The sequence below is a fragment of the Aphis gossypii genome, chromosome 2 (genome assembly GCF_020184175.1).
Source record: "Aphis gossypii isolate Hap1 chromosome 2, ASM2018417v2, whole genome shotgun sequence".
NCBI lineage: Eukaryota > Metazoa > Arthropoda > Insecta > Hemiptera > Aphididae > Aphis > Aphis gossypii.
The window spans coordinates 19471827-19597061 of record NC_065531.1 but is presented as its reverse complement, the minus strand read 5'-3'; the positions used below and the strand labels follow the sequence as shown (position 1 = coordinate 19597061).

General features: G+C 26.8%; 3 protein-coding genes and 2 long non-coding RNA genes across 5 annotated transcripts; 3 read left to right on the top strand and 2 right to left on the bottom strand.

Annotated features, from left to right (window-relative positions):
* Positions 1–41964: 41964 nt before the first annotated feature.
* On the bottom strand, positions 41965–57263 carry LOC114129597 (cilia- and flagella-associated protein 43-like). Its single transcript, XM_027994392.2, has 23 exons — positions 57138–57263; positions 55311–55429; positions 54353–54645; positions 53333–53498; positions 50453–50828; positions 48140–48250; positions 47883–48041; positions 47572–47817; positions 47034–47351; positions 46706–46974; positions 46546–46646; positions 46350–46468; positions 45968–46198; positions 45765–45913; positions 45525–45705; positions 45274–45415; positions 44915–45207; positions 43937–44238; positions 43654–43857; positions 43190–43589; positions 43004–43123; positions 42541–42792; positions 41965–42156 (listed from the first exon to the last, which is right to left on the bottom strand). The coding sequence occupies exons 1-23, from the start codon at positions 57138–57140 to the stop codon at positions 41965–41967; spliced, it is 4746 nt and encodes a 1581-aa protein (XP_027850193.2). The 5' UTR covers positions 57141–57263.
* Positions 57264–58285: 1022 nt separating this feature from the next.
* Positions 58286–61802, top strand: LOC126550127 (uncharacterized). Its single transcript, XR_007604174.1, has 3 exons — positions 58286–58420; positions 61209–61567; positions 61673–61802. It is a non-coding gene; the product is annotated as an uncharacterized LOC126550127 (long non-coding RNA).
* A 1286-nt stretch (positions 61803–63088) lies between these two features.
* LOC114129570 (26S proteasome non-ATPase regulatory subunit 4) lies at positions 63089–68119 on the top strand. Its single transcript, XM_027994355.2, has 7 exons — positions 63089–63259; positions 64529–64669; positions 64739–64850; positions 65890–66045; positions 66117–66335; positions 66403–66520; positions 67421–68119. The coding sequence occupies exons 1-7, from the start codon at positions 63234–63236 to the stop codon at positions 67846–67848; spliced, it is 1200 nt and encodes a 399-aa protein (XP_027850156.1). The 5' UTR covers positions 63089–63233; the 3' UTR covers positions 67849–68119.
* Positions 68120–68542: 423 nt separating this feature from the next.
* Positions 68543–73887, bottom strand: LOC114129572 (uncharacterized). Its single transcript, XR_007604173.1, has 8 exons — positions 73246–73887; positions 71893–72130; positions 71582–71820; positions 71083–71312; positions 70368–70485; positions 68961–69039; positions 68786–68852; positions 68543–68721 (listed from the first exon to the last, which is right to left on the bottom strand). It is a non-coding gene; the product is annotated as an uncharacterized LOC114129572 (long non-coding RNA).
* Positions 73888–87223: 13336 nt separating this feature from the next.
* LOC114129538 (suppressor of tumorigenicity 14 protein homolog) lies at positions 87224–124358 on the top strand. The gene is made up of 10 exons (XM_027994305.2): positions 87224–87796; positions 92025–92146; positions 97887–98081; positions 98312–98444; positions 100709–100836; positions 100974–101102; positions 105668–106118; positions 114752–114969; positions 118779–118975; positions 123734–124358. The coding sequence occupies exons 1-10, from the start codon at positions 87735–87737 to the stop codon at positions 123896–123898; spliced, it is 1800 nt and encodes a 599-aa protein (XP_027850106.2). The 5' UTR covers positions 87224–87734; the 3' UTR covers positions 123899–124358.
* The last annotated feature ends 877 nt before the right edge of the window (positions 124359–125235 follow it).

Here is a 125235-nt window from a genome sequence, read left to right as displayed (position 1 = left end):
GTATACTTGAATATGTCTCCAGATACCATCTCTCGAGAATCTGTATGTATATTATTATCGTATAATGTATACTTACACAATAATATTATTATTTATTAAATTGTTAAATTATTATTATATTATACGAAGAGTTTTCAACAATTATTGATTCATGTAGGTGTGTTATTTCTTATCCCCTACCGGTGCAAAGGACCGCCCGCCCTCAATCACCGCTCCTCATATTTTCTCTCGCCCCTCATAATTTTATAAATGCACACCGGTCCTCCAACTTATATTTTTTTCCACTACCTTTGTTAAGGACTTGGGTACCTTTCTTTTTTCGCAAACACTGCACATCATGTAGTACTTTTTCGATATAGGTTTAAGTTGCACGACAAAGATTGTATTCGACAAATGTTAAGACGGCCCAAAAGTATTAATTAACACTCGTGGTGTTAAAATATCGAATCTTTTGGTGCAAGGGTGGAGTGGCGTTATTATATCGAATATTATTTGTATTAAACGGTCGATATTTATAAATTGCATTTTCTGCGTACCCATGCTCCCACGGGTGTGTTCCAAGAAAAGAAAACACAGCAGGCGTACATATATTTTGTATTGACAACCCAATTAATCCCTATCGGGCCTATATTCCAAAAATAACACTGAAAATTAATTACCAAGTGTCCAAGTAAAATACTCTATAGATAATACATTGCACGTTTTATCGCAAATTGATTAAAACAAATCCTTCAGTTCCGATATTATAACAATAATAAGATATGAATTATAATTATTTATTTAAAGTATAAAATATACTTCAAACAGCTTAAACTCGATTCGTTTATTTGTGATTATCGTATGTATGCAAAAGGAAAAGGGGTAGGAAGAAACTATTTTACCCTCACGAAATTTTCTCAACAACATTTTGTTTTTATTTAGTCACGTACGATTAATTTACCTGGTCCTAGAAAAAAAATTTAAAAAATTAATAAGAATGGATTAGAAATTTTCAACAGAACCAATGACGTAAATTTCCTGCATTAAAATTATCGTGCATATTCTGTTAAATTAGCCATTTTTTGTTTTCAAAATATAATTTTATATTCTCGTCAAAATAAAATATAAATTTATTAAAAATGTCACAGGAATCAATAACCATTTTAAAATAGTTGAAATTGATATGATTTGTAATGTTCGTTAGCAATACCTACACATTGATTTTATAAAATGATATAAGGATTTATTTATTTATTTTTTTTTTTTTTATTAATACGGCTTCAACATTAAAGTCATTAGCCGGGAACAAAAACATATTTACAAGTTGGTTACAATCATCTTAATATTTAAATAAAGGCATTACAGTATAGTACAAGTATATGGTGATAATGATAAATGTAACAATAATATATAACTATTTAGATTCTAAATAGATAAGGATTTATTTAAACAAGACGACTGTAGTCAATGACAGACATATTATTGAGTATCTATAAGGATATAACTTCATTATATTTATAATCGTTTTATTTCAATTAACTTGATTCCATTTAGAATTTTAATTACTTACAAGTTACAAGTAATAAAAATGTAGGCAAGTGGATACCGTTCTACCGTACATTAGGTATCGAGTGCGTCACTATTATGGATGTATTAAATTTGAATTAATTAGTATATCATTGTATTCGAAAAACCATTTGTTTACGCATAATATTTTGTGATATATATTTGTTTTATATACTGAAGTCATTTATTTTACTTCTAGTATTGTGGTAGGTTTGTATACTTTTTTTTTGATAATACAGTATTTAATTATTATTATGAAATATTATTTTATAAAAGTTGATTAATAATATAAATAGATTTTATCTTGAAATAAATCAAAAATTTCCTTGTGTATAGTAAAATTCATAATAATATAATATACATAAAAGTTTTAAGTTTCCACGAATAATGTTTTTAAATTATAATAAAATAATATTTTTATAGTTATTTATCATTTAAATTAAGTAATTTCGTCAAAATTATATCTTTAAATGAATATAAAGAAAAGACTGTACTTGTATACCGATATAAAAAACAATTTATGTGGAATTTAGTATTGAACTTTCAAGCATTTTGACACAGAGAATATTTTATTAACATTTATAAAAAAAAAATTAATACAATTTTAAAATGTTATTGTATAGTTGAAATAATAATATAAACATTTAGCGAAAATTTCAATTTCATCTACCGTTGTTTTTTGAAATACAATAAAATATAAAAAATCGTTTGAAGAAAAATAATTATTTTACCGATAAATATTGAATGTTGTAATCATTTAAAAAAGCTCATAAAAAGTTAATTTGGTTTTTCGATGGAATTTTTTTTATTTTCGTTTAAACATTATTAATGAATTTTGTATTACATTTTCAAATCTTAGGTATAAAAATAAAAATGCTTATGAATTTCTAACAACATAATATTTTATTGATTTTTGTGATGTTTGTGATTTTTATTAGTTCTGGTTAAATTCTAAATTTAAATGCATTTAAAAAATATTATGAATAAAGTTTTTTGGTATTTTTTAATTTGGAAAATCATTGTATTAAATTTTAAAGCATTTTTACTCATTCATATATTTTTTATAGACATTTTTAAAAAAAACAATCATCATTGTCAAAATTTCATTGTCTATAAATAGTTCAAAAAAATACCAAATATTTTAAAACTTTTAACAGATTATATATTAAATGATACTTGGTGAACATTTCAAATTTCTGTGGTTATTCAAAATTTAATTTAGTCAAAATCTGATTAAGCATAAAAATCACCCTTTTCCCTTAATCTTTTATTTATTTTCTACTCAGAATCTAAAATTATATAATTATACAGTGATATATTATTTTTCTATCCTGGTAGTTGCAAAATAGCTGCAATATAATGTACTATACGCTAATATATTATGTTGATTAGTATCTTTATTAGTCGTCCACATTAGAGTCGTTGCTCATGGGTCATCACTCGCAGTTTGTAATTATATAAATTATATATAATAATATTATGTGTGTGTTTTCTATTGTTCTAAAGAATTGCAACAAGTTGAAGACTTGTTAATTTTGATGAGAGAATTTTTCAATAACTTTTAGTTTTTGGTAAGTAGATATTGTCTAGACAAAGATTAGTTTTACATTTTCGTTGCACATTTGTAAAGCAAAGGAAGTCTAAGATAGGAGTGGTTCATACAATGTGATTCATTGGACAGAAGAGTCCGCGATGCTTGAATTTAAGCAACAGTGATATTGGTATTTCGATCGTCTCGTAGGAAGGAAAAGCATATATTTTATAATGTGTAGTCAATTTGTAAAATAAAACTTAACCTAACCTTTGGCTTAGATATGTGTTACTAATCTTTACAAAATTATTATTCGGGGACTCCGATAATCCTGTTATGTTGGGATTTGTGTACTTATTTTAGACTTGTCTGTAATTTTATATTTTATAATATCTAGTGGCCAAGGCTAAGTCGCTAGGACCTATATCAGTCGATATATTATTATTTAAGGTAGTTTCCATTTTAAAGTGCTTGTGGATCGATGGAGTGTTAATATGTACACTGCAGTATTTTTGAAGTGGTTTCAAACATTATTTTCGATTATTCTGCCGACGTGTACTTAGATATTTTGGGTATTATATATAGTTTCCACTTCACTTGAGCTCGAGTATTCCAGCTGTCGTTCATACACAGTAGGTACTTTTATTTGATTCCCATATTATTATTTATTATTGGTAAATCTGGCATGTATATGTCATATGTGAGTAAACAGCTAATCAGTGTCCAGTGATACAATTTTGGGACTTCAATAAAGTACCTACGTATTTTAGTTTTTTTTATTATTTTCGTAATGCTTGATATCATAATCATTTCATACGAACATCAAAATGAAAAAAGTGGAAATATTTAATCAGATTATACCATTTAAGTACAACTTGCTGTTGAAGTGCTTTACCTTATATATTATATAGTATATACCAGCTTACTATAATAGGTTATGTATGTATACAACACATCACCACAATAAAAAATACGTGCTATATTTAATAAAAATCTTCCTGTTTATAGTGTTATCCAAGGTTATAGTTTATCTGTTGAGATATTAATTTTGTGAAGAAACAGTTATGTGAATAATGTAAAATCATATAATGGTAGCGCAGCTTGGCATACGTTGAATTTAGTGTTTTGTTATATTCGTTTATGCTAGATTTTCTTATAATTTTATTTTATTTTATTTTTTTAAATTAATAATGGCAAAACTTAATCAAATATTGGCTGTAATTTACTTTACAAAAATGATTTAATCGAAGTTAGTATAAACTGGTATAACTATTGTAAGGTAACTTATTGAAATAAAATCTGATTTTATGTTGATATTTTGAATATTATTAAATTATTTATACAAGTTTATTTGATAACATGAAATATTAATATATTATATTCTTATTCAGCATCAAATGGTAAGATCCAAATATCTACCTATTTAAATTTAAGATATTAAAATTTTGAATTGACGGAGCGTAGTACACAACTTAAACAATATTTAAGTTTATATAGCATGGAGCACAACAATTCTAATTGGATCTTTCATCCCCACAAGTTTAAAAGTAGTGAAGTAAACACTAGTGTTCGGAGGGCCTTTGTTTGAGTTTGAACTTTGGACATTTTATTTTCAAGAGAATACGTTGACGTATAATTAACACGAATACTCGAAAAGCTATTGTTTAACAATTGTACAAGTGTATTTGCTTTATTTTAAATTAAAAGTCATAAACTATTATAGTCCAAAAGTAGATATAACTTTAATTAATTATCAACCATATCAAACATCGAACTATGTACAATGTACATATGTTGTCTAATATTATAGATTGATTGCAAGAACAACGATGGTTGTGTGAATGTGTGTGCTTAAAAGTTATAAGTAAACTATCTACTACCAATTACTTACTCTTTTCGCCTAGAATAAAACTAAGTCAATGTATTGGCGTTATTAACATAGCTACATATATATAGAAAAGTAAACATAGAAACTTTCAAACCATTATAAATATCAGAAAGAAACTAAGGACCATAGATATATACCTATATTTGAGCTCAAAAAAATAATTGGGGTAATTAGCCATAACACCTTAAGAAAAACTATAAAATAATTACTGTTCATACTTATAACAATAAAAGACTACGCCTAATATTTTTAAAATTTTTTTTTTGAATTTATATTTGTACAATTGCACACGTTATAGGGTCAAGGTTCAAAATACAGACATCTATAATAATTGTATGCATACAGACTTATAATTATAATACATTATTGTTAATTCCGAGGGAAACGTATGTACATATTTATTCATAATAATGTTTTTGTCGGCTTGTCTGCAAATCAATATGTTTACAATCACATATATAGGTGATTTATCAAATCATGCAAACACAATATAGTCCTCTTCTGGTATTGTAGTATGTAATCATATTTGATCAACCGTATTGACTTATCAAACAAACCATTTCCATATAATATAACGTATGTATAATTTGTCATCCACTATGGCACTATGCCATTATTGTTAGATTGCAGTATACATTGTTCTAATATTTTATGCACGTCAAGAAGAGTATAAATATAGAACACGTTATTGTATAATATGGACAAATGGAAATAAATATTTTACATATGACTAATTAAATATAATTAATATAAGTATCTAATTGTTTAACGCTTTATTGTTGTATGCTGAAATATGGATGTTTACTACTCTTATTTTTTAATTTTTGCAGATTTTAACAGATTTTATTGCTTTCATATTATTATTTTAGCATTTTAAATCTTGATCAAAATTTTTTTCTAATAATAATAATAAAAATAAAAATGTAAAGAGTTATCCATTTTTGCAAAACACATTTCTCTAGTCAGTCAAAACCATACATTTTCCTTTTCCGAAGATACACTTTTTGTTGTATGAAAATACTTATAAAATACTAAAATAGCATTCGATTTTTGTTGAAAAAAATTGTATAGATTAGCTATGAATGCTATGAATGCACCACCTATAAATTAATATTATAAATAATATGAAATTAATATGCTATAATTATTAAACTAAAATTTTTTTTTTACACCAAAAACCAAAGTATTAGTTTTTTAATTATTTCCCACATTATTTTATCATTTTATGACTCACAGGAAAATAATTAATATATTAATATAATTTAAGTTCGAACTCAATATACTCGTATAGGTACTCTTATTACAACAAAGTGATTATGTATTTATTTTTACTGTGATAACAACATTATGCTGCAACTACTATGAGAAACCTTGTATTCAGTTTCTAATCTTTTAACTTTTTTACTCAAAAACAAAAATTTCATCACACATAAATTGAAGACAACATTTTGTCTATAATTTAACTATTTAAATTTTTTTTATCTATTTATTTGTTTCCTTTTTTATCATTTTGTTTTTTAGATTCTGAACGAAGTGATGAATGTATTGATTTTACAATGATGTGTGTTTTTTTTTTTTGTGTCTGTGTACAGCATAACTAGTCGAAATAATGCTCTAATTTCAAACTATGGGGGTGGTTTCCGAAGTAAAAGTGAATATCCTTGGTGCATTATAGAGGTAAAAAGTTAACATTTTCCAACAGTTTTCAAAAAAATCGAGAAAAACAAAAAAAAAAAATGACGGAAAAACGGCAATTTTTACGCAAAACCAGTTTTCGACCAAATCGATTTTTTTTTTATGGTTGTAATTCAAAAACTAATCACTGAAAATACTTGAAATTTTCACCAAATGTTAATGTCAGTGGTATTCGTATATAGTTAAATTTTCAAAAAATTTTGATTTTTTTTGAGTTATTTATAGACCACTGAAATTTTCGATTTTTTTGAGAAATTTTTTTTAAAGTGTCGATAAAACATTTTTGGATGACTAAAAAGTATTGAAAATTTAATACAAGGTTCCTTATGAGTTGTTTTTAATGTAGCTAAAAAAAATTAAAAATCGTTAGTCACAATTTTTTTTTATAAGCGTTTTTAGTTCAAATTTTTACGAAATCTGTCGAAAACGCGAAAATTTTCAAGTAATTTTGAAGTTGAAAAATCATAAAAATTTTTTCTTTTATAACTAAGTTTTGAAAATTTGGTACAAGGTTCTCCATAAATTTTTCTTCAAATATCTGTAAAAAAAACTCTACCGGATTCAGACAAAAATTTTTTATGAGTGTTTGAAATTTAAATTTTTACAAAACCGCGTTTAATAACGGTTTAGCCTCAAACGATTTTTGATATTTGTTATTATTCAAAAAGTATAAGTCGTAGATACTTGAAAATTTTACCAGTTATTAAGATTTGCGTTTTCTTCACTTGATTTAATTTTCAAAATATTTTGACTTTTTTTGAGCTATTTATAGACAACTGAAATTTTCAATTTTTCTGAAAATTGTTTTTTTATGTATCGATAAAATCTTTTTGGCCCTAACAAAATACTTGAAAATTTAATGCAAAGTTCCTCATAAGTTATTATTATAGTGATTAAAAAATTATAAGAATACATAGGCACAATTTTTTTTTATTAGCATTTGAAGTTCAAATATTGACAAAAATTTGTCAAAACTATGAATACATGCAAATTATTTTGTAGGTATATATATTTCATAAAAATTTTTGTATAAGTAGCTAAGAGTTGAAAGTAATACAAGGTTTTTCATAAGTTTAGCTTACAATTATTATAAAAGAACTTAAATTTTGTTGTATTCAAGCCATTGAAACATAAACCACCTTTTTCACCAACCACTAGAAATTATATCCTAGGCTGACAAATCATCTTCGTTCAGAATCGTTTTTCGTATACAATGATAACTATCATTGGATTCAAATTTAACACTCCTATAATATATAATAATGATCCATACGGCACCTAATGTACAGCAGAGTGGTACTCACTTGCCCGCTTTTTATTCATTCAATATTATTCAAAAGTCGTCATATAAAATAATTTTTTTCATTTGGAAGAAAGGAAATGTATGGTTTTTCTAGAAAAAGAAATCCAATTATGTATGATTCCGTGAAAAAGGGAAGAATGTTTTGATAGAAATCGGCTATGTTCTATTATTATATTGTATTGATTTTGCGAATTAAAAGTTATTGAAAATTAAATAATTAGATTTATATGTTAGTATATTTAAAATAATTATCATTTGCGTTGTATAATAAACAATTAATGTATTATAAATATTTTTGGCCCCGCGTGTTGAGATATATATACATGTATTATAGCTTTTTTTTTAGCCATATGCTTATTTCCCAAATTTCTATAGCTTAAAAAGAGATATCTACAGTTATAAGTTTTTCCTTTTTAATATACAATAATTAATAATACTTTGGAAGTCTTGATGTTTATTTTTCCATGAATAATAGCTATCTATTTAATACGTTTTCTCATATAATATTTTAAATATATTTACCTTTGTTGATGTAGAAAATATCTATTATATGTCTTGTCTTGTGTGGTAATGATATAATGGAGTATGAACTTAATACGGTAATCATGACATTGAAATAATCTCTCATACTATAAATTCCATTAGCAGTGCTATAGCGGCATATGATTACCATTTCGTGTAAGTGTGTAACTGTGTTTTCATTAAATTCTAAAAGTTTTCAAATAAATCGATTTCCGTCGATTTCTATGAACCCAATAAACCCTTAATCCTTCATCCACCTAAAAACATACACATCAACACCAACTATAAATGAGATACCTATCGCATTAAATATGCATTAAATATGTGTTGCAATAGATGTGTTATTCGGTTACACCGAAGCCACGTACCACAGCAATAAAATGCATGCGCATGTTTTTCCTGCAGATACTGAACTAACCTAACAGTAGGTATACAGTAAAAATTTACATATAATTGCAATATATGTGTGTGTTTTATCTACTACGACGATATCATTCGTTGCTATGCATATGATATGTAGGAAGGCATTGATGACAATATTATTCGTATCAGTGCAGACGATTGTAAACTCTCTCTCTCTCTCTCGAATTTGTCTACAATAGTTAAGTACACTACTCTCCGGGGATTGACTTAATTTTATCCTGAAGAATATTTTATGTAAGCTATTCTGGAGTCAATTTCATAACTACCTGACGAGCATTTGTAAACTCTTCTAGAGCAAACGTAATTTAAAATGTACTTCATTGAGTTCATAAGCGACCATCGTTAACATCAATATTGTTATGATAAGACGTAACAATATCATTATTTACCACTTTTAAATATTTTAAGAACTATTGCTTTTTGAAATAAATGCACAATGTTAATGATTCAACGCCTCAACCTAAGTCAATCCAATAGCTCAATAAAACTACATTTTTTTTTATGTATATTTATTCAACCACTACATAATATTAGAAATATTAAATAAAGCAATACCTAATCGTATTTTTAATATTATTAAAATATACTTAAAAAAAATAATTGCGTATTGAGCTGCTAAATGTCTTATATTTCATTATAGTGTCAGATGTGTGTGTCACTATATATGTTACAATCGTGACATGCCAATTCAATTAATTCTATTAAGACAATGTTGGTTTATTGAACATTAGTTTATTTCAGCAATTCGCCAGGGATATAATCAACTTTAAAACTATACGCCTTGATTTCCAAACACTAATATAGACACTATTGCAATGTTTACATGTGTGTGTGCCTTTTTTGTTGCCTCAAAATCATCCGAAAGAGCTTACATGAGACCTTTTTTTATCCCAAGATTTATCCATCAGGATTTGCGATCTACAATCGGAATTGTAGTAATAAGACGTATTATTAGTAATACGACAAGACGACGATACCGGATATTGCGTTCTGGAGCACAGTGGGCAAAATGAAAGAAACTCGACCAGTTCGAATAGACTCCCATAAAAAATGTACGTAATATGTATTATATATGCAGATAATATAGCACATGGGTCAGCTGTAAGAGTATCTTGAAATCCTCAGTCGGAAAAAAATAATAAATAAATACGCACGTATTGCATGGTCAGCAGTATATCCCGGTCGGGTGGAAAACAACATCGAGCCGATCCCGTGTTTTAGAAATGCAAATAACCGTTTACTGATAATATCAGATATACATATTATTAGGTCTGGCGCATAATATCTAAATATCAATCGGGCCACGACGGCGAGTGAATATACTTACATATTATAGTCTATTATAGAGGGTGATTCACCGCAAGCATACTATTATTACTTACCCGTTTTTTTTTCAATAATATAAATGTTCAACATTTAATTTTTATAATTTATAAACATATCCTTTGACCATATTTTCAAATGGTTGATATATTTTGTACTACTTTCGGAATAATAAGTTAAATAAATATCTGACGGAGATACTAAATTTTCATTCTTCAAACGAAAATCGGGGATGGTTCTTTAGGTGGTTTTTTACTGTACATTTTTACTTTGTAGGTTATTTTTCTGAACGTCTAGACGTATTCAAATCAAAACTCAAATGAATAGTTTTTGAGTTATTTAACTTCTAAAAACAAACAGTCCATGATGATGGGTTTGGAAAAACGATGGCGAGGCTAACATAATGATTTGAAAATGTTGGTTATTAATATTAATTTGTAAAATTAATTCAAGTATAATAAATACTATATTTAGTATAACATATATTTTTTTATTATTTATTATTTATTATTATTAATAACTAAAAAATTACTCGTTCGAATATTGTTTCAAGCCAGTACTTAAATAATTAACATTTAAAAAAAATATTCAGTAAATAATTTACAGTAAAAAATGAGTTTTCATTTGAACTACAGAAGCTTAATCGCTCCACAACGCTCCTTAAGTATAGTATAAAAAATCTCAACAGTTAAAAAATGAAAATTTTAATAAATTAATTATTAAAGGAAAATGTTAGTATCATGCTTGGTGAATCATCCTGTATATGTTTAAATTTGAGCGGGTTTCGAGCGAAACCGTATACATTATGCAGTTTATACATAAGGGTATATATGGCGTATGGTAAAATAGGGAAAACCTTCGTGTGATAAATTATAATATTATATACCTAAGACGTCATCCGATTTCGCAGAAAAATGATCACATTGAATAATATGTTATACGCATATGTTTGTATAGCGCTATACATTAGAATAGATAATATTCTATCAAATCGATGCAGCAACAATATTATTATCGCTTTTTGTATTCCTTTCGGTGATTCAGAGGAAAAGGTACGGTTTACTATATGTGATGAGCGACAATGATTTTAAAACTATAATAATTGTAATACTATAAATGTTAGCATTTAATAATTATAAAAAAAAATCCATGTAAGAAGATTTAAATAATTTATTAAACAATAAATAATTTAAATAAATCTATATAATTCTGGTAAAAAAATAAATTTTCACTATAAAAAGTAGAAAACTGACTATGCAATATGTTATTTTTTTTTTTTATAATCACTTGTATACAAAGAAAGTGTTTTTGTTTTAAAGTCCATTATTTTTATGTTTTTTAAAACTTGAATAACTTTTTCGTCAGTATAAGTGTTATAGATAAAATATAAATGACACCGCATAACTAAAGTTTTTCTATATTTTTGGTAAAAATTTATTTTTTTTTATCTGTAGCGCTGTAACCTTTTTGATTCTTTCTTTCCCAAAAAGTTTTTCTTGTAAAATGTCATAATTTCAGAACAACCAACAATGGTACTGACGTAGAACCACTTGCGAGATAATTTAAATTAGTATTCAAATATATTTTTAATTTAAATCTTTCTCGACATTTAATTAAAATTGCATAAATCAAAGCTCTTTAAAATCAAGCTTTCTTGTACCATATATAGTATAACATAAAAATTAATATTCAAATACTAATATCTATTATTTAAATTTTGACGTACTATATGAATAATTAATAAACAGTACTGTTTCATTTGTATTTTATTTATAACACTTAAAAAATAATTACGAATTAATGACGAGTTTTAAAATGAAAACGATTTCCATATGAGAAAAGTGTAGGTACTTTTAGTAAATTTCACGTTCTATAAAATTGTTTACAAACTCATCCACACTTATAATAATTGTTATGTCATAATACCCATATGATTATATAACTGTTTTTGTGTAGCATATACAGCAAGTAAATGAAATGTGCGAGAAATGACCTTTTTTTTGTGATAAATTATTTTAAATTATAATTATCATTGCTATGCTTTTGTAGTTTATACTTCTGCTCGAAATCACAATATAATAGAACAAATGGAGAAAAAAAAACAGTAGGTAGGTACTTCGCAGGTCAAACCGAGCGCTCGGTTTCATAATACTATAATCATATAATATTATTATAATGTGTATATTATTACAATAATAATTGTTATTACAATGTGACTACGTAATTCGGGGGCGCGTAAATCGTTACCGGTTCGTATATTATATCTAAATCACTGGTCTTAACACGAAAACGGTCATATTATTATATCGTAGGTATACTTACTTGTGTGAACAATTTGCACCGCAAATTCATATACGTATAGACCATTCAACTCACGTGATCAACCAGCAAGCCGAATATTATATGCCGATGGGTACCAATAATATTACAGTATATATGATATTGTAACAATGATGATAATATATAAAATCCCTTCCCGTTTGCCCATTGCATATTTCGTGTCGTGGAATTAATTTCTAGGATTTGGGAATAAATTATTGTTTTTGGTCAAATTATATATCTGTTATTTCCGTATAATGATTGTGATTACATTATGATATTCTAACAACAATAACCATTATTATAATTATGTATTTATATTAATACTTAATATAAAATATATAAGCAACACATAATACAAGGCCGTAACCAGGGGTAGGTTTTCAGGGTTTAAATCCCCCCTCCCGAAATTTTTTTTAAAATAAGATTGAATAGTTAGAATTTCATATTTTATTACATAATATAACATATTTATACTCTAACCCCCCCCCCCCCAAAAAAAAAAAAAATTATTTTCTGGCTATTGCCTTGACATAATGAAATTATCGTGTTTTCATAATATGTACAGGGTAATCTGTAAACGCATCTGTTAACGTTAAATATTATTATATTATAATATTATGATAATAATTAATATTAATGGTGTTTGTCATAACCTAGGTATATTTTCCACGAATCGTGTAAAAAAAATAATGTACGTAAGTAATATTAAAATAATAATTAATACACATGCAAACTAACGTGGAGACTTCGCAGACATTATGTCATCCGGTCTCCAATAGAGGTAATATTATGTTTAATATTATCATTTATCACGCTTAAAAATCATTATGAATGTTTTATTTTTATTTTTAAACATCAGATCAACTTTTTAATTCTGAGTCTATATAGGTACATACTATAATATTATATTATGCATACATTTATATATAATCATAATTATTTTCAGTTATTTCCAAAATAATTCCATCATTCAAGTATTCTTATTAATTCTCCTATATATGATAGTAGATGATTTCTATGATTTACATTAAAATCTCGATAAATAATAGGTATAATATAAATAATGATGTTTGAGCATTTTTTTCATAATATTGATCATCTAAACTTATTATCATTATATACTATATGAGTTTCTCAGATTTTAAAAATATCAATTTAGTTCATATTTTAGTATTGTATAAAAGGTATAATATTGAGATAATAATAATCCAATATAGTAATTAGCATGATATTCTCTAAACATAGTAATTTAAATTTAAATTATTGAACATTTGACATTTTGCTTGAGAATTATGAAAATATTAGTCTTTTATTCTACTTGAAAACATTTTATTTGTTGTATGTTTTAGTATAAAAATATTTAATTTGGTTATTCAATTTATTTTAGAATTTATTATTACCCCCACTCGCTCCGAATAACATATAATATAATAATACATAGTTTTATAGATTATATATTTGTTCACATAAAAAATTTTATAAAAGAAGTCCATATTAAAGATGTCTCTATAAGTTACCTATATAGTTGTATGGAAACGTCCCTATCATTAACCTGTACATAAAACCACTTATTTCAGTCAATGATATTATATCATCATTTCAAACGTTTGTTTCAACAAATGATCAGTACTTCTATCTAACGACTTTAAACATTTTCTTGTCTAGTTTATAATGATGAAAAAACAACGAAAAGATACCAACAAAACCGCTCAAAAAAAAAAAAAAAACATTGAAATAATCCTAGTATAAAAATGTAGGTAATCGCTAGAAGTACCTCGTTGTAATCGAATAGGTCACTGTAATGATCTCTATGTTAAATTTGAATTCAATTATAAATAAATAATTATAAAAAGCGATTCCGAACAGAGACGATCTATAATTCAACTTATTATCTTATTTATATATTGAGAAATCAATGACTTATAAAGAACTTTGTATTCAATTATAAATACTTCTTCCAGTTCTATACCTACCCATCAAATAATTTTTAGTTGAAATTTATTGACAAAAATAGAAAATTTATATAAACAGCTCAAGAACAATCGAAATATTTTGGAAATTTTATCTTAAATAGAAAATTATATTATAAACATTTGGTAAAATGACTTGGTTGTTAGTTGAAGTCTGAAGAAGTGTATAAATATGTGTATTTGAGTGTAGGGGAACATATTCTCTGAGCTACTAAAATTACTTTAAAAGTATAATTTTTGGGCCTAATCTGGCTCGCGGGAGGGAAATAACTGGACTAACAAAAATATTATTTTTTAATGCAGGTTTTCTGCTCATAATAGGTATTTAATCTATTTTTATATTGCAAATTGAGATTACGACGGTGTTCATCGCTTATTGCTGTTTACAATTTATAATTGTCACGATAAAAAAAACAATTATTAAAATGGTTTGTAAATTTATCTTTGTAATACGAATAAGAACTTATTGATTATTTTTTATTTTTCCTATATCATTATTACGATTCTATTATTATATTTTAATATATTTTTATTTTACTTTTCTCACAAAATTTTATAATGTACTGAACTCAAATTAAACAACTCAGCACAAGCTTTTCTTAAAAGGGAGTGGCTACATATTAATATAATACTTGTAAACAATCGATTTTTGCTAAATAAATATATTATTATTAGATATATTGTCATGTATTAGTATAAATAACGAAAAATAAACATATATATCAGCACATTTTTCAGCATATTATCGATATGTACCCATAGGCGCCCGCAAGCATTTGCCCCCCCTCTGGCTTTTCAAAGATATGTTTTAAATTGAATGTTTACAGATAAATTACTATTTATTATATAACAATTCCTAACATTGCCCCCTCCTAAAAAAATTTCTGTGGGCGCCTATGAATCCTACAGATTCAATTCTCCGATCAAAATCTAAAATCTCAATGCTATTATTTAAGTATAATGTAAATCATACATTAAAAATAATATCTATTAAAATGCAAAATAATTTGTATTATTATTATTTTATATGCTCAAATTTACCTTATAAAAATTATTATTGATATTTTTAACGAATCGAAATGTAATTATTTCGTTGGATTGTAAAGTAAAAGAACGCCGTGAACAACATAATACAAAACTCGATACATAATAATCTTTTACGTAGATTAATTAATCAAACTAATAATGGGTATTGGGTATTATGAGTATATGGGTTATAAATAAATTCACTTATAATAAATTATATTCCGTATTTTAATCATATACTTTATACTAAGGTAATATAGTATAAAGTCTATGATTTTAATACATGTATCAAAATAATTTATCTTATCAGTATAAGTTTAACTCTGTCTATCTTTGACATTTAACATGAAATATTGAATACCTATGTCCTATATACGGGCACACGGCTATACCTATAAAGACGTATATATTATAATTGTATACTTAACATTTTGAGAACTATATATGTTACAATCATTTAAAAGAAAAAGTACCTATAAGACTATCTATATATTATGATATTGTAATTATAATGATTACAAAACTTTGTTAAATGGTAAATAGTTTTGCCGTACTAAGCTGTTAATTATATCACTATAAGGTTCACGCGACCAAAACTTTTTAATAACATGTCCCATTAAAATTATTTAACAAGCGGTTTTTATATTAAAACATACAAAGTAGTGGGTTTTAAATTTTAATTGATTAAAACAAGTGTGAAGTGGGTGAGAATGTATTAATTATTTTTCTAAAGGTGTATTATAATACGCGTCTTTGTCAACACCCACGGCAGGCACCTAAGTTTTGTTTATAACTTTTTTTGGTCGTTAATACTTAGTAATAAGGACTTCGCATATTAGTATACAATATACATTATTCATATACGACATACTATACTCCTTTACTTCTTAAATTGAGTGATTAATAGTATACAATTTAAAGCAGAAGGTTCATACGCTATTTTCTTTTTAGTCTTCGTTGAGGGATATCAACTAGTGTGTTCTTCGATAATTTAGATAGTGATTAGAAAATAAATGTGTAATATACTGTAATATATTTTGGAAATTTAGTTTTAAGATTAAATAATAAGACATTTGTGAAGGTTACTGTTTTTTATGTAACTGCAAGATGAAGAAGAAAGTAGACTGAGACTTATAAATTAATAATTTGTTATTATTATAAATTTTAGATTGTAAGAGGAACCCTCAGGAACCTTAGAAGTGATGATGGGCGTTTAAAACTTTACGTTTATTTTTTAGAAGAGGATTTCAGGTTAGTTTTTTTATCTAATATAAATCCAAGGTATCTTATTTCTGAACAGATTGGAATTAGAAAATTGTTTATTGTAATTTGGGGGCATTTTATGTAGGAGAACTTGGAATCATTAATTCTGATTTTCCAACGCTTTATCATTGATGAATGTTGAATAATGTGAATAAGGTGTTTTTGAATCATGCTAGAAACTATAACTGAATTTTCATTGAAGCAATGATTGCTATATTGTCTGCATAAGTAGGTACCAATTTCAGTTGAGGAATGTCATGAATAAATACGCTATAATGAAAAGGAGCAATGTTACTACCTTGGGAAACTCCAGATGACCAAATAGAATGTTGAAAGCGAGTAACTAGAATTATAGCGTAGAATGAAGGTACGATCGCTCAGGTAGAGTTTAATCAGTAAAAAGGCGTAGGCAGAAATTTATTTTCGATTTAGTTTAATTTACTTTAAACTTAAGGTTGACGTTATTTTCAGTATCTATATTATTATTTTATGTGCTAGGAGAAATTGGGGAATAGCGGTTAAAAGAAATGAAATGTTTTAATTCATTTATTTTGTTAGAAGGTATCTACAGGATGATATAATATATTATTAGGCGATCTAATAAAATTGTTTGATTCAACGTTTTACCAATCACATTCATTATTTGAATAGTCGGTCAGAGTTGATAACTCCAAAGTGTGTTTAATTCGTGTCACGATAGTTAGCGGTAATAAAAATAAATTTTTGTTTTATTTTTGATACATATCTAAAGGCTGTCGCTAGTCGCTACGTATTTGGAAACAAAATTTATAAACTTAAATGCTAAATTCTAATATCAGTACAATTATTTTGAATAATTATTAATTTTACTGAATGATTTTGGTCAGTCAATATAATTTGTATTTGGCACTTTTACAATTAAAAGATACAACTACTCTTATTAAAAAAAAAAAAAATACAGAGAACATAATTTAAAAATATAATATAATGATACTTGTATTTTAGAAACAATTATTTGTATTTATCTATTGTAATGCATAAAATCAAATTGAATTTATAACAATTCTAAAATATTATTTTCATATTTCAAATTTTAATATCTACTCAGATGATATTGTTATTTAATATTTAAACTTAAATACATATTGATTATTGTCAATTTAAGTTTATACAATAACTATTATTGTATAAAAGTTGAATATTCATAATTTTTGTATTGTAATTAAAATTTTACTATAGTTATTTACATTACGATTACAATAAATTAAGTTGTAATAGGTATACCTATATTACTATATTAGCTAGTTTATTATTATTTATTCTCTTACCTTACTTTTTAAGACCTTTGAATTGAATTTTAGTTAATGAAGAATTTCAATCATTTTATTATGATAATAGGGATACTATAATTTTTCAGTATTCCATACAATTTATCAGCATAATTTATCATTTTATTGTTTTATAATATAAGATATTCTGATAAAATACAGGTATGCTTATCAGAATATTAAATTTTAAGTACTAGTTTGTTACTTTGAAAGTATATTTTCTTTAAACTATCTTTATTAAAATGTATAATAATAGTTGAATAAAATTATAAAATATTGAAATTAATTTTATAAGAATACTCAAATTATATATATATATATATATATATATTGCATGTTAAAAATAGATTTAGAAGTATCTACCAATCTTATTATTAAAATGTAAATTGTATGTACACAAAATCATTTTTTTGAGCTTCAACTATTATAGGCAGTATCTATTTTTTAGCTATAATAATTAATTAATTACCGTCATTACTGATAAGTGGTCATATTTTAATATCGGTGTTTTTGAAAGTTATAACGTTTATAAAACTAAATATATTAAGCTATAGGTACATACATAGGCGCCCACAGAAATTTTTTTAGGAGGGGGCAATGTTAGGAATTGTTATATAATAAATAGTAATTTATCTGTAAACATTCAATTTAAAACATATCTTTGAAAAGCCAGAGGGGGGGCAAATGCTTGCGGGCGCCTATGGGTACATATCGATAATATGCTGAAAAATGTGCTGATATATATGTTTATTTTTCGTTATTTATACTAATACATGACAATATATCTAATAATAATATATTTATTTAGCAAAAATCGATTGTTTACAAGTATTATATTAATATGTAGCCACTCCCTTTTAAGAAAAGCTTGTGCTGAGTTGTTTAATTTGAGTTCAGTACATTATAAAATTTTGTGAGAAAAGTAAAATAAAAATATATTAAAATATAATAATAGAATCGTAATAATGATATAGGAAAAATAAAAAATAATCAATAAGTTCTTATTCGTATTACAAAGATAAATTTACAAACCATTTTAATAATTGTTTTTTTTATCGTGACAATTATAAATTGTAAACAGCAATAAGCGATGAACACCGTCGTAATCTCAATTTGCAATATAAAAATAGATTAAATACCTATTATGAGCAGAAAACCTGCATTAAAAAATAATATTTTTGTTAGTCCAGTTATTTCCCTCCCGCGAGCCAGATTAGGCCCAAAAATTATACTTTTAAAGTAATTTTAGTAGCTCAGAGAATATGTTCCCCTACACTCAAATACACATATTTATACACTTCTTCAGACTTCAACTAACAACCAAGTCATTTTACCAAATGTTTATAATATAATTTTCTATTTAAGATAAAATTTCCAAAATATTTCGATTGTTCTTGAGCTGTTTATATAAATTTTCTATTTTTGTCAATAAATTTCAACTAAAAATTATTTGATGGGTAGGTATAGAACTGGAAGAAGTAATTTATAATTGAATACAAAGTTCTTTATAAGTCATTGATTTCTCAATATATAAATAAGATAATAAGTTGAATTATAGATCGTCTCTGTTCGGAATCGCTTTTTATAATTATTTATTTATAATTGAATTCAAATTTAACATAGAGATCATTACAGTGACCTATTCGATTACAACGAGGTACTTCTAGCGATTACCTACATTTTTATTCAAGGCCGCCCGCAGAAATTTTTCTCGGGGGGGGCCAGCGAAAAAACAATACACTTATCATAAATTCTGTTTTTTATTTTTTTTATATTTAAACAAATTATCCTAAAGAGCGGGGGGGCCGTGGCCCCCCCTGGCCCCCCCCTGCGGGCGGCCTTGTTTTTATTTCAATTTTAATGCATGAATTTTGTAATTGCTCGTTGGATAATAAAACGACGGGAATAACAGTTTTTTTTTTATTTTTTATTTGATATACGTTCACTTTCAAGGGAAAAAGTAATACTCCTACTCGTTTCAAAAGCAATAAAAGACGAATTTCCAATTTCCCAAACTATATACTATAAAAGAAAATATAATACACGCGAATAACATTTTTAATCGCCCCAACCATATGTGAAATGTGTTCATTTTATTCGTATATTCAAATTGTTCATGCGAACGTTACGATCAAAATCGAAAATGTTATTCGTATTCGTTACAAGATACACTGTACCTATGTATATTATAATATGTATTGGATTTAAGGCTACCGCGAATTGTATAGCACACGATGAAAGAGTTGAAACGGAAAAGTCAGAGACGATATAAAATGATTATAATATTTATTTATGAATATATTAAGTACGATTCCTTTTGAAATTCAATAATAATATGTGCCACGTATGGAAAAAACGACGGTACACTTCATCGATACTTTTTTTATGTATATATTTTTATCACAGTTTTGGGAATTGTAAAATAATGTCTTACCATTATACAACCATAGGGCACGATGTTGCTACGCAGTTATTTTTTTGATTGAAATCCTGACAACTAATAGAAATAAAAATACTGATTTTATTTCGAACGAATTCGGCGAAGCGAATACGAATATATTATAGTTTTATTGATATTGAAACTACGACGGTTCGTAGTAATGCAATTTTGCTTTACGCTTTGAATATCATTTCTATCTAATAAAGTAATATCTTTCTCAAATATTTGACGAATCCTAAAAAGTACACTAAGTACAGTATATTATTGCCCACTATACCTACATGGATTGTACCGACTTAAATTAATTATAGTTTATTAGTTTACGGTATACGTAGGTATACAACTTACGATTTATGATACGTAAGACGTAACTTGGCCATTCCAATATAATATTATCCTGCAACGATTAAAAATTAATGGTAACTCATGGAATGCATTATTTTTGTTTTAAATGTTTGATTTAAATTAAATTAAATTTATTACCGTCCATATTATGTTATTCCGTTTTATTGATTTGCTTGTATTGAATAGGAATAAAAATTATTCAATAAATTCATTTGATTATAATTTTATTTTATTTTAACGACTGCTCTGGTTTATTCATGATAAACATTCATAGTTATTCGTTATTTTGATAAAACCGTTTTTATACTATATGCCTAAATATATTAGAGACAATATGAAGAATATATTTAAATATTCTTATTGACTTAATTAAAGTTATTGTCGTTAAAACAAAATATTTTACGTCTTCATCATATATATAATATATACCTACTGAATTGTATATAATATATTTAATTACTTTTAAGTTTTAACATTAAAGTCTAATTCTTAATTAATAATCTATGACAACAATTTTAATTAATTCGAAATTAAAAAGCAAAATGTACCATACATTAGGTCTTTTCTACATTTATCCTTTCTTAACAATATTGGTAATAATGGTAAATAATAATAACAATAAGTAGATTTTAGTGGGATGAATAATAAAACTGCAAATAATTTGTCAATATTTTTGTAAAATAATTAATAATGATAACATTTAAAATTTTTATTTCAAAAGATATTTTTTTTTATTGCTACAATAATAATTCACATTTTATTACAAAACACAATGTTAAATACAATTTCAAAAAATAATATCAAATAAATCGGGATAATAAAAATTAATTACAAACATTTTTAAATTAAAATTGTTTCAATTAAAATGGCTGTACAATCTTCGAAGAAAAGTTTTTATTAAACGATTATAATTAAAACTTATAATGACAGTTAATTTTTAAAATATCATTCAAAAGATACACGAACAAAACAATATGTCTTATGTCTCAAGAGCTAATGCCATAACAAATGATAATGAAAGCACGCTCTAAAAAATGTAATAATCATACATATAAAAATAACAGACAACAGTATTACTAACTTATTACAGTACGTACTAAACAAATGTATACATTAGTACATCTTTCCATTTTTCAATTTAGTTTTAATCAATATTTAATAATAAGTGTGTACATTTATAAATTTATAAAATTAAGTAAAATTAGGCTTCATTAGAAATTCCTACATAAATGTTCATACTTTTTACAATCATTAAATTATAGATACTTACATATTTTGATATGATGCGTTCATAATCCAGTCATATTGTAATTTAAAGTTTAATTTTTTAAAGTTTTTGCGGACAAAGAATTTAGAGGTAATCCATCTATACCTATAATCTTGTTAATTGAAACCAAATTTATTTAAGATAGTCACCTTTCTATAAAATTCATTAATCCAATTAATCATTTTTTTTTTGTTTATAAAAAAGTAAATACAGATATATTTTTGCTATGATCAAAAATATTTATGTTAATTCAAAATAGACAATTATTTTAATTATTTTCTCGAAAAGACCGAAGAGTATTAAGGTTTTTCCAAATGTAATCTTTCCTGATGTATTAAAATCATTACAAAATAACACTTAAAAAAATTAAATAATCTATTCGTGACCTTTATTGTATTTCAATTTTTTTCTTAATTAAATTTAATACAATTACTTTTTTGAATACATTTTAAATTTCATGTAGGTATCAAAACAGAACATTTTTTGGAGAATTACAATTTTAAAATTTTTTCTATTTATAAAAGTCGAACGAGAATAATTCATTCATAATAGACCTAATGTAACAATAACTGCAAATGTAAGTAACTCGCAGCTATTATTGTTTGCCGGTTACCTATTTAAATTTAAAAATATTTTGCTTGTGTCTTATATACTTTCCAGTGATTAAATCGTACTTAAGCGATCGCGACTTTGTTATATACCATAACTGGCATCTTGAGTTTTTCAAGCTACTTCAATATTCTAGCTGAAATGTAATATAATAATAATAATAATAATATATTATTAAAATAACGTGAAAAAAATCCGGGCTAATAATCCAAGCGTCGCCGTTGGGTTGCCGCCGTACCCGCTACCAACAACTGCCTGCCTATATGTATGGGAACATATACGCCTAACACCTACATGGATTATCGTTTTTTTTTTTTTTAACCACACAACATTGTAGAATCAATACATTCATCATTCTATTCAGAAACTAAAATATAAAATAAATAATATTAGTTAATTTTTTTTAAGAAAAAACTGTAAATAAATATTAAAGAATAATATTATTTGAATTGAGATATTATATTTGTTTGTATTTGAGGATCACATTGCCTGGTATTCTACATTGCCCGTAATATATATATAATAAATTAGTTATATAATATACATATATATATGACTAATTTTGTTATTACAATTTTTAACATGCAATAAATTCAATATAAAAACGAATTTAAAAAGATTATTTTAAATATTATGATTTAACAAAAACGAGATGATTCATTATTATTATAACTTAATAAATAATAAGTGCATAAATGCATAATAACAATAAATGCAATTACTTACAAGTTACAACTTAATTAATCGAACCTACAGAGTACAGAGTAACAAAATTTACTAGAAAAAGATGAATATTATTAATATTAATTAATATATTGTGTAAGATATTTTAACATTATATTTACTAGACAATATTAAATGTTTGTCGATGGAATTATTTGAAAATGAAATTTAGTACTAGCACTACTAGCTGAATGAGATGAGTTAAATCGAAATAATATCTATTTCATCAAAAACATATCTACGTATATGACAGTAGAGTAGACAGATGCTCAAGTTATCATGAGAGAACAAAGAAATATCCATGATGTAAAGGCTACAGACAATAAAAAAAATTGATTTTCAAATTAAATGGAAGAAATATGGTAGAATTGGTTATTTTATAGGCATTAGGTTTCTATTACGTAAATATAAGTAGAAAGTACGTATTGGTCTAGAATCTAGATACAAACTACTATAAACATGTATCTCAATTTGAATTTTAAAAGAAAATACTTAAAAAGCAATAAATAATTCAAAAAAATGAAAAATAACACAAGAGTTATGTGACAACTCGGATTGTATTTAAATTTTAAACTTTAAGACAATGATAAATCATTTTATTATTAAAAAAATGTTTTGACTTTCTGAACTGAAGTCGATTAACCAAAAACGTTCAACATTTTTTGGGTATTTATAAATTTTATGTTTTTTTTTTCACAAAATCAAAATATTGTAACACATTTTATTCGTTTTAGAATAAGAAATTAAGTATTGAAATGCCACAATCTGATTTTAATTAATTACATGAGTAATTTATTTTAAATTATTTTATACATATTTTTTATATAGAAGAAATATTTTATTGTAAATTATCGTATTTTTAAAAACGGTTATTCATGTAAAATTAATAAATTATTTTGATTTATTTAAATATTATAAAGGAAAATACTATATAATTTTAGAGGGACGCGTATCGTCGATGTATCTACAGAAAATATAAATATGCGTTTTTATAGTTTATTAATCACAGACAATTTCGTCGCTATTCAGATAATATGTATTATGAGTATATCATATTTATAGACATTTCTACACTGTAGAGTAATTTATTTTAATTTGGAATATTTTAGAAAAATTTCTTTTAGAAAATTAAAAATATTTGTATGATACTGCTCTAATTTTTAACATCCATTTGAAACTTAAGATTTTGAAACAACCACCAATATTTTTAATTATTTCCTTTTTTTCATAAATTGCAGATTTACAAAATAAAATTATTTGATTTTCAAATAACTCTGTTGAAATAATCACTATATACATAGCAATATGTAGTATAGAGTAATAAACTATGATATTATTATACACATCAAAGTCCACAGATTGAAAAGTAGTAATTAAATTCTAAGAAGTAGGATATCTATTTTAGTACTTTCAACTTTTAAGCTTCTGTAATGAATAGTTTTGTATATCTGTTGGTATTGAAGCGTGTTTTGTAAAGAGCAATATCGGCATTTCCCTTGTGGCCGAAGTGTTTTAAACGTTGACGGTCCCTAATCATTAATCACAAAAAAAAAGGATGACCCACCACGCCTTTGTCGTGTTCTGACATGCAACGCCTAAACTAATTTACTTGTCCGGGCCCTGAATAGTGAAAAAAATAATAGAAAAAAAAAGTATGTGGTTATACGAAATAACAAAAAATAATAATAATAATAATAATAATAAAATGAAATGACTGTCGGAAATAACACAACTAAAAATAAAAAAAATTAAAAAATTAACAATCGAAATTTATTGAGTTATGAGATACCACCTCTATAATAGACGTTTGTCGGAAGAGAACTACCTACTTATGGCGTGAAAAATGTTGTCATGGTGAGCTGACATAATTTACTATATGGATATTTGTGTCCAGGAGAATATAATATTACAAATCGAGTAATGCGATTATTCATGGTGTATGAATATGAATATAAAGTCTTATCAATAATCACGTATACTGAGAGATTTCAAAATATTATATAGTAGATACTAAATGTAGTACTTTATTTTCATTTAAGATCAAATATAATTTAATAAAATGAAATATATTATAAAAGTATTCGTAGAATACTACGAACGAAAAACGCGCACCATTGTACAGTTAATTGTATAACGCAACTATTCGTGTACATACTACAAACTGTGACTTTTGTTATGTTTTTAATAATTTAAACTTGTTTAGTTGCTTCATAATAATTTCCTTTATTTTTAGCTATCACGTTTGTGCAAAGTCAGCTATGGTTTATTTTATATAATATTATATGTTTATGAAAGTTATAAGTTTAAGTCTTATTATTGATAATAATATTTGAATTAATTATTATTATAAATATATTTTGACTTAGTATTTTTAATATGGTATAAGATAACTTTATATAATGGTCTAGTTTGAAACTATAAAGCTTTTTGACAGTTAAAATTTTTTTTATCAATTCCATAAAAAACAAGTTCAAAAAGTTCAATTGTCCATAAAAAGTTTAAAATTATTAAGTGGTAAACACAATTGCGTCGTTTTATGTCTGTTATCCACACATGATCATACTAATTGAGATTGTTATTTGAATGATATCCATAAATTTATAAAATTATTTATACTATGCGCAGGTGTAACTTTTAATTGGCTTGTGGTGAAAGGGGCTGAAGTTTGCTCATAATTTTTTTAGTTTACTCAGATTTTTTGAGTTATTTGCTTAAAAATACAAGGGATAGGTACTATCGTTGTACTGCGGTGACTGTACTTAATTGTTGTTATCCATAGGGTCTATTACAGCTATCCAAATTTCAAGGGTAATACCAATTCGAGTCAAAAACTTTCTTTTTTTTTATATAATATTTATAATATATTTGTAAATAATGTTTAACTAGTATATTCTATATTTTTAATTATTTTGTAGTAGTTTTATTTGAATCTTTATCAAATATTTATACATGCATTTTCTGCACATGATATAATTTTCATAATATTTTTTAGCTATATTTTGTAGTTATTTATTTAAATTTAGATTTTGAACTGAGCGATGAATGTAGTAATTTTACAATGGTTAGTGTTTTTATTTTTATATAAGTATACATGTTAAATGGCAATTAAAATATTTTTTTTGATTTTTAACTTTGAAGGTGTTTAAACGTGAAAAATTGGAACTAGTTTGTACTTAAGATAAATCTATAATTTATATTCGTCAAACGAGTACAATATGACCTAAAATAATTCTATAAATAACATAAGCCGTGTTTATATTTTCCTGCACCAGATTTGTGTAATTTAAAATTGTTCCCATGTAGGTATAGTTGTATCTATGATATAAAATATATCATCAAAAGTGAAAATTTTTAAAATAGTCAGGAAACACAAAAACATTCTATTTATCTAATATTATTTTTAGGCTTAAATCGATATTTAATTATTGTAATTATTCAAAAATTAAAGAGTTAAAATGAATTAGTTACAATTTATAAAAACTTTTATATACGTTGCTAAGAGTTGAAAATGTAATACTAGATTTTTCATAAGTTTGATTTATAGTAATTATAAAAGAACTTGAGCGTTAACCAGTTAAAAAAAATTTATTTTTTGTTTAAATTTTTACGAAATCCAAAATTTATTCACAAAATAACAATTTTTATCAAATGATTTTAGATTTTTGTTACAATTGAAAATTATTACTCATAGAAACTTGAAACATACGCCAACTGTTTAAATTGCCATTTTCTGTACATGATTTAATTTTGGGGTATTCAGGTCATTAATATATTACCACCTTTTCCCCAACCAATTTAATCATTTCCGTTCAGAATAGTTTTTCGTATATAATACTCCCTATCATTGGATTATTTGGATTCAAATTTAATACAACCATTATAGTGACCTACTATACAGCAGAGTATTACTCACAGTTCACACTTGACCGCCTTTTATTTTTGATTTTACTATACAAAACATAGGGAACATCTATTTTGTATACTACTTAGATACAATAATGGGTCAATTTATATTTTTTAAAATTAATAATCTTGTATTTTATTTCATTATATAATCGAAACGGTAAATCATCAATCAATTGTTATTTTGTACATTTGAAAACTAAATTTCTACCGGACCGATTTTCATCTGTAATCGCAAATGTTAGGTAGGGCAACACAATAAACTAGGTAAAGAGGGGATACAAGATGGTGAATTGGTGCATAAAATAGTGCAAGAAAGAGCGAATTGTTTTGGGTTACTGGTCTCTGCGACGTTCTTGCGGGCAGACGTCGAGGCTCGACAACTTCGGTCCCGCGAGAGCGACTTACGGTAAACGACGAGCGGTTAGTGCGCCATGTCGTGCGCTGGTCTGCAGACGGCGGCGTGATACAGACGATGACTTTTCCGACGGTGGCGGCTGAAGAGACCGAAGCAGTATGGGGCGAGCGAAGATCTCGAGAGCTTGCGGAATCGATGATGGCGACCGGAGACGCGATACGGTTTCGGCCATACGGGGATCGTTTCGGGGGAGGGGAAGAGTTCAGACCGGGTCACAACGTACCGTGGTTCCAAATTTATTCCCCCCCACACTCTGAGGGTTTCACCCCTGGCCGCCGGATCCTGTGAAACGCGTAGAGTTCCCTCGAGTCCGGCGCCGCTGACGTCCGTGTCTAACTCAAAATATAATCGCCACTCACCCCGTGCCAAAGTCTCCGCCACCGACGCCACCGTCATAAAGAGTCGTCACCTGCTTTCCCCCGTCCGAGTCGTACTGCTGATTGCTGCAGCAGTTACCGTCGGGGTGGAAAAATCAGAATTTAAATAGGGGTAAGGTGTCTATGATGTTAAAATTCGATTGAATATTATTATTGACTATTAATTTACGAGTAGGTAGGTATACCAACAAGCCAACAAAATTATAAAACGATATTATTTTTTGAAATCAAGAGCTTATATTATAGCTCTTATATTAATTTCCAATTTAACAATCATTATTGTCATAATAAACTTACCTATTAATATTATTATATAATATTATTGCTTACAATAAGAATACAAACATATTATTTTTTCGTTTTATTTATCATGAATAATTTGTTTAGTATATTGTGTGGAATTTGCTTGTTCCACAATATTTATTGGGTATTTCGTTAAGTGTTAAAAACATATTATATCTTATTGCACGGTAAGATATAATGCCCATTGTAGAACATCAAGAAACCACATGCTATAAAATATACATTACCTTAATTTACCTATAGATATGTATTTCTGTATTAGTATTTTTATATTGTACCTATATAATATATTTCATGCCTATTACTAATAATGAATTATATAACTCCGTAAAGAAAAACAGAATTTTATTACATAAATATTTCCGATCAGTATACATTTATTAGCCATTTAGATATCATTTTCGATAATATAATATTATACAATTTTGATGTAGTTTGAATGATGTCTATTCAGTAGATATTTTACTGGAATCCATTTATAGGATCCATCATCCGCCCATAGAAACGCTTGTAAAAACTCCGTAGGGGCATACGAATAATAATATTATATAAATGTATTACTAACACACAAAAAGATTCCCTTAAACCCTTCAAACAATATTATGATGACCGACCCCGTGGGGGAAAAAAAGGTACAATAATGTTGGATTTGCTAGGCTCAGTTAGAGCTTAACGTGACATTTCTCGAAATGGTTTCCGTCTGCCCTTTGCTCGAAAATAATAAGAAAAGGATTTGGCAATTTTTTCTTCGGAATTCATTTTGCTACAACCTCCACGGAATAACGCAAAAAGTTTTTTCACATCTAAGTAATATTATGAAACTCAAAACCCGTTTACCGCTAAAGAATGTCATAAATAATATTAAATTTATCGTAAAAAATACGTTTATCAAATTTAATTCATTCTATATTATATTATATTATAAACGTTACAAGACAAATAGTTTGGAAATCAATTCAGGTGAAAAATGCATTCAGATAATGTGTGTAAACTTAAACACAGAATAGATATTTAAGGAAAAATAACAATTTACTTAAGTTGCTACTATAATTTTATTCAATGCGTTTTTCACAAAATAAATAAATTTAAAAGTCTTTAAAAGTACCTAATCAGATTGTTACACTCAGTCTACGAACGTGTAATTGTAGTATTTTACATTTTACTGTGTGAGGTTTTTATTTGAAATTTCTGGAAAGAAATCCGTCTCATTTAAAGTACAGCAATTTACTTTTAAATGTTATTGCAAACATTTAATTTAATTTATAGTGTTTCTCAGAAAAAAGAGTTTTCGCTCGTTCATTGACATAATAATATATTAATATACTGTCACGTCGCAGTTGTTTTATATTGATATAATATTTTACCGAGAATATTTTTTTATAACTGAAACATAAAGCGTCCAAATGGTTTCATTCACGACATTAAGGTACGTGGGTTAAGGGTTTTTAAGGTTGTGTATTTGTGAAATACTTTGGCAATGTTGGTATAGATATAATATACTATATCGTATAAACAAAATAACAAACAGATTTTGCAGGGTATATTTGTTTAGTTTATAGATGCGTATTGTCGAATGTTCAATCGTTTACAAATTTATGATTATAAAATATTTAATATTTGAAGATTAATCGTATTTAAATACTTTCGTTAATCGAGGTTTTATTTAACGTTTAAAAATAGAAAAAAAATCAAAAAATGATTATCATATTTTAATTTTTAGTATAGTAGGTATGATAAAATGTATAAGACTAAAAAACATAATATTATACATTCAAGTGTACTATATTAATAGCGTAGTACTACACCGTGTATTAAATAAATATATTTTCATTTTTATCAACGAATTTACAACAATTGAAATTTAAAAGATGTTTTTCAATAATAATTATAAATTATAATATAATAGTTTTTTTTTTTAAATTTTTTTATTTAAAAAATATATTTATGTGTATATATATTTACGATATGTATTCATACGTCATACAATGAGTAAATATATTGATTATTAAATAAGATTTAAATGACAAGAAGGGAAAGTCGCCAAATGACGGCACCCCGTATTATGATAGTTATAATACAAAATTAAATCCATTTTTCTATAAATTTCTCATTAGGTACCAATGTACCATTTACGCTGTATTGATTTATGTTAATTTCTTAAACTATTTAAAACAAAAATTTTTCATACTCGGTGATCTACAGTTTCTGAACGTTGCGTTGAGCTGTCAAGATACACTCGAAACCTGTCACATTAGTACGACAGCAGAACGATTGTACTCGGGAGAATAAATAGGTACGAAATAAAATTTAATAAACTATTGAATATTTGAATGAAAAACCGACAATTATTTTTTATTGAAAATGAGATTAATGATAGTAGTAAACGGGGATGTTAAATCAAGGGCAAGATAATTTGGTGTATTGTTCAATGTTTCACCTGCTATAATTTGTGGTCCTACATATTATCCTGGACAGACAATAATCGGGCAATATCAATCGGTGACACAATCGTCGCGCATCATAACCTATTATGCAACACAGTGTCCATAATAATACTATGTAGGTATTATATGTTATTTGATTTTTTTCTAGGATAACAAAATATTAACAGTTAGCATATTATGTATTATAGATTAATATAACAATATGGTTAGCCCATAGGCGGAAATCCGTGGGAGCGGGCTTCCGGGGACTAGGCCCCTTAAAAGTTAAAGGTACAGCTGCCCTAGTACAGTAATGCATATAGATATAATGAGCGTATATTTTATACATATATTTTTTTTATTATTTTTACTCAGCTCCCCCCCCCCCCAGTAATTTCATAAATTTTCCGCTTATGTGGTTAGGTATGAATTTAAAGTTGGATTATTTCTTTTGTTTTTATGTTGTTTAGTTATACATATTATTATTACCGTATATAATATCACTATCTCACTATATCGTACTATCGTACTATGTATAGAAGATACTTGGTAAAATAATTGTATGATACAGTTGTATAACCCTGTTTAAAAACGCTTACCATAATATTAAATGGTTATTAGTATGCACAGTATCTAGGTATATAATAGATTTATCCTGTATAATATTAAGCACATTTAGGTAAATTTCACCAGCCACAGTAATGTGATAATTAATATTGGTACACATATACGTCTTATTTCCTATAAGTTAAATGAAAATACATAGATATAGCTGACGTCAATACAATAATTTATTATGTTTATTATTTTAATTAGAATTCAACTCATTTATGGTGAATTGTGACGGATGAAGGTGAGAAATAAGTAACTACTAGTCTCATGTCAGTATGCGCTATTGGTGCACTGAATCCAAATTAAAATAATAAGATATAAATGATTGCATTAGCATTGTCTAATATCTATCTTTATAGTATACCTAATATATTAATTTAATCAATGGTATTATGTGCAATAATAAATTAACAGTCAAAATGATTTAAAAATACCATGGGAAACGACCGCAGTGGTTCGCGGCATGTGAACAATTACGAAAAAGTATTAATATCATGGAACACTCGAATAGAGATTTCGAATAGACTCGACAGTTGTGGTAACGGTGGTCGGATTATAACACAGCAATGTCGCAATGGACTACGGAGAGAGGATTAAAATTAAAATTGTTTTGTTTTTCAATATATTATTAAAACGTTACTGAATAATATTTTCAAATGATATCATATTATTATATTTATCTCGGAAGGTATTGTAATAATACTAATTTGTGATGTATCGAAAGAATAGAGTAGTGAATGAGCGGAGTTGTCTGACTATCTTGCGTTCAGGCACGTATACAAGGGGGGGTTTGGGGGGTCAACCCCCCGAAAATTAATAGTTGTGTAGTTCATTTATATCATACTTCATCGATAAATATTGATTATTGTAAATTTTTTTATGAATCCCCCCCCCCCCGAATTTTTTTTGTGCATGTGCCTGCTTGCGTATAGTGTCTGTCTGCCTATTGGATATTTACTATGAATCCAACGCCTGTGTAAATCTAGTAACTATAAAATAACTAATAAGTATATAATTTTAAATTGTCACTCTACTCAATAAATATAATAGTTCCTAATTTAAAATTTGGTAGTTCTAATAAAATTCTAAGTTATGATACTTTTAAAGTACCTATTGAGAAAAATGTAATAATTTACTAACAGTAGGCCAAACTCTACTTATCCAATTCTGATTACCTATATGTAAATGAACTATAAATCATTATCGTTATCATTATTTTGTCATCTATAGGTCAATCTATATGTAGTATGTATAATAACAAATATTATTATTTTATTATTATGCATATCTTTGTCTAAATGCGTTGTAATCATAGATAATAAGTAATATTTAGTATCTATTAACTATCGTCGTACTATATATAAATAATAAGTTTGTTATTGTTGAGCTGTGTGTATATGACAATTTGGTAGAGAGCTCTAGAAATAAAAAAAAATTATGCTTATTTTCGTTCGGTCTGTGTTTGCATACAGGTGTGGTAGGCCATCGCTGTAGCTGTATAGGTAGTGTGTTAGTACCTAAAATATAGTTACAGACGTCATAGTCGAATGTCGTACAAGTGTACTCGTAAATTTTAATGTAATTTATGTGAGTACTGGACGTGGTTATAACATTCTGATAACGGATTTATGGACAGATGTCCAGAACGGTTTTTGCTACAAACACAATATATATATATCTTTGAATTAAATTGCACACACACACACACACACACACACACCACACACACACACACACACACACACACACACACAAATTTACACAACTCGTATTCGTATATAAGTATACATATATAATATATATATATATATAAGGTCTGAAGTCGTCACACTGGCGCCCGTAACACAAGCAATACAAACGGGAAAAAAGAAACAAAAACCGTACACAATTTATTATATACATGTTCTCGTACTAATGGGATCAATAGCGCGTATTATCAATATTGATCTCCTGTAATAACGCGTCGACGACGTAAACGCGTATATAGAAGACAAAGAGCTGACTCGAAAAGCACACAGACGATCTGCGTGGGAGAATTATACGTCGTTCGGAAAAGTTTTAATTTTCTCCGAATTTTGGGCTCAATGGGCTCTGCTCGTTTTCAAACAACATAATATTATATTACGTCATAATATAATAGCTATTGTTTGTTGTAGTAGCTATAGGTAGAGGTAGGTACGTCTACCCTTTACCCATATAATTCCGCTGAATATATTTCGTATTCGAAATGTCGTATCGTATAATACTATAATACGTATGTATATAGAAGTTTTACTGAATAAAACTGTGCATTGTAATCGAAGACTTTTTGTCTTCTGCTATTAACTCATATTAGTCATATTGTTCCGAATACGAAATTAATTAAAACCTTAAAATATATTAACATAGTAAAAGTAAATTCACTGTAAATAGGTTTGAAAATTTAGAAGTTTGCTCTCATCATTCGTTTTGCTTATCTACTTCGTTTCGGGTCACACGCGTCTTCTATATTAATACCTACAAAATGTTAATAGTGATGTATTGATATAGTTTAAAACTTTAAAATAAAAACTATCAAATCAACGTTGGTTTACGGTCGAATAAATCACACAAGTCGACTATCCGTAATTAGAAGTCACGTATGGTGGCTCGTTCACTCAATCAATCTTATCTGCGAACTCAAACGCTTAAGAAGATTGCAAACTGACCGTAACGGCTAAGTAGACCTATTTTCAATCCAACAGTACCGATCGATCTAGAAAAATACGATAAGAATTAAAACTGGTCAGAACTTGAAAACGTGCAAATGCTCAAATAAGTGATAAATAACAATAATGAATAATTGTATGTAGACGTTTGCAAACATATAATTTATACGAGGGAAGGAAAACGCATATATATTTATAAAAATATTTTCTATTTAAACAAAAATATTTATTTATTTTACATATTATAATAAATATACAAATTAAATTTAAACATAAATTTTTAAAAAATATTTAAGTACTCGAAATCTTGAACAGTCAAACATTAAACATAATCATAAGTTAATGACACACGTACGAGTATTGAGTATAGTGAGTTTACTAGTGTAAGTGTGCAACTATATTGTGAATACTGAGTACCTAGTGAGTTTAACTGGAATAAAAAAAAGTAATGCAATAATAAATAAGCTAGGAAAGCGAAAACCAGCTGTATATTAGGTGTCGAGTAGGTCACTGTTATGTATTAAATTTGAATTCAATGATTTATCATTATGTACGAAAAACATCTTCTGTATCTTTTGAGAGAAGACAGCCTGTCAGAGTGTTTGCCTTATCACAAAGTATATTTTATGATATATTAAAGTCATTTATTTTACTTTTAGTATTACGGTAGGGTGATATAATTTGTACAGAAAATATTGTATTTATTTTTATAATATTATTAATATTTAATTATATGTATTTATACAATATTATATTAACTTATATAACTCAAAATGTAATTTATCTGTAAATAGAATAAAATAGCAAAAGAATGTCCATAGTATAAATAAATAATATCTTAAAATAAATTTAAAAAATTAGTATAATCCATATTAATATAATATACTTAAAAGTTTTAAGATCTAACAAATGTTTTTAAATTATAACAAAATAATTAATATTATTATTTATCGTTTAAATAAGTAATCTACAATAACTATATTATATTTTTATTACTTATATACAGATATAAGAACAATTTATGTGCGATCTTGGAATACAATTTTGACTCAGCAAATAATTTTTTATTGATATTTATAAAAAAGAATAGAAAATTTATAATGCCTATAAATAATTCAAAAATGGTTATAATATTTTTTAAATTATTCCATGAATAGAAAATTATTAACGAATGTAAACATTTTATGAAAATATCAAGTAACTACAATTATTTGTTTTTAATTATTAAAATAAAACATAAAATCGTTTTGAAACAAATAATTATTACAGGTAAATGGATATTGACTATTTTTTAACTCAAATTACAATTGTTTTTCCAATAAAATTTGCCAAAGCAATGAATAATTGAATTTAAAAAAGGTGTAGTTTATTTCATAGTTATATTATGCCAATTGGTTGTTATGTCATTCCTAATATTATTGTCAAGTTGATATCTTTATAGTATATATTATCACGGAGACAATTTTTAATTGATCATTTACTGTTCATACTCTGTGATAGACGGTGTGTTGAAAGATAGTCTTAACGTAGAAAAAAAACCCTCTGTGAAAAACGTTTCGTCAAACACTCCAAGTGAAAAAAAAAAGAAAAATAAATAAAAATAATAACCTGATTTATTGTTTATATCTATATAATAGAGAAAACGGTCACCGAAACGTCTAATGAGTTATAGTATACTCATCAATCCACCCATAGGAGGAACAATTATACTTCCGGATCGAGGTGACTCTAGTAACAAGGCTGGGAAACAGTAGTAGCTGAGTTTACTGTTGCGGTCTGAAGACGACAAGGAGATTCGCGTTATTTCCATCGGCACCCACGCGACGGTGTCATTTCACTCGTTTGTACATTTATACAACCACATCAGAATCGACGCCGATTCCTGTCGGTCCTCTGGAGATCACTCCGGAGGGTTTTCAGAACCATAATATATTGCGGTTGTGCGACGATCGCTGTGATACCGAGATCGGGATTAGGGGATTAGAGGAAAAGCCAAAGAGAAGTAAAAAAAAAAAGGAGAGGATGCATAATCGTGTAAGGTGATATGTCATCTTTATCGCATTTATCTATCGGTGGCTGAACTCGATGGTCGGGGTGCCGAGGCAAAAACGACTAATCAGTTACCTATCGGACACGAAGGTTACGAATCGGCTGAACAGAAGCTGCCGGCCGGCCTCCGTAATGCATTCTAGCCATTGAGTCTTCGTAATCCGTCGCCGCTGCAATCCTGCAAGTGCATGACATCTTACGGGTCGCTCTCGTGGTCCATTGAAGTCACCACCAGTTGGTCTCGGTCGTCGTGCGTCCGCAATCCTATGTCCAACATTACATTCGACCACCTGAAACCGGCTGCGATAACGTGAGTAGGTAATGACTAATGAATATAGATAACACTCAGTAGCCACGATTGTTCGATTCTCGCAAACGCCATCGGTTTTCTTTCCACCTTTATACCTCTTTGTTTATTGTTATAAAAATTACTTTTGTTGTCTTATATAGTTATCACATATTATAATATTATAATATGATATATATTATATTTTTTCCGTACACAAAAAAAGTTTTCCATTTAATCATATTTTATTATTCGTATACCATGTAGATGCCTATTTGTTTTATTGTTTGAATTGAAATAGTTTTATTATAATTTTATTATTATTAAAAAACAGTAAACAGTTCTATAACAATAAGTTTTGAGTCGACTTGTCGAGAGAGATCACTATAATGGATGTGTTAAACTTGAATTTAATTCGTATTTTTTTTTTTTTTAAACGAGAGTAGTATTCTTCGTAATTTTTCATATTATTTGTATATAATTAAAAATTTAAAACAATTGTGGTAATTCCGTTTTAAAGCCTTTCAACGAAAGCTTTAGATACGTGGTATCTGCCCGGGATAGCGATGCTGACACACGGTAGTAGTTAGTACGAGTAGAACAACAGTTACCCAGCCAACTTAGGATGCTACACGTTCCTCCCGATTAGTTTTTATTTTTTTATTGTGAAGGTTCTTTCGCTTAATAAAGAAATATAAAATACTAACATCATTCATGTATAAATCTAACCTTTAGACATTAATGTCAATAAATATGTTAATATTTAAGATTTTTCTAGTATGATTATCCATCAACGATCAATTTATTAACTATAGATTTAATTGAAATAAAAAAATAAACAATCTGTTAATATTTTAAAATGCAATTTTTTGATAAACATATATTATGGTAGATTGGTAGGTATGTGTATGTGAAGTCAGTAGGTATATATTAATATTGAGTTTATTTATTAAGTTATATGTTTATTTATATTTTTTAAGTTGATGGTATATGAATACTTTGAGTAAATTTTGAGCAAATTAACTTTGTAGTAAAATTTTAAACCATAAAACTTAAAAAAAAAATCCAATATCACATATAGAGATATTCTAGATATTAATTAAATTTAGTTTATTTTATTAATAATATTTATTAATATACTATCTATTGGAGATTAACTAGTAGATTAAATGGAAATAATAATAAAAAAAAAATATTATTTTTAAATATCAATTTGGTAAACGTATTATACATTGTCACATTGATAGTATAATAGACAATAGTATATCTATACAAAATAAATCAATATAAACCCATTGAGTAAAATATGTTTTGTTTCAAAATATTAAATCTTAAAACTAAAATAAACTTCTAAATACAATATTTAACCAAATTAAAAAATACCATTAACATTAATACCTACATTATATCTATACATCCTATAGGTAGTATTGCAGTGATTTAATACACAAATATACAATACCTATTATGCAATATCTTCAATAGTATTTTAATATTTTTAAAGTATTTATTTAAACTATGGCTTGTATACAAAAAGTCTTTACATTTTTTTTCTCTAGATAATAAAAGTAAAAAAAAAAGAAATTTTGTGAAATCGGTATATAAAACATTCATTTTTAACAAAATCTTTATTTTTTATACACAATTCAGAATAAGTAATAATATAGATTGTTTAAATATAGTTTATATTTTTTGTATTAAATTCTTATTTACATGAAATTTTTAATAATCTATTCTATAATTAATGTATTTTATCAATGATGAAAAAAAAAAAAGAAATAATAATATGTAATAAGTATTCGTTTAATAATAGTATGATGTCCATCGATGTCATCACAATAAGGAACTCACTCTCAAACTATGAGAAAAGCTTTGTGTTATATTATAAATAATAGTATCTAATTAAAATCGTATTACCTACTTGTTATGTACATTTTATAAAAATGCATATTTTTTAAAAAATATACTTTGCATTAACCATAACACCACGATACTGTGGTCATCATAATGTATTCATTATATTATATTATATTTTAGTATTTTACTACACGCTGAACATTATTAGCACACAGCACACGCCCTTGCAGTGTCGTCTATATAATATTATTGAATTGGCTTGCGGGAAAACGCTCTGTTTGCGATATCCTCGTTCGGAATTCGTTAATATTTACTCGAGCAAAGTTTAACCTTTGAAGTGTTTCAATATATCGTAAACTAATTCACACATCAGCATCACCGTTCCGAGAGTATATAATATATTCTACTATAATACAAACAATTCAGACTTCCAGACTTGGGTATTTAAATTTTCAGTAGTACCTATATACATTATTACCTATATATCATTGCACATAACAAGCTGTATCAAAATGAAACCATTCTTGTTGTAATATCTTTAATTATTTACAGCGCCATTCATGAACTGGGGAGGAAAATCATTATAACCGATAATGGATTAATAATCATCAACAAATCAAATATTATCATATAATATTATACAGATAGGTACTAAATGAACATCGTTATTACCAACTTAAACAATTATTATAATAATTACACAGCATCATATTTTATTCAAATACGGTACGTACATAGAAATAATTTATTATACATAAAAATATAATATATTATATATTGTATAATAGGTATGATATTATATAAATATGAAGTATAAAATGAATAATAGGCATTAATGTTTCACGTTAAAAATACAATGTTGGGACGAAGTATGTTTTACGTCTATATATTTTTAACTTCCAGGCATATAGGGAAGTGAATTTAAATGTATTTATAAGTTTTCTAAGTTAACCTGATATTAATTTATAAAATATTCACTATTTTAAAATTAATTTTTAGAAAAATAATATAAATAAGTGGCTTATAATAAGCTATCAGTTGATATAGCTTTCAGAGCTTTTACAATTAATAATAATTGTATATCAATAATTCTGTAATAAGCCACTTACGTAAATAATTTTCTTATGTGGGGGCTATTTGGAAAATCGTGGCACACGCATTTATAAATTTTACATATTTTCCCATTTTCCTTAACCGGATTTAGATTATGGCTATGTATTATGTTCTAAATTTTATATTTTTGGACTGTAAATTACGTAAGATGAATACCTAATATAAATCTGAGCCTTTATTTATAATTATAATATTGCAGTACGTCAGTATGAGTGTATGACAATTTTATTATTTTCAAAAAATACGAGTAAATAAGAATTTGTAAATATGAAAATGTTTATAATATGGTATAGTGAATTATTTATTTTAAAATTTACAATATTACTACCATTTATCATGTCTAATGTGTTCGCCATTTCGGTAATTTATGTGGCACCAACTTGGTACCATTTTAAGCGTTAGTACTTATTTTAATAAGCAAATAAACAAATCAAAAACAAAGTGTGCGAACAAATGCGTTAATTAAGGGGCGTTTAAATATGTGCATAGATCAAAAATGCATATTGTAAGAAGTTACAATATGCATAATTGCGCTTTACAATATGAAAATGAGAAAATAGGTATGCACTTCGAATAAATGTTATTTTTTTTATTAATAATATGTATAAAAAAAATTAATATATATTTACTATGTAGAGTGAGTCACTGCAGTGTTATAAAATATCCCTGATACAACAATACATAGAAAATTGTCAATTGCTTTAAAATATATTATCTCAATTTTCGTTTTTCTTTTTTTAAATTTAATTATACATCGTGGTTTATAATATACCTATAATATTCAATTAAATTAACAATTTTTTTAAATTTTCTACGATAATATTAGTACCTATTAATATTTAATTTAACGATGTTATTTTGTAATAACTGTTCTAGTAAGTATATATTATAAAAGTTTTAATTTTGTCATTCAACATAAATTATTATATTGCATGTCTGCATTGGTTAGTACTTATACAACTTTTGGGTCTGCATGGCAATTGAGTTGTCGCATATTATACTAAACTCGTGTTGAGTTCAAGTGCTTTTATGAATATCATGTCGGTGTTTTTTAATACTTGATACTACATTGGTGTGGTAGTTTATTGAAACGTGAGCACCGCAGACTTTGTATTTTTAATTTTTTTTTTTTTTTAATGTTCGTTGAAAAACACAAGTATACTTATAGTTTTTAAAATATTGCATTTAAAAGAAAGGCCTGCAAATCCGTTTTTACGGCATACTGCTGGCATAGAATAAGAATATTATAATTGTTTTGAAGTTTAGACAAGATGATTAGTGATGAGGAGTTTCGTATATCTTGAAATAACTCCGTTCTGTAGTGTTTGTTGACGAGGGTTGACAGGTTTTATTAGTAGGTACTATGTAGATATTTTATTTATTTCAAAAATTATACTTTTTATTGAAAAATACTTCACGCAGAATTTAGTTATTATACATAGAAAACTTAATGTGTTAGTTTAATAAATAAGTAGAAAATATTTAAAATTTGAAAACCGAATAATGCACACACACTTTGTGATTTGTGTTTTCGACAAATGAGTTTTTGATTCATTCAAAAATTATATCGAAGAAAAAAATTCATTTTATAGAATATAATAAAGTATAAATGTAATATGTATAATAACTAATAAGGGATAAATAGCATCACGAAAAGAACAATTTCGTTAGAAAAATATGGCATGAATCCATGTACTTAGATACTATTATAAACTACGATATTTTGCTCATTTATCTGATGTGATCGTATGTTTACCTATAATTTTTTTAAGTTCACTGAAGTTGAACGACTATACTTATAATACGATACACTTCTCATTTTTTACTATCTGATTAATACTGTATAACATTTTAAATTGCATGATGCACCATGCACGTACTTACTATTTTGTCTACCTATTAAATTTTAAAAACACTGCAAAAAATCCTTAATTTATTGTATGTTTATTTTAAAATGTATCTTTTATAAGTATATACTATCGTATTTATAGTGGATTATATATATATAATTTTTATAAATTTTGGCGTAATATTTAAAAAAAATCATATTAATTGCTTGTTCAGTTATTTTTTTGAAAAATTAGTATACAATGTTGGAAAAGTTTTAAGGAGCAGTAATTCCAATTCTATCTGTAATGCTTCAATTTCTTTATGCAAATCCAGTACTTTACTATTGATTTGTGTAAATTTCATTATATTTTTCATCCTAAAAAAAAAAACATATGTTATGTATATTTACTAATATTAATGTCACTAAATGTCACTATTACTCTTAGGTATACGTATACTATTTAGATTTGAAAATACTGATTTATATATACTTAAATATTTGCTATGAATATTTACATATTTGTAAATATCATCATTCTTGACTAGTATTTTAACAATATAATTTTATATTAATAATTATGGTACAACTAAAAATAAAATCTATTTACTTTTCACTACTGTGACGCATCAGTCTGTCGTTTAAACTGTAATCGATGAGGCATTTTAGCTCGGTTAATTCACATGTCATTTGGTCAATTTCTTCATCAGCCTTTTTATTTTTATTCTTAGTATCTCTTACTGTTTTCAACATTTCATTTAATTTTTCATTTAACTTTTCTTTCTGTTTTGTATAAGTCTGAAAAACAGTAAATTTTGTCATATACCTACCTATTATACTGCAAAATTTCACATTTTTTTATGATAATATAATATAATATAATATTACAGTAAATTTATTTGTTATTTATTAACTTCTAAGTATTATATTATGGTCGATGTGAATACTATCTATTCTACCAACGGTACATAGTTTATGTTTTTATTATAATATAATCATTCAAGTTATAATGTTACTTTGTTCACAATAAAATAGTCGGTGCAGGTACCTAAGTATCATTACGTTTGAGTTATTATTCATATTACATTAATAATACTTAGCACCCACATGCATAATGTACAATACCTATTAATTATTATTAAAATATGTAAATCTATTGAAATCGTATCGTAAATATCTTACAAATTTAATTGCTGCTAGCTCTTTGTCCACGTTCTGTTCAGCTTGTTCTGCATTATTTATTCCTTTCATCTTAAACTTCAAATAGTTTAGCACATTTTCGGTTATTTTCATTGATGTTATAAGATCAAAACGAAATTTATACAATGGAATTTTGTGTTTTTTTAGAATATCATGTTCCCATTTTAAAAATCGACATTTACGTTTGAACTTCAGTAAATTAGATAAAGCATCAATTTTAGTATTGCCCATTTTCTAAAAATTATAGTTTTTATAACAATTAATATTTTGTATTATGTGCGTTTATAAACAAATTTTATTTGAAAAAATCAGTATTATAAGGTTATTACAGGTGAGTATAGAAAAAAAATTAGGTTAAATCGAATAGTAATGCAATTGGTAATTGGAATGAAATTGTCGAGTTTAATAAATTATTATCTATATAAATGTATTCAAAATCGTATACTTTTATTTCGGCATTCACTTCATCAATTGCATTTTTAGAAATAAGAGTAGTATTTTCGAAATCGCTAAAGTGTCCTGTTAATGAAATTTCAACGTTTCCCTGTGTTACTACTAATTGAATCTAAAATTTAAATTAAAAACTTACACATCTTTGTTTTATATTCACCACTATAAATACAACTTTTACCTCGGGATTATCCTCATAATACAAGTCTTGATTTTCCAATCTGTTGATAGACATTTTTAATTTCTCAATCATGGCCTCTTTGTCTTCTTTATTGCGCTTTAAATTATCTAACAAATTATCCTTGTCTGTTGCGTCTTTTTGACAAGTACTGATTTTAAATTCTGATTCAATTTTCATTCGTCTAAAATTACAAACCTTATGCCATGTTTCTCTGTCCATATTCAGTTTATAATCATCCACATATTTATAATCGTCATATACCCTAAGAGTATCTAAGTATTTAACAAACTCCGAGGTCAAAAGTTGAAGCTTATCGTCAGTTGAATCCATTATAGTGTTAACAAACTGGTAACCGAGTATTGACGAATAATTTGTATTACCTTGTATTTTAGGTCTCCGGCTACGAGTTAAAATTAATTTAAAAATATTTAAAAATATTACATATAGGTTAAACTTGATTTTACTTGTATGCTATTAATGCTTGTTCATAAATGAGTTTGGATGGGAACTCAGATTTAAAACGTTTATTAAGAATATTGTTTTTGTGATTCAACGTTTCTATAGTATTAAGCAAAGAATTTGGCTCGGTTTTTGCTATTTTTTTATTTGTTTCCATAATAATTTGGTCAATCCCCGTAATAGTTTCTCTTAATTCCAAAATTTGCTCACTCCATGTATCAATTTAAACATTAAAAAAAATTTGATAAAATATTTTAAAAGAATACAACTTATTTATATAATACCTACTTGTGTCGTTTGATTTGATGATTTCGTTGATCACTGTCGCTTAACATTTTTGAAAGCCTAAGCATTTTCAAATTCTCTTGATCAATGGCTGAATTGTATTTCAATCTCATTTTAAACAGCATAAATACGTTATTGTCAAATTTTTCTATAATCTGTGCAATGTGATGATGAATTTTTATCTTTTCTTCTTCAAGAATATTTTTATATTTTATTCTCTCTTCTTTCAAAGTCAAAGTTAATGTGTTGTACTCATCTATAGCCTTTAAATCATCTTTCGTAAAATCATCAGGATTTTTGTTTGACTATAAATAAAATAAATTAGTAACGTATCCAGCATTATCCCATCAAATTACTAATGCAATTTTTTTTTTTTTTTTTTTGTGATCATTTCTATATAAATTTCAATATTTTATAGTGAAAATAAATTTTAATTGTGTTATATAATGAAATAAATAAAAAAAAAAAAATCGTCAATCACTAAATTTCAATAAGTAGTATAAGGTAATAAAAATAAATAATAACTTTGAAAATATGTAAATAATTAATTGTAAAGAAATATATTAAATTATTATTATTATTTATTAAATTTAATATTTATAATATGTATGTACTAAAAATTAATTTCTATTAACCAGAAATTATTATTTTTTCATTATAATAATTAAAATTTAATCATATATTGCATTAATATTTATATAATTACGTATTATATTAGTATTGAAAGTAATGCCGATGGATGCTCCTTTTCCTCACGTTTTCAAGTCTACTACACTAACGTATATTTATTTATTGTATTATATTATTTATATTGTGTAAAGATTGTAAATGTCGTTTATGAAAAAACTATGTACACTTTATTAAGAGTAGGTAATTATTATAAATGCATGCAAACTAGTTCGTAAATACAAATATAGTACCATCGCTCCGATCGTCACCTCAAACTCAAATAAATCTTAAAATATAGGTACACTCACACACCATTATGCATTGCGGTTTTGGAATGTCTTTTTTCAATTCATCTTCCCACCTTTTCTCCAGCACACCATCCATCATAAACATCAGTGCTCGCTGTCTATAGTTGTTAAGATTTACTGATTCATTGTTTCTTTTTTCTGTACTTGAATTCACATCATTTGATATTTCTTTAGTGGATAACATATTCTTATGATATAGTTCTACAGAAACTTCATTGTCATTGACGTGTAAAAGTTCTTCGATTTTTTCATATTTATTCCATTCATAATCTATGGGTAACGGTTCGGTAGGTTCAACTAAACAAAATTAATAGAAATCACAACTATAATAGAAGTTTTTACTAGCTTGCTTAGCTTTAATACTTTTGCATGCTAATCTCAACTCAGTTTCAATTATGCGTAATCTTTCATTATATTCTTTCAAATTATCCAGTTGCCGTTGTTTTTCCATAAACAAATCATCAAATAGTTGATTAAATTTATGCTTTAATTTGTTAACCATAAACTAATAAAGTATATTATAGAAAAAAATAATAGGTTATTAATTAAAAATAAACAAGTTAGTCAAAAAATTTCTCTGTATCTTACGTTTTTTTTTTATTAATTATACATACTTTAAGTAAAACAATTTCATCTTCAGCCATTTCTAATTTATGATAATTGTACTGAGAATTTAGAGTGTCGATAGTTTCAATAAACTCATAACTGATTGAACCAATCATTGATAAATGATTACTTTGCTTGTAATCGGATTCCAGTAAATTTGATTCAACGTCTAATACCTCAAAATCATTTCTAGAAAAAAAAATTTTTTTTTTTTTGACATTTGCATAAAATGTATTTAAACTACTTACTTTAAAAATGGATCTTCCATTCTAGATACTTGTTCTGACTTATCTCTGATTAATATTCTTTCTTCAATGATTTTATTTGCTTTTTCAATAATTTCTTGGTCTATTATACTTATTGGATAGTTGTCTACTTTATATATATTTTTTAAACACTAAAATTAAATATAAAGTTAGTTATTTTTATGACTTTAATACGTCATACCTACATATATAGATTTCGGTTTGATAAAAAGTGTGTCCCATTTTTCTTTAATAATATTTTCAGTTTCCATTTTAAAGTTGTTTATGTCACTAAGAATTTTTTCTTCGTACTCTTTACGTTCAAGCTTACACTTTTCTCTGAAACTTAGTCTATAATCTACATTTAAATCGAATTCTTCTATATCTATTTTCATGTCTTCCGGTCCATTGATATTAGTTTCTAATAAATGTCGAAGCTAAAATTCAAAATACATAAATAAACCGTAGAGTAGGTATCTATAATTATCAACTTAAATCAAATATTATGATTATTTTATTTTATTATAATTTATAAATTATAATTTTTAGTTTATATATCTATTCAATTTTTATTATTATTATTATTACCTCTGCTTTTATTTTTTCAAAATTTTCTATGATTTGTTGTTTTTGATTACTGTAAGCCACTATACTTTCATTTAATTTATTTTGTTGATTAATCATTTCCCATGTCATTCGTTTTGGAGCTGAAAAATATTTAATTTCAGTCAATAAATAATGATCCGTTTCCGTATATTATAATAACTAACAATAATAAACTAACATTGTGGACCATCCTCAAAACCAATTCCTTTTGTTTCAAAATTATCCTCGATAATAGGAAAATTGATTTTGTCAATCCCTCTATTACGATTTTGCAATCCTCTGAAATTTGTAAATAATAAATACTATTTTATTTAAACAGTTTCTATTGTACAATTTACTTAAAGCTTGTACACATAAAGTTTCCTTGATAACTTAGTGTTAGTATGTTATGGGCATTGTTATCGATTTGAGCAGCTATTAACCCTCCACTTTGCCAATGACTACAGTTTACCATAATAATTTTTTTCCACTGACCATCGTCATCAAATTCATAAATATTATATGAACCATCCGGACTAAATGTAATACAATGATTTCCGTTCGTATACGTCTTAATACTTTTTAATTGATGATCTAATGGTATAGTTTTTAAATCCAACATGTTTTCCTTAAACGTTAACATAATAAATAATAAAAAGGTTAGGAGGAAAGTATTGAATTATATACCTTTACGATATCTATAGTCATCAAGTGAATACTTTTAGATCGTAAGACAGTAAAAGCTATGTTTAATGCACCTTCTACACTACATGCACTCCATTTAAATACTGATGTATAGTAATTTTCTACATCTTTTAATTTAAAAACTATATTAAAATGTACATCAAATACTAAAATATTATTTCCAGCATTTTCAGCGTTTTTCAGATCTGAATATAAAACCGTCAAAAACGATGATTTTTTGTTATCAATTATATCAATATCAATTACATGTTTTCCCAACTGATGTTCTCTTAATACGGCACATTCCTGTCCTAATGTAATCTAATGAATGTTTTAAAGTAAGTTTTTAAATATTTTTCAATTTTATTATTATATTATTACCAAACATTATTTAATGCACATAAAGACAATAATGATTAGTGTTAATTAATTGTTTTAAATACATTTGTATACTATACATTTTTAATAAGAATCAATTCTCAATAAAGTCATTAAATGGCATTAGATAATGATAATATTAAATATATTTTTATTTACTCACACTAATAAAATAAAATCGACCTGTGGGAAAACTAGTGACATTACAAATGTTTCCGTCAGAGAAAAATTTTATCGAAGATAAGTCTTCATCACATAGTACTATTTTTGCAATGCACTCTATTTTGTTTACTTTGGGAACAGTTCTTAGCAATTCCATTTTACCGTTTTTAAACGTAATGGCAATATAGTGGTAAAATGGATTACTACACAAATCCGTTGCGGTCCCATTTAGTTTCATCTTGCTTTTCTGTAAAACAACAAGAGACAATAATAGAATGCTACCCTGCTTTAATGGATATTAAAAATGTTCACAAATTCTCCGGTCGAAGCATTCCACACTTGCAAAATGTTTGCATGGTTTATGGTGGCCACCATTTCGTCCGTCGGTTTGATAAAAGTAAAATATTTGATTTTTAATCCGTACACTTTCAATATTTGTTGTTTTTTCTGTGTTAGTCGTAACAGGGTTCCCTGCAGGATCAAAAATAAATGTTTATTATTGACTTATCCGATATTGTTTATGTGTGCGTGATACTATATTAAAATATTGTGTAATGGTGTTTTTTTACCTCGTCCGACCATCCGTAAACGTCATTTTTTACAGCTATCATACACTGCAATACGTAGTCAACGACTATCGTCCATATTTTTGTAAAAATGCCCTTGGTGTCCTTGAAACACTGTGGATTACACTCAATATATAATGGATTTTTTTAAGGAAGATTGCTTGTCATAATTATTATATTATCATGACTGAGGCACATATTGAGTGACGAGTGTAGTTTTATACAAAGATATTGTGTGCATGATATTAAAGTGCTGCTTCATAAACTGCACGCATGATATATTTTCGATAATCCACCATAAATTTAAAATACCCGCACCTACTTTTAGATTCAATATGCAATATTTAAATTAACTGAACATTATAAATTATAATAATATTATGATTAATGATGTTATGATATGAATTTCTCAAACTATGTGAATATAATAAAATAAACTATAAAGTAGTTTTAGTGATAGTGTACGGTCAGTGAGGGTTGTCATATTATACACATACCCTTATAACATATCTGCAGTAAACACTACATTAAAAATAATTTTTAATTTTTATATTTTTGATTATTTGCATGTATGCAAAGTTGTAAGTGCGGTACCAAATTTTTAAAATTTGAATTTTAAAACGAGAGTCACACAGAGATTTTTTTGCTCACGAAAAACCAATATTTTATATTTCTTTAGAGTTTCCATTGGTAACTGTTTACGTCAAATAAGTTAGTTGTTTTTTAATTAGACATCATTTTAGATTTGTATTTTATACTATTGGGCAAAGTAGCCCAAAAATCTGCGCATATTATATTTAATGGAGTTTAAAAAGGAATACATCTAGGTACCTACTGGAATTTAATTGTTTTACGGCAGCTGTGCAGAATCAGCTAGTATTATAATATATTATACTATACATAATACGCGTTATATAACATGTAGGACGTAGGTATACAAATTAACAAAAACGCAATTCAGCAACAGTTATATTATTATACAGAAAAATATACAAAACTCCCAAAGAGGTTAACCCTTGAAATTTAACATAACATAACAATAATATTATAATATATATTTTATAATGTAGACGATTAAAAAATCGTTTATCATTAAAGCACACGATGTAGTGATTCAATCTTTTTAAAATATAGTAACGTTTTTTTATGGTATATTATATATTATGTTACATTTTAATATTACATATTTTATTATTATTACAAGGTTTTTTTTGAGATTGACTATTTTTCATGTATGTCAATGACATAATTTTTTGTATTTCTCGTCATGGGGACAGAGATATCTGATTTAGGCGCAAAGTAACTAAACAAACATCTGAGCCTATTTGCAATATTTGTATAATTCACAATTCAATTTCGTCTCGATAATAATAAATAATATGCTTATAAAATATAAAAAATAAAGCCATCAATTGGCTTAAATGTAAAACAAACAAATTATATACACCTATTTTTAAATAATTACATTCATTTCATATAGGTAACAAGAATATCTATACGTTTTTATATAATAGCACGTATTATTTATTGTTATAATGGTAATAAATTAACTAATATTCGCGGTATTATATCTATAGTCCCTATAGCCAATAAACGTTAAATAATAAAATACAGCTAGTTGGTTATTGATGGGTTATTATATTTACAAACTCAAAATGTAATATTTTTTTTTTATCGCCTATAGATATTTAGTTTTTGTGTTTTCAGTTCAAAGCTATTTATTAATTTATTTCATACTGCAATGTGTATTGTATTGAGTAATTATAGACATATTATAATATATCTACAAACAAAAAAAAAATTATAAGTTGACGGCAATTCTCCCGCAGCCCACCCTTCAATTAGAAAAACATAGTATTCAAATTGTACATCAAAATTCCTCTATTTCATTAGTTATCATATCTGATTTTAAAATGCAAACTTATAAACATAAAAATATACTCTACTCGTACTTTTCATCACTGTGATTGTGTTATATGACAGCTGATACCGTACACCATATAATTTATAAAGTTCCATAATAGTCTTTCATATACATATAAATATATAATATTGATATCGACGCGTTGTGACACGAAAGGGTTATTATTTATTATTCCGTTACGATTACCATCTCACACATAGCAAAATTTATGGTTGTTCACACCTCTTGTATGAAGCGATGAAAATAATATCATCTCAGTCATTAAAACATTATACAACTTATAAGTATTACACACGCAGAGGTCTCTTTTTCACGCGGTACACACATCATACCACGCGTATATATTCATAGAAAACATAACAATCTCAATAATAATAAATAATAATATTCACCGTCAGACGGTTGTCTTGGTTGACCGCGTACAACACGAAACCCTGTTTGCTGGGGCACACCAACGCGTCCGGACCGCCACCGTTTCCGCGTTTCGTCGAGATCGGATCCGCCGTCGCCACGACCATTTCCGGTTCCGGTGCGCCGGGCTGTACTCGGTAGACGTTCGCCAACGAGTCGCAGAACACGTACCATCCGCACGGCGTCCAGCAGCCCGATGCCGAGGCATCCGAGGGCATTTCTACTCGAGTCCTTTCCGCGTACACTGTCTTGCAGCTCAGGAACAACGTCCACAGCTGGAGTTTACACCCGACGTCGTGTTCCGTCTGGCTCAGGTACACGTCGTTTCGGCCCGTTGGGGCGGTGATCGCCGACAGACTGCGTAAAATGTGACATAATATATCAATATATTATAAATTATAATATCGTTTTCTATTATTATAGACTCAATTTTAAGATTGACTCTTATATAATATATATTATATATGTATAATGCATATATTATATATATATATGCATATTTTATGAACACATGCCCAGAAATTTGTCTAGTTGGGGAGAGGACCTGCAGTAATATACTCGACTATCACATTATTTTATTTTATTAGATGTTTACACGTACGTGTAAGTTTATGTTTTCATAACTAATACAGTACAGTGGTGGTATGGTATTCGAATTTTAAATGGCGTGTATTTTTTTTTATAATTTTAAATCTATGTATAGCATAATTCATCATTTTGTTGAGTTATACAAATATATTCGTGTAAAGGCCAGCTTTTCAATAGTATAGTTGTTTATAGCTTAGGATAGCTTTAATTAAAATTCGTCGAAAACATTTTATTCATGTAACGTATAACAATGTAAACGATTTAAACATGTTTAGGTAAATTCGTAAGCGTAGTATAAATGTATAATGATGGGGTCTACAGTACATAACTCTATAAGCCTTAAAATATTACATGAGTGGAATTATGAATCAGTTAACATACAATTTTGTATTGTGTGAATAATAAAAATATTATTTATGTATGGTAATAAATAGTATATAACTATATAAGTACATATAAAATTCTATAAGAACTTTTTTTTTGTTGTTATTAAAAAGTGTAATTAAAACCTGTACATTAATATTATTAATGTTTAGTACAATAAGCAATTTTTATAACAGATAAAAATAACGGAAAATTATAGAGTGGGAAAATACTCAGTAGTATCATCCGACTAAATATATATATAAATCTAAAATTAAAAAAAAAGACTGTATATTTGTAATTACACGGTATATTTATGTAAACAGAACTTTTAATCAATGATTTAAATAGATTATATTAGTATTATCATCTTTGTCCTTCTTTTTGAACTCTATGGATTTTAAGTTTAAAAAAATTCTAAATCTCAAAAGATTTTTACGAATTAGTTCTTATTATTTTAATTAGGATTAAGTTTTCAAATTACAACTGCATTTGCGATACAAAATGTATTTGTATATATTTTAATTTAACATTAGTATATTGTTAACTGTTTATGTGCTATTAAAATATCTGTCAAGTAGCGTAATTTAACTTTACTTAGTATTTCATTTTTTTATTTAGAGAATATAGCATAGGTAATAATGATAATAATTATATTGATCAGAATTCGAACTTTGTATATTTTGTAAAGGGATTTTAAAAAAAATGATTATTATTATTGAATGCTCCAAATAAAATACAAATTTATGTACAAAATTCAATTTCCCGTATTTGATCGTATTTTAGAAGAATTTTTTAAATGTACTATAATATTCACTATCTATACATCATACAAATTATTATAACAGCTTTCATTGTATCATTTTTTTATTAACAATCGAATATCATATTATTGTGGACTATTTATATTCATTTTTTTTTTGTACTGTGAAAATAATATTTTTATAGTTACATACAAACTGTCGACAGTTGTACGTGTTTGTGCATCATTTCATACATTTGCGTCTTGCATCGTGTAAATTATTCATTGTATTTTTTCTCACTACTTAAAACCTATGTATGTATATTACATTTTGTTACAGGTTTTCAAATGCCGGGGAAAACGAATAAATATAAATGGTAATGTTAAATGATATATACAATCCATATCATACATAATACACTTACAAATTTGATAAAATACTTTTTTTACTCTTTTCATACTAAAACATGAAATTATATTAATACATAGTGAAACCATACATAAGATGTCTAAATACGACTAAATTCCAATGCCATAAGCCTTAAAAACAGAATATCACAAATATTATGACAATGATAAAATAAAATCAAGTAAATGAAATCATTCTTCATCATAACAGCTATTACTTACCTACTACGTATTTCAAATAGGTATTATTTAAAAAATAACTATACTATCTGTAATAAAATAATAATTAGTAAATTTTAAAATGTGCTTATAAATGTGTGGACTTGTATTGTTCCACAATATTTCTACGAATAATTAAAATCAAATTTAGATATTTTTGATAGAATAACACCGACTTAAGATTTATCATCAGTGCGTCAGTTTTGAAGAGAAAAGATACAATGGTAACTATTTGTGTTGATATTTTTGTAACATTATTTTTATTTGCTCGAGCACAAAATAAATATAAGTATTTAATTGTATTCATTTAGTATATTTTTGTAATCATTTTAAGTCAATAAAATGTTTTCAAGTATTTCTAGTGCAGTATATGTAATCCCAAAAACGGCAAAAACTAAAACCCTATAATAATATTGCCACTTTATTATTATACGGAAGAAAACCAATCAGTGTTGGGTAGTATATATATCATATATATATATAATATTGTTTATTATGCTCGCGGCACTTGGCACACCAAGCAGACGGAGCGTGCTTTTACTTTAGATATTGGTTCGGCTGAATGAATCCGGTATCGACGACCAACAGTTTTTCTCCAATTCTCCACGCCCACACGATCAAATCGAATGCCGGGTAATCACGCAGGCCGATTAAATATTCCAACCTCAGAAACAGTATAGACTTATATGGTGCAGAGCAGCTACTATCTGAAATCCATTAAAATCCCCTTCAACGTAAAAAAATGTTTAGTTTGTATACAGACTGCTCCATCAAAACCACAAAAATGATTTCTTCTATTCATTTTTGTGATAAAAAAAGAAAAAACATCGTTTATCTAGTTTGTAGCACTTTATTATAAAACTAAATTTAGCTATTTATATTTTTGAAAACATTTTTCACCACAGTAGCTTTTTATATTTGTTTAACTTTTCAAACTATAAAAAATATTTTTTTTTTCAAAACTATAAAAGTATGGTATATTTGCAGGTTAAAATGAGTCATTTTTATAGTATACATCACACACATACATTTTTTTTTCAATTTTATAAACATTATAATTTTTATTACCTCTAAGTGGCTTTCACTAACTATAATTATATTATCTTATAATATTATTTTGAATTTATTGCTTAGAGTTGAAAATTATTTTTAAAAAAAAACGCTTTAATGTTATGAGTGGTTATCGAGTGACATTCTAATATACAATTAAAAAATTTAAAAAATATAAAAAATATTTGCCGGATAAAAAAAAATTACAAAATTATCCTGTGATGTATTTTAAATCTATATTAGAAACAAAAAAACGATTACTGCAATATAAATCTAAATAAAATATGATGAAAATATATAAATCATAATTATTGAAAGGTTTTATGACACAGTTGTAGAATTATTTCTATAAAATTCCTTAAGATCGACTAACGAGATTTTGTTACATGGTCATATAATTTAACTATTTCATACTGTAGGCTGTACTCATGTAATATATTATACCTATCACATTTTATTTTTAAATCATATCATATTAAATATTAAAATGTTATATATATTCCATACTTACCAATAAGAGTCGCCAACACTTTTAGGTCGGGATATAAACATATTACCACCTTGGATATTGGTGGATGTTCAGCTAAGGCAAGTAAATCTATATCACAGTAATCGAAACACCCAATACCTTCTAAACATAGATTATCATCACCACCGCTCCCTGGAGTCGATTTACTGCCTATTATGAGGATATCTTCTTTTTGCGTATTGGTGTCATAAAATATTAACGTCTTTTCGACGTGTACCAATAAAACGTCTTTGGACACGAATTTCAATTCATTTACAGTTGCTGGTTTTAACCATCTGGAAAAGTTAACTTTCTTGAATAAAAATAAACGATTATCAACTTTTGTAATTTTCTTTTTTTAAAAAAGAAAAATAAGCCTACTATATTGATTATTGTTACATTAACCTATTTAAAGAATTTTATTTACTAATTTTCAGAAATTAACTGCACATAATTATTATTATATATATTATATTATTTATTCCACTCAATTTAGAGTTAATTTCGTTACTTAATAATTACTATCGACATACAAAACGTTTTATACATTATATTTTATAAATTTCAAAGAGACTATAAAAAATGTAATTATATATATAAGTAATTTATGTAGATACCAATTTTTAGTATATGTAGGTACTACTGAAGCAAGTACTACATGATAAATTTGATGCTTAAAACATACAAATATGTTGAGTTTCAAAGAAACAATAAAAAATGTAATTGTATGTAATATAAGTACTAAAGTACCTTATAAGATAAAATAGATATATGGTGATATAGGTATTATAGGTAGGTACTCATATAATACGATATAATATATGATTCCCGAAAATGCAAAAATCATTGTTAACTAATGAATGGTATTTCGTACTAATATAAAAGTATATAATGCATAATGTATAGGTAAGTATAATAAATATTATGATTGATTCGTTTAACAAAAATCCAGATTTTATACCTTGCAAATACACATTTACTGGATACATTTTCGCTTTCCTCTGTATTGTCTGGCTGATTGCAGAATTCTTCTTCACTTAACGATTTAAAAGAAATATTTTCTTTAGACTCTTCCATTATCTGTTAAGAAATAATCTTTTAATGTTTCTAGTATAATAACGGGTTTTTGATCTGTACCCTGACTATAATTGTATTATAAAAATTAACGCGAAATGACTGTAATATAAAATTTGACATTTCCATTTCAGTTTAAGGGTTAAAACGCAAAATATGTTGTATTGTTACATTACATTTTACTATTTAAGTCTTAAGAAAAAAAAATTTTAATTAATTAAATAATTATTATATGGTATGAATATTATCATGTAGTAAAAACTGTATATGTATAATAAAATTGTATGCATACTAAAAGTTCCTGTTTAAATTATTTAAATAATTAATTTTCGAGTACTTTATATTTCGAGAGAGTTATTTACGATGGCTTATTTGGCCTATGGGTATAGGTTAGGTTTACTCTGCATATAATTATATATATATATAAATACATACGAGTATGTTACGCGTGTAATAGAGATATCATTATACATTTAACAATTAACACCATTACCCCAAATTAATTTCTCCAAGGTGTAGTGTAACGCGTAATGGGGTTGTCGTTGTGAGTGATGAGTCGTTTGTATAGTATTAAATATGAATATCACGTAAAAATATACAATTTTATCATGTGGTCTGATATGGACATTATTTTATGCAATAATTAATCTTGAAATATTAAGTATATTATACTTATAAATGCATGTATATTGTATAAGTAATAAAAATTATAATTTATACAAATATATTACATATAATACGTCAGAAAATTGTATTGTTGTGTATTATAATAATTATTGGGGTGGAACTTTAAGGCTCTAATAACTGCATTCGAAATGTAAGTTATATTTCAAATTCATTATGTGTTTTTGATTATTTAACATAATTCTTCAATAATATAGATTAGCTAGTCTTCAGATTACTTAATCTGAAAAAATAACCATAAAATTATATTTTAATTAATTGACCAATCTTATATTTAGTTTTTTAGTTGGTTTTATTATTAATTATTATTTGTGCAAAGTGTGTTGCTGCTGCACTGTACCTATATACCTACTGTTTAAAATGTTCAAACAAAAATTAAGTCGTTGGTTAGATAATGGATTTTTGGAGATAAAATAACTTCATTCAACATCAATTGATGCACAAGAGTATACTTAAAATATCATCACATTTGGCTGCACTATTTATATATTTAATCTATATTATATAGTATGATGGTTTTTATTACAACAATCAACAATAAATTACGTTATTTATATTAATATAAATTGGAATATTGATGAAAATTAAATTATAAAATAATCAATATTTTCTTTTATAGTTTATACTTTAAAGTTAATCTTAATTTATATTTATACTTTATATAAAAAAAATTTAAAATTGTGAAAATTGCTCTAAAACTTAGAAATGCACAAAAAATTTAAAATTCTAGTAAATGTGTCACAATAAAATAAAAAATAATAACATTAAAATGATTATTATAGTATCCATATTGTTCATTTAAAGACGAGAAATGTTTTAAAACACCAGAAACAAAAATACATAGTATCAAAATTCAAAATTCTTGTTCTAATAATAATACCTAATAGGTAATATTTATTACACACTAAATCATTAAATATTATCTATCTACTAATTATATAAACATATTACGATAATGTTGTATTTGGATATAATGAATGATATTTAATAGAATTTTATTATTTTATGTAATAATTAAAGTTCAACTTACCATCAGATTGAATATAATATGTTCAACAGATAATAATGAATGTTGACTGTTGTAAATATAATAGGTACATCGATATCAATAATACAGGTATTTTAACTAAACTATCTAACTACATAATGTGTCAAATATAAAATTATAGTATATTCTTCTGGCAGGATGGGTGAGGTAACTAGGGCAACTGTTTGTTACCATACCGGCAGAATATTTGTTAGTGATATAAACATAAACAATTTAAACTTATTTTGATCAATATCTACGACTTTGATACCGTTTTATATCTATTTATCTGTATGTAATAAAATTTTTTTAAAAAACAAATTTGAATATATGTTCAAAATCTAATATCGTTTTCAAATAAGTGACGTCTCTTTAAATATGATGACTCATGGCCTCTTGCTTGGCTGCATTCGCGAGGAAGGGACTTGTAGAGGACGAATCCCTCTTCTTATTTTATTTTACTCGATATAAATATCATCTTATTATTTTTATAAAATTTTTGTGTTTTATATAATTTTATTTTCTATAACATACCTATTGCATATTTTTTACACCAAATATTATACTTAGGCAGGTACTTAATTTGAAATTATAAATACTAGTATTATTATAGGTACTTGTACTACTGTACTAGCTGTCACCCTCGTGCTCCACCCCCGGGGTTAGTTGTTTGCAAATTTTGTTGCTGTTTCTTTGTCTTATTGTTATTTTGATCATAAAATGCTATAAAGTGTACATACCTATTTTTTATCTACGAAAAATCATAATAATTCAAGGTGTTTATAAATTCTCCTAAATATATTTATAGATAGGTAGTAAAAACAATTTTTTTCTTAAACTAAAAACATTATCTCACATTATTCTTACACCCAGAAAATATATTATTTAATTATTATATAATAATATGATAACGTAATAATATATAAGTTATAATATGAATAACAATGATAATGATTATTAAACAATAACAATATTGGAAATGGCATTTTGTGGGTTTCCGCATCGTACAGCCAATCAGCGAGCTACTGATTTATTATACTGCTTTTCTATTGGTTGTTATTATTGTTAGGTGCGTTTTAACATATCTTATTATTTTAACTATTCGAATCACGAGATTATTGATTAAGACTCAGTCGTAGTTAGAACTCTGTGATCTACACTTCAAACCCTGCAGGGCCATTCGAAGCACCGAGCCGTTGTCTCATAATATACGTCGACAATAAAAACTGATTCATCGTAGACTAAACACATTTTGAAGTTGATCGTGGGCGGTTGCTTAACTATAGGTACGCTTTAAACAATTATTTTAATATTTTTATTATTTATTTAAATTTTCATGAAATATGTTACTATCGCAAAACTTTGCTAGTAATTTTGTAATTGAAGATTGTTTTTATTTATAACTAAGGTTAAAAAATTCAACATTGAGTTTTCAATAATTTTTTTTTCAAATAGCTAGTGAAATTCGAAGCGTCATTCTAGGAAAATATATTACGAACGTTCTGAATTTTAAATTTTTACAAAATCGCGTAACAATAACGATTTATCCTCAAATGATTTTCAATATTTGTAATTATATTCAAAAAGTATAAGTCGTATAGATACTTGAAAATTTCAACAGTTATTTAGATAGGCATATTCTTAACATAATTTGATTTTCAAAATATTTCTCTTATTTTAAGGGTACTTATAGGCATTTGAAATATTCGTTTTTTTTATAGTTGTTTTTATTACAATTAATATCGATACAATTTTATTAGCTAGTTCAAATATTGACAAAATTCGTCAAAATCATGAATATTTGCAAATTATTTTGAAGTTAAAATCTATAAAAAAAATTTCACGATTTTCAATATTTGTAATTATTTTAAAAGTATAGATCGTAGAAAATTGCACTAGTTTTTTAGATTTGGAGTTTCTTTAGGTAGGTACATAATTTAATTTTTAAAATATTTCGATTATTTTAATGCTGTTTATGTTTATAGGCATTTAAAATATTCGTTTTAGTTAAGTTTTTTTTTTTTTTTTTTATAAATATCGATAAAAAATGTTTGGCTGTATCAAAATACTTGAAAATTTAATACAAAGTTCTTTATAAGTTAATCTTATAGTAATTTCAAAATTATAAGACTACATAGGCACAATTATTTTTTTTTATTAGCGTTTTAAGTTCAAATATTGACAAAAATCCGTCAAAATCATGAATATTTGCAAATTATTTTGTAGGTATAATTCATAAAAAAAATGTGTATAGGTATAGCTAATAGTTGAAAATTTAATACAAGATTTTCCATAATTTTGGCTTACAATAATTAGAAAAGAACTTAAATTTTGATGTTTTAATCACTTTTTTCACTGACTACTGGAAATTATATCTTAAGCTGACACATCATCTCTGTTCAGAAAAATCGTTTTTCATACAGGTACAATCATACCTATTGTTGGATTCAAAAATTTAATACATCCATTATAGTGACCTACTATACAACAGATCATTACTCACTTGACCACTCTTTTTTTAAATTACATTTGCTGTAATAAATATAAATTGTAATATGGTTTTTCTTCAAATTGCTAGTGAAATTCGAAGCGTCATTCTAGAAAAATATATTACGAACGTTCTGAATTTTAAATTTTTACAAAATCGCGTAACAATAACGATTTATCCTCAAATAATTTCAATATTTGTAATTATATTCAAAAAGTATAAGTCGTATAGATACTTGAAAATTTCACCAGTTATTTAGATTGGCATATTCTTAACATAATTTAATTTTCAAAATATTTCTCTTATTTTAAGGGTATTTATAGGCATTTGAAATATTCGTTTTTTTTTTTTATAGTTGTTTTTATTACAATTAATATCGATACAATTTTATTAGCTAGTTCAAATATTGACAAAATTCGTCAAAATCATGAGTATTTGCAAATTATTTTGAAGTTAAAATCTATAAAAAATTTTGCAGAAGCAGCTGAGAGTTAAAAATTTAATATAAGATTCTCCATAAGTTTGGCTTTCAATAATTATAAAATAATCTAACCTTTAGGGTATTCAGGTCATAAAAAACATAATCCACCTTTTTAATATAACCACCCACTGGAAAGTGGAAAGTATATCCTAGGTTGACAAATCATCTCTTTTCAGAATCGTTTTTCGTATACTTCAATATTTGTATACGATGATACCTATCATTGGATTCAAATTTAACACATCCATTATATTATCTATAGGGTTAAACTATAGAGTAGAGGATTACTCACTTGACCACTCTTTTCATCATTCTGCTTTTACACATTACTTGTTATGTTAACTTAATATATCATAAATTATGATTATAAGCTTGGTTAGGTTATATTCTATTAGTTATTACTTATTACTATAGCTATATAATTTAATAGATGATATAAACTAACAATTACGTGGAAACAAAATAAAAGTTACTTATTTTACAATTTATCATACTATTATATATTTATAAATACGCAATATATATTTATATATTATCTATATTTAAACATTTTCTCGTATTATTATCACACCTAACTTAGAATAGATGAACAACAACAATTATGTTAATTTCTCAATTAATTTATACCATGTCAGACCCTATAGCGTCACATTTAGTATTTGTTAAGCAAGTTGACGTGTGCACTGTATATGATATTTTGTGTTGGTCCGCGAACAGTGTTAAAATTAATATTTACATCACCATATTATAGACTCATCACTATACTTTATTTTATCATACAATTACCTATTACATATTATTACATTTTTTTTTATATATATATATTTCAAGTTATCCAAAATAAAATTTAAATATTATAGATAATGAAAAATTTATAATTTTAAATATAATACTTAGTTACACATATATTTATATGGCAGAAAAACCTAACCTAACCGGGTAAACTAGTTTAAGTATATATATTATGTGTATAATCAATGTTTAATATAAACTATATTTATATAGCCATATAAATCAATTACCAATTAAATCTTCAGTACCTATATATTTTTATAGATGTGTTTTTTGTTATCAATTTGATATCATTATTAATTTTTTTATACAGTCATCCATTACATGACCAGGGGTTTGACTTTTGATGGTGTATTATAATAGGATTGGTCTGACTGCCTGAGTCGGTAATGTAATTAGTTCCGGTGCCCAAGCTTTTGTTATTAGCGATTCGGAAAATACAAGACAACTATGTAAAGATTTCGGTTCGCTGGTGTGAAAGGTCTCCGGGCAAGAGGCAGTTGCAGTGACAAGGCATGGTCGAAGGGCGGCCCTTAATTACATTTTCGTGTTGACGTACAGGCGAGTTAACACTTTCAATGCCTGTGGAGCATCAGTGGCAATTTGAAAAGAGCTACCTATATAGAGCTGCGTCGTATATAATAAAGGTCCAACGTCGCTGTAATAATTCGGGTATATATTGGTTAATACAAATTTAATTTGATCAGTTTTAAATGTACATAATTAATATATTAATTATACTGAGAATATAGCATTAGCGCATGCATTTAATTATAGGGATGATCCGATGATGAACCTTCAACAAAGTGTTCGGTTTCAGACACCAAATTAATTAGGTCACATCTTTATGAGTACGTTTTATAATGTATAGTTGGACGAAATTAAATTTGTAATTTATTAATTAATAGTTTAACTGACCATTGATAATATTTTAGTGTCCTGATCCGAATACTAAGAAAACTACGCTATACATAGTATTATCTGTATCTTAGAAAACTACAGAGCAAATTTTTATTCAAGAAAACAAATTTTGTTTAGAGTGAATAGACCTATGATCAAACTTGAGGGTAAGGGCGTTATCAGTTATATTTATACCTTCGTAGGTTTTTACAATACTTTTTAAAGTTTAGCGAGTTATAGGTACCTAATGTGTAATATAGCAATTTAAAAATGTTCATAACTTTTAAAATTTAAAATATTATAAAAAAAATATAAGCAGATACCTAATTGCCAACATTTGTCTATATATTTCTAAGTACAATTTTAAATCGTGTACCTAGTTTGATTAGTATAATTGTCGTAGTTTTGAAAATGTATCTAAAAACCAATAACTATGATGTGATTTTAACGGCTGTTTATTTTAGCAATATTTGACAATGTCTGGTTTAATTTGTGACTATTGGACACGGAAGCAGTACTGACGGGGAAAATACCTCCCCACCCCTTCCAACCGGTTTTTTTTTGGAAGTATTTCAGTCTCTTATGAAATGTATGTATTTTTTGTTATTCAAATTGTTTATTTAAAAATTAACCTCCCTTTCCAACCCCTCCCACCCAAAAAAAATTATGTCATAATACTTACACCACGCACGGAGGTAAGATTTTGCACTAAGACAATTTCGGTATTAAGTTTTTTTTTGTTTTTTTAACTACAATTAATTATAAATATTTTTTTATTCTTGTAGGAGCCATGGGTTCCCTGAAATAATTTTGTAGTAGGTACCTACTCTTAATGGTAACCGCAGTGCACAAGGCGCTTTATGTAGATGATAACAATGCACAACAGTAAACTGTCAACATTTATGGCATAATGGCCATAATTATAAGGTTTATAAACGGTAAACTTCAAATAGTTATAGATAACTTCTGATTGCGTAAATCATTTTTTTCAGCTGAAAAATGACTAAGTCCTCACATGATAAAATTAGGGTTAATCAGTAATGTGAACAATATCAGTTTTGAGCGATATTTTTTAATGTACTTTCAAATTATGCATGTTAAACATTCATTTTGTAAAAAAAATATATCAAAATATTGCTTCGGAATTACTTGCATTCGTTTTGATGAACAAAAATGTATTATTCAGATATTTGTATGGGATTTTTTGGATCTTAATGTTGGCGCAACTGATGACATAAAAATTGAATTGCTGTTATCACGAATTAGGATGGGTATCTGATCGTGATATCAGTTCGATGAGTTAGCAGTTTGTTTGGAACAATAATCATTAATCTGTACACACAACTCACAAGTTAAAACTAGAAAATTAACTTTACTCGCTGTTTAGTGTTCACAGAGTTGTTCATTTCGGTATTTCTAAATCCAAGCGATATTCACAATGGTTCTTGAAAGTACTATGATATGGTAAGTATATACAGTGGTATTCGCATTTTATTAAAATTCGTTCATTTCCTTGTGTTAATAGCAATAGTTAACGTACCAACTACAAAATTTATACTAACTCATAGTTATCTCGGGTTTTTTTTTAATTAATTCTTCATTCTGTTATAAATCATATTTGGATATTAGGTTTGTGAACAATTAAATAAATGTATTTGAAGAACCAAGCAGCTTAAAAATGTTAGGCTACTCGCTACCACTACTATTATATTGTTCTCTATGATAAGCCTCAAATTGAACATTTTCATTAATTTTCAGTCTATTTTCTCCACGTCTTTCCATTATATTTTGAATCTATCTTCTAGGTGTCTCTTGCCTGTAATTTTTATTTTTTTTTTACTTTCATCGTCTTACTATTGGTTCTACGTACATCTCCAAATCATTCAATTTGTCTACTTCAATTAAATAATTGAGTATTGGATCTCCTATAAATGTTTTATACAATAGTATTATGCCTTCTTGTATATTCCTTCGACTCTATACTGTAAAGTGCTCCAAATATTTTTCTAAACATATTTTTTTCTACCTATTGTTTAATCTTTGAATAATCACCTTTTGTGGTGCCTCAAGTTTCATATTCTCCATTTCTTTTAACTGGTTTCAAATAGCTGGTGTTTATGTTACTTTTGATTCACTTGATAATTACAATAATATTTAATTATTATTTCAAAACATTGAGATTGAAATCCAATTACTTATTACATATTATATAGTACATTTTATAGACAGGGTGGTTATGATAGAAAGGTAGATTTTTCATTTTTCATTAATTTACGCACATTATACGATGAATAAGGATAATGCTATCATAGTGTGTAGAACAGTTAGCACCAAGAAAGGATTATTGAAACCGGGGGAAAGACTGTGGCACTCTATAGTTTATACTGTAAAGGAGGTGAGGGTAACTCCTGTATGGTATTTAAGGGTTATAATGTAATAATGATAGATTATAATATATGTACATTGTACCTATCTATTATATATGTTTGATTCATATAAATATTTTTGAATACGTTAATGTAGCAATATCTTCCTTACCAGTAATCATTTATTATTTTTTCTTTAACATTTTTATCATACATACTTTAAAAAGTATTTTATTACTACAAATTTCAAGTTAACAAACATTATATATATTTTATTTACTTTAATAATTAGTTATTCTCATAAGTATTTATAGTTTTACTAGGGTAATCAATCATTATAATAATTAATGTAATTATTTGTTTTTAGTGTTGATAACAGCGACTACATGCGCAATGGTGACTTTGTACCTACCCGTCTACAAGCTCAACAAGATGCTGTCAACCTAGTATGTCTTTCTAAGACTCGTTCTAATCCTGAGAACAACGTTGGTCTTTTAACTCTAGCCAAGTATGAAGTTCTAGATTTTTAAATAACATTGAATTTAATGTTAAATTGTTTATTTTTTTTTTGGTTTAGTGTTCGTGTATTGGCTACTTTAACCGCTGATGTTGGTCGAATTCTATCAAAATTGCATCAAGTACAACCCAATGGTGTCATCAATTTTCCTACTGGCATTAGAATCGCTCATGTACTTTATAATCATTATATTAAGTATTTAGTATTACACTTATGCCTTATTCAACTTTTCAATTCAAGAAAATATGTACCGTAGAAACTCGATTAACGGACACTGTCAGGACCGGGATAAAGACGGTTAATCGAATAGACAGTCAACACAAATACAATAATACAAAACATAATTTTTAATAAATGTATATATTTTACTAACGTCATTTGCGGACAAAAATAATAAAATAATAAACAATAAATACTAAATACTAATAATATATAATATGTAATAACAAAAATAATACCATTCTAAAAAATACTATTCAATTTGTTTGTTATCTCCGCATTTATTGCGTTTATTGCATTGATATTAAAATTTTTTTTATATGTTTGAGGTTGCCACGTTAGTCATCATAACAAATTTATCGCGATCGCACTTTTTAACAATGGCCAATGATGGATAACAGAGTGACGGTTAAATGAGTTTCTACTGTACTTAAATCAATCTCTCATAAGTAACATATTTAAGAGGACATCGTACCCGCTTATGTTGTCTCTGTCTTACAAACTTTATACTCATAACTATTAAAATATATTTAAATACATGTATTACTATATTTAAATATGTTTGATTGTTTTGACTTAAAGATGATTTTTTAAATTTTGTTTATTCTAGAATCTGATTAATTACAATTTTAGATTAGTCCCGACTCCTGAGAGATGGCTTGAATTAAAACTTTTTTTTTTAATCAAATTGAGTTTTGTTTTCAAGTTTTATTAGATTGTTCTTATTGAATTTTTCGATTATTTCATAAATTTTACAATTATTATGTATTCTGACAATCAGACATCCCTAACTATATTAATAATAATATTTAATAACATCATTTAACAATTAAAATACTTAAATATAAGTTCAAAAAATAACAAGTTTATAGTTTATAGAAAAAAATTAAATAAATACTAGTCAATTTACTACATTATATAGTATAGTTGTCTTTATATAAAATAATATAATTAAAAACAAATTTAATCTCGAATATTTTGTAATATTATAGTTAGCATTGAAGCATCGTCAAGGAAAAAATCATAAAATGCGTATTATTGCATTTATTGGCAGTCCAGTTGGCTTAGATGAAAAAGAAATTATTAAGTTAGCTAAAAGGCTTAAGAAAGAAAAAGTTAATGTGGATGTTGTTTCTTTTGGCGAAGAGGTAAAAATAAAATTGAATTAATTTAGAATTTTATATAATTTTTTAAAGCTAATAACTATTATTCCTTTTAGGCTGAAAATTCTGATGTATTAACTGCTTTTGTTAATACATTAAACGGTAAAGATGGTGGCGGCAGCCATCTTATTGCTGTACCACCTGGCTCGCATTTTTCTGAAGCATTAGTATCATCACCAGTTATTCAAGGAGAAGATGGTGCTGGCGGAGCAGGTCTTGGTGGAACTGGATATGAATTTGGAGTTGATCCTAATGAAGATCCTGAATTAGCTTTAGTTAGTTTTTAAACTAGTCTCTTGAAAAAAGAATTGTATACTGTAATATGAAATATTATTATTTTAGGCTTTACGTGTTTCTATGGAAGAACAAAGAGCTAGGCAGGAGCAAGAAGCCCGCCGAGGTCAAGCCTCATCTGCTGGTGCTGAAACTTCAACTGTTCGTCCGGAAACTATTAATGAAAGTAAGTAACTTCACCAAATTATTATTTTTATAGATAATTATGTAAAGATCTATCTTTGACTTCCTATTTTATACCACAATAATGGCTATTATGTCTAGCTGTGATAATGTTAGTCACATTAGTAATAACTAATAAATAATAATTAATAAATTATAAGATACGTACAATGAGCAAAATGGAAAAGTAACAATTATTAAAATTATAATTTCTTTTGATTTTTTACGATTTTTTTTTCTTAGTTTTTGTCTTTTAGATTTTGAATTTTGCATTGTATTATCCATGCCTCATTAAATAAAAAAATATTGAACATTTTATAAATAATTATTTAGTGTTACTAAGATTACAATTTGTCTGATTGCATATTTTTTTAGTTTCCTTTATTGCATATTGACACTAACTCTATTTTAAAATTTTCATTGTAATTAAAATTAAAATTGTCTTATAAATATTTTTAGATATTTCTATATTTTACAGTTTTTGGAACATTTGTTTTAAATATTTTATAATTTTAAAGTCTTATTTCACTTAAATGCATTATTTTCTATTTCATTATATTAGAGAACATTATATCTTATAGAATTGTCTCTGTCTTATACACAATTATAAAAAATCTACATGCTGGTTTATAGAATTTATAGAAGAGAATAAAAACTATCTGCTTTAAGAAGACGGTATACCCGCATGTGTTGGTTCTGTCTTATCAATGTACATTATAGCAAATTTATGGTAAAACAGACAATACATGTGAGTGTAGCATCCTCTGGAAATTAAAGTACTGGTAACATTTTCCGACTTTAATTAAAACTGAAGTTATAACCTAACATTATAACTATAATGACATGTTTTTTTTTTTAATTTTAACTTGATTTTGGTATTTTATATATTCTTTAATTATTACAGCTCCAACTGAAGAAGCTATGTTGGAACGTGCTTTAGCTATGTCAATGGAAACTGCTGAAGATGAGCCAATGATTGTACAGGAAGGATCTGGTGCTTCAGCTTCTGGGCCGTCTGGTACAGCTGCATCTCAAGTAGACTTCAATAATATGACTGAAGAAGAGCAGATAGCATTTGCTATGCAAATGTCTATGCAAGATTCGGCAGCTGAAGAAAAAGCATCTTCATCAAGTGCTAAATCTAAAGAGGAAGCTATGGAAGTAGAAGACTATTCAGAAGTCATTGATCCTGAATTTATTCAAAGTGTGTTGGAAAATTTACCGGGTGTTGATTCACAAAGTGATGCTGTACGCCAAGCTGTTGGTCTTGTTAGTAAGGATTCAAAGGATAAAGATCAAAAGAGCGAAAAGGATAAAAGCAATAAGAAATAAGTGTAAAAGACAAATTGGAAAATATATTTTATTATACTTTATATTATATTTCTTATTATTATAATTTTTTTTTTTTTTAATAACACATCTAATTAAATAACTTCAGAATCCATTGATTGCTAAAATTGTATTAAATCAAATCATCCAATTATATAGAATTGTCTGATGTTTACATAAGTTTAAACAATGTTTAATTAGTCTAAATAATAAAATCAATATTATATATAAAAATATAATTGGAATATTTAATTGTTTCAATTTAACATACTTAGTTGTATTTAGTTATTTATGAAGTATAATTGAAGTTTAAACAATAACTTGTCCTTTTTGTTAAAATATGTGTTACAATGATAACAATTTATTCATTTGAATAAAATAGAAAGAAATCTGATTTGAAATAAATGAATTCTTAAATAAATTAAACAGGTTAATAAGTGAAATTAAATAAATACTAAAGACAAATATGCATAAAATATTATATGAAGAAATAATAATAGGTAATTTGTGGTATACTTATAAAGTGACAATAGATACTCAGAGAAATTAGACTAGTTATTGCATTGAGAAGTAGCTTTAGATAAAAGTGAATTTTAGTGAAATTAATGTGTTGAGTTAGGACGTAGAAAAGCTGCGATGATGAAAGGTGACTTTAAACTGATTGTGATCTTGCAAATATTGAGAGTTAATGTGGCCATTTGAAAAGGTTGTGTATATGTATAGTTATGTATACATTCCTTCCCATCAAGTGATTGAAGTGGGCAAGTGGTTACAAATTTGATCGTAGTAATGGTTTAAAAGCCATGAATTTCAGGAAGCCTTTTTGATTTAAATTAGAGTAACGATTTCTCAATAATTATCCACAATAAGATCTGACTAGAACCATATAAATAACACTGTAAGATTTAAGTAAGTTAAAAATAAATAAAGGTGTACTTACCTATATTGATTTGTTGTCAAAATGAGTTCTGTCAAGTGTCAATTAAAATGTTTAGAGTGCTCAGCCGCTAAATCAGCATAGAAGTCATAAGTCTCATTAGTTATTTTAATACATTAGTGAATCCAATATAGTTATTATTTATTTTATGAATAAGTAGAATATAATTATTACATACTTTAGTACATTATTGTTGCCAGTGTTATTTCAAGGAACTGTAGTCTGTGATGGAGATTGTACTATAGTTGTTGATACATCTAGAATAGAAAAATCCACATTTATAGGCTTATGCAATTTTTATAATTTTTTGTTCAAGTATACTGCCGCAAGGTTGTCTTTATACATAATTTGACATTTTTAAATGTATTTTTTTTAATCAATTTGGAACATCTTTTTTTTTCATAGAGCATCAGCTTTGTTTTCTAAGTTTATTACTATCTACTAAATGTTTTTCCAAAAAATTACAACAATTCATTAAGAAAATTAAGTTTAAAAGTTTCGACTTCCAAACCTCATTTAACCTTAAACGTTTCATATTTTCAATACAACAAATTTAAAATATTTTCAATGTTTAAGTTACCTGTGTTTAGATGTGGTGCACTCAGAGGGGCCTTTGAGGCCTAGTTGCTTAAGCCCCCCCATTTTTTTTTCATTAAATTATACATTATTATAGCAATTGACATACCTAGTATTATAATGATAAATGATGTTTTTTTTTCCAAATGGCATTATTATGTTAGATACACATTAATATAGTTCAATACTATATGATAACTGAAACTAATATTAAGGTTTTTGGAAATCACCGACTGCTATATGTTAAAAAAAATATAGAAACAGCGAAGTCTAAATTAATTAACTAATACATATACGCAGCATTGTAGTATAAGTACGATTTGCTAATTAAAAGTAAATAATCATATAATTAGAAATATAATGTATAAGTAGGTACCTAGCTATAATTTTTAAATAATTAAAAAATATATATACATTTGCATAAGTGCCTGATTAAAAATTACCATAAATCGTTTAATTAAATTATAAAAACAAAATATTTTGGATGATATAATGACAATCGACTACGCAATGTGGTCCCATATATATATATATATATATATAAACAAGGTAGTACGATTCTTGAAAACAAAAATGACTTGAACCCAATTAAATTCACTCAGCTTACACGTAAACGTATAATTTGAAACACTAGAGCCACGGAGTTCAGTCATTAAATTATCTACTACCTACCTCTAAAACATTGATTAATTTAATGTATTTATATATCATACATATAATTACTTTGTTTTAGTATCCAACTATAATATTCATCCAAACAGCAATCTTTTGTATACCTACTAGAAATAGTAGAAAAAAAAAATACTTTTTTTCCATCTGCATTCGATATAGGCACCTATTATGTAATTTATTAAATGACATTTACTGACCAGTTGATTAAATATTTAAGTATATACATATATGTTTAATGTACACACTATTGTTGAAGTTTTTAATTATGTGATGTTTCTATGTTATGTGTCAACATGTTTTAAAAATATATGATAATTGGTAACATTTATGCACCTACTTAAAATGCTAATATAGTATGTACCTCTATAAATATAGGCATACATTGTTTTGCAGTCGTTATTCACTAAACACCAACTCCGTTTTTGTTCGTTCATGCATTAAGTCTTTAGTTTTTTCTAAAAATTATTTTTAAAGTTATTAGTTATTACCTATACCAAATTTAATAATAAAATTTATCAATAATATTAATAATAATGTAAATAACAAAAATAGCCTTGTTCAATAAATTAAGAGATTTTTTTTGAAAATCGTTTACATCGTTTTTTCCGTTAGCTCGGTATTAAGCCTGACCATTAATGGCGATTGAGGAATATGAATAACCTAACCTGTAATAGATTTATATTAAAACATAATAATATGTTGTTATGAATAAAAAATGAAATATTTAGTTTCCAAACTTAAAAGACACCGTTAGCGATGATACCGTAGGTTACGTTATATGTACGACATAATTTTTCTAAATATATAAAAAATAAAAATAAATAATAAATTATAAAATTTATATTATTTTTAAGACTTACAGAAATGAGGTTTATTTTATTCCATACATCATGCCGTTTTATAAATTAAGCTTTAATAATAACATCAGAAATACATTATTTTAACATTATTAACATTATTTTATTACTGTTAGTTATCTGATAGTTAAATGAATTTATTTATATTTTGCATCCTATAGTATATTTTGTAATTTCGATAAACATAAATATTACATTTTTAAATCATAAACTTTTTGCTACTTCGGTCTTCTGTCCAAAATTAAACATTACTTAATAAATAAATTAAGCAGTTCTATACCAGCAAAATTTCATTCCGAAAAAGAATAAAGGTAATTCGATATCAATTGCAAATATTCAATGAACTCGAAAGTAAATCCCAGAGTAAACGAACTTAAAAAGGTTATTCACGACATAGTATCGAATGGAGCCAAGAACATTTCATTCTAGAACAGAATAAAAATATTTCGATAGTGTTGCGTTCAGCAAAATCCATAATATTATATTGTAAGTTTTAATATTAAGAGTGATTTTACCTATTAACAAACTTTAAAGTAAAAATATTTTCCATGGTATCTTATACAATTTTATTTATATTATAATTTTAAAGTGAATAAATATATTAAATATTACAACTATTTAAACGATTATAATTCACTCTGAAGTTGTATAATATTACTAAAATACTATGAGATGTCATAGATAATATTCTTACCTTTAAGTTTGATAATAATGGATAAATTCACTTTAATATTAATGCTAACAACATTAAATGAATTCGGGTGATTGTAAATTTATTATGTTCTATAATATTTATGTCTGTAAGATAGAAAAATTACACATGTGGCCATGTGGGTGCACTTTCCTCTTCACGTCAAACATTATAGGTTGCTATGAGTCAATGATGGTATGAATGTTTTGTTATTGAGAAAAAAATTACAGTTGAACCACCCACTATTATCCATAAAAAACAGTGATTAGTTATGTGTACCACAATTTTTATAATAATTTGATAGCATCACTCACAAATATTATTGGCCTAGGCTATAGACTTGTATCCGGTATGGAATTATCCTTTTCCAGAAACGCTTTATTTGACTCCGCTCCTTTCATAACCTTTTCCAGTTCATTTGCATTAATATCGAAGTGATCGAACCCTGTTTTGTATTGAAGATCTGAGTAATAATATCGAAATATCTTTGTTCTCTTCTAAACTGATATTTTCCAGAGCTCTCAAAGGATTTTATTCGATTTTGTGTGTATCCTTTAAGCAATATTATGATTAAATTATTTTTAGATATCGAAAATTTATTAGAAGCGTGATCTGCAGAATTGTATTAATCTTTTTTTAAGAGGGTATACATATACAGAGAGTTCTGCTTAATGTGATAACATTGGTTTATGTAATTTTGGTTCTATTAACAGGTTGATGCCACAAAAAATTTTTTAATGATTCCATAATAATAAGGAAAAATATTAATTTATATATTTTATACGTATTCTTAAAAGTTAAAATAAAGTAATGAAACAATCTATACTCGATTGTACTAAAGAATCTACTAATTTTATTTTCATAATAGCCTGAAATTGAAATCCATAATATTCAATTGATATAGGTACAAATAATTTTTAATCATTTAAAATTTAGTATATAATTATGTGTATACAATGTACATTGTATATAAATTATAAAATACTATAACTACAAAAATCAGTTTCAAATACCATAAAAACGATAAGAATGTTCATAAAAGCGATTCAATTAGCTAGTACTTGGTGATTCTAATCTAATAAAAGGTTAACAAAAAAAAAAAAAAAAAACAAAAAAAAAACAAAAAAAAAAACAAAAAAAAAAAAAAACAAAAAAAAAAACAAAAAAAAAAACAAAAAAACAAAAAAACAAAAAAAAATGTATAAAACTAATCTTATGTAAAACTTAGCAGGCTAATGATCCAGTTATCGAAGCCTTATTTTCAATAAAAAAAAAGGTTAACATTTAATTTAGTAACATAAGATTTGGTTTGGGATTTTTATTTTCGATTTCAATAATAAATGGTTGGTTCTATAAACCTGTACACAATAAACAGAACTCACTGTGTATTATATTATTTTTGTACAATTATTACACAAAACAATAATAAATATTATTTTGTATCATGTTAAGTGTTGTATCGTAAAAACATGTAACCATAAATTTACTGATCGACTTTATGTACAAAAATACTTAAGACGTGTATACATTGTAGATAAATTTATTACAGGGATCCTACAGGGTATTCAAATCTTATTATTTGTATGACTATTCTATTTGTAAATATGAAAAATATGTTCAATATTATGCTCATATTATTATAATAATTGTATGAATCATGGGTGTACCTGTAATATGTTTACAGCTAAGGTGGAGTTTGGCTCATGGTAAGTCCGTAGAAATTACTTATTATGTTGTTCTTTCTCTGTATTTTGCAATTCATCTTCTTTTTTTTCTTCTATTTCATGCACGATTTTTTGGGCAACGATTTTATTTTTATTCATTTCGATAGTTGATTTCATCTGTTCTAATTCTTCTTTACGATTTAGCTCCAATACTACAAACTTCTTATGGCACTTGTGGTGACATACTTTGGTACATTCTTTGCACTTGTATACCTACTGCTTTAAAGGTTAGGTAGGTTATTCGTTTATTTGTTTATTTTTTTACAGTACATACATTTTTTCTCTAAAAAATACTCCTTTCCCTTTTCGATATAAAAAAATGTATAAAGCAACACCTATAAAGCAGTATACAAGTGCAAAAACTGTACCAAAATATGTCACCGCAAGTGCCATCAGAAGTTTGTAGTAGTGAAGTTAAAACGTAAAGAATACAATTAGAACAAAGTACAAACAAAGTATCAATAATAGGAAAAGAATTACGTGGTTTTACAAAATCGTGACTTAAATTCATTTTCTATGAAATCTAATAAGCACGAACTATTAGATGTATAAATTTGATCAACGAATAGTATAAAAAAAATTATACATAATATAAATATTAGCTGAATGTTTGAATAACACGGGTTGCCAATAGTTTCACGTAATATGGTAATTGATTGTTTTTAATTCGATTAAATAATATTTTATGTGTTAAAAAAAAATATTTGCAATGAAAATGCTTATTTTATTAAATAGAAATTTCATCAGTTTGAGAGATTCTATTAATTGTTTTAGTTATTTTCCCAAACTCTAGATGCATGGATGTAATATAATTTAGTACCTATTTATATAGTATTATGTATAAGTATGTACATACCTATATTAGTATTTTAGAATAGTAGAAGATAAGTCTAAATATTTAAAAAATTGTAGTGTGTATAATAATTAATAATTTTAAAATAAATTTTGTTAATCAATATTCAACTGGATTATTTTATTATTCACTCCTATATTTAATTTCTATGTAGGTATTACATTTAAATACTGTTGTATCAATATGTATATATGGTTTGATAGTGACATACTATAATAAATTAACAGCTTTAAAATGAACGAAGAAACTCAATATAAGTAAAAACAATATCAGTAGTGATGAACACAATAAAGTAATAGTATAGTAATAAAAAAATACAAATGCCTACTACTATAATGCTATAGTGGTATGGATTACGAAGTAATAGTAGAAATTACGCTGTGAGTAAATAAGTTCTAAACAAGTAAAAGTTTGGTGAAATGAACCAATCGATTTCTAACTCATTTATATAGTTTTCATATAAGTCTATTATTACTGTAGCTATTACTTGCATCGTTAGTTACTTTAAGTAGAGATAGTTTTTAACCTGCTTACTATGATAGTGAGAGAGAAGAAAAATAAAGCTGGCCAAAAGTATTAAGAAATATTATGCGTTTTGATGTAAATTATACGATATTTTATAATAATTCAAGCTTAAGAGCACGAGAAGTATTGGCCCATCGAGAAATTGGAAAATTCCCGGTGGGCTGCTGTCTGAATTTATATTATATAATATTCTTAATCATAAATAAATATGTTTTTAGGTTAGGACATTGAAAAATAAAAATAAAAAATAAGAAGAATCATTATTCCTTATAATAATATAATCTTTATTACTCTGGCGCAATTTTAATTGTACGGCTTTTTATTTTATATCGATGTGAGTCGTCGTAGCAAATAGTTTATTAGTAGGAGACTAAGAGCTACGTCTATACCAATATTAGAATTTGATGACGAATTTCAATAAAAATAATTTAGACTGGATATAAAATAGTATAAATTATAATTTGTTTAAATTATTTAAAATGTACTTTGATGAATAATTTTATAAAAAGTCTGTACCAAATTTATGGTCTTATTTCGACTGATGATCTATTATTATATTATTTAAATCAAATAAAACCTTACTCGAAAATATTTATTTCAATGTAAGTATCGTGAAAATTATATTGATCAGAAAACAGAAATATTTGATAAACATAAAAGCCCGTTAGTCACACCTTCGTGAATACTAATTGTTTAACACTTAAACGGGCAGAACTATTTTCGATATTAAGTAATATATAAAACTCTGGTATATTATATTGAAACAATTTTGTTACCTATATAAGTTATCATTTAAAATCAACCGGCAAATATTTGATCAGGTTATAACTGAATGTTATTTATTATACTCATCAGTTTTATTTCGTGAACATGTTTCGTGGTTATTTTGCTATCACCGCGGTGTGAACATAACTGCGTAATACCATATTACAATTTATATTTATTACAACAAATGTAATTTAAAAAAAGAGTGGTCAAGTGAGTAATGCTCTATTGTATAGTAGGTCACTATAATGGATGTATTAAATTTTTGAATCCAACAATAGGTATAATTGTACCTGTATGAAAAACGATTTTTCTGAACAGAGATGATTTGTCAGCTTAAGATATAATTTCCAGTAGTCGGTGAAAAAAGTGATTAAAACATCAAAATTTAAGACAAAATTATGGAAAATCATGTATTAAATTTTAAACTCTTAGCTATACCTATACACATTTTTTTTATGAATTATACCTACAAAATAATTTACAAATATTCATGATTTTGACGGGTTTTTGTCAATATTTGAATTTAAAACGCTAATAAAAAAAAATAATTGTGCCTATGTAGTCTTATAATTTTGAAATTACCATAAGATTAACTTATAAAGAACTTTGTATTAAATTTTCAAGTATTTTGATACAGCCAAACATTTTTTATCGATATTTATAAAAAAAAAAAAAAAATTAACTAAAACGAATATTTTAAACGCCTATAAACATAAACAGCATTAAAATAATCGAAATATTTTTAAAACTAAATTATGTACCTACCTAAAGAAAATCTAAATCTAAATAACTGGTGCAATTTTCTACGATCTATACTTTTTAAATAATAACAAATATTGAAAATCGTAAAATTTTTTTATAGATTTTAACTTCAAAATAATTTGCAAATACTCATGATTTTGACGAATTTTGTCAATATTTGAACTAGCTAATAAAATTGTATCGATATTAATTGTAATAAAAACAACTATAAAAAAAAAAAAAAACGAATATTTCAAATGCCTATAAATACCCTTAAAATAAGAGAAATATTTTGAAAATGAAATTATGTTAAGAATATGCCAATCTAAATAACTGGTGAAATTTTCAAGTATCTATACGACTTATACTTTTTGAATATAATTACAAATATTGAAATTATTTGAGGATAAATCGTTATTGTTACGCGATTTTGTAAAAATTTAAAATTCAGAACGTTCGTAACATATTTTCCTAGAATGACGCTTCGAATTTCACTAGCTATTTGAAAAAAAAATTATTGAAAACTCAATGTTGAATTTTTTAACCTTAGTTATAAATACAAACAATTTTCAATTACAAAATTACTAGCAAAGTTTTGCGATTGTAACATATTTCATGAAAATTTAAATAAATAATAAAAATATTAAAATGATTGTTTAAAGCGTACCTATAGTTAAGCAACCGCCCACGATCAACTTCAAAATGTGTTTAGTCTACGATGATTCAATTTTTATTGTCGACGTATATTATGAGACAACGGCCCGGTGCTTTGAACGGCCCTGCGAGGTTTGAAGTGTAGATCACAGAGTTCTAACTACGACTGAGTCTTAATCAATAATCTCGTGACTCGAATAGTTAAAATAATAAGATATGTTAAAACGCACCTAATAATAATAACAACCAATAGAAAAGCAGTATAATAAATCAGTAGCTAGCTGATTGGCTGTACGATGCGGAAACCCACAAAATGCCATTTCCAATATTGTTATTGTTTAATAATCATTATTATTGTTATTGATTTAACGACGTTATAATATTATTATATAATAATTAAATAATATATTTCCTGGGTGTAAGAATAATGTGAGATAATGTTATTAATGTGAGAAAAAATTTTTTTTGTTTTCTATAAGAATATTTATGAGAATTTATGAACGCCTTAAATTATTATTATTTTACGTAGGTATAAGGTATGTACATTTTATATGTATCATTTTATAAACAAAATAACCATAAGACAAAGAAACAGCACCACAATTTGCGAACAACTATTCCCGGGGGTGGAGCACGTGTGTGACAGCTAGTACTACTAGTATTTATAATTTTAAAGTAAGTATAATATTTGTTGTAAAAAAATATGCAATATCTATGGAAAATAAAATTATATCAAACACAAAAATTTCATGGAAATCGGGCTTATGTATTCTTATAATTTTTGAGTCATTATAAGACTAACTTATGAGTTATGAGGAATTTTGTATCGATATTTATATAGAAAAAGAATATTTAAAATGTATATAAAAAGCATTAAAATAAGTGAAATATTTTGAAAATTAAATTATGTAAAAAATTGCCTATCTAAATAACTGGTGAAATTTTCAAGTATCTACGACATACTTTTTGAATAATAAAATCGTTATCGTTACGCAATTTCGTAAAATATTAAAATTAAAACACACATAATATTCTTACTATTATGATGTTTCGAGTTTCTCTACAGCAATTACAAGGAAATTTTAAGAAAAACTTAGTCTTTGATTTTTTTAACCTTATATAGAAACACAAATTATGATTTTTCAACCACAAAATTACTTGCACATTTTCGCGATTTTGACATATTTCGTAAAATTTACCTATAAACGCTTATAATAAAAAATTGTGACTAACGAATTTTGATTTATTTTTAATTACAATAAAAACAACTCATAAGGAACTTTGTATTAAATTTCTATTTTTTTTTTTTTGAATAGCCAACATTTTTTTATTGACACTCAAAAAAAAAAAAAAAATACTTCGAAAAATCGAAGATTTCAGGTGTCTATAATTTACCCAAAAAAAGCTAAAATATTTTGAAAATTTAACTGTATATTAGAATATAGATAATACTTATATAAACATTTGGTGAAAAATTCAAGTATTTACGGTAATTAATTTTTAATTACAACCATATAAAAGAATCGATTTGGTCGAAAACTGATTTTGAGTAAAATTTCCAGTTTTTCCGTATTTTTTTTTTATTTTTTTTTTTTTTAAAACTTTTGGAAAATGTTTACTTTTGACTTCTACAATGTATCAAGGATATTCACTTTTGACTTTTCCATCCCCGAAGTTTAAAATTGAATCATTATTTCGACAATTTTTGCTGCCCAGACACAAAAAAACACAGCACTGTAAAATCAATGCATTCATCACTTCGTTAAGAATCTAAAAAAAATAGTTTTATCAATTCACTATCTTTTGAGAAGTGGTATATTAATAAAATTAAGTGCTAAATTTATTGGACTTTTGAAATTTATTTTTTACATCGCATCTGTGATTATAGTCTGTGTAGCAAGTTGATTTTCCTACAAGTATATTATGAGTTATTGTCGTTTATATAAATTAGATATTTCTTTCTGGTATAATGTATTAAAATAAATTTGGCTTAAAAGATATTTATATATACAAATTATATATTATAAAAGTTACCGTCAATGTTGACATTTCATGAAATAATGGTAATGTCTATTACGTTTAAAAAATTATATTTTACACAAGATTGGAAATGAATCCTTGTAAAACAATTTCAGTAGATCTAACTGCAGTCTTGGAATCGATAGGTCAAGCTGAAAAACCTATATTATCACTTCGGGAGGCAGCTACTACAAGTAGAATTTCAGAGGCACAGGGTTATACCCGATGTCACTGAAAAATAAAATGTGAAATAAATCGGTGTACATGCTAATCAGCATATAACATTTATAATTCTAAATGTCACCGAAGTTTGTCATGTGAAAATAAAAATAAAGTAGAAAAAACTAGTAAAAATTAATAGCAGTAATAATAACAATTACCTATACACTTAAAATAATAATATACATTTAAATACAAAAATAATATGTAATTTTAATGTAAATGTGTATATCATTGCTTGCTATCGTTAGGAAATGATAACATTTTCTAGTCAATGATATCATTTCCTAAACGTTTTAGCCGTCGTCATAATTTTCTAGGAAATGTCATCATTTCCTGATTGTCAATATTTCCGGTTACAAAAACATAATATATGGTTAATATAATAAGATTTTGATAGTTAATAGAGATAGTTTGTAGATATTAATAACGGGTTAATAATGCTACTGGTGTATTATATCCATTATGTTTCTGCTATATATGGGATATAAGTTGTGTTGAAAATACAATATAATAAGTTGGTGCGATTATTTTAATAACACGGCGGCATGTGTATGCAATTTCGCTACACGCCTGACCTGGTGACACTGTCATAGAACACAGCTTAGCTCCATAATGTGGGACCTTATGGGCGTATATTCTAGGGAGGGTGCAAGACCTTCAAAATTGTTCATTAAATATCTTAGGCCTACAACAATATTATTATATTTTACTATACCTTTGTCCGTTCCACCCGAAACACTTTGCATTAGGTATAAAACGGTCCGTTTCTCCTACATAATGAAATTACGACACGCTTGACTACCATTGTCCATTGTCCAACATTCGGCAAGTTAGCAAATGCTTGTAAGTTGTAAACTTCTGTGTTAAATTAGACGGTTTAAACTTACTACCTATTATGTACCATTATGAAAAATTAATAAATAATATTGAAGTATCGATCGCGCCATTCTGTTGGATAAAGACAAGAGGTCCTCGTGAAGAAATCGCGTACAATTCCGATCGCGTTTTTTATTTATTACTCGCCATATAATTTAAATGTTTGTGGCAACATTTTTTTTTTTTTTTTTTGAAGTTAATATTCAATAAAATTATAGCTACATGGCTCAACATAAAAATGCAACATTTTTATATATTTCTCAAATAGATGATTTCGTCAACGCTGTCGCTATATTTTTGTTCACTATAGTGCTTTATTTCTTTTTATCGAGCGATATTATATGAGAGAACATGAAACTATAAGTCCCGTGAGCTTTGTTTGGGGTCAGATTTTAAAATGTCGGCTATTGCCTCCCATGCCCGGCACACGCTCGTAATTTACGAGAACCGTACATATTATATGTAAGCCATGAGTGTTAATTGTTTAAAAACCAGAAACAAATTATAAATTTCATATTTTCTGGATGTTTTTATTTTTAATTGTCCCTTAACCTGCAAAACAGCAGCTATACGTACGTACAGCGTACAATTACAACGAGAAATTACGTAAAAAAAAAAAAAAATGTTTAATTAAATTATTTTTTTTCGCCGTATAACGTTTATAACAGTTAAATAAACATTTAATTAAAAACTGCTATGCTTGGCGTTTTGTACACATTACGCGACTGAATATATTATAATAACAACGAGCCAAAGTAGCATTTGCGGTGTTCGCGGTTATAGCTGCAGACTTGGGAAGTTGGTATTAATTTATTTTTATTTTTTATACCAAAAACCGCGTTCCATAATGCAACGTTCTTATTAAATTAGACATTTTACCGTTCGAGAGATACATCATAAAATCGATTTAACAAATATTTGAAAACAGTGGGGCATATACCTAGGTCCGGATATATGATGCATATATTGTGTGTATACTGTATATATATATATATATATAATATAGACGAGTATATAGGGTACACGGATATGTGGACGAGGGCGCATATATACAGGGTGATTCACCAAGCATACTTATTTTTAATTTTTTATTTGATAATGAATTCATTCAAATTTTGATTTTTTAACATTTTAAATATACAAGTACTTACATTAAGACCACATTTCTTAATTATTGAGGTTTTTTGTACCACTTAAGAAATGTCTTGAAGCGATACAAATTTATTTTGTTCTTTAGTGTGAATACCCCCTCTCCCTTTACTGTAAATTATTTAAAAAGTAATTTTTGTGCACAATTTAAAATTTAAACGATTAGTTTCTCAGTTATTAAAATGTTTATGTTGAGAATAATAGTCTTTAAATATGATTTTAGAAAAATATAGAGATGACGCGTAATATATTAGAACTAGGATTTATTATAATCGGACCATTTTTACAAACATTATACTCGTAAATGTTGATAGATTATTTATTATTATTTATCCTCCATATTTTTTTGACCTATTACCACGGACCTAGTTATAATACGTTTTCATAGTTGGTACACAAAGTTAAATAACTGTAAAAAAACTCGTTCAAAATTTGATTTTAATACGTCAAAGTTTTCAAAAAAGTGTATCCGTTAAATAATTTACAGAAGAAAACGTGGGTTTTCGTTTGAAAAATAAAACGTCGCCTATCTTTACAGAAAACTTCTCGAGTAGTAGTAAGTCGCGTCGAAACATTTCAAGTTAAAAAAAAACGGTCTTAATGTGTATTTGTCGATTTCTAAAACCACATATTATTTCGAATAACTGTTTTATATTATTGTGGAGACTGTGGATTGCAGATGATCGTGTTCGGCGAATCACCCTGTATCGGAGTTCACGAAATGCTGCAATATATAGAGGAATGCACTTTTTCCCACGTATTTTCGTCTCCGAAGCAATTATATATTATATATAAAATGTTGATCCGAACCATCTCGACGCGGAGAAAATACATTTTCGCAGGGGACATGCACGGCGGGTTTATCGGCGTCGGGTCTCGTGTGTACACTGTGTACAGCCCGCGGTACAGGTATCGCACACGTCTCGTATATAATTCGTATAGGTACTAGCTGTGGTGTTCGTGTGTACTGCCATCACGCCGTCGTGTTTCGAAATATTTCGATTTTCGTTGTTATTGTATTAGTCCGTAAAACGAACGAACGAAACAAATAACGATGTCATGTCGGTTTTATTATTTTATCTTACTGTTTGGGACCGATAAATGGCGATGTAGGTATATGCGATATATACGTGCGACCATTCACAAGGGGTTTAAAGTGACATAAAACGGCTAAAGGTATACTGTCATTCCTATAATTCATTCTGTGCGGTACGCATAAAGTCTCATACCGCACGAGAATTCATTATGTTTAAGAAATAGGGTTTTTTTTTTTTATCATTATTAATTTGTCGAATAAAAACAATTTTTCTCGCTTCGTTTGAAAAATTAAATTGCTCGCCTTTAATAACAACGCGATACATACACGCCAATATTCTTGAACGTGAAATACTCGTTGTATATAGGTACCTAGTATACGGGGTGTGGCACGTGGATGGCGAGACGCATTAGACCAATAGTTTTTATTAAACCAAAAATATATAATATACACTACGCCTACTGTGATAAATCTAAACGATATCATTTCGAAAATAAATAATTAGCTATATTTTGAACGAAATAATTTTTTTTTTTTTTTAACTCAAAATATACCTAGTCTTTTAAAAAATAAGTTTCAGGAGACGCCTCTTAAGCGCAGCAAGAGGCTTGTGGGGACGAGTTTCTTTTCGTCCCACATACCTCACTTAAAATTATTTAACCACCGATAGCACAGAGGACGGTGTACAGTGTACACGCAGTGGTGCGCTTGCCTAAATATATATACAAGTGCACACGTCGAGGGAGTAATATACTTATGTGAAATACTATTTTTTTTTCGTGTTTAAGCGTAGGTATATATAATACAAGGCAATTTATTCTTTCGGATTTTTCGGGCCGCTAACCTCAGTGTTAAACATATTATTATCAGACCCTCTCGCCGTGAAATTTTAATGGATTTCCGCCCGCGGTGTGGCTGTACCCGTCTCGTGTGATATATCGGAAGTCGGGACGTTGGGTCGTCGTACGAGTATGAGTAAGAGTGCACATGTATATATACGACTACGTTGAATAAGTGTATATAATATTATATTATTTACGTGTTTCGCTAGATTCGCGACGAAAACCCATATACACACATATTATTATATTACGCCTGCAGCGCACTGTTCCGACGTCAACTTTGATGTGCGAATACACATAATATTGTATACACATAATTTATCGATCACAATTCGGTGAATTTGCATATCGTTATACATGCGCGCATTACATAACTGTATTATAAAATTATTATATAAGTGAATTTCCACAGGTATAATCCGATTTATATAAATGGTCTCGTGTCTACCATCAATATTCGATCGCGTTCCGACGACGACATGAAACCCGATCGAACGCGCCCCGTTCTATTAGCAAAAACATTCTAGAGTGCATTATTAATTTGTTTCGGTAGATTAAACGACAGTCACGGTCAATACTGTTATTATATAGTGTGCTATATATACAATCACGTTAATTGTATTCTTTATACTTTAATGATATAGCTAGTAGGTAAGGTATATTTAAAAATAATAGTTGTTCGAGTCAATATATTTTAGTTGTAAGTATACCTAAAATGTATAAAGCTATTATTCTATAAATAACCCATACGTTTATAGATATACTTCAATAATCACATTAAATTACTACAGAAACTATACTTACCAAAAAATAGTAATAAATGTAAATTTTATGGTTTGAAAGTTCAACGTATTACAGAAACATTCACTAACCCTTCGTTAGAGCGTTAATGACGTTAAAACTATCTTATTATAATACATCAAGTAAATTTAATTGAATTGTCAAATACGACATTTGTCCAAACATATTTTTCTTTAACGATTGAAAATATTGTGTAATTTGTATTATGGTTGTTATGATTATTTTTATTGTGCTTTTTGTGAAATTTTAGTACTTATACTTAGTAAAATATATCAATTATAATTAATGGTATTGTCTACATTATAATTATTTAATCAGTAATATTTTGATATTCTTTTAAAATGTATTATAAATTATTATATCATTTATACTTAAAGTTGAAAACGCAACTTAAATATAAAAAAACATACAGGGACGCAAATCATCTATGATTTATATGAACTATATGACCTTTAATAAACTTTTTACAATTTACTGATTATAATTTATATTACTGTTTAAAATTTTGTAGTACCTAAAATTATGTACTCGGTACTTATTACAAAATATCTTATCATGTGGTTCTTATAAGACCTAAAACAATAAATAAGCAAGAAGTTGAGGTTAAAATACATTATATATACTACTATCTACTTATTAGTTATTGATATTACCATCGAAAATAAAGTCTAAGCCATATCTCCCATTATCATAAATATAATATACCTTAATATATTATACTATGGATATTTTGGGACTTATTCAAAATGTATCCATAGAGAATTTGTTTACCTGTTTGTATATGTAGACAGTCATTAATATTATTTTATAAAATGTAGGTAGGTATATGGAAATATATTTTTAGAATAGTAAGTAATTAAAGTAAAACAAATAGATGTAGTAAGATGTTTTGAGATGGCAATATATTTACCATTTAAGACAAATGCACGCGCAGGCATGGAGAGATCCGAAGTTGTCGCGAGCACTGTAAATACTGAGGTCTTGATAATAACTAATAAGTATAATAAATAGGCATGTGGTTATAGTGGCGTAAATATTAAATTATATAATATATTTTGTGTGTTTGTTTGTTTTATGATAAAAATGTTTGCGATAATGATTTTTTGTTAACTGTTTTTACCTTTTTAAAAGTTCTTATAGCACCGGAATAAACATTTACCGGATATGATCATAAGGTCCTAAGACTTCACAGACCCGGGATATACGTATGGTCATACGTTTTATAGGCTCGTACGTTAAATAATTAACGTATTCCATATTATACCACATAATTAGTTGACAGACTCTGCTGAATTATTTTTTGGATGTGGTCATTGTTTTAGAGTGTACGATGGTAAATGTTCAGGCGTTGACACGTATTTTAATCGTGTGAGTGATATGACAAAGTGACGCCTAACGTGGGACTCGAATTCACGATCCCGAGATTGAGAACGAACCGGGTAAGTGGGTACCGCATGTCTAACCTATTGTAGGCGTCGAGTGGATCACTGCGATGGATGTTATAAAATTGAATTCAATAATATTATGTCATCATTGTACACGAAAATCGATTTTGAGTGGAGAATATCTGTCTGACAATAATATTAAGTATTTTGGTAGGTAATGATTTTATTTTTTTTCTCAAAATATGCATTTAATATGTTAAAAGTATTTTATCATTAAAGTAATATATTCATTAATACCATATTCTCATGTAGTATTATAACTTTTAAGTCAATACTATTTTACCATATATAGGTTCATGGTATAAATAGATTTTATCTATAAATGAATCTACATACTTTGAAAATTTTATTACGTAAAGTAAAATTCATAATAATGTAAACATTTTACTTACTTACTCATGATTACGTGGACTTCCCCGCGGATAATGTTTTTGAGCTATAAAAATATGTTGATTATTGTCATTCATAATTTAGTAAAATTAATGAAAATAATATTTATACTATTTTTTTTGATTGTTTGATATTTTTATTTCATAGGACTACTTGTTAGGAACTCTGTAATACATGTTCACGCCTTATAGCTTTAAAAATTGAACATTTTTTTAATTTTCGTTTGCAAGACATTTTGTAAGTATTTTTTTTTTTTTACAAATTTTGATAAAATCGAACTCCAACTTACCTATAAAAAATTGTGCTTATTTATTTTAAATAAATTTAATAAATAATAAATACGTTTTATACATCTATAAGAACAACTGATTTAAACCTTGTATCACATTTTCGATCAACCAAAAATATTTTTATTAACATTAAAAATAAATAAATAAATAAATAGAAAAGTTAAATTATCTATAAATAACTCCAAAAGTATCAAAATATTTTGAAAATTTTACGATGCATAAGCAAATATAATTTATGATATATATAATATATATTTGATGAAAGTTTCAAGTTTCTACAGTTATTTTTTTATATTATAATAAAATTCTGCCATAAACCAGTCTTGCGTATTCAAATTTTATTTGAATATATCAAATTTGCTACAACGAGCAAGTTAAAAGTTGAGCATTTTTACTGTCCCAAGAGTAATGACAGACTGAAAACAAAAAACACATCGTTCCAAAGCCAATATATTCATCATTCTGTTCAGAATTTAAAATGGAGCTAAGCTTCATGATTGTGTGTATCGCATCATCAACTTGTACATCATATATATATATATAATTATAAATACAAATACAAGATATATAATATAAATTATACACAATACTCTCCCTACTAAGCTATATTAAATTTAAAATGAATAATAAAAGTATCCCAAATAAAGAATTATTCTCAGAACTATATAATACGTACGACAAGACCATCTATTAATATTTTGTTATCTGTCCAGAATACGATGAATAATGCAGATTTTTTTTTCTTAAATAATTTATTCGAAAACCTTGTGTTATATCTTTACTACAAGAACCACATTGTTTTATTTCTTTCTTTTCTTATAGTCTTAGAACAATATGTTTACTATATTTATTTTTATATTTTATAGTGTATCTTTATTCTTTATGCCTGTATCCGTTATGCTAATGGGACGCGGGACTTATTGCCGTTTAATAAATAAATAATAATAAAACTACACGTATCGCCCGGCATCGTGGTATAGTGTGCAATAGTACAAAAAGATAATCTACACAAAGAAAAGAAATCCGCGATTATTTCAAATGTTTACTTGCTGTTACACTCGTACATGTATATTTTAGAGATATTCCAGACAGATTTATTCGTCATGACAATCGCCGTATTGTATTACTGTAGTATGCATATAATATTATCATACGGTAATTACTACAAACACGACGAGACGTATAATTAGGTGCAAAACGTAGAGAAAAAAAAGTAAACGAATGTATATAATATATACATATATACATACATTTATATCTATTATAATAGTGTATAAAATATAATATATACGTTAACAAGTGTCCATAACAATATTATATTACGTATTTTGAAAAAAATTAGCAAAAACTGTTGGTTATCAAATTGAACGCAGTCGGACGACCGTAAAACCATAACAATACCGTGAACCTGCGATATAATATGAGAAACATCAACAACATAGGCCAGCGGCGTTAGCTGAAATCTTCGGCGGCCAGGGCATAGCGTGTTCTATCCCGATGAATGGGAGCGTGACAGCTCGCGGTCTACTGATGCAGTGGCCATCGTAATTACGACGACGACGACGACTAAATAGGTAAGTACGCTCTTTTTTTTATGTTTTCTTTTTCATTCACGTCGAACACGACTGGCGCGCAGGTGTAGTATACAGCAATATAGTTTACAGATCGCGTATAATATTGTATCGCCGTGCGCAGTGTTTCGTATTCTAAACGATATTTAGGCAGACGAAAATAATATAACAATTTTGTAGTTATTCGGAAGCGTAGGACGATAGTGCGACCGATTATCGAAGGGTGGTCTCCTTCGCGGCGGTCCGGACCATGGAAATCCGCGCATCGTACGTCGCCGTAGTGTTCACCTGTTGCTGTGGCTGGCTGTCCAGGTAGGTACCTGTTTGTAAATAACATACACACACACACACACACACACACACATATATATATATACACGATACCATAATAGAATGTTTATTCTGTATATTATATATTTTATGTAAACATAAATACTCGGTAAGTACCCTTATACGTTATGTGTCACGTTCGCTAAGCGAAATCAATATTTTTGTCCATCATGACGAGCACTTGGCAACATGTACATAGACATTATCGGCGAAGGGATACGAACAGTGTGAAGATATATATATGAATATTATAATACGATCATCTCGAGATATCGTCCGGATCTTTGCCTAATGTATATAAAATATTAAGTGTTAGATAATCTTTGTATTTAATAAGTTAATATTTCATTTGTGAAATAGCTGGAATAAAAATATTAATATTTCCATTTTTTTTTTTTTAAATCATGTTAAATATAATATACACTACATATCTAAAACGCTTTTTGAATATTGTACTATTTTAAAATTTCAATAAATACTTACAAGGTTTCATGATATTGTGTTCGAAGTCTTCAGAAAAACTAAAATCTAAATTGAACACGATATTGTGTATTTATTATTTAATAATTATAAAAAATAATCATACAATATACAAATTGGCATTGACCAGAAAACATATTATATTAATGATGATTACAATAAAATCTAAAAAAGATTCTGGTGCAACAAGTAAGGAAATTATATAATTGGACAGACGGCTATATAAAGGCCGTTGATAAATCTGCAGAGGGTCAAGGTATGGTGTCCTTGCAAATGAATAACTAACTCCTTGCCAAACTGGAATATTTGTTAGTTAAAAAAATGTCGTTGCACAATAGTAGTAATTATAATTTGCAATCCTGTTTGAGAGTATGAAATATTAACTGTCATAAAATTATCACATATTTATACTACTGTAACTACTGTTTTTTACATTTTATATTAATTTTCTTTTGCATTTTCTATTTATTTAATCTATAATTTTAATAAATAAATTTAACGTGTTATATGAATAATAAATGTATTATAAACCCTTTGTTAATTCACTCTCGCAACCTCCACGTATAAATGTATTACCACATCAAAGGGTGATCGTCGATTATAGTATGATATTTTAATTTTTTATACATCTACCTTTATACTAACTTTTGGAATAATAAAAAAAGAAAAATTATATATTGTTTACAATTAAAAGATGCCCAATATTTTATAATTATATGTAAAATTCAACATAATAAGCAATTTCTAGAAGATCATTGAATGCGACAAATTTAATTTATTTTAAAAATATGTTATTCTTTGCATACATTTAATGTCAGTGTTAAATATAACCAGAAATAATTCATTAAAATTAATCTTTCAAAAGGTAGACAATTGAATACCGCTCTACTATACATGTACATTAGGTGTTGAGTGAGTTATTATTATATAGGTGTGTTATATTTCAATTCAATAATGTATTATTGAATACGAAAAATGGTTTTGAGTAGAAACAGTCTATCAGTCTATATGATTTAGTAAAAAGTTTCTTTCATACAGCTAATATATATTAAAGATATTTATTTTACTTTTAGTATTATACTAGGATGATATATTTTTTTTCAAAAATATTTCATTTATTATTTTATTATTATCTACCTATTTAATTTTTATAATAATATATATTATATAACATGTAGATCATAGAATATTAATCTATATAACTCTAAATTTAATAACATACTTCATAAATATCATAAATCAGTAAAAATAGATAATAATATTTTAAAAGAAATTCAAAATTTCATTTTGTATAGTTATAATATTCGTAATAATATAATGTACGTAAAAGTTTCAAATTCCCACGAACAATGTTTGTAAATTATAAAAAAATAATTTAAATCGTTATTTATCGTTTAAATAAGTAATTTCGTTCAAATTTGAACTTAAAAGATCTATAAAAAAATAATTGCCTTTAACTATGTCCTATATATTTATTAGATTTTATGGTTTCAGTATCAAATACTTATTAAAAACTTTATATTCATTTTAAAAACTTTGTTATAAAAATAAAAGTTTTATGAATTTCTAGCTACAAATTAATTAATAATGGCTTGCGATTTTGACGGTTTTTGTAAAAATTCTAACTTTAAATGCTTATAAAAACATATTGTGATAATAGATTTTCGATATATTTTAGTTTGAGAAATTAAAAAATTATTAGAAGTTTTGTATTAAATTTTCAATAATTTTTATTTAGTGAAACATTTTTAATTGACATTAATTCTAGAAGAAAAATTAAAAAAAAATCTCATAGTTCAGTAGTTACTGCAGCTTCGTTTAAAATCTAAAATATTTTATAATAAATAAATAATGTTTGTGAGATAGATAAGTATGCATTTTAAATTAAATGTACCTATAATATTATAGTGACAATTCGCCAATACAATATATACTAATATGATTATAATATAATAAAATACAACTTTTATAAAAATTTTTCCATAAATAGATCTAATGAATAGATATTAGACTAACATCCATGTCGTTACGTTATGTATCGAGATTTAGTGAACTATCTGTCATAGATATTAAAAATGTTAGATTTATGACTATTGATGTAAGGTAAACCGATGGCGGGGTAATAAACAACTTATAGGTAACAAAATATTTCTAACAAAATAATATCGTTTTACTAAAAAATGATTAAACTTACAACTAAACAACAAACATTATTTTATGTTATTTAAAAAATTAAACCGAAAAGTAAAATAATCTTTACCGAGTTAGATTTTTAGGTCAAAAATAACCTGTTGTACGTTTACTTTATATCGTAGTAGTCATAATAATTAGTGATTCGTTAAGTTAGTTAAATAATGAGCACACATCAAAATTAACTATAATGTCGAGCCACATGTTATGGAAAATAAACTTCTAAGCTACAAGTGAAGTACTACAAGTTTTTCAATACCAACATAGAATGTTTCACATTTCATATTTTGTAATTTTTCCAATAATTTATCATTACTTTAATTTTATTGAAAAACTTGTTTCTTTTTTTCCATCTTATTCGCTAACCTAGAAAAATAATTATCTTGAACACAACGGTTTTTCTAGTTCTAAGTACCCATAAAATCTTTCTATAAAGATATGTTTTTCATATATTTATAGACTGTAAATTAATTTTCTTGTTGCGTTAAATTGTTGAAGCATAAGTATCTACAAACAAATCATAAAACAAAAATTTAAACTCTCTGTTTTATTTTTAATTGGACGAGCTTCATAATAATTATGTACTTATATAGTATCTTTTTTTTGTCTTTTATCATCACAAATAGTATTTTAAGCACTAAGCACTTGTATATAACCATTACACATTGGCCATTGCTCTACAAGCATAGTGGCTGAATGATCAATGAGTTGAATTCAGTTTTTTTGTTTGCACACAACCTGGGGTTTTCCGATAATATTAGTTGAAATATTTCATCTAAATGTTGAATCGGAAAAAAATAGTAAATTGATTGACATAAAAAAATTATAATATACATAATATTAAACGCATTAACATAGGTTTGACCTCTACAATACTCCAAATCTATAGTAATTTAAGAACATTTTTTAAGTAATCCTTGCTCTATGTCAGATATTTTATATCCAACGAAGGGAATAAAAACAAGAAAACGTTTAACCGGTAAACTTTCATTTGAAGTAAAACTTATGACGACTCTGAGTTGATCTCATGATATTACATCAGCCATCAGGAGTTAAGTCTACTATAAGTGAAAAATATATTTTCTCTTTTATTTCGGATACAATTTTATCTATTGCAGTATAACTATTATTAAACAACATTTCTATTATGTTTTAGTATATAATGTACGAATTCAATTTTAAATTTACATTGTAATAACATTTATAGATCATATGAAGTATATACTATAAACAATATACTTATGCTGACACAAGACCCGATTCCAACTTTCACTATTTTTTTGAGTATAATGAATATTATTTGTAATGAACTAAATAGTAAATATTTTGATGAGTTTTTTTTTAAGATTAATCAAAATCATTAATTAAAAAACAAATGTTGTATGCTTTGGGGACTACCTATAGGTACTAAACGAATATGTCAAAAATTGGAATTAAACCTTTTCATAAATGTATCAAAATTCATAATACTTATATATTGTTTATAATTTAAAAACTAGTTATTATCTATATTATGTGTATTACATGCGATAATTTGCAGCATACGAGGCCACGCGATTGACTTTAAAACCATGCCCATGACCCTTCTGAACGCAACCAATTTCATTATGCGACACCAGAGGTATATGCTACAAGACGAAGTACGGGAACCGAATAACGAAGGTAACTGCAGCGGAACATCGACCGCGTTTTTGTAAGTAACGTACAGAGTGATTCACCAAGCATGTACAATTCTATTTTTCCATTTAATCGTTTTTTAAATTTTTAAACACGCTATAAGGCCGAAAAACATAAATAATTTCATTTAAATTTCGTGTCTTGTAAATGTCTCGTAATATGAGTATCTTTTAAATGCATTTTTAAAAATTCTAAAAATTAAGTTTAAAGAAAGGAGTAGATAAGCAATAAGCATGCTTGGTAAATCACCCTATATAATCTGTATACGCACTATGTACACATCGTACAGGGATTCGTTGAGCGTGTAACTGATAACTGATGAATGTGATTGAGATATATTTGGTGTACAATGTACGTTAACACGATAATACTCACTGACGCATACTCTATACTCTATATTTATATATTAATTTGATTATAAACTTCGTATAACAATATGACTATATCGTCTGTATTGTTGAGTAACTACATTGCAAATTTTGTATAAATCGGTATAACCGTTGAGCGTAAAAAAAAAAAATAATAAAAATGTGTAATAATAATAATAATAATAATCCATCTAATACGACATAACGATAAATCATTATTCAATATTATAAGAAGAGATGAGATTAATATAATAATATTATACGTACAAACAGCTCTTGAAAACGCGAAGTGATTCGCTGGAATTCGAATAAATGAACAGAGTTCGATAAATAAACGATCTTACATACGTACCTACATCGTTGTTATCTATAACAGCGCATACGTTCCGTAATCGAATTAACGCGTTTTACTTTACTAAACCGCGTGTTTCATCCTGCCGACATATTTTTAACCACAGACGAATCATATTAATATATTCGCAGCATAATCTGATAACCATACGTATACCACAACTATAATATATACCTACTTGTACCTATTACCCGTCTAGTTATAATAATATTACGTACGACGACGATTCGGTGTCAGCAAACCAACGTCGGCACACACCGCAGACGATATATTGCTAAAATATAGTATAATACATCATTATTATGCGACGTCTTCTGTGTGATTATTATATAATAAGTAGTGTAACTGCTCTTCGCCAACTATAAGTTTCCGAGATATCTGTAAAAAAAAAAAAAAATGAAAATGAAAAAAAAAAACATCCAATTGCAGATGTAGATCAGACTGTAAAGTATTAATAAAACCGTGTAGCATAATAATAATACATTACAGTCAAGTGTCTCACCTCGTTTTGCCCTTTATGCATATACTTACTCACCTGGCACTATATACTTACAACACATTATAATGTTATGTACGCTCTAATATTATACTTACATAACAATCATATTTTGAGTGTCCGTTTTTACACGTCATTATATGAAAACGACGATTGTATGATTCTACTTTTAAAATATTTACATAAATTATAGCCTTACATAAATCGGTCACATTTGATTCTTAAAAACGACACGAAGAAAAAAATTGCAATTTTCTATTCCGCGAGTAGAATTGAAAAAGTCATGTCGACTGGTGACGGTAACCTAACTGGAGAGAGACACATTCTGATCCTATTCCTAAGCAAGCTTTTCCACAATCTATAATATTATATATTATCATTATCTATTTTAATCGTCATTAGCTATCCGTTTACATACGTTTACATATATATTATAACGGCTCAGTGTCTTAGTGTACCTGTTTCCAGATATCTGTCACAAAGTGATAATGAAAGCATTGTGAGCTTGACTTTTAGCTTATGCAAATCTGCCGTAGACGACGAGCGTTTAAATGTTTTGTCTTTGAAATAATTTGCTTGATGGTTGTTTGTACGCACTAATGTCATCCATAATAATCTGTTGTTTGAGGTGACTTTGCTTTAAAACATCTAACGTCTTATGTAGTTGATGACTCTAAATTATGACGATATTATCAAACGTCATTTGCCGAAGCAAATGCAATATCTTAAATTTATCTCTTCGTTTCTGTTCGTAACAACGTTTGTTCGTCAGGACCTGATGCGTATAATATTTCAAATGTATATCCCATATCGAGTTAATAGCATATAACGAGCATCATTGTGATCGTATACAATTAATATTTAAAGTTATACTATAGCTATGGTATAATGTATAATCATTTTACGACATAACCGAAATAGAAAAAGCTATATATATATATATGTTGTAATTATTATATTGCATCTCGAAATAATTCGTATAGTGTTTAATAACACTGTATTATGGTGATGGCATGACACGCACTCGTGGTATATTAAACTATTCATTAATAAATATTCAGAAATACTTAGTGGAGTACTTTGCATATTGGATATACCTAATATTTGTATATTAAGGTTAGACCTTTTTGGATGTCACACCGATAGGAAATTTATAGAAAGCGATTTACGTATTCTAAAAAAATTATTTAAACAAATGAGTTTTTGTGCATAGATTTTCCATGGAATTTTATAATTTTGGCACGTTTCTTGTACAATATCTTTATATATTATGAATTTAAAATTCCAATAAAATGCTACACGAATATGATGAAATACACACACAAATACGCATATATATATAGGTACTTAAATTTATAAAAAAAAATATTTTCTGAGAAAATCAATATGTACATTTTTTTATCTGAGAATAATTTTATAACAAAAATCCGAAGTAGATTTGTTTTAAAAGTGTACCTATAACACAAAGTTATGGTTTTATTTTAAAAGACATTTTATACGGTATATAATAATACTACACAATCAATAATAATTAATTAGATTTAAAAGTAATGTAGGTATATGATTGGTTGATAAAATATTTGTAACTTATAATGAGATCAAACCATTCTCTGAAATTTTATAAAATTACATTCTCTTATTGTATTTTAATTATTTATCGGACTATATCGACTAAGTCGTTAAAAGCTCAGGTTGAATATTGTAATGATATTGGTGTAGGTATAGTTTTCATAATGGTATTTAGGTCACCGTAAATATTACAGCTCGGTAATATTATTCAAAAGCTTAAGATATTCTGAATTACTCAACTTGTAGACCATCCAACTACACTCCAATGTCATCTATAATAATAATTTATAATTAAGTTTCAAACAGTAATTGAAAATGATCTACGATTAAGTTGTATTTTATTAAATTGTATAAAATACGTAAGTCTGTTTTAGGATGAGGACATTTGTAAAATAAAAAAAAAGTTTCTTATAAAAAATGCCAACATTATCCAAAAAAATAAAATAAAATAAAAAATAATATTTAAATATTAGTAGTATGGTGAGGTGAGTTATATTTTTTGCTGAAAACGTTGGATTTAATAAATTATTAATATTTAATTATTATAACAACTATAGTATATATTTATATTTTATATTATATATTATTGTTATTAAAATTAAGTCAACTTACCATAGAACGGTGGTATAAGTTAATCAAAAATATCAAGAAAAATATTGAAATTGAAAATGAAATAGCATTTTTTCTAATTTTTATACAGTAAACTATATTACGCATATAAATTATAAACATAAAACATTATGTTCATCGTTGAAAAATCCATATATTTATCATTTTGTTTAGAATAGATTTCTACAAAAATTTAAAAAAAAATTAACTGCTTTAAACGATAATAAATATTTAATTGTTCCACAATATTGAACATTTTTAACACGTATATTATAATTGTTACAATCTTGTCTTTTTGGTCATGATCGAATTTGAAAGTTTTTAATTAAGTTTATACAACTTTAATTTTCTCAATTTTCACCAAAGCTTTACCATTAAAATATAAATCCCAGGTTTTATATTTATATATTTGGCAAAGTTCATTTAATGTTTTTTAATGGTAAGGAATTAACGTAAAATATATTAAAAAGTATATTTAATAAAAATAAGTATATTTTATACAAAGTACTTAAAGTACTTTGTTCTTTTCAAAATAATAGTTTCTACGTAGAAACCAACCCATATAATTATGACTACACAATGGTCAGTTAAATTAAGCTAAAAATAAACAAAACTTATATAAATATAGCGATAATAATAAATAGCAGTCGCATATTCACATCATGTTATTCTAAACTAAATGATAGTTTGTTAAATTATTTTTAATCTTTATTTATTTTAGTTATTTTAAATAAACTAAAAATATATAAAAAATGTTTGATTAATACTTATTAATTAAATTACATAAATATATTAATTCATGAGTCTTAAATCCGTTAGCATATAAGTATAGCATGTATTCTTGAATACATTTTTAATTATTTAATACATGCTTTTATTACGAATGCGGCCAGTGAGAATTTTAAAAATAATAGGTGGTCCAATGCTTAAAAAGGTTAAAGACCCCTGCATCAGCTAGTTAATTATTTTTATATTTAATGTATAACTTACAACATGATAGGTACTATTATGTACAGAAAATCAATGAAATTTTCATCTCACTATATTTGCGTTCATGCTTTTAAAATATATTAAAAACAAAAAAAAAAGATAAGTACCTAGTGCTTATACCATCAGTTATAATTTCTTATTGTTATTGTTAAATATTTAAATATTTCTTTAACTCTAAAATATGACTTTATATTATTTAAAAAATAAACTTTTTTATGTACTTTTTACTTTTTAGTTTAATAATTCGTACACAGTTCTTGTTTATTTCAAGCTGCATACACTCATAAAGATCCGGAATCTACTTATATCAGGAAATTATTATTTTGTTTATATTTTCATTATTTTCGATTAAAGTATACTACATTATGGCTATATATGATTACATAATTTCACAGAAAAAGTTTTTTCCACAAAATGTATATAAACTTAAAAAAAAATTTATACTTTTTAACGATTTATTTTACGTATTCATAATTTGATCGTATAACTGAAATATTATATTAATTAAGTAAAGTATTTTATATTTTCATATAGCTACAATACTATATAGATAATAAACGCGTCTCTAGGCTTTGGTAAGGTATAGTTCCGAATTCCAATCTCTCCCTCCACCCCTTAGCAGTTTTAAATTTTAGAACGAAACTGATATCAATCAATTTTTCCGATCATATTTTAAGTTCTTTCGTTTATTCTTCAAAACACGCTTTACAAGCAGGTGGAGATTGCACCTCTCCCCCATAAAAAAAAAATCAATCACGAAATCATAATATATTATGTGTAGGTACCTAAATATTACATCATTAGATTGTCAGTTGAACATTTTACGTACTAGTTAGTTAAAAAAATATTATTATTTTTTTTTAATACTCACAAACACTAAGCATACAATTTAAAGTTAAATTAATATTTAAAGTAAAACATGTAATATAATGACTGAAAAACAAAGAAACTCATTTGGTGTATTGATTTTGGTTAATATAGTAATACACATAGTACCTATTATATTTTATCAATATAAGTTTTTGACGTATGTTGACATACACATAGAATATTCATATTTAATGATGATGATGATAATAATAATAATAATAATAATAATAATAATAATAACATGATATTACCAGATCGATCCGTTACATTAAAACGCGACAAGATAAACGGAAAATTATTTCTTAATTATTTAACATGTTCGGAGTGTGTAATGTTTCGTAAACTGCAGAGATTATTTTTCATTACGATATTATTATGCGACATATTAATAACTACGATGTTAATCGTGGTAATTAGTGCAGTTACCTACGCGAAACGTACCTAATGGTTTTTTTACCGTTCTCCTTTCAGTGAACATGAATATTGATGCAAACGTAGACGGCTTTGTTAACAGCCCTTTAGTTTTAACTACTGAGGTGTGCAACCCGAGAAAATGTCAAGCCGGTAAAATGGAAGGAGTTTGTATTAGCGGCGAATCCTGTTTCAAACACGGTGGTCAGACCGGAAACCCTTGTAACGGATCGAGTAATCTGATTTGTTGCACATGTTAGTATACATCCAAACACAGTATAGTATATCAATAATACAAATTAAATACAAATAAATTACAAAATTATTGTGTTTGCTGTCATGTTTGGCTATTATTCTAAAACTGCAGGGGGGAGGGGCTGTATACTGGGGGAGCTTACTATATTTTTTCCAAAAATAATGTCGTGTTTACGTTGTTTAATTGTTTTTATTTTCTTACTGTCCGTCCGTATGATAATATTATGCAGTCATACTTACATGTGGTGATGTATCCAGCCAAAAAGTCACGTACCTGCAGTCCCCCGACGATTTAAAAATTGATACGGGCAGTTTAGCATGTGATTACGACGTAATGGTTCAAAAGGATACGTGCGCCATCCGGTAAGTTTATCATTTCCATCGTATTGTAAAATTAAAATAATATTAAAACATTCAACGTCTGAAAGTTAATTAGTTTTGTAGTAAGTACACATACACTCACAGTATGTTATGTTATACGTATAATATGTATAATAAGAATAAAATATCATACTACTTAGAAAAAAAAAATTGCTTTTACCGTATAATATCGTAGTTATTTACACGTAATACTGTAATAGCCATGTGCTTGTAAATATATATAGATATGGTTTATAAGAAATTAAACATTACTTTTAACAGGGTTTACAATTTCCATTTAATATACGCGAAAAGCGAATATTGTAGAGTCAATGTGTAGAAGCTTTTTATTTAATCTTTCGTTCCTGGATTAAAAGCATATTGATACGACTGACTTTTTTTAAATTGATTTAAATTCTGACTAGAATTCTCTCTGTCACGGTTATTTATTTTTCATCGTGTTTAATTACCAATGAAAACCATTCTGAGCCATATCCGTGCCAATAATGGCCTAACATACATTTTACATTATAAGACCACTTGGCACTTGATACAGAAATGTTTCAGCATAATTGATATTGTATTTGAATATTTTGGGGCCAAAGAGTATATATATTAAACTTATATCTAAAAAGATGTTTGGCAAAAAGAGACGTTTGTCACAAACTTATTACCATTTTAACATTATGTATATTATGCAAATTTGTAATTTTATTTTTTTTCTTATTCAAACATACCAATTTTATATATAGGGTTAACTATTAACTACCGATCATTTAAGGATTAGTACACTTATCTTTCAATATTATTCATCATCTTCAACAGTTACAGCTGCAAATCCCTCTTTTAGTTGCGCCACTGATATATTTATGATCAACTATATTACTTTAATAACTTCAAATTTTTATATATTTTAACATTTATAAGATATTGATTTATTGTATTTATATGTCAAAAAAGATTAAAATATTTCATAATTATTAGAGTTAACAAAAAAATTAATATTATTATTAATTATTACTCCATTATAAATAATTATATAAATGTTCCATATTTATACAAAAAATGAATAAGACCTACGAAAATCTAAATTAAATTTCTCAAATTAAACGTTATACTTAGGAATACCGTTTTTATAATACATAAGTATTATAAATTATTATATCAGAAATTAAATTGGATTTAATTATTTAATTCATTTTAAAAGTATTATAACTTTTAACAGTTTCTTGACTATTAACCATGCCCATGGGAGCACATAAAAATTTGGAAAATGTATAATTGTATTTGGAATTAAATTTTTCATAAAAATATTTTGTTGAAAACATTTTATAGTTTATTATATTTATTATTTTTAACCATATTATTTCAAAATATCTAACGTACAATTTTAAATGTATACATTTCGATAGTTATAAGATTTTAGTGTATTAAATTTATTCATTATTTTAGGTAAAACGATTGAACTTTTTAAATCCAATACTGATGTATATTTCCTTATTGAAAATACTGAAGCTGAATCTAAAAGCCAAGTACCGGATGTGTCATATTAAGTTAAATGTGTAGCATTTAATCATCGAATGTAACAGAATATATTGTATTCGTGTAGGTATATTAAAAATCTAATCTTAATAAAAAAAAATTACCAAAGTTAGGAGAAATACAACGTGTAACGTTTCATTGATATGAGTGGAGGAAAGACGTTTCAAACAAGTGTCGTGGTCGGAGGACGGTCAGTGAGTGACTGTTGTTGGATACATTATATTATACGACTACGGTCATTCTTTAATAATAATAAAAACAACAGACAACAATAACAATAATAATAATAATAATAATAAAAATTGCTATATACTTATTTATTGTTTATTATAAAAACAATTTTCGTTGCGTAATTTGTTTAATATACCTATAACTATATAAATATATTATATAATATGTTGTAGTTAAAATCGATTCATTTAAATGTGATTTGTACGAATATATTAAAATATAGGTAATGTTAAGATATAAACGAAAAGCAATGTACCCACTGATGAATACTATCACATGTGTATATTTTTTACACGAACATTCATTAATAGTTTTATTAATAATAATAATAAAAATTATTACTCTATAGTTAAAATATTTTAATAATATTTTGTATACGATTTTATTCATTTATAAATGTATAATTCTGTAATAACTAATAGAACATTACCGTATGTAAATCTTTTTCATATTGCTAATAAATAAAGTTTTATAAAAATATTTGTTTTTTGAAGTGTGGATTATGAAAAATTGAATCTTGCCAGTAAGATAGGAGGAGTGTGTGACATCGATCAAGTTTACATTTTGAATTCCAACGATGGACCGACGACGGGTCAGTGTGGAGCATTGACTGGTTACAGCAGTAAGTCTTGACACATCAATACATCATACTGAACGTTCTTATTAAAATATTTAGTGAATGTTATTTCGTTGCACCAAGACAGCAACTTAATATCAAAGTACAGAGAAATGTAGAAAATAAATATATTTTTTTTCCAGCCGTCGTAGCTGTGAAACCGAACCAAGAAAAACCCTTGAAAATAGCAATGGTTGTTCAAAGTGAACCGACCGAATATTGGTTGATTAAAGTCTCGCAAATAGGTTGTGCCGAAATAAAATCGCTCAAAGGTAGGAACAACAACACAATTTATATAGTTGTAAAAGCCATATTTTTGTAGTTATATATTTGTCCCAGGAGACTACTACAATAACCACGCTGACACGCTTAGTCGGTAATTTTTTTCTCCCTTACAAACAAAGCCTAATAAATCAGTGAACTCAAAATATATATGTGAAACGTGAAGGAAAAAAGTTCGTACAGTCGTATAATATAGAAGGCTGATTAGTTGGGCGACAGCGTCTACGCCATAATATCGTCATATACCACAAGCGAAGAACAATAACTGTCTGCAAATAGATTTTTTTTCACGGTTTACGCTATTTTATATTTACATTATACATGTATATACATTATGCGCAGAACAGAGAACAGTATTATACGCTTCCTCGAAATTCGCCATATTTTATAATATATATATTAAATATTTCAAACTATAAAAACGGTCGAGAAAGTTTCCATTTGAAAAGTTCCAACCTGTGCTGAAAACAACAACAAAAAAAACCGTCATAAATTATTATTTTATCACTTAACGATAACTAAAATAATATATAAACGTAAATATAATAATAAAGTGAGAGAGCGTACTATAATAATTTTTAAAGTAGCTTAAATACTGAACTGTATATATTAGGAAAATAATATACCAAATATTGAGTAAGTCCAGTGTATTGCACGGTGTTGATTCGACTGTACGATTTGGATTCGTTCAAATAATTCTACCTCTCTGTAGGAAGCCCAAATAATGAATGATAAGAAATTATATTTCATTCTTCATACAGGTGGACTTCCCTGTTCGATGGACATGAATACATTTTATTTTACTATTCATTGAATAGTAATCGAACGAATTTTTTTTTTAATTGTAGGATACCCACTGTGATATAAATATTCGCTATCCTTATTGTTATAATATTATAAATTCTCCAATTTTATACTGCAGCTGAATTATTCCAATTAAGCTTATAGAGTTATAACTTATATAACTACTGTTATATATCATCGTAATAGATACATGGAATTTATCCGAAAAGAGGAACACCTATATGGACGTAACTATTTGTATGTCGTGTTTAAACTTGAACGTGCACTCAGATATTATCTTTAATCGTTGAAATATTGTTACAATGATTTATGATATGGAACGTTATTGTTATATTGTTTACACAATAAATCAAACAGTCCACGCAAGCACAAAGATTTTATTCTCGAGATTGTAATGGGAGTAATGGTGCACTTCAGTATGCACTGTATACATAATGGTTCCAGAGTGATTTCCATCCGAAATTTTTTTTTTACATAAACATAATTAATTTCGACGTACTTTAATCGGGCGATTAAGATGAATGCATAGGAAAACGTTTTGGTGGTTTACTTAAATCGTTTTATAATAAATTCACATTCAAAAATGATTATTAATTATTCAAAAACCATTGAGTTTATATATCGAAATATCGCGCAAACTTTCGTATAATTTATAAATCGAGGGGAACGACAGCGGCTTAATTTCTTATAAAACAAAAAAAAAGTACTTAATCGTGCCATTACTTTCTGATTTATTTACAAGACAGAATAAACTTTATTTTTTAAAAATCATGGAAAATGAATGAAACGGCAAAATAACTTTATTTTGTTTTTTTATTTATATTATTGTTATTTGTATTCGAGTCACATATTTTATTCAGTTGTGCGATTCTAAAAAAATTAGTTAATTCGCAAGAAAAAGTTTTTAAAATCCTAGATTTCTCCTCAATAATACTCAAGCGTTAAATCGTAATGCGTAACATATTGTAAATGAGCAATATTATCTTATGACTTATGCAAATATTGATCAATCGTCCTGAGCGATTTTTTGCATGAAACGATCATTTTTTTCTCTCTCTTGAATCACCGTTAAGTTAGGTATAAAATATGTGTAATATCAAATATGTGTATATGATATTATATATTATGTTAAATTGCGAATTAGTTATGAATCTATGATAAAGCTTTGTATACGATCGCTGTTATGGTTTATGGCTATTGCTGCAAATAAAAATAAAATCAGTGAAGAATTTGTTTTTTTCCATCACAAAAAAATTATTATTTTCACTAATAACTTAAATGTGTTTAAATTTATACTCGTTTTTTAAATCGAAGGCGATTTCATATTTCTCTTGTGACGCTTATTATAAATAAATTGGCACCAATCCTCAATAACGCTTCCAAGGGATTTTCATGTTTGAAGTCGTATTAACGGAAAAAAACTATAAGTACATAATAATTATATATAGGTGCATATAATTTTCCTAAAACTGTGTAAAACATACCATTTTGTGGTTATTTATGAAATCGTTATCGAAGACGGCGATGACGTTCAATCGATGCAATGACACACATGCAATTTGTTATTATACGCATGTGGATGAGTGATGATATTGTGTAGTTTTTTTTTTTTTGTTGTTGTTTTTAAAATATAACAGGATTTTGTATTTTGTGTAAAACAATTTATGGAGTTAAAACTTTATGAAAATGTTTCGGAGTAATATATACGTATGTAAAGCAGGGTCGTTATTTTATCAAATTTAGGTACGCTCGTCTTTGTATAGATATTATACAAAACACGAGTGTTTTTCATTTTTTGATGCATAATTTAATATAACTATTCGAATAGTTTTTGTAAAAATACATAACCTCATTTAGAAACATACAGTTTTTATAAGACGTTAAAGTGAAACAAATTTAAATCCTACATAATACCAATAGAATAAAAACTCTCGAAAAACGTATTTTATATTGTGTTATATTTGTTTGTAATATTCTTGATGTACAATAAAAACTGATGTCGGAATTCATCCGCGTTTAAACAACAAAGTATTAAACTACATTCAACTGTACCTATTGTTATAATAATATTAATTATAACGGAATTACCGTCTGGGGCCTATTCGTTTCGGGTAAGCCATATGGAACCGCGCAACTATCGCGGTACCTCAGGTATCTGTATAGTGTGCAGATTATAACAATATACATACTGATACAAGTTATAACACTACAGTGCTACGTATAAAACCGTTACGCACTACCAGTTATGCGACACGGTACACAATAACGGCTCGAAGCTGCAGTGGGGTGATTAATCGAAACTTTTAGAGGTTTTTATATCTGCAGAGTTTGGTAAATCCTTATCTAAATAATTTAAGTAATCGAATAAAAAAAACGTAGTCGAGCAACAGTTGTTTAGAACAAATTGTGGTTCAAATAAGTTTCGAGATAAAATCACATTCAAATAATATTATGTGTACCTACGTACTGTTATACTCGAGTACTCGACAAATAATAAAATACGAGTACACCGCCATAAAAATTGTGCTTACTTGATAATGATATTATTCGCATCGTCGTGGATGAACGTCCATGATCATGCAGTGAATTCGGGTTTGTCGGGACCGAAATGCGTCTAATTTTTGCAATAAAAAATCATTTTTATTTTTTGAAATGTACACTTTAACGATCCCGCCTTGGCGATAAATCTCATAAGTGTGTTCATGCAATGAATCTAGAATTATGCGTTTCATCTGATATTTATTGAGAATTGCTGGTATTATGTGAGATTTGACGGCTCGAGTTGAACTGTTGTGTTTTTTATCTTTCTTTTTTTTCTTTTTTGTTGTCTGTCACAAACTTTTATTATCAGTATAATAAATTGTATAGTTGGATAAGCCATCACAAAAGAGGTCGAAAAGATACCTTCTATTAATGGGCTCCGCCGCGGAGGATACGAATCTATATCCCGTCCGAGGACTCACCCCGATATTTCATTTTTGTTTAAATTGGGGTGAATCGCCTTTAATTTATTAGCTCGACTTTCCTGTCCCATCGTTTAATGATGCTGGGCGTCGGCCGTCCATGGTATTCCATATTGATTTCCGTACATGACTCGGTATAATATAATATATTCACGTGATTCCTCTGATCGAGAGGGCCAGTATAAATAATAATGTACTATATATTATTATTTTATCTTGTAATATATAATATATAAAGTGTATTATGTATACATAAATATATAATATGTATTTTTTTTTTAGATTTATAGGTCGTTCTTAGTTTATGGGCCTCGTTAATTTTATATACCACTGTAAAAAGCTTTCGGACAGCTGTCTTAGAAGATAAGGTCAACGATACTTCTCGTATCTTTTCGAGTTGTGTTGCCTGATCTCTGTATAGAGATCACAGAGACGATTGGGTATTTTTTTCATTCAAGAGAGTACCGTCACTCGTCAAATTCTAACGAGTAAATGGGGCTATTAAAATGTTGAAGTGTAAAAAAGAACTTTTATACATATAATATTATATAATATAACATATATCGATAGTTTGACTGGTCGTTCGAAAAATAAATATAAATAGTGAATGAAAGACGAGGTACTAATACATGAATTGAATATCGCTCCGATACCTGACTGCAGCATTATTCAATACGCGTCTATACAAGCCAATCGCCTTATTTTCTAAGGCCATATTATTATACACTATAATATAATAGCTAGTATATCACGGCAATGACGATGACGGAGACGTTCTTTGGTTTCAGAATCGCCCGATTGCGGTCTAAGGTCCGTCCGGCAAATGAACGACGACAACTCCAACGATCAATCACCGCACCTGATGCCGTCGTTAGAGTCCGGACGTTGCGGCGGCAGCAGCGGTAACAGTGACAAGGGTAGCAGTGGCGGCAGTGGCGGCGACGGCATGGGTCAACGGCGTCTACGTCGGTCTGCAGTTCGCGACGGCGTGCACGACACCTTACAACCGTGGCTAATGAGCCGGTCCGAACGTCGCTTCGGGTCGACCAGAGAACGACTGCACACCGTAAGGCGCGAAGAATCCAGGGACGGCGACAACCGTAGGATTATCGGCAGCGACGAGGCGGACGTCGGCGAGCACACCTGGCAAGTGGCCATCGCCTTGGACGGGGTGTTCTTCTGCGGCGGAGCACTGATCGCCGATCGATACGTCATCACCGCCGCCCACTGTGTCATGACGTAATGATGATCGTATAATAATTTATTATGATATAATAACACTGCAATAACAATACGTATAATAATATACGATAGTCAACGCTTATGTGCACTTATTGCTTATTAAAAAAAAAAAAGGGAGGTTGGAAATTAGACGTTATCACTGCGAAGGGTGGATGATTACGATTTTATCGCAATAATTGTTTTTGATGAATGGTAATCATAATGGTCTTTAGGATTTAATACCATTGACGAAAATATAATTAATATTTAAGTATAAAACGCAATCGCGGGATAAAACATCTGCAATATAACTACTGCATGTTTTAATAAATACAAGTGTTAAATTTTGAAACGGAAAACAGTTGAACTCGCTTCACTGGGCCCTCGTTTATTTCAAATGCTATATATTATTTGAAATGAAAACAACATCTTACAAAATAATTAAAAACCACACTAAAATTAAGATAAAATGTAATCACGCCAAGCATAGCATATTGTTATTATAACCTCACTTTATAAGCTGAAGTACGCAAAATACGAATACACATTAAAAAAAAAATGAGCAATTAAAAAAAATGTTAATTACATAACTAATTAAAATTAATTGATTAATAAAATCATTATGATTGAATTAATAATATTTTATATTAGTTTTTAATGAAAATTGACGCTAAAAAATTCAATAACAATAATAAAAATGATGATAAAATCTCCAACAAAAAAGAAGATTATCTTGAGAATTCTGTCGTCAATAAAATAATAATATGGACAATGGTTCCAAAAAGAAAGAATATTCGATATGAAAGAGGTTGAGAGACCGGGTGTCAGACAGGTCTCGCTTCGTTCACCCCGGTTCAAGACAGTTGTGTATTCAATTTGAAAGTAATGATAAATCATCGTTCTTGAAAAACAATTCTGAGTCCAGATCAGTTAAATATATAGATAATATGATAGTACCAACCTATTATATATCGTATTATTTATTATATTTTATAAAGGTATTAGGTAGTATAATGTGTATAGTGCTTATAGAGCATTTTTTCAATTCCACCCGATTAGAAAAAAAAAAAACAAATTTACTGCTAAATATTTTATCGTTCACACATAACGAGTCAGGCGTGTACACAATGTGGCCGTCCGTTAGGGGTTCACCGCCTCACAAAATTAGATAAAACAAAAAATATTGAAATTTTAAATAGTCCCATAATTAAAATCGTGTAAACTTATAGATTAGGTTAAATTAAATAACTATGAAAATGTACAACCTAACCCCCCCCCCCCAAAAAAAAAATTTATTTGTGTGCGTTTTGGAATTTAATTTTTAATACCTGAAACTAAAAATAAATCATTGAAATTCAAAAAAGTAAAAAAGAATTAAATAAAATCTAAACATAGGTAATCGGTTTTGATTTTAAGATACTAATTCGAACATAATTTTTTGACTACAACTAAATCAATAATAGACGTCTTTATTTTATACACAGTACTAACTTAATGAAAAATCGGTTCAAAGTATTCGATTAAAAAATGAATAGATAAAAACCATTTATAAAAATATATATTCATTAAAAACATTAAAAAAACACAGTTTATTATACATGATATTCATGATAGATTTAAAGTGAAAATATTAATATACCTAGATATTAATTTATACTATATCATTTGAAAAGAATTCGTTCGTTGATTAAGAATTCATGATTATCGATCTTTGTAGACTGATATAGCATAATGTACCGTACCTATATTATATGGCACGTATTTCACGGAAAAGATGCCGAAAAAGATATAATATGCCAAACACCTATAACCTTATAAAGTTTCTTGTAAGTTATTTTTGACGTCTATACTAAGAAATAGTCAGTATGAATCCTGCAAAAATAAAATAACTTATTTGTGTTAAATATATATATATATATAATTTATTACATTTTGTTTATACCACGTGCCATTTCGTGCCGTTTGGTTTTTGACACATAATACACGGTTTTACGATGACTCATATTTGCACACATTTACGAATTCACCGCGCGTACATTCAAATGGCATTTTATTATATTATATTATATAGTCATCATTATTGGTTATTTTTTTTGTCAATCAAGTTTTTATCAACATTCATGTAACCGTTTTTAGCTATCTCTAAGTGTAATTTACATACCACTGCTACTGCATATTTCATAAAATTACAATATATTTATTATAATATATTACAGCGTATTATTTAACTAGTTCAAAATATTCGTCAGTCAGAAAAAAAAAATTTAATTAGTGAAAAGTACATGTATAGGTACTGAATAAAATTGAATTTGATATTATATTATACTGATCCACGAAAAGTTTTACTATTGTTTTTCAAAAACATGAAACTTCAAAATGTTATTTATTCTTTTTACCAAAGCTCAAAATAAAGAAATGTTCCATTAAAAAATAATATTTGTTGTTTATACAACTTTTGACAATCAAATACTACTTTTAGACTGTGAGTGAACCAAAGATTTATTGGTTTTATCAAGATTGTTCGTGTTTTTGTGCAAACCTTTTTGAATTTATATTTTTAACCTTTTTTATTGGATAAAAAACTGAAAAAGTACCTATACCTATTCTAAAAACTTTACGACAAAGTTTCTAATTGGATCTTTTGTACTATAATTTAGAAGATAATAATATATTTATATAGATACACTTGAAATTTGTTTAAAATAATTTTGGTTAGTTTAATAATTGAAATGTAATTTTACAATTTACGAAAATTTTTAATTGAATAATGAATGTTATAGTAAGTCAATTTATGGTAATGAGCCGTGTAATTAAAAATAAATAATCTATGAAATATTTTGCATATTTTACATTTTTACATTACAAAAATATTTTTCTATATTTAAATACTCTATATCAACATTATTACATTGTTGATCTTCAACTTGGGGTTTAATATTTTATTAAATTGACCATAGTCGTCTACCAAAATAAAATTATTTCAATCTACACAAGTATTCCATTAAAAATATTCTAGTGGATTCTCTTCATTTGTTTATACAAACAATATACCCCATACCAATTGTACGAGGTCCCAGCTGTATCATCGAATAATATATAGCTCTCATTAACTCTTTTTAGTATTCTCTTTGTTTAATATTTTCTTCAAATATTCAATTCAATTTTTTTCTTTTTAAATAAATGTATTTATTACATGTACATTTATTTACGATATATTATATTTTATGTATTTTTAAACACATCAATATTTTAGCGCAAAAAAAACTTACGTGATCTTTCTTAATTTATTCCCGTCACTATATTAATCTCATTTCGTACATCCTTTTCAATTTTTCCGTTGTCATGTTACTCAGATTTTTGTATTTTCTCCACAGTTTATCACTAGTATAAGAGCAAAGTAATTTTTAAATTTCTATATTTTTTTTGGGATGTATTTTAACAATTTTTTTTAGAGAACCTAATTACAAAATCTAATAAAAGTCATTTTTTAAACTTATTGCCCAGTATAGTTTATAATATATTTGAAATTGTAAATATATACTTGAACTATATCGTAACCCACAATCTTATTTATGTTCGTATTTATTTATTGTATACAATTTATTTTCAAATTAAATTTAAAGATTTCCCTTTTCAAATATAGGCCAACAAATAAAACAAGTTTACTTTTAAGAATATAAATACATATTTTAGTTTAATTAACTACATATATAAAATAATAAAATCTCAAATTTTGTCTTAGTGTAATATTATTAGGGACCTGTATTATATGTATTTTGGTAGACACCACATAATGTATTATCTTTACGCACTTTATAAATTGGATTAGCAAGAATTTATTGTTGTTATACAAGATAAATAAAGAACTAGTTACCACTCAGATTATTAAAAATTAAATTTCATATTTTTATGTAGAACACATCGTACTTGAATCACAATTCAATATATTAAAGTACCTAAGTATTTGGTATATATAAATAAAACCCTGTATAGTGTACACGATTAAGTCAATTACTTAATAGAAAGAAAACCATTAATAATTAATTTGAATGCAAACATCGGTGGTGCTCTATAATACATAGGTATATATATTTTTATTTTATATTATTTGTCAAAGGCAAACAATTTTTATTGAAACTGTAGCCATATACTCTTGTATAAAAATAATTAATCGTTTATATGCTTGTAATATATATATATTTATATATTTATATTGCAATATGCAATAACTAATAAATGGTATAACTACCGAGCATTTTACATCCCCAGACATTATTTACAGCCGACGACTTATTGTCTTAACGTTAATTTCGAAGTACATGAGGTACCTATTGTAAATAACGTAAGCGCATTTTATTTGTAAAAGTGTACCTATGTAAACGTTAAACACAATTTCTTTAAAAACCAAAATGTACGTTTATCACCTATAAGCTGTGTAAGCTTAAGTTGTATAATTCATAACGTTTATTGTCGTAAATCATATAAAAAGCTCTTGCTTTAAAACTATTTTATTATTAAAAGCCTTTCGCGTAGTCCTGTCATTTTGTAATAATATATTCCCTTGGTATACAATATTGTTTTCATTACAATCTTTTCCATCATCTAAATTCAAAATACAACAGCCGTCTTATATACAGAATCTTTTGTATTATTATTATTTACATATTTGGATACCTTGCGATCTATCTAATAATATAATAATTAATATTCAATATAAGCACACCATTAAAACAAGTAAATCATTAATATGTTAATTGAATTATATTAATATTTTTGTCCTGTGGTTAATATTAATAATATAATATTAAATATACCTATTTTATACGTTATATTTTGAAAATAATTTGTTCGACATATTATATTTGTACTACGTGGAACATAAATTAAAATTATTGTCCAAACAAGAATTTAGAGGATAATTAGATAAATAAATATAACTAGTAAAAATAATATCTATGTATTTACGTACGGTTTAAAGTAGGTCAGCATATTGTAGAAATGTAAAAAAAAAACAAATTTACATACAAATAATAAATTGCAAGAGTGTTATAATTCGTTAAAAGAAATAATAGGTACTTTAATTTTATGTAGTTGGGTGACACGGGTAAATCATTTTTGAAACGTCTGCTCAAAAATGAATCCTTATAATGAGCTTAATAATAATAATTATTTGTGCACTATTTAATATGCTAAAATTATGTAGATTATAAGCGTGACCCAAGTAAAACGTACAATCTTATTTGGCACATATTTCATAATTAAAATAAATATGATATAAATTAAAAGAAGAGAATATAGTTAAATCTTCATTATACATTTATTTTATTTGTCACCAAAATAATATTTAGCTAAATCCCGTGGATATCGTACATTATACTGGATCATAACAGCAGACCATATAAATACATATTATAAGTATATGGTTTTATATATATATATATTATATATACATAACAAAATTTCATAACATTGTCTTATTTATGCACCTCACGCTTTCAGAATCTGAAATTTTCATACCATTATTATAACTATGACTATTATTATTGTTGTTACTGTTGTTTTTATTTTTGTCAAAAGTAAAAGAAGTTTCATCTCATTGCTTTCCATTTGGTTTTATTTAATTTATACAGTGTTCCACGACGACTTACTCTTTTAAAATACTTGGTCGTTGCTAAATTTTAATGAACACACTCTGTATAATCAACTTTGAAATTAACATTTTTTTTTCTACGTGAAATAGCAGTTTTATTTTAAATATATAATTATGCTGAGTGTATGATTTCCTATAAAATTAAAATTTTAGTTTGATATATTTTTAGTGGTTTCTATAAAGGAACAAATTAATCTGTTATAACAATAATAATAATATTATATAGTATGTGGTTTTTTTTAGTGTATATAAATAATTCGTATAATCACGAGTTTTATGTGTCGTAAATTTATAATATAATTTCATGTATTTGGTGTATTTAAATGGTATACGTGATCAGTATACGGTATTCAGTTCGATTAATATTGAATACTTATAAGATACATTAACACATTAAATGTATAATATTATAACTATTATATTATTGATAAACTTTTAAAAATATATATATAAAAAAAAAAATTAATTTTTGCAAACATATTTGAACACCCTTCATAATAATATTAACTATTACAAAATACATGAAGTATATTTTTCATGAGCTTATTTTTACTGTAAAATTCAGTATTTCCACAATGATTCGGTAAATAGCGACAAAATTATTATTCAGATGTTAAAAAACGTAATGACCGATAAAAGCAAACAATATTATTATAAGCTTTTTAATTTATCCCGACTGACCTAACGTTGACCGGTCATCGATGAATAAACTGTACAACTGAAGTCCGGCTACACCACTTATATAGGTACACGAAATATCAATATATAAATAATTTATAATTTCTGTCCGTCCGTAAAACAATTCCAGGTAATACTATAATATGGAACTTATTGTACTACGAACTCGGTTTGACGATTATCATTAACTATGCATCGCTTTTTTTTTCTCGCATCGACGTAAACTATTTTTTATAATGGTATTCTATTATGGTGTTCCTGGATATGCTTTAAGGCACACTGCCTAGATATATCAGAATAACTTAAAATAGTTTTATTTGTTTAATTTCATTCGTCGATACTATATAAACACAAATTTAATTAAAAGCAATTTTCAAAATGTATCGTTAGATTAAAGTGACATATTATCGTTATTATATTGTAACTGCATTCTATAGTTAATTAAAAAAATAAATCAGTAGGTTTATAGGTTTATATTATGATTGAGTGAATTTTAGTTTTAAATACAAAACTAAGATTTTTATACATAAAAAATTATTGTCATGCATACCTAATCTAATCTAACCCGGTCGACGATTAAATTGCTTCAATGCTGATGATGTGGTCACTGGCCATCATCGATGTTGGACCAATATTTAAATTACCTCGGGTCGCGACCGTCATTAAGGAACCATCACGTTTGGGATGTTGCATAATTTATGCGATTTACCGATTAAGTGGATTGATTTTGGCATCGCACGTGGGCGCTTATTACACATACCTACTAAAACTTCCGTGTTATATTATAAACTGCAGAAATACAACACCACTGGGTTGAAATATTTATTTTTGCACTTAAATTTCCATCGAAATCACCGAAGGAAAACGTCTGACCTACAAACGGGGAGAAAACCTTTAACGATATATGCACACGCGCCGTTCAGTGTCAGATTTAGGACGGATACGGGTTTTGGACCGTACGTTCGGCCATACACGAAAATTTGGATGGTTTAACCTTCGAAGTTTCAAGCTCTGAAAAAAAAAATAATATAGATTACTCTTGCAGTTTGAGGGTATTAACCATTAATATTAATTAACATATAGTTTGATTCATTAACATATACACGAGTCATCATTATAATGACTAACGAGATCTGTAATAACATTATTATAATTTATATTTAAATTATTTTAACAAATTAATTTTATTATATTTATATATGTGTGTTTAAAAAAAAAAAAATCCTATTTTACCATTATTTAGAAAATCCGAGTGTCGCTAAAAGAAAATTAAGACATTTAAAATGTAAAAATAAGTGCATTCTGATGAATTATAATAATGAAAAAAAAAAATAGTGTTACCTATACACGTCTTGTCTTTAAACACAAACATTATAAGAAAGTATTATTACTGAAAAACCTTTATTTTTCCTGAAATAAAAATAATATGGTTGCCCCCGTGGGACTATAATAACTTACAAGTACTCATACGAACGTTCAAAAATACAAAAACGTGAAAAACGTATGCCGGCATCGTGTTAATATAACCGTCGAGCAATATAACATTATATAATAATAATAATATAATCTCGACCATAAAGCGATATAATATGGTATACTGCAGTGTATTATAATATATTATCGCGACATCATGAATTATATTGTTGTAGGTATATGTGTTCATCATAAATAAGACTCAAAAATTTATATATGCTTTTAAAGCAGACCGATAGACACTTATTTTGTATAATGGTAAAATTAAAAAAGTGTGGTTTTGCATATTTTGACAATTTTATGAGAAAAGTGAATTTTCTTAACTTATCTGTAGTTTTATGCATATTTAATATTTTCTGAAAAAAAAAATGCTTTTTATTACTATTACACCGTGCTAAGTATTTTATAATAACCGATTATTTATCATCGTTATTTTTTCTTCTTTAAGATATGTGTAAAGTATTAAGAACATATTTTTCAACAATAATAATTTGACGTCATTATTATTTCAGCACATTATTACAATTTTTGACCAACCAGTTTTTCGTTTAATTTTATGAATATTACGTAATATATACCACTGTTTAATATTAATAATCGATAAGTTATTATCATTTTATTTTTTTGCCTATTTATATTAATTTTTTTATGTATATATTTACAACGGTGAAACTTTTATGATTAAAATATAATATAGTATAATATTATTCCATTAATGTATCATTTAATTTTATGTTTTTAGCTTTTTATTTTGACCGAGTCGCCATGGCTCATGTACAATTAATAATTTTATTTTATTATAATAATTAGTAATTATTACATGTCATTATCAATTTTATTTAACAAGCAGACGCGACACGCCGATGGACAACTTGATGGTGCACCTGGGCGATTACGACCTGACTGCGGAAAACGAAACTGAACACCAAGCTCGGAAAGTGTCTCGTGTGATGTTTCACTCCCATTTCCATCCTTTCCTGTTGGCCAACGACATTGCACTACTGCAACTAGAACGGCCAGCCGTCGCAAGCGATACCGTTCGGCCCGTGTGCTTGCCGTCCACCGACGGTGAGTAGTATATTAGCATAACATTATACCTAATATAATGTACATTTATAATACACTATAAATAAAAAAAACAGAAAAATAAACAAATAAATACGACTCCTGCAGGGTCGTGATAGTTGTTTAACAGCGAACGATCGTGATTTATCATAAAAGTGTCCGTTGACCGAGGTTTTATTTTATATATAAACAATTTTAAGCCTTATGACTTTTAAATGCTTGTAGTAGTGATCAGTAAAATATCAACATCAAAAAAAAAAAAAAAAAAAAAACATGTAGGTATTCTCACTCGTTTAGTAATGTTTTATATTTTTTTATTTCATATTATTTTACAAAATATTTTTCTGAGAATTTTGATGTTTAAAAATTCAATTTTAAACGATTTGTTAAATACAATACTTAGAAGTTTAGAATATAATCTTATTTAAAATATTAACATAGTTTGGCTTAGGAGTATTGCTATGAAATTAAAAATGTTTGCTGCTCTGAAAAAAAAACAACTTATAAATGATTAAAATAATTTATTATTCTTTTGCAATAGTAGTTTTGTAATAAATTATGAAAAACAAAATATATCAAAAACGTTCAAAATAATGAGTGTTTGCAGTTTAAAAGAATCGTCTATAATATAGTATACAGCAAATAAAGGGGTATAAATACGACGCAAGCAGAGGCACATTTGTGTATTAAACGGACTGCGGTGTAATTTACACTGTCGCTTTAGACAACGTGCGGATTACGAGAGAAAGGGTTAAATAACAGCTGCTGTAAATTAATTTCCACATTTTGCACAGGAACAGAAAATGCCTACTTTTTGACAGGAACCTAACCTTAGATATATAATACATCGAAATAATAATACCAAATATTTTTCAACACCGTATATAGTCTATAGATTTTTATAGTCTAGAATCTAGAATCTAGACTCTAGATTCTAAAATATGAGCTTGTCATATTATGGATAAACATCATTTCGAAAAAGAGTAAGAAACACGGTGAAGATAAATAAACATCTATAATAATAGAGGGAAATATGGTTAAAAATCTGGGGAAGCTAGACAACTCAATTGACTGATATTAGCATAATTGATTACATTTACGAGGTTAAGTTTAGAAATATTTTGGCGGATCTAAGCCCCACTATAATCCTCCACCATAATTTACGCCTATGTATCTAATATGGTTATTGAATATATCTATAAGCTACAACTTTGCAGCGTACTTTTGGTGCTAATATGATAAAATAATTATGTATATTTTACATCGTGCAGAGATGGTTCTATGAGTAGTACATTTTATACCGGTTGATGCACTGGTATCATCAGCTGTTACGCAAACGCCTATAAAACTGCAATAACTTATATATTAGATTTAACGATTTATGTATATATGTGCTTTTATTTAGTTATTTTATGTGGAAAACATTTTTAATGGTGTTGTTAATGCGCTTTCGCGCGTGGTTAATCCACCGGAAAATACACGTATAATAATAATAATAATAATAATAATACATTACACTGTGCGCCATATATAAGTTACACATGGAATTAAATCAAGATTGTAAAAATATTATTATTATTGAGTTTCGATACAACTCTAAAATAGATAAATTCTGATACGTACATTAATAATTTGTGTACAGCGCGTAGTTTCTGTGTAAACATCGGGAGTTCGCCATTCCGTTGTCCATATAACTTCCTGTATAAAAATGTATCAAAATACCTATCGTAATACAGAACCTATAACAATTACATCTGAAATAATGGTCAAACAATTATGGTGTGAATGAATGTAACCATATTGTACGTTGTAACTAGCTATTATACATAGACTGATAGCTGAATATATTTATTGGGTGCGTTTATGATAGAATTTATGGATAATATATTTGTAGGTATAACATTTTATAATATATGCCTTGAACGTTATGCGAAATCCTCAAAAACCTTATATAGTTTTTAGACTCGGTCGGATAATTTAATATGCTCTGATGAAGATGTAAATAATATAATAGTATCTCATAAATATTTTGGAAATACTATACACTATAATATTACACCTACTATACTAGCATACATTTTCTGAAGCCGCGTGACGATAATATATACAGAGTGATGATTCACTCAGCATGCTCTCAAACGACTAACATTATTTCTTTTTTAATAAATTTTTTCAAATTCCAACTTTTAAAATTTACTTTAGAATTATTATTTATTTGTGATATCACTGCAATATGGATCATATTTAGAATTTTAGATGTTCAGATTTTCTTTTTATCATTCAAAGAGCGTGTTGTGTGATAAAATATAATTTATAAGAAATTTGAAAATATGGTCATTGATAGTTGCATATAATATATTTCGTGCGGAGGTATCAATGTATTTTCAATTTTCGTTTATATTCTGGACACTAAAATGTATATTCATCACGTTTTCCCCGTGCTTTTATATATTATTGTATACAACGTAATATGTCAGTATTAAAATATTTTTATTCTGTATTCTAAATTTAGTTTATGTCCTAAGGGTCCGTACAACGATCGTAATTGGTAATGAATCATAACAAAGTCATAACTATAAATGATGATCGACATTCAGAAGTTAAACAAGTTGGCGATTTCAGATAACATTCACGTATAGAGAGAATAGTAATATAAATTAAGTTCATTAATTCAAAATATTGAGCGAAACTATACACTATTAATTAACAATTATATATAGTTAATCGAGTGAATATTTTAAATACTGGTGACTTTGACCCTGGGTCTTGAATCTTGGTCATTATTGATAATGGCTAATAATAATTATTGAAGTTTGCAGAGGTAGTATAATATTTTGTACAATTATATTGTGGCTAGAAAAAAGACGATGAGTTATAAAATGTTGTCGTTTGCAAATCTATATAATAATTGTCACACCCATATCGATCTCGATGATGGAAATCCACGGGCTGGGCTTGCGTTCATTATGTCACGTCGTCAAAATGTACACGCATATTATACTGAATAAAATACATGATATATTGATATACGTCGACGTATTCGTCGTCAACATGTGGCAAAAATATAACAACTGGGCGTCTGATCAATACCACTCACTGCTCGTACACGAATAACACACATTATTAAAACGTACCTATATATTGCACACGCACGATACATATAATATAAAGCCATATATAGGCGTGTACGGGTGGTGTTGATTCGAAATTTTCGTAATGTATTACCAGTCATTGGAATGGAGAAATATTTTTTAAAACGGACGCTCGCGAGCTGTTTCCATACGTGTATCATAAAAAAATTATCATATTTACACATTAAAATTATATTCACGTAAAAAGTGTTTATTAATTATATATATATATATATATATAGTTTTTTGATCGTATACTTACATTAAACTTCCGCGGAGTCTTGCAGAAGTAAACTTACTTTTAAGTGAATAAAGCCAATCGTTTAGATGCAAAAAAGACAATGGTGGAGGGAGTAAAACGTTCCCGGAGAGTGGATAATGAATGTCGCGTCTTGAATAAATCTTCCTGCGCAGTATTAGGTATAAAACACCGTGCCGTAAAAACGTAGATAATACACATCTTTATATATGATAATATTATAATATATACCTATATAATACTCCTTTACGTTTCTAATTATTATTATCATCGCTTCGGTACATACGAATTACAGTTCGTATAATATATAATATTATACAATACACGCAAATACAACTATAAACATCTGCAGAGGTGTCTTATATAATACTATATAAAACTTTTTCTATATTTCATATTATACATGCATTCAAATACACCAGGCGAGTCGTATGTGGGCCAAAAAGGCACGGTCGTGGGATGGGGGATCACTGCTTTCCCGGCGGGCGACCCTAGCCCCACGTTGCAGAAACTCTCCGTGGAAGTCCTGTCAAACTTCCAGTGTTCCCGCGTCATCGACGACCATGTAGGTCTGGGCATGCTGTGCGCCGCTGCGCCATCGTTGCAGGGGACGTGTTTCGTAAGTTAACGATATTTACGACTTCGTCGTAATAATTTTAATATAATATAATAAATGACTATAATACGCGATAATAATAACAATAATAATAGTTCACATTGTAATATGTAATGCTACTGTTATTATGGCATGCGTACTTCACCACTCAGTACCACTCAGACTAGTATAAAACCGTGCTACCAGTACACACAATAATAGTATTACAATAACCTAATTTTAGTATCCAGAGTTGTGTACATTCACAATTGCATGTTTTTATTAATTAGTTTAAAAAGTAGGTATAGCACTGCAGGTAAATTTCAATCCGAACCTAAAACAATCCGAATTGTAATTCTGTTGGCAAAGTTTCACTTCATATGTTTATTGCACACTTGATAGTTCACTAAATATTCTAATATACCTAATTTCATCGTCATTTATTCCTTTAATAATGGCGATTTATTCAAATTCTGGTCTTTGAATTTTTAAACACACTTCAAGATATTTTAAAATTCTTAAGATTCTTTGTTCTATTAAAGAAGTGTTCTGTGGTGATACAAGTATCTATTTTTTTTTTTTTTTTTTTTAATGAAAACACCTTTTTTATTTTAAATGATTTAGTAAATAATTTTGTTATGTACTTAATTCAGAATTCGAACAACTGTTTGTCAATTATTAAAATGTTCAAGAGTAAAGATAATGGTCCCTAAAAGTTATGTTACAAAAATATAAATTAGATGTAATATTAATGTACTTAATGTAGTATAAAGTATTATTGTTATGCTTGAAAATATTCATACATTTTAAATGTTGATACAATAATATTAATGATTACAGTTTTTAAATCATTAAAGCCAAATATCTTCCGAATCTATTACTATAGAATAATTATACTCAAAATAACTCAACATTAAACAACTCAAAAGCTAATCATTCTAATTTTGATTCAAACTGTCAAATTTTCAGAAAAACAATCAACTAAATAACGTTTAATAGAAAAATTGATTGTCATTTCAAAACAGAAGTTTTTAGGTATTCACAAAATACCCCTTCATTAGTAAAAAAAATCTCAAGAATTTAAGAATATTATCTTTAAGTATATTAAAAAATTCCAAAAATCAGATTTTGCTTAACTGCATAATTAAAGAAAAAGGGTGTACATGCTTGGTGAATCACCCGTTATTCATGTACCTATACGTTACGCTTGCATATTTCAACAATATTCAAAAATTAAATGCGTAGGTAGTTACATTAACAAAATTTAAGAGATTAAAAAATATATATTTATAAGTACCTACAGCAAAACGGTATATTAACCGAATAAAAATATATTATAACACTTATTATTTTTACTCTCATTTGTTGATAGAATTTTGTCTAATCAGTACAATATACACTTATTATGTTGACAAAATTTACCAATAAGCTCATATACTTGAAAATGCCGGTTTAGATATTCATTTTTATTTTTATTCGGCATAATTTTTTTTATGATAATAAGCACATAGTTGTAAAACGTTTTTACTGTTTTTAGTACATAAATATACATCAAAATTCCTGGTATCAATTATAAACATCAGAGACATCGGTACCGTTTTCATAGTACGATACACTCAATAATTCCAAACAAAATAATAATTGCGAAATGTCCTGTGATATTTATTAGTGCTCGGTGAAACAATATTAAATACCCGCAAACGTTTTGTACGCCTATTGTAATATTCATATTATTATGACATTCGTGTATAATTATTTGAATTTTCGTTTCCAATCCAGCCACCCAGAGTTTCTAGCCTAAACCTCTAATTTTGCGTAATTTATCACTGGGTGTTTATTGTGTTTGATTCAATATTAATATAACGACGTTTTTATTCAAATAGAATTTGCGATTAACAGTATAATGTGTTAACGTAGGTCGTATAAATAGGTACCCTGTCATTGTACACGGTATTTTTTGGCCGTTTTCACAGTAATTCTTTTTTGTTTCAGTAAATTAAACATAGTACTTAATACTTTTTAACGGCTTAAAAGCATTATTATTGTTGTTTATTTTTTTCGTTAAATCGTAAGAAAAAAATCAAAATCAAACGCAATAGACATGCGATCAATATAAAAAGATATTTACAATCAAAATAAGATGACCACTAGACTTGAACAGTGGAACTATATATATACCTATTTTTCTTCACAAATAAAGTTTATATACAACTGACAATAATATTCTACCATCTGAAACTATATACTAAAATGTTTAATACATATAATTTAGATTTATTTCACTGTATAATAAAACTAATATATAACATCGAAAGTTTATAACCAACTATACCTTTACGTTGATTACAAACCAAACTACTCCGATTAAATGTATATAATATTAAATTAATGGGAATTTTAAGAACTTTTACAAAATTATACGAATTCTTATTACTTATGTTATAATGCTAATTTATAATTTTTTTAATCTTAAAGAATGTATGCAACAACTTTTCAATTTTCATAAAAACTGCTTTATATTACACTCTTAAATTAAAAGCAGTAGCTTTTTACGATAAAATACAATACACTATTAATGAGAAAAAAAGTAAAGTTAAAAAGAAACCACTTTGAAACACTTTAATATTGACTTATAAAATATAAAAAACGATATATTAAATAGTTTATTACACCAATTTGAATTCATCTACATCACTTCAATGAACATTTTTTAGTACGAATATCTACTTTATTCCCAGAAATGTATAACTTTGTAGTAATAACTTGAAACAATCAAAAAATTGTTTTTTATATTACACGAATAAGGGTAAAGTTATAAACTTATAACATATAAATATATTATATAAAACTAGGTATTGAATAATTATCAATATACAATAATTTAACGATAATTCAGTTGAGTTCTGAATTCTAATCTATGCATTACTTATTACGATTCGCCTATTCGATTAAAATTAAAAATGTATTAATATAAATTAATCATTTCAATTTCGTACGTTGCAATTTACAAACATATACGTGCCACTTTGTTATTTATAGATAACTAAAATAAAATATTGGTTTGAGTTTTTCACACGGGATATGTAGGATTTAATATAAAACATAGATAATACGTCATAAAACGATTAGCAAATTGTAAAATAGCAAAAAACAGTATGTGTACATTTTAATTATAGTTACGAGAGAATGTTTTACATTTCATGCCCCACTTGTTTATATCATGCCTATTGGTTTAGCTTGAATTTTCATTTCAAATTTGTTTCCTAATACTACTGTTGTTAATCCAAGTATAAATCATTCAAATCATGATTTTTAAACAAAAAAGTATTCTGTTCCACGATTTCACCTCTTTGTATATACTTTTTTTTTTTTTTTTTTTTATTAAAATTTATTTTATTAACATAATATTTTTAAATATTTCAATTTTTTTTCTATAATTTTTTACAAATACACGAGTGTTTATATTACATACAACATAAACATATTTTATCTATACATTTTTTAATGTATTATTTATGTTTAAAAATTACCATTTTAGTATCTAGTTAATGTAAAATGTGTTTCATTTCTTTTTTTAAGATTTTTCGTAAAATACATTAATGTGATTTTTATTAATTTATGTATAATTCTTCCTTATAAAGTAACTTTTACAGTGAAATTACTTTTATAATTTATTCAACTTTAGTAAATTAGTTATTTCATTTTTTTTAAATAGGTGTACATTTTAAAATTCTGCAGATATTCTAAAATATTATACTCACAATTATTTGTATATTATATGAACTTATACAAACTTCATATACTGTTTATAAATACGAGTATAAACTCACTTGACTAATATTTATTTTACTTTGTAAGATACTTTTTAGTAAAAAGTAAGTAAGTTGTAGTAAGTTTTACTTGTACATAAATACTAATTATATAAGCTATTTGTTACATAAACTTATATTAAATATAATATTTACTTATAATAATTTCAATATTTTACAAGAAAAAAGTATTGTTAAATATTTATCATAATAATATAATATTACCTATTTGTTTCAAAAATGTAGGTATTCTCTTTGAGACTTTGAACAATTGAAATTCAAAAAAAGTCTACTATAACATATAAAATATTGTAGACACCTCTTTGAACGTCTTGAACAACTTGTGTTGTGTATTTTTATTCTTAACACGTTTTTTTGGACTGCTACATTATAAGTCACTTGGAGTTCAAAATTTAGCACCTAATCATGGATACCTATCTCGTAGCCATAATATAACATAATATTATAACGTTGGCTTGTCATAACATAAGTTCACATCAGGCTGTTTGGTAGTTTTTCAAACCGGAGGTGAGTGTCGTCTCAGAACCACTAATGCGCCATATTTCAGGTCACACGAACTAACCTTATTTATACACGTAAAGCATATAATAATTCACCCATAATAGAATAAACAAACAATTCAAATTGAAATGAACGACTGACGTCTAGTAGATCTCAAAACAGGTTCCGTGTAGATTTTCATTCGATTTCCTCTGGCAAGGACTGAAATGAAATAAAAAAGCGGCCGAACCGACTTTTATTTTAAAAAACAAAATAAAAAATACACAATATTATTATTACTTTTTCGTTTCGTTTTCGCTAAGCACCTGAAACGAGATTTCCGTGTCACTTTAAGATACCAACAGCTATAAGTTATAACTTATTACCTAGCTATATGGGTTATTAAATTTAGTTATTATACGCGTACGCCGCAGTTACCAAAATAATTTCGTCACGCGTGTGTTTACTGCAGGGTGACAGCGGTGGTCCCCTGACCGTGGAACGGGACACCGGAAGAAACGTTTTGATCGGCCTGGTGAGTTATGGCGTGACGGGCTGCGCGATCAAACCCGCCTTTCCCGACCTGTACACCAGAATATCCGAATACACCAAATGGATTGACGTCAGCACCTCGTAGTGTAACAATAATTATAATTATACTATAATGATAATTATAAATTAATAACGATAACAAAGATAATTGTAATGTATATTACGGTCGTCGAGCACACAGTTTTATACACATTATAATATTATTTATAACGATAAAACTGCACCTGTTCGATAGACGAAGACATTATATATTATTATAACATTATTATTATGGTATGGACGTCGACACAGATTAAGAACACACTATATTATAGTCAATTAACTTGTATATTTTTTTTTTTTATATAAGGATCATTATTACGATTTACGAGAACTTATCATATAATTATTTATAATATATGAACTATATACCAGTCATCGCGGCTAACGCGCCGTCCTTTTCCCTATATTTATATTGTATAATTTATTATTTCTGCCCAGACATACTATGTACATGTGCCACCGCAATCTCGACGGAATAAATAATATGTTTATTAGCATAAATATTATTATAATTATTTTTGATCTTATTTTTGATGCCGACTTCAAAAACAGACGTCACAACTATCGTATTACGCTTGCGTTTAAACTAAAACAAAACACAAGTTCCCAATGGCCAGTGATGAATTTATTAATTATTCCCAATTCCTGTGTACATCTCGTGGTGTTAATCTAACAGTATAACACATAACAACAGAATGCTATCAATTCCGTCTAACGTGATCGAACCATTAGGCTCCAACACAGTTAACAATATTAACGTCTCAAGTATGATCAAATTCCTGAGAAAAGCTAACCTGTATAATCAAATTTAACAAACTAAGTTATAAGTATAAGTAATAATAGGATAGCTGTACTTACTGTACATATATATATATATATTTATTAAATATTTATCGATTAAATGTTACAACATTTAATAATATTCAAAATTCAAGACTCAAACAGCATTTATTTAACCACTGTGCAATCGTAAAAACTTTTTACCATTGTACCTTAACTTAAAAGTAATAACCTTTGTCTGTCGTCGAAACTCTTTTAAGTTCGTTAAAAAAGTATACTTAAATGTATATTATGATAATTGTATAAATTATAAATGTGTATCATAATATTATACTATGCACACATGTGTAAAACTGTATTGATATTTTAAAGTTTGTGTTGTAACAACGTTTTGCACATTAATATTAAATTCGAAAACCGTACCTATACGGATACACTACCACACATTGGATACAGAGTTCCATGATGAAATAACACTGTGCACGTGTGATGTGTGAACATATTAACTGTAAAGTTTGACAGCTTGCAATATTTTTCGGAACTGTAAGTCTATAAACATCATTATTTCGGAGCTTAACAAAACAACATTGTATCGAACAT

Bases quoted from the DNA above. Each gene is read 5' to 3' on its own strand.
- LOC114129597 (XM_027994392.2), bottom strand. The intron at 47,818-47,882 runs GTGAACATTTTT...GTTGTTTTACAG, and splicing joins ATGCTTCGACCGGAGAATTT to AAAAGCAAGATGAAACTAAA. The intron at 43,124-43,189 runs GTAAAAGTTGTA...TTTAAATTTTAG, and splicing joins ATTATGAGGATAATCCCGAG to ATTCAATTAGTAGTAACACA.
- LOC114129570 (XM_027994355.2), top strand. From the start codon at position 63,234: ATGGTTCTTGAAAGTACTATGATATG. The intron at 63,260-64,528 runs GTAAGTATATAC...ATTTGTTTTTAG, and splicing joins CTTGAAAGTACTATGATATG to TGTTGATAACAGCGACTACA. The intron at 64,670-64,738 runs GTATGAAGTTCT...TTTTTGGTTTAG, and splicing joins GGTCTTTTAACTCTAGCCAA to TGTTCGTGTATTGGCTACTT.
- LOC114129538 (XM_027994305.2), top strand. From the start codon at position 87,735: ATGGAAATCCGCGCATCGTACGTCGCCGTAGTGTTCACCTGTTGCTGT. The intron at 87,797-92,024 runs GTAGGTACCTGT...GATAATTTGCAG, and splicing joins TGCTGTGGCTGGCTGTCCAG to CATACGAGGCCACGCGATTG. The intron at 101,103-105,667 runs GTAGGAACAACA...CTTTGGTTTCAG, and splicing joins CGAAATAAAATCGCTCAAAG to AATCGCCCGATTGCGGTCTA.